General features: G+C 46.5%; 5 protein-coding genes and 1 pseudogene across 5 annotated transcripts; 3 read left to right on the top strand and 3 right to left on the bottom strand.

The window, feature by feature from the left end:
• The first annotated feature begins 22,658 nt into the window (after window positions 1–22,658).
• SLC51B (SLC51 subunit beta) lies at window positions 22,659–30,582 on the top strand. The gene is made up of 5 exons (XM_061182022.1): window positions 22,659–22,867; window positions 26,070–26,150; window positions 26,364–26,570; window positions 27,624–27,714; window positions 30,262–30,582. The coding sequence occupies exons 3-5, from the start codon at window positions 26,474–26,476 to the stop codon at window positions 30,464–30,466; spliced, it is 393 nt and encodes a 130-aa protein (XP_061038005.1). The 5' UTR covers window positions 22,659–22,867; window positions 26,070–26,150; window positions 26,364–26,473; the 3' UTR covers window positions 30,467–30,582.
• Window positions 30,565–44,306, bottom strand: RASL12 (RAS like family 12). Its single transcript, XM_061182021.1, has 5 exons — window positions 44,045–44,306; window positions 42,029–42,085; window positions 36,082–36,155; window positions 35,167–35,357; window positions 30,565–32,498 (listed from the first exon to the last, which is right to left on the bottom strand). The coding sequence occupies exons 1-5, from the start codon at window positions 44,145–44,147 to the stop codon at window positions 32,123–32,125; spliced, it is 801 nt and encodes a 266-aa protein (XP_061038004.1). The 5' UTR covers window positions 44,148–44,306; the 3' UTR covers window positions 30,565–32,122.
• Window positions 44,307–51,112: 6,806 nt separating this feature from the next.
• On the top strand, window positions 51,113–52,489 carry KBTBD13 (kelch repeat and BTB domain containing 13). The gene has a single exon (XM_061182020.1). It carries the CDS (start codon window positions 51,113–51,115, stop codon window positions 52,487–52,489), a length of 1,377 nt encoding a protein of 458 aa, XP_061038003.1.
• A 16,962-nt stretch (window positions 52,490–69,451) lies between these two features.
• On the bottom strand, window positions 69,452–89,316 carry UBAP1L (ubiquitin associated protein 1 like). Its single transcript, XM_061182019.1, has 5 exons — window positions 89,197–89,316; window positions 77,144–77,758; window positions 74,745–74,951; window positions 70,830–70,931; window positions 69,452–69,806 (listed from the first exon to the last, which is right to left on the bottom strand). Exons 1-5 carry the CDS (start codon window positions 89,314–89,316, stop codon window positions 69,672–69,674), a joined length of 1,179 nt encoding a protein of 392 aa, XP_061038002.1. The 3' UTR covers window positions 69,452–69,671.
• Window positions 89,317–92,508: 3,192 nt separating this feature from the next.
• Window positions 92,509–92,610, top strand: LOC133086164 (U2 spliceosomal RNA; annotated as a pseudogene).
• A 6,343-nt stretch (window positions 92,611–98,953) lies between these two features.
• PDCD7 (programmed cell death 7) lies at window positions 98,954–110,071 on the bottom strand. Its single transcript, XM_061182018.1, has 5 exons — window positions 109,144–110,071; window positions 107,018–107,156; window positions 102,101–102,337; window positions 101,742–101,829; window positions 98,954–100,037 (listed from the first exon to the last, which is right to left on the bottom strand). The coding sequence occupies exons 1-5, from the start codon at window positions 110,014–110,016 to the stop codon at window positions 99,914–99,916; spliced, it is 1,461 nt and encodes a 486-aa protein (XP_061038001.1). The 5' UTR covers window positions 110,017–110,071; the 3' UTR covers window positions 98,954–99,913.
• Between the last annotated feature and the right edge of the window lie 428 nt (window positions 110,072–110,499).

The following is a 110,499-nucleotide window of genomic DNA, read 5'->3' as shown; positions in this document are numbered from 1 at the left end:
GAAAATGGTCAGAAGGACTTCCCCCATGGTCCAGTGGTTAAGACTTGCGCTTCCACTGCGGGGGGGCAAGGGTTCAATCCCTGGTCGGGGAAATGCCGCGCGGTGAGGCCCAAAAAGGGGGGGGGGGAGGAAATTCTGGTTGGTATGTGGCTGATGCTTGAGTCCACAGAATTCCTGCATGTGCCCTGGGAGGCAATGCCACATGTGACCAGGGGGAGAGTTGCCATACACAGGCATCGCGCCAATGTCAGCGGCAGGAACTGAACGGAGGGACGCAGGCCAGTGATGCCTTCTGGGATGCGGCCCCTTAGTGCGACGTTCAATATACGGCCATCTACTGCCTGTGGTTGCATCAGAAGCCCACAAGGGGGCGCTGCGCACTAATTTCCCATCACTGAGCGTGGTGGACAATTACACGCTTCAGAGCTTCTGACTGCCATCTGGCTGGCTGGCTGGCTGTGTTGTTAGGGCCCTTTGTGGTCTCAGTAGGTATCACTTCCTAATTTGTCCAGCTGCTCTGTAAAGCAGCAAGGCCACCCGCTAGGGAAGGACCGGGACATGCTGGCCACCCCCAACTCTTAACACCCGCCTCAGCTCTTACAGATAATACACAAATGTTAAAGAGGCAGTTCTTTGCAACGGGCTCTCTCCCACCAGGGGCCTGGGATGCCTTTCCGTCCCAGGGAAGAGCTTAAGAGGCAGTGTGGGCCCACAGGACTGGGTGTCCTTGAGGAGAGAGACTGGAGAGGTTACATGACAGCTGAAGGATGCCAGAGTCCCAGGATGGGAAGCCAGATGTGGTACTATAGGAAAGAGAAGCAGTCTAGGGATAAGAGAAAGGGCTAAGAAAGTTTCTTTTTGCTGCCCATAGTCAACCTAGTAAACCAAGGGAAATATCAAAATAGGCTTAAAGAGATCAAATCATAAAATCTTTGGTTGTTTCTCAGCCCCTTCCCCCCAAGCAAAAGAGCTGTGCTATATTAACAAAGGGAGAGTACAATTTCTTTTTATAAACTACCTTTGCCTATCCACAAGGAAATTGACAAGATAGTAAAGCCTCTCACATTTAATGGAGCTCATAATTTGACTGGTCTAGAGACTGGTAATCACTTCCATAAACTTAGAACAAGGGTTTCAAGAACTCTTGGGAAAATAAAAGGAGGAAGAAAGAAACAAGTGTTCAAAAAATAACAGTACATTTTAGTTAATAGAAGGTGTCTGGGACTTCTCTAGTGGCACAGTGGTTAAGAATCTGCCTGCCAGTGCGAGGGACATGGGTTCGAGCCCTGGTCCGGGAAGATCCCACATGCCGCAGAGCAACTAAGCCTGTGCGCCACAACTACTGAGACCACGCACCACAACTACTGAAGCCCACGCACCTAGAGCCCATGCTCCGCAACAAGAGAAGCCACTGCAGTGAGAAGCCCGCGCACCACAACAAAGAGTAGCTCCCACTCGCAGCAACTAGAGAAAGGCCGCGCGCAGCAACAAAGACCCAACCAGCCAAAAATGAATAAATAAATAAATTTTTTTAAAAAAAGGTGTCTGGTTACTAAGACAACGTAGGGAATGAAAGATATCCAAATAGATATTAGACTAGCCCTAAGAAATCTTTCTATATAAGACTTAAAAAAAAATAAATTTGTTTATTTTTTATTTATTTATTTTTGGCTGCATTGGGTCTTCGTTGCTGTGCAGGCTTTCTCTAGTTGCCGTGCACGGGCTTCTCATTGCAGTGGCTTCTCTTGTTGTGGAGTATGGGCCCAGGCGCGAGGGCTTAAGTAGTTGTGGCACACGGGCTTAGTAGTTGTGGCTCGAGGGCTCTAGAGCTCAGGCTCAGTAGTTGTGGCGCACAGGCTTAGTTGCTCCGTGGCATGTGGGATCTTCCCGGACCCAGGATCAAACCCATGTCCCCTGCACTGGCAAGTGGATACTTAACCACTGCGCCACCAGGGAAGACCATCTGTATAAGACTTTTTAACCAAGATATTAACAGTTGTATCAAGGGACTTCCCTGGTGGTCCAGGGGTTAAGACTCTGCGCTCCCAACGCAGGGGGCCTGAGTTCGATCCCTGCTCAGGGAACTAGATCCCACATGCATGCTGCAACCAAGAGTTTGCATGCCGCAACTAAGAGTCCACATGCCGCCACAAAGATCCCACGTGCCGCAACTAAGACCCGGTGCAGACAAATAAATAAATAAATATTATAAAAATAAAAGTTGTATCAATACTTGATAAACAAATAGAAGAGAATTATATACAATTACAATTTCTAATACTCTTGATCATGGTAAATACCTGGACAAGTTAAATATGTTTGTGTTAAATATGGTTTAAGAGAAAGCTATTGTGTATCTCTGAAAAAGGGCTTGTATCCAGAGTATATAAAGAATTCCCATAGATCAATTTAAAAAGGCAGATAACCCAATAGAAAAAAGAGTTGGACACTCTATGAAAGAGGATATTCAAAGAACCAATAAGCATATTAGTCATCAAGGAAATGCAAATTAAAACCACAGTGAGATATAAACACGTGACTGTCAGAATGGCTGAAACCAAGAGACAGGCAATACCAAATGTTGGCATTGATACAGAACAACTGGAATTCTCATACACTGTTGGTGGGGGAGTCATTCTGGAAAATCATTTGACAGTATCTACTAAGGCTCAACATAAGCCTACCCTGTGACCTGGCAATTCTACTCCTAGTATACACATGTTCACCAAAAGACAAGCTCACAAATGTTCATAGAACTACTCTTCATAATAGCCCCAAACTGGAAACAACCCCAAAGCTGTCAGCAATAGAATGGATAAATAATGTAAGACTAGTCACAAATGGAAGACCACATAGCAACTATACCTGCATGCAACAACATAGATAAATATCACTAACATCGTGTCAAGTGAAAGAAGCCAGACACAAAAGTGCTTCCACTTACATAAAGTTGAAAACACACAAAACAAATTAATGGTGTTAGAATCAAGATAGTTGTTGCCCTTAGAGGGGGTTTGGTGGTGGTGACTGCAAGGAGCACAAGAGGGGCTTCTACGTATCTGGTCAGGCTCCATTTCTTGATCTGGGGGCTGATTACGCGGGTGTGATCAGTTTGTGAAAATTCATCAAGCTCTACATTTATGATTTTTGGATTCTGTGTGTGTGGTATACTTCAATTTTTTAAAAGGCTCTTATTTGATCACAATGTGGGTAAAATGCCAACATACCATTTTAACTCGTAAGGCTTGGATTTATATTCTGATAAACCTAATTAGTTGGAATTTTCTAAATTCCTCATGCTTGTCTTGTAGATTACATAGGTAATCATTCTTTACACCAAGAATATAAAACTATGTAGACATAAACGTGGGGTCTCAACTAAATGTAACTATAAAAACTAGTGAGATATGTAAAATTCAGGCAACTTTGCAAACCATGTGGAACCACAGAATTGCTTTGCTTGCAATACCTGAGTAAAAGTTAGGGTGTGTATTTAATATTAACAGTGATTAATTATTTAATGTCAGTTTAAATAGTAATCCCAAGGTCACTAATTAATTTTAAGAGCTTAGACATATTAATTAAAAGTAATTAATAAATGATTTTTGGTTATCTGAAAAAAAATTAAGAAATTAAAAGGAACAGAGACAGAAAGCATACAAGTTCTTGAAGACTACGGGATCCTTTTTACAACCAGTCACAAAAGATCACAAAAGACCAAATAAGTATATGATTCCATTTATATGAATGTCCAGAACAGACAGATCTCTAGAGACAGAAAGTAGGGCAGGGGTGGGTGTTGGAACAGTTGAGGGGTGCCTCCAAGGGGCACAGGGTTTCTTTTGGGGATGATAAAAACACTGAAATTGGTTGCATTGATGGTTACACAGTTCTATGAACTTACTAAAAGCCATTGAATTGCACACATTCTAAATGAGTGAATTGTATGGTGTGTCAATTATATTTCAATAAAACTGTTAAAACATATATTTTTTTACATACTGTTGTCTGTATGGAATGTACTTTTTTCATCAGATTCAAATTACAAGAATAAAATCAATGCAGTAAAAAGTATCCTAAAATATGTTTATAAGGCTAATTTTATTTTTAAAGCAAAAATTTTAAGCTTTAAATAACACTGTACCTATCATTATTTAGGCTGCACATTCAAAATATATATGTATTGAGCTATATTAAAATTAATAATATAACTGGTAAGCTTATGTACAATAAAGTACTAAAAATCCAACTTGACACATCGATCATATGCCTGGTCGTGAGTATACAGTTGTCCTCAGTGTGAGGTAGTGAAATAAGTTTGTATTTTTAATGTATACTACTAAAAGGGTCTATTAACTTTCATGAAGCTTTTGGAAATATAAAACCTGCAAATGACTGTAAGCAAACAGAACTATAAAGGATTCCTTGCTTCTAGCGCAGCTGGAATTCTTGTTTGTTGTGTTGCCTTCTGCTCTGGTATTACAAAGCATTGCAAAACTCTGGTTAATAAAATAGCTAAAGCCATGGCCATCTCTTGTTTTGGACACCTGGGTTCTTATCTGAAAGCCCTTTCTGATGCTGCTTTTCTCTGAAATTGGGACCCACGTCTGAAGTAAAAGAATAGCTAGCCTGACTTTTACACCCAAACCATCTTTGCTATTTCCTAGACAGCTACAGACAGCACTAAAGCCTCACTCCCTCACCTCATGTAGCACTCACAAAGAAGAGGGATGCTAGAAACAGTTGCATGTGATTGATGCACTCCATAGTTTTCAGTTACCTCAATAGCAAGCTTCTCTATTTATTGGGTTTAGAGTACGGGGCAAGTTGTCGAATTAAAAAAGAGAAGAGCAAGCTACTCTATTAGTTTCTATAGGTAAAGTGTCACTGTGGATATATTATTATATAGCTTGTGTTGGATAGTAGCATATTTCTGTTCATGTATAAAGGTTGTCAATAAATTTACTTCTAAGAAGATTTCTCCTAGAATTATAATAACTTTGTCAGTTGGAGGTGATTGTGGTACCCACTTTACACTTTACAAGACAGAGTGTCATGCCCTGGAGATTTGTCAAAACCTTCACTGTCTGTAATATTACATCCTTCCCTCTGGGAGTGATGATCAATTAAGTCTTTAAGAGTTATGGAAAGGCCCATTGCTTCTATCCTGCTCTCCAGTAGGGAATTCCACTCTCTTCCATTCTGATGTATTCAGTTGACACTGTAATAAATTAAAGCAGAGCTACCTAGTCTTGTCATCAACAGGTGGTTTTTGCTCTCTCTTCACACTTGCTTAAATGCCCTTGTATATAAGTCAGAGATCATGGCTTCTGGAAGAAATATCAAAGGAAAATCATACAATCTTGGTGGTAAGAACTGTATCAGATACTCATTATTTTTAACAGTTTTATTGAGATATAATTCACATATTATTCAATTCACCCATTTAAAATGTACAAGTTAGTGGCTTTCAGTATATTCACAGAGCTGTGCACCAACTACTTCCGTCAATTTTAGAACATTTTCATTACTTCCCAAATAAATCCTATTCCATTACCCCTCTCCAACCCTCCCCCATTGCCCCTAGGCAGCCACTAATCTATTTTCTGTCTCTATAGATTTGCCTATTCTGGACATTTCATGTAAATAGAATCATATCAGATGTGGTCTTTTGTGACTGGCTTCTTTCACTATATAGTTTTAAAGGTTCATCTGTGTTGTATATATCAGTTCTTCATTGCTTTTTTTAAAAATAAATTTATTTATTTATTTATTTATTTATTGCTGTGTTGGGTCTTCATTGCTGCGTGCGGGCTTTCTCTAGTTGCGGTGAGCAGGGGCCACTCTTCGTCGCGGTGTGCGGGCTTCTCATTGCGGTGGCTTCTCTTGTTGCAGAGCATGGGCTCTAGGTGCGTGGGCTTCAGTAGTTGTGGCATGCAGGCTCAGAAGTTGTGGCTCGCGGGCTCTAGAGCGCAGCCTCAGTAGTTGTGGTGCACAGGCTTAGTTGCTCCACGGCATGTGGGATCTTCCCTGACCAGGGCTCGAACCCGTGTCCCCTGCACTGCAGATTCTTAACCACTGCGCCACCAGGGAAGGCCTTCACTGCTTTTTATAGCTGATTAATATTCCATTGCTTATTCATTCATCAGTCGAGGGACATTGGGTTGTTTCTACTTGTTGATTATTATGAATAATACTGCTATGAACATTCATGTGCAAGGTTTTGTGTGGATATATGTTTTTAATTTTCTTGGGTATAGACCTAGGAGTGGAATAGCTGGGTCAAATGGTAACTTCACATTCTTCTTTTAGAAGAACTGTCAAGGTGTTTTCCAAAGTGGCTGCACCATTTTATATTCCCACCAGCAGTGTATGACAGCGTGCCAGCAATCTTAACTGTTGATACTTCAGGGAATTAACTCATGAGCTCTGGCCTTTTGGTGTGAGTTGACTTTGCCTGGCAGGCTGTACCAGATCACTTAAATCCCAGAATTTCTGGAACTCCTTTATCTAGAAGCAGATAAATTTTTAAACATGGACAGCTGACCCAATATTTGCCTACAGAGAATTCATCATGTAGGGCTGAATGAAACCAGTGACAGAATGTAGATGGCGTTGTCTTGGAATGTTTTTGGTACTTTTCTACTGTTCTATATTCTGCTAGGCATATGATTGATTAAGGGCCTTTTTATTGCATCTCTAACCTTCAGTTTAGCAGGCTTTAACTGTTCAAACTGAAAGAAACTCTCTCTCTCTTAACACGCGTAGTTAAAGGAACTATTACCCTAAATATCCTTGATTATTAGCTTTGTGAATCCTTCCCCTTAGCTGGTATTTTATTTCAGATGATCCCTCGAGAGTCATGAAAGAAATAATATTGTGTACTTCAGATCATCCAGTTTTTGGAAGCCAGGGACTAAATGCCTCAGAATACCTGCCCACATTGTCATACCCTATTAGAGTCCAGGAGGTATAAAATGTCCTTCTCTGTAGCACTATCCAGAATGGAGGTCAGGAAGGTCCCTGCTTTCCAGGGAGGTTATTGGCATAAGTTCAATAAGAATTGGTTCTCCTTCCACCAAAGTATGATTGGAAAATCCAAATGTGTAACCAAGTCCAGCCAGAAGGGTCATATTTAGAGATGAATTTCTTTTTATGAGTTTTAAACCTTCCCATGGATAGGAAACAAGGACTGCATTTTATATATGGAAATGATGCTGTAAAACCCTTCAAGGAAATGGCTTATGGAGTCACAACCTTACAGGTAGTATAGGCTGACACTTCTAGGCAGGCCAGAAACATTGACAAACTTCAGGGAGCTGGAGAAGAGATGTGGAAACTGATGACCAAACCTGGTGAGGTGAATTAGATTGTGCTTGGTTTCTGTCCTCAGAGCAAACACACTGATAAGTCCAGTAGAAAGCACTTCTGGTGGGAGAAATGGAAACTCAACCCTACGGCTTTGTAACATTTACAGGCAAAAGTTAACTTTCTGCTTCTAACCTTCTAGGTCTAATTTTGTTCACCATTCAACAAAGAGGCTTTGTGCATTTATAGGTGCCACTCGTTGCACCCCTGAATTAAAACATAACACACAGAATAACACTTACATAATTCAGGCTCATAAACTGCATGAGGTAGTTACCACCAGACTGAAACACCATACAATATTTGTTCAGAAATTCCTCCCAGCCCTCCTACACTGTTGGTGGGAATGTAAGTTGGTGCAGCCACTATGGAAAACAGTATGGAGGATCCTCAAAAAACTAAAAATAGAGTTGCCATATGATCCAGCAATCCCACTCCCGGGCATATATTTGGATAAAACTATAATTCAAAAAGATACATGCAGGGCTTCCCTGGTGGCGCAGTGGTTAAGAATACGCCTGCCAATGCAGGGGACACGGGTTCAAGCCCTGGTCTGGGAAGATCCCACATGCTGCAGAGCAACTAAGCCCGTGAGCCACAACTACTGAGCCTGCGCTCTAGAGCCCACGAGCCACAACTACTGAGCCCACACGCCACATCTACTGAAGCCCGTGCACTCTAGAGCCTGTGCTCTGCAACAAGAGAAGCCACCGCAATGAGAAGCCCACGCACCACAACGAAGAGTAGACCCCGCTCGCTGCAACTAGAGAAAGCCCGCACACAGCAACAAAGACCAAACACAGCCAAAAATAATAAATAAGTAAAAATAAATAAATTTATTTAAAAATAAAAAGATACATGCACCCCTATATTCATAGCAGCGCTATTCACAATAGCCAAGACGTGGAAGCAACCTGTGTCCATCAACAGATGAATGGATAAGGAAGATGTGGGGACTTCCCTGGTGGCGCAGTCATTAAGAATCCGCCTGCCAATGCAGGGGACACAGGTTCAATCTCTGGTCCGGGAAGATCCCACATGCTGCAGAGCAACTAAGCTTGTGCACCACAACCACTGAGCCTGTGCTCTAGAGCCCGCAAACCACAACTACTGAAGTCCGAGCACCTAGAGCCCATGCTCCGCAACAAGAGAAGCCACCGCAATGAGAAGTCCGCGCACCGCAATGAAGAGTAGCCCCCGCTCACCACAACTAGAGAAAGCCCGCATGCAGCAACGAAGACCCAGTGCAGCCAAAATAATAAATAAACAAAATAAATTTTTTAAAAAAAAGGGAAGATGTGGTATAAATATACAATGGAATACTACTCAGCCATGAAAAAGAACCAAATAACGCCATTTACAGCAATATGGATGGACCTACAGATTATCATACTAAGTGAAGTAAGTCAGAAAGACAAATACCATATGATATCACTCATATGTGGAATCTAAAATATGACACAAATGAACTTGTCTATGAAACAGAAACAGACTCACAGATATAGAGAACAGATTTGTGGTTGCCAAAGGGGAGGGGTTGGGGGAGGGATGGAGTGGGAGTTTGGGGTTAGCAGATGCAAACTATAATATTGTATATAGAATGGGGGGAGATTGGTTCAAGATGGCGGAGTAGAAGGACGTGCTCTCTCACTCCCGCTCGCAAGAGCACCGGAATCACAACTAACTGCTGAACAATCATCAACAGGAAGACACTAGAACTCACCAAAAAAGATACCCCACATCCAAAGACAAAGAAGAAGCCACAATGAGAGGGTAGGAGGGGCGCAATCACAATAAAATCAAATCCCATAACTGCTGAGTGGGTGACTCTCCAACTGGAGAACACTTATACCACAGAAGTCCACCCACTGGAGTGAAGGTTCTGAGCCCCACGTCAGGCTTCCCAACCTGGAGGTCCAGCAATGGGAGGAGGAATTCCTAGAGAATCAGACTTTGAAGGTTAGCGGGATTTGATTGCAGGACTTTGAGAGGACTGGGGGAAACAGAGACTCCACTCTTGGAGGGAACACACAAAGTAGTGTACGCATCGGGACCCAGGGGAAGGAGCAGTGACCCCATAGGAGACTGAACCAGACCTACCTGCTAGTGTTGGAGGGTCTCCTGCAGAGGTGGGGGGTGGCTGTGTCTCACTGTGAGGACAAGGACACTAGCAGCAGAAGTTCTGGGAAGTACTCCTTGGCGTGAGCCCTCCCAGAGTCCACCATTAGCCCCACCAAAGAGCCTGGGTAGGCTCCAGTGTTGGGTCGCCTCAGGCCAAACAACTAACAGGGAGGGAACCCAGCCCCACCCATTAGAAGACAAGTGGATTAAAGTTTTACTGAGCTCTGCCCACCAGAGCAACAGTCACCTCTACCCACCACCAGTCCCTCCCATCAGGAAACTTGCTCAAGCCTCTTAGATAGCCTCATCCACCAGAGGGCAGACAGCAGAAGCAAGAAGAACTACAATCCTGCAGCCTGTGGAACAAAAACCACATTCACAGAAAGATAGACAAGATGAAAAGGCAGAGGGCTATGTACCAGATGAAGGAACAAGATAAAACCCCAGAAAAACAACTAAATGAAGTGGAGATAGGCAACCTTCCAGAAAAAGAATTCAGAATAATGATAGTGAAGATGATCCAGGACCTCGGAAAAAGAATGGAGGCAAAGATCGAGAAGATGCAAGAAATGTTTAACAAAGACCTAGAAGAATTAAAGAACAAACAAACAGAGATGAACAATACAATAACTGAAATGAAAACTACACTAGAAGGAATCAATAGCAGAATAACTGAGGCAGAAGAACGGATAAGTGACCTAGAAGACAGAATGGTGGAATTCACTGCTGTGGAACAGAATAAAGAAAAAAGAATGAAAAGAAATGAAGACAGCCTAAGAGACCTCTGGGACAACATTAAACGCAACAACATTCACATTATAGGGGTCCCAGAAGGAGAAGAGAGAGAAAAGGAACCCGAGAAAATATATGAAGAGATTATAGTCGAAAACTTCCCTAACAAGGGAAAGGAAATAGCCACCCAAGTCCAGGAAGCACAGAGAGTCCCACACAGGATAAACCCAAGGAGAAACACGCCGAGACACATAGTAATCAAATTGGCAAAAATTAAAGACAAAGAAAAATTATTGAAAGCATCAAGGGAAAAATGACAACATACAAGGGAACTCCCATAAGGTTAACAGCTGATTTCTCAGCAGAAACTCTACAAGCCAGCAGGGAATGGCATGACATACTTAAAGTGATGAAAGGGAAGAACCTACAAGCAAGATTACTCTACCCGGCAAGGATCTCATTCAGATTCGATGGAGAAATCAAAAGCTTTACAGTTAAGCAAAAGCTAAGAGAATTCAGCACCACCAAACCAGCTCTACAACAAATGCTAAAGGAACTTATCTAAGTGGGAAACACAAGAGAAGAAAAGGACCTACAAAAACAAACCCAAAACAATTAAGAAAATGGTCATAGGAACATACATATCGATAATTACCTTAAACGTGAATGGATTAAATGCTCCAGCCAAAAGACACAGGCTTGCTGAATGGATACAAAAACAAGACCCATATATATGTTGTCTACAAGAGACCCACTTCAGAACTAGGGACACATACAGACGGAAAGTGAGGGGATGGAAAAAGATATTCCATGCAAATGGAAATCAAAAGAAAGCTGGAGTAGCTATACTCATATCAGATAAAATAGACTTTAAAATAAAGAATGTTACAAGAGACAAGGAAGGACACTACATAATGATCAAGGGATCAATCCAAGAAGAAGATATAACAATTATAAATATATATGCACCCAACATAGGAGCACCTTAATACATAAGGCAACTGCTAACAGCTATAAAAGAGGAAATTGACAGTAACACAATAATAGTGGGGGAATTTAACACCTCACTTACACCAATGGACAGATCTTCCAAACAGAAAATTAATAAGGAAACACAAGCTTTAAATGACACAATAGACCAGATAGATTTAATTAATATTTATAGGACATTCCATCCAAAAACAGCAGATTACACTTTCTTCTCAAGTGCGCACAGAACATTCTCCAGGATAGATCATATCTTGCGTCACAAATCAAGCCTCAGTAAATTTAAGAAAATTGAAATCATATCAAGCATCTTTTCTGACCACAACGCTATGAGATTAGAAATGAATTACAGGGGAAAAAACGTAAAAAACACAAACACATGGAGGCTAAACAATATGTTACTAAATAACCAAGAGATCACTGAAGAAATCAAAGAGGAAATCAAAAAATACCTAGAGACAAATGACAATGAACACACGACAATCCAAAACCTATAGGATGCAGCAAAAGCAGTTCTAAGAGGGAAGTTTATAGCTATACAAGCCTACCTCAAGAAACAAGAAAAATCTCAAATAAACAATCTAACCTTACACCTAAAGGAACTAGAGAAAGAAGAACAAACAGAACCCAAAGTTAGCAGAAGGAAAGAAATCATAAAGATCAGAGCAGAAATAAATGAAATAGAAACAAAGAAAACAATAGCAAAGATCAATAAAACTAAAAGCTGCTTCTTTGAGAAGATAAACAAAATTGATAAACCATTAGCCAGACTCATCAAGAAAAAGAGGGAGAGGACTCAAATCAATAAAATTAGAAATGAAAAAGGAGAAGTTACAACAGACACCGCAGAAATACAAAGCATCCTAAGAGACTACTACAAGCAACTCTACGCCAATAAAATGGACAACCTGGAAGAAATGGACAAATTCTTAGAAAGGTATAACCTTCCAAGACTGAACCAGGAAGAGATAGAAAATATGAACAGACCAATCACAAGTAATGAAATTGAAACTGTGATTAAAAATCTTCCAACAAACAAAAGTCCAGGACCAGATGGCTTCACAGGTGAATTCTATCAAACATTTACAGAAGAGTTAACACCCATCCTTCTCAAACTCTTCCAAAAAATTGCAGAGGAAGGAACACTCCCAAACTCATTCTATGAGGCCACCATCACCCTGATACCAAAACCATACAAAGACACTACAAAAAAAGAAAATTACAGACCAATATCACTGATGAATATAGATGCAAAAATCCTCAACAAAATACTAGCAAACAGAATCCAGCAACACATTAAAAGGATCATACACCATAATCAAGTGGGATTTATCCCAGGGATGCAAGGATTCTTCAATATATGCAAATCAATCAATGTGATACACCATACTAACAAAGTGAAGAAGAAAAACCATATGATCATCTCAATAGATGCAGAAAAAGCTTTTGCCAAAATTCAACACCCATTTATGATAAAAACTCTCCAGAAAGTGGGCATAGAGGGAACCTACCTCAACATAATAAAGGCCATATACGACCAACCCACAGCAAACATCACTGTCAATGGTGAAAAACTGAAAGCATTTCCTCTAAGATCAGGAATGAGACAAGGATGTCCACTCTCACCACTATTATTCAACATAGTATTGGAAGTCCTAGCCACGGCAATCAGAGAAGAAAAAGAAATAAAAGGAATACAAATCGGAAAAGAAGAAGTAAAGCTGTCACTGTCTGCAGATGACATGATACTATATAGAGAGAATCCTAAAGATGCCATCAGAAAACTACTTGAGCTAATCAATGAATTTGGTAAGGTTGCAGGATACAAAATTAATGCACAGAAATCTCTGGCATTCTTATACACTAATGATGAAAAATCTGAAAGAGAAATTAAGGAAACACTCCCATTTACCACTGCAACAAACAGAATAAAATTCTTAGGGATAAACTTGCCTAGGGAGACAAAAGACCTGTATGCAGAAAACTATAAGACACTGATGAAAGAAATTAAAGTTGATACAAACAGAGAGATATACCATGTTCTTGGATTGGAAGAATCAATATTGTGAAAATGACTATACTACCCAAAGCAATCTACAGATTCAATGCAATCCCTATCAAATTACCAATGGCATTTTTTACAGAACTAGAACAAAAAATCTTAAAATTTGTTATGGAGACACAAAAGACCCTGAATAGCCAAAGCAGTCTTGAGGGAAAAAAACGGAGCTGGAGGAATCAGACTCCCTGACTTTAGACTATATTACAAAGCTACAGTCATCAAGACAATATGGTAGTGGCACAAAAACAGAAATACAGATCAATGGAACAGGATAGAAAGCCCAGAGATAGACCCACGCACCTATGGTCAACTAATCTATGACAAAGGAGGCAAGGATATACAATGGAGAAAAGACAGTCTCTTCAATAAGTGGTGCTGGGAAAACTGGACAGCTACATGTAAAAGAATGAAATTAGAACACTCCCTAACACCATACACAAAAATAAACTCAAAATGGATTCGAGACCTAAATGTAAGACCGGACACTATAAAACTCTTAGAGGAAAACATAGGAAGAACACTCTTTGCCATAAATCGCAGCAAGATCTTTTTTGATCCACCTCCTAGAGTAATGGAAATAAAAACAAAAATAAACAAATGGGACCTAATGAAACTTAAAAGCTTTTGCACAGCAAAGGAAACTATAAACAAGATGAAAAGACAACCCTCAGAATGGGAGAAAAAATTTGCAAACGAATCAACAGACAAAAGATTAATCTCTAAAATATATAAACAGCTTATGCAGCTCAGTATTAAAAAAACAAACAACCCAATCCAAAAATGGGCAGAAGACCTAAATAGACATTTCTCCAAAGAAGACATACAGATGGCCAAGAAGCACATGAAAAGATGCTCAACATCACTAATTATTAGAGAAAAGCAAATCAAAACCACAATGAGGTACCACCCCACACCAGTCAGAATGGCCATCGTCAAAAAATCTACAAACAACAAATGCTGGAGAGGGTGTGGAGAAAAGGGAACCTTCTTGCACTGTTGGTGGGAATGTAAATTGATACAGCCACTATGGAGAACAGTATGGAGGTTCCTTAAAAAACTAAAAATAGAACTACCATACAACCCAGCAATCCCACTACTGGGTATATACCCAGAGAAAACCATAATTCAAAAAGTCACATGCACCCCAATGTTCACTGCAGCACTATTTACAATAGCCAGGACATGGAAGCAACCTAAATGCCCATCAACAGACGAATGGATAAAGAAGATGTGGTACATATATACAATGGAATATTACTCAGCCATAAAAAGGAACGAAATTGGGTCATTTGTAGAGACGTGGATGGACCTAGAGATTGTCATACAACGTGAACTAAGTCAGAAAGAGAAAAACAAATATCGTGTATTAACGCATATATGTGGAACCTAGAAAAATGGTACAGATGAACTGGTTTGCAGGGCAGAAATTGAGACACAGATGTAGAGAACAAACATATGGACACCAAGGGGGGGGAGTGGCAGGGGAGGTGGTGGTGTGATGAATTGAAAGATTGGGATTGACATATATACACTAATATGTATAAAATGGATAATAAGAACCTGCTATATAAAAAAATAAATAAAATTAAATTAAAAATTAAAAAAAGATGTAGTGTATATGTGTGTGTATGAAAAATATTATATATACAATGAATAAACAAGATCCTACTGTATAGCACAGGAAACTATATTCAATATCCTGTGATTAAACCATAATGGAAAAGAATATGAAAAAGAATATATATGTATTTGTATAACTGAATCACTTTGCCATACAGCAGAAACTAACACAACATTATAAATCAACTGTACATTGAGGGGACTTCCCTCGTGGTCCAGTGGTTAAGAATCCACCTTCCAATGCAAGGGACACAGGTTCGATCCCTGGTCAGGGAACTAAGATCTCACATGCCACGGAGCAACTAAGCCTGCGTGCCCAACTACTGAGCCCACGCGCCCTGGAGCCCACGCACCACAACTAGAGAGAAGTGTGCACACCGCAACAAAAGATCCCACGTGCCGCAACTAAGACCCAATGCAGCCAAAAAAAAAAAAAAAAACTATACTCCAATAAAAATTTTTTTAAAAATCAATTATATGTTGAGGAAAAAAGATTTTTTTAAAGAAATTCTTTCCAAATATAGGAAGCCGGTTTAAAGGAATAATATTAATGTGGATATAAATACTTTTGTCAATGATGATTATATATTTTCTTGTATGGTTACTTGCCTCCATTTTTTAAAAAAAGTAAAAAGTGATCAACTAGGCAAGAAATTTAATGAAAATAGAGTCCCTTTTTTGATGAAGACAGATCTTTAAAAATTATCTGAGCCCAAAGGAGGAGTTGTTCAAAAGAAAAATTGTCCCAAATCTGGTCCAGGACAGAATTTTTTTTCTTTTTGAATGATTTAATTCATAACTTCCTTCTGGAAAGAAATTATGATTCCTGATTAAAATGCTCAGAAATTTTTCTGATACATTTAAGAGGATTAAGACTTATTCTGAAAACCTTAGTCACCCACCCACCCAACTGACATCAGTCAAGAGTCTTAGTGACTTTTTAATTGGACATGGTTTTTGTTTTTGTTTTAAATCTAGTCTCACAATGATTAATCACCCACCAAAAGTAAATTTCTAAACTGGGACTACCAGAAGCCCTTCCCCTTACAGCAAGATTGTGATAAAACTTTAACTGTAGTCCTAACTAAATTGTCTGAAGTGTTCTCGTTAACAGTGGGGTCAATTGTATGCCACTTAGTTCCTCTGAAAGAATGCTTACTTGCTTGTAAAGGTGAGAACAACAAAATTCAGACAAAGTAACACACAATGCTTATTGACCAAGTTGTTAGACATTCCTTAAACACATTATTGAGCAACTCTCTTCAAGACAAAGCTATTCAAAGAGTGATGTGTAGGGGAATGATTAAACTTCAAGTACCTCATATAATTAAAATGAAAGGCTGATAGACTTTGATTTTATTCTACTCTTGGACTTTGATTTAGTCAGGGACTGAAGAAGATATTTGGTTATCCTATAACCAGGAGCAAGGGGTCAAAGACATAGAATTAAGGATTGTAAATAAGGGTCAATGACATAGAACGTTTCTAATGTTATAACTAAGATAAAAGTGATGGCTACAGAATGTCCTTTCTTGGAGAAAGTACATACTTTGTACCATTGTTTCACACCAGTTTCTGCCCAAACTTCCAATACTTTGCAAATGTTCCTGAAATGCTTCCAGCAAAATCTATGTCTGTTGAAAATGCATCTGATCACTGAGATGATTTTATTTCAGTATAACGATGTCTTCCCTTTGGATACCCATTTTTTTCTCAACCACCCTATCACAGATGGAGGCATCAAGTCAGTGCTTAAGCACCAATAATTTTGGACTAAATTGCCACACCTTTTCAGAAAATCTCCTCACTAATTCTACTATATGTTTCCCTCCTCTGGGTTTAATATAAAAATTGGCCCCTAGAAGAAATATTGGTTCCAAATGTACTATAATTTAACCCCTCCCCTGTTCTTGGATATTTAGATTTTTTTTAACCTCCTTAAACAATGTTCCAGTGAACATCCTTGTACATATATCTCTGCTGGGTTATCCTGTGTGTTATCATTTTCTTACATCACCACTTTTGGATTTCATTTCATTTTCTGTGAAGTTTACTGAGAAGAGAATGTGCTGCTTTTGGGAACTTGGCAGAATTATTGTTCAAACTGAATGATTAAATTGGCTTCTGAGTGTAAGTGATGTTTGTGAAAATGAAGGAAAGAACAAACAGTAAGCCAAGGGCTTATCCACCCACTTGGCATCAGCTGACAGTGAATGACCCACCCCAAGGAACAGAACAGCCTGACCTGGAAATATAGAGCAGTCTCCAGCACCTTTAAGTCTTTGCTGGCTGTCAGCTTTAGCGAGCATCACATCTTCGATGTGGGGAGGTAGGAGGTTGAGAAGCAGGAAGATGCTTACCCTTAGGTCCCTGGAGCTCAGGGTAGGATCCTACCTGGCACTTTAACCCTGGGCTCAGATTAAAGTGCCCTGAACTGAGAGGTCAAGACCCTGGACAGCTCAATGGGTGTTTCCCTACCTTTTCTTAGGAAAAGGGTTCCTCCCTTCATATTGGGTTTTACCTATTATTTATTTAGCAGAAAAGCTAACTGGTTAACCCCAGGTGAAAAACCTCCTGAGTTTAAAGGGCCTGGATTTTGTCATTACACAATTGACCCCTCCTGGTAATAATTTCTTAGATACGTTTCCTTTTTACTCCTCTTTGAAGCTTATATGGTTTGATAAGAAAAAGAGGTTCAAGGTCCAAGGCCCTATGGCTGGTCATAGCAAAGGTGAACTAGACTAGAACTTAGTTCTTCTGATACCATGGCATTCACTAATTCAGCAGTCACTGAGCATAAATAATGTATGTATTAGTTACAGTACAGACTAAGTTTCTGTAACAAAGAGATCTCAAACACAGTGCCTCAAATCATACCAAAGTTTACCTCTCTCACACATAACACTCCAGAGGTGGACAGCTCCAGGGCAGGTAGGCTGCTGTGCTCCATGAGGTCATCCAGGGAACCAGGCCCTTCTAACTTGTTGTCTGGGTCCACAAAATTTTCCTGTAAAGGGCCACATAGTAAGTATTTTAGGCTTTGCAGACAATACAATCATTGCTACAACTGCCCAATTCTTCTAATGTAATGCAAAAGCAGCCATAGACATTACATAAGCAAATGAGCAATGCCATGTTCCAATAAAACTGTATTTACAAAAACAGGCTGCAGGTTAGATTTGGCCCATACGTTGTAATTTAATGAATCTTGCCTTTAGATGTTCTTTCTACCATCATACTCATGTTCCAGACAAAGGAAAGAAGGGATGGGTTGAAATTTCTCTTATAAAAATAGGATCCATAGATAAAAATAGTGTGGCATAATCACACAATGGAATATTCTGAAAACAAGAATGAATGAGCCACAACTACACACAACATGGGTGAATACCACAATATAATGTTGAGCAAAAGAAGCCAGACACAAAAGATTACATATCGATTGATTCCATTTACATAAAATATAAAAACAGGCAAACTAACCTATGGTATTAAAAGTCAGGATAGTGGTTGTCTTTGTGGTGGGTAGTAAGCAGAAGTGGACACAAGAAGACTTCTGCGTTCTGGCAATGTTCTATTTCTTGATCTAGAGGGTGTATGTTCCCACACATGGGTGTGTTCACATGTAAAAATCCACTAAGCCAGATCTTGATATTTGTTTACTTTTCTGCATGTAGGTTACACTTCAATTTAAAAGTTTACATAGGGCTTCCCTGGTGGCGCAGTGGTTGAGAGTCTGCCTGCCAATGCAGGGGACGTGGGTTCGAGTCCTGGTCCGGGAAGATCCCACATGCCGCGGAGCAACTAAGCCCGTGCGCCACAACTACTGAGCCTGCGCGTCTGGAGCCTGTGCTCCGCAACGAGAGGCCGCAACAGTGAGAGGCCCGCGCACCGCGATGAAGAGTGGCCCCCGCTCGCCACAACTGGAGAAAGCCCTCGCGCAGAAACGAAGAACCAACACAGCCAAAAATAAATAAATAAATAAATAAAATTAAAAAAAAAAAAAAGTTCACATAATTGCAAAAAAAAAAAAAGAGAGAGAGTAATTCAGAAGTAGTATACTACTCTCATCTCTTGTCCAAAACTTAGTCAAAGGACCACCCCAAACTGCAAGCGATCTGGGAAATGCAGTCTCTAGCTGGGTGGCCATATGACGCTGAAATTCAGAGGGTTCTTTTATAAAAAGGAGGAAGGGAAGAATGTATTCTAGGGGACAATTAGCAGGTTCTGTTACAGTCTGCGTAACCATCACTGGTCCATGACGGTTATCAAATCCTGCTGGGCATGACCTGGGACGATCCCCTGGCAATAAAGTTTCCTGGTTAGCCCACTGGCTGCCCCGCTACTGTTCTGTGGGAATGCCGTCTTTCTCTGTAGTTCTCCGTGTTGTCTGGATTTACTCTCTGGCAGGTTATTTGTCCATAATACTTGATAGCCACATCTTTTTGTCCTTCTTCCCTTTTTCCTTTTTATCTGCTTGGAACTTGGACATCATGGCAGGGGCTGCATTAGCCTTCTTGGGACCATGAGGGAATTCTCAGAAATCAGCACTGATTTCCTTGAGCTTTTGACATCAGTAACTGTCTACCTCTGAAATTCTTTAAAAAAAAAAATTTATTTAGCCTGCACCAGGTCTTAGTTGTGGCATGAGGGATCTTCGTTGCAGCATGTGGGATCTTTTTTTTTTTTTTAGTTGCAGCATGCAGGCTTCTCAGTTGTGGCATGTGAACTCTTAGTTGCGCCATGCATGTGGGATCTAGTTCCCCGACCAAGGATCGTACCCGGGCCCCCTGCATTGGGAGTGTGGAGTCTTACCCACTGGACCAGCAGGGAAGTCCCTACCTCTGAAATTCTTATATGAAAAAATAAACCCTATGTATTTAAACCACTGAAATTGGGTCTTTGTTACCCAGAACCAATCACAAGTCTTAACTGATATGGAAGGTTTCCCTGACAGGATGATATTTAAACTGAGATTAGAAGGATTATGAGGTGGTAGATTTAGAATAGCAGGGGAAAGTCCAAAGCTCTTTCTACTCCACTCCACTACTAATTGCCCAGGGAGGGAGACAAGGAACTGGAGAGGTCAAGAAAGGAGAGTCCAAGGTAGGACTGATTTGTCCAGAAGTGATATTTGAAGCTATGAGGAAGGGAGGGCTTGGTAATGTTCTCTCGTCTTTGTGTGTGCGTCATGGCCCTTATCACACAGCAATCAATTACGTGATCCCTGGTGTGACCACCTGTGTGACTCCCATGAGACTGCAGTCTCCATGAAGTCAGGAACAATGACTGTGATTGTTCATCAGTAGCATAATCCTGGCACAGACCAGATACAGAATAATAGTTATTGGATAAGCTGTAGCAGAGAGAACTAAAGTAAGAGGAGGAAGAAAAGAGAAACAGGCAGAAGAGTGGAAAACCTTGGATGGGGCAGGCGCCTCTTGAAGGGGACACAATCCCCTTTAAGAGCCCAGTGACACTCCCCCAGGGCAGACTGGGAGGATTGTAGTCAAGGGGTCACTTTAGGGACCCACACTGGCATGGCTATCCAGCTCACAGCCTTTCTCTCTTGGCTACTCAATGGGTATGAGATTTGAGCTAGCATCCATAGTACTTCACCCTTGGCCAAAACAACTGATCCAAAACGTGGGTATGTGACCCAGGCCAGGACAATTAGGGTCCTGTCCCAGGAACTGCCAAACTGGAGTTGAGAAGAGGGACTCCTTCCTCCTCTAGCTGTAAGGGTGTGAGCCTGGATTTCCTGCAGCCTGGTCCAGCTACCAGGAGATGGCCAGCCTGTGGGAATGAGCCTGATACCCAGAGAGAAGCAGAAAGAGACCTAGAGGGCTTCCCTGGTGGTGCAGTGGTTGAGAGTCTGCCTGCCGATGCAGGGGACACAGGTTCGAGCCCTGGTCCGGGAAGATCCCACATGCCGCGGAGCAACTAAGCCCATGCGCCACAACTACTGAGCCTGCGCGTCTGGAGCTGTGCTCCGCAACGAGAGGCCGCGACAGTGAGAGGCCCGCGCACCGCGATGAAGAGTGGCCCCCGCTCGCCACAACTGGAGAAAGCCCTCGCACAGAAACGAAGAACCAACACAGCCAAAAATAAATAAATAAATGAATTAAAAAAAAAGTGCAATTACAAAAAAAAAAAAAGAAAGAGACCTAGAGAGAAAGAGCGAAGGATCTTCAGACTCCTGGTTCCAGCTATCCTTAAGGACAGCTCCACTCTGCTCTTCCCAGTTATATGAGCCAATGAATTCCTTTCGAATTCCTTTTGTGCTTAAGAGAGTCAGAGTTGAGTTCCTTTCTTTCGACATCTATCAGCTGCCTTTCTCTCCAAAATGTACCCTGAATCTGACCACTTCTCCCCATCTTTGCTGTCATTATCCTGGTCCAAACCACCACTGTCTCTTGCCTGGATGAATGCAAGAGCCTCCTAATGTCTCCCATCTCCTCTCTCGCTCCCTTACAAACCATTCCCCACCCAGCAGGCCAAGTGATCTTGGATAAATGTCAGTCAGATCATGTCACCTCCAGTGGCTTCTCTCTACATCCATACTCCTTATTCTGTTTTACTGCATGTTCTGTTTCTGTCCACCCTCCAACTTTATTCCATGCCACCTCCCCATATCACTGTGCTTCAGCTACGTTGCCCTTTTTTTTGTTTCTCAAACTAATTAAGTTCTTTATTTCTTCAGTGCCTTTGCAATTGCTGCCCCAGGTCTTTGCATAGTTAATTCTTTGTCATTCAGTTTCTAGTAAAGTAATATAGTAATCATAGCCCCCCATCTATTTCTGTATCATTTCGTTGTTCAAATTATTCACAGAAATTGTCACTAGCTGAAATTATCTTATTTATGTTTTACTTACTTTTTTGTTGCCTGTCTGTCCCCTAGAGTATGAGCTTCAGGAGACCAGGGTCCTTGCCTGTCTTGTTTACCTTGTGTCCACACAGTTGGTGTTCAAGTAATATTTATTGAATGAATGAGTTACGAAACGATGAGGAGCTGGAGTCCGTTCTGGCCCTAGGTTCCCTGTTGCATCTCCTTTTCTCTATCGTTCACACCGCTGACCAATATTAACTCATAGAGGAGCTTGCACCTGTCATGTGACTTCATTCAACCTGTTTCCTCACTTGGGAAATGGGAACCCTACTCCTTACTGAGCCAACTCCAAGGGTTGCTGAAGATGCAAGGAGCCTGGGGGGGGGAGGTGGGTAGAAAAGCCCACTGATGATCAGAATTGAATACATGTGGCCTGGTGGAGGGAGCACCTCACTCCTGCTTCCCCACCAAACCCTTCCCACTCAACGCTGTTCAACCTGGCCTGCTTCCTCCTCTCTGGGTCACTCACACAACCTCACGTACCTTGCCTTCCCCACCCCTGCCCCTCCAAAGGTCTTATTTTATAGCTTCTTGTGAGGAGTTCACAGGAGGCCATGACCCTCACTGGGAGAAAGCAGAGGCTGTAAAAGGCCAGGCTTGGCTCCCTGCTCCGTGGTTAAATATTGATAATACCAGGAAATAGAGGCCTGGAGTGGGCACACCACACAGCCCCCTGCAATGACGGGACCTTCAGATGGAGGGTCCTCCCCAGCCCATTCCCCTGGGCTGGCAAGAGGGTCTGGATGTCCTCTTTTTACTTGAGGCCAACAGATAAGAAGGAGAGCACTGGGCTCCTGGTTTTTGCTGATTGTGAAAGTCAGGTGGAGCCTGTTTGCCATCTGAGGCCTCTCATTCAAGAGGTCAGTCACCGCCAAGTGACAGAGAAGGCTCCAGGCGTGTGCTAAATGCAGAGCTACCAGATGGGCCTGGCTGCCCCAGGCTCTGCAGCGCTGTCCCCTAGGTGACAGCTGTGCGAAAGCTCAGGTGCAAAGACCATCAGTATTGCCCAGAAAGGAGGAAGAGGAACAGAGAAATCGGTGCTTCTCCCAACAGCAGATCAGACAAGTCCTCGGAACCCAGGACCCAGGGTGAGTGTCTTCAACCTCCCATGGGGATGGGTGGCCCAGGTTCTTTGGCAGGAATCACTGTCCAATGACAGATGGTGAAGCCCTGTTTAAAATGCAGAAATCTCCTGGAGGGGCCTAAGGAGACATGACAACTAAATGCAATATGATATCCTGGATGGGAACCTGGAGCAGCAAAAAGACATTAATGGAAAAATGAAATGCAAATAAATCATGAAGTTTAGTTAATAAGTTTTAAAAAGCAGAGATATTAATACCATGCTCACTCTAGAAGAAAACTGGATAAGTGCTCTGAGGGAACTGTGTCCTTTGTTTCTGTGGCATCTAACACAGTCAAGGAGGGCTGACTTGTATCCATCTTATCATTTTGTTTCATTTGTTGGTATATTTTTATTATAACAATATTATACATGTTTAAAACACACATTCCACTGTGGACATCAGCCCACATGCAAATGTGTACACTTATCTGATTGGTTCCAGTATCACACTATCTTGATTACTGTAGTTTTAAAGTGAGTCTTGAAGTTGGGAAGCATCAGTCCTCCGACTTTGTTCTTCTCCTTCAATATTGTGTTGACTATTCTGGGTCTTTTGCCTCTCCACATAAACTTTAAATCCAGTTTGTCAATATCCATAAAATAACTTGCTGGGATTTTGACTGGGGTTGCACTGTATCTATAGATCAAATTGGGAAGAACTGACATCTTGATTAGTTCCACTAATTAAACATCCAAAATTGGAATCGTCTCAAAAGGTGTAAATACAATATATACATACTTTTTTTATTGAGGTATAGTTTATTTACAATATTATATGTTTCAGGTGTATAACATAGTGATTCATAATTTTTAAATGTTATACTCCATTTATAGTTATTATAAACTATTGCCTATATTCCCTGTGCTGTGCAGTATATCCTTGTAGCTTATTTATTTTATACATAGTAGTTTGTACCTCTTAATCCCCTACCCCAATATATTGCCCCTCCCCCTTCCCTCTTCCCACTGGTAACCACTAGTTTGTTCTCTATATCTTTGAGTCTGTTTCTTTTTTGTTATATTCACTATTTCTTTTTTGTTTTATATTTTAGATTCCACATATAAGTGATATCATACAGTATTTGTCTTTCTTTGACTTATTTCACTTAGCATAATACCCTTCAAGTCCATCCATGTTGCTGCAAATAGCAAAATTTCATTTTTTTTATGGCTGAAGTAGTATTCCATTGTATATATATATATACCACGTCTTCTTTATTCATTCATCTGTTGATGGACACTTAGGTTGCTTCCATATCTTGGCTATTGTAAATAATGCTGCTGTGAATATTGGGTTGCATCTATCCTTTCTTTTTTTTTTAAATAAATAAATTTATTTATTTATTTATTTACTTATGGCTGCGTTGGGTCTTCGTTGCTGCGTGCGGGCTTTCTCTAGTTGCAGAGAGTGGGGGCTACTCTTCGTTGCAGTGCGCGGGCTTCTCATTGCGGTGGCTTCTCTTGTTGCAGAGCACGGGCTTTAGGCACGCGGGCTTCAGTAGCTGTGGCACGTGGGCTCAGTAGTTGTGGCTTGTGGGCTCTAGAGCACAGTAGTTGTGGCGTATGGGCTTAGTTGCTCCGTGGCATGTGGGATCTTCCCCGACCAGGGCTCAAACCCGTGTCCTCTGCATTGGCAGGCGGATTGTTAACCACTACGCCACCAGGGAAGTCCCTGCATCTATCTTTTTGAATTTGTGTTTTCGTTTTCTTTGGATAGTATATACATACGTTTAAAATACATACAAATACACAAAATATATATTTAGAATATACATACAAAATACATACATTTAAAAAATGTAATTACATGTATTGTTTTCACGAAGGTAGTATGTGCTCACAAGAAATGTATACAATACAGAAGTGTTCAAAGTGGATGTCCCATGGATCTAGGCCCCATCCCACTTCCCCAAAGGGAGTTGGTGTTTGGTGTCTTGACCTCCATGCTCTTTTCTCTGTGGGTATTCAGGGGGGCTCTGCATATGCAACAGGGGCCTGTGGCCAATGTTACTAATTAATCCAGGTACTCCTGCCTCTGAGACTGGACAGAAACTCACAGCCCTTCTTAGCAAGTGCTCTGGACAGTTGGAGCTGGAACACAAGATCACATTGATTCGCCACTCCTGTAACTCTGTCTTTCCATTATTCAGTATATATATTATATCCTTCAAATGAGTAAGCAGGTAGTAGGCACCTGAGTCCCTGAAAGTCTAAAAAAAAGTCTTTCTTTCTCCCTGACTTCCATCTCTATCTTGACCCATGAATGATCATTCACATAGGAAAAACCCAGCTCCATATTATATTTGTGTTAAAATATTTTCCCTCAAAATCTGTAGATGTTTCTTCAGTTTTCTCAGAGCTGGAGAGTTGGAGAAAACTCTGATGGCAATCTTTTTATTAGTACCTTGTTTTTCTGTTTGGCTGTTTGCCATCCACTTGTTTTCGGATGTTCCTGGCTGAGCCTCCAAAGGCTATTTTGGATTGGAAGGCAGTGTCAGAGCGGTGGGACTTGAGATGGCCTCTGGCCTCTCTTGTTCTCTCTTTGCCTCATTGTCCTCTTAGCACTATGACATGATTTCATGATTGGTCTGTTCAAAACCCTTCTCCTGTTTTATTTCTTTACTTGGATCTCCATTTCTGTTACCTTTTTCTTCTCCCCACCCCCAGTGATAATTATCCAAATGTGTTGAATGTCTTTTTAAAAATGTGTTTTTGTAAAATGTGTGTTGTTGTTTTGTGTGCATATGTGAATTTTCATAAATGGTGTGGCATGCCCCCTTATGATCCTCAGGGATACTTTCTTTGAGATATAAATACACTCAGGAGTAGAACTGCTGGGTCATATGTACACTTACTTTGACTAATTTGCTCCCTAGATGGCTGCCCCAGTCTACACGCCCTGGCAGTGCATAAGGCTATAGCCCCAGAGCCCCGCCAACACACGGCATTATCCACCTTCCAAACTATGCCAATCTAATAGATGTCAAGTGGTGTTTCATTTTGTTTTAATATTCATTCTTGTTTTTTCCAAAGAGTTTATTTTCATATTCTTGCTAGCCTTTTGGGTTTCCTATTTTGTAAACTGCCTGTTTATATCCTTTACACATTTATTAGGATTCTAGTCTTTTTCTTCTTAATTTGCGAGAATTCTTTGTATATTCTAGATATCGGTTTCTTCTTGGAGAACGGGAGTCCCCTGCAAGAGTCCCACAGCCCATCAGTGGCTCAGTCCTCCTCACTCCCAGGTCAGTGCTCTTCCCCACACATGATGAGTTTTCATAAAGATTTGAGTGACTCCCACTTCTACAGTCTCTGCTTCTCCAGGCCCCACCTGTTCCGGGAGTTCCAGCTGTTTTGGTCCTGTAACTTTGGGCCTGAGGAGAGCTGGGTTTGGGCAGGGAGGGGAGAGTAAACTGGGGTGAGATATCCAGTCATGCTCTCTGCTTTGTCTCCAGCAGGCTTTGGGGCTTTGCAAAGAGCCAGAACCTAGGAGGCCAGGAGAGCACCTGGGGGCGAAGGGGCCTAAGGACTTTGTTGTCAGGAACATATCCCAACCAGGAGCAGTGGCATGGGCTACAATGAGGAGCTTACTGGAGCCCCACCTGGCACCGAGGTGCCTCAGGAGCTGCTGGAAGAAATGCTTTGGTTTTTTCGCGTAGAAGATGGTAAGTGGTGGACACAACACAAAGAGAGGAAACTGGCTGAAGCCCCCTCCATGGTCCCCTCCTCTGCAGCAGGCTGCACGTTTCCTCCAAGCCAGGGACTGAGGCTGAGGGGTCTCACTACCCAGAGGGGTCTGGCTAAACTGCACCCTCCTTTTCTCAGGGCTGGCCATGCATTTACTCATCCATCCTGTCATTCACAAATATTTATTAAGTTCCTTCTGTGCACCAGGCACTGTTCTCAGCACTGGGGTTACAGAAGGGAAAAAACAAAAATCTCCGCCCTCATGGAGGATACCTTCTAGCGAAAGAGACAGAAAATCAACAAATGACTAAAATGCATAGTGTGCTGGTGATGCATAATACAGAGAAAAATTAAGCAGAGAAAGGGAATAGGAAGTGTGCTGCAGGGAACATAATGTGGTCAAGGAAGGCCTCCCTAAGAAGGTGGTGTTTGAATAAAGCTTGCAGGAGGTGAAGGAATTAGCCATGCAGATTATGTGGGGGAAGAACATTCCTGGTACAGGGAACAGCAAACGCAAAAGCTCTGAAGCTAGATCCTGCCTCACTTGGGTACAGTGTGGACCAATCTTGATTATCCAAATTCAGATTAGCCACTTTACGTATTGTCTGTGGGCAGTGTGTTGAATCCAATTTAACTGCCACCCCTTCTTTCTTTCCTCTCTCCCTCCTTCCCTCCCTCCCTCCCTTCCTTTTTCCCTTGTACTGCACTTGGCTAGCCCCTAGCAAAACTCTGAAGACTGTGAAATTTATCTTCACCCACACTCCTCCTTTGCCCACTATTATTACCCAGCTGCAGTGCTGTCTCCCCCAGGTAGATGAGAGCTTCTTCAGAGCAGAGGTGTTATCTCCCTCTCCCCCCCACACTGGACTGGGAGTTCCCGCAGGGCAGGGGGCTCATTTTCAGCTTAGTTAGAGTCTCTCTACAATACCTGGCCCACAGCACAGGAAGGTTGATGCTGTGAGCTGGTCTGTTAGGGGCCTGAAGGGCACCCAGCCTCTCCTCAAGGCTCTGTCCTGTGTGTCCCTCCCCAGCAACTCCTTGGACTAGTTCCATGTTTGCCCTGGTGGCCGTGGTGGTCGTGATAAGCATCGTCTTCTTGGGAAGGAACATCCAGGCAAACAGGTGAGGAGCGGGTCTGGGGGTGGTCTCTGGAGGGGGGGGGCGCGCCCTGCCCTCCCAAAGGAAACCTAGAGAGGGGTCATCTAGGGGCCTTGGCTGTCCACCCTTTGGGACAGCAAAATGCATCCTTTAGGGTCCTTTGAGAACCCAAAGCTGCTGAAAAACTGGCAACTGTCCCCGATGACCACTCCTTGGCCCTGGCCAGCAAACAGGGCACGGGCTGGTGTATCTCAGAAGTCAGGATCTCTGGCTCTGGAGTCACACAAGCTGGGTTCAAATTCCAGTTCTGCCACTCAGTAGCTGGGCAAGACATTCAATATCTCCAAGCCAGCTTCTTCTTCTATAAATGGCAGTAATAACGGATTCCCTCCTCCTAGGATTGTGGCGAGTGCACAGTGGGGGCTTTTGCAGAGTTAGGGCTGTTCTTAAAGAGGAAAGCCTTGTGCTGCTCCAAGGCCAAATGCAGGGCACCGAAAGAGACCTGAGATCAGTTGGGGCTCCTGGGGTAATTTTGACATCTTTATAACAACAATACTCCTTAACCCTGGATACACAACCAAATCACCTGAGGAGGAATATTAAAAACACAGAAATCTGTACCTCGCCTTGGAGATTCTGACACAAAGGGTGTAGGGTGGGACCTGGGCATTGGCATTTTGTTAAACTCTCTGGATGATTCCAGGGCTAACTTCTGAGAGCTCCTTGAAGGCAGGGACCACATTTGACTCAATTTTGTTTCCCCAAGCAACTGGCACAAAGTCTGGTTCTAGAAGTTATTCAGTAAATGCTTGGTTCACTCATTCCCATTCATTCAATAATTACTATAGCCCTAGTAACTAGCAGTAACTTTTAAACAATAATAATGAGAATCTCTCCCTCAGATCTGTATCATGTTTTACAATTTTAAAGGCACCTTCACATTCTCTCACTTGATCAAGACAGCCCTGTAAGGTGGGGCTGGCACAAATTACCTATTCCCACTGTACAGAATAAGGTCCCTGAGGATCCATGGAAGGGTTGGCCTAACTCCATGCTCTTCCTTCTGTGCTGTATTTTATGTCATCTATGAATCCTCCTCCCAGTTCTGCTGTAAAGCCAGAAAGAAATAACCCAGTGCCCTTGGCTCACATTGGTAACTAGTCGTTATGAACTGCTACGGCCCAGTCATCATTCATTCCACAGAATAAGCTGAGCACCTGCTCTGCGCTAAGCTCCGCACTGAGAGCGGGGGCCACAGGGCTGGGCAAGATAGATTCAGCCCTGGCCTTATGGAGTTTACAGTTTGGTGGGGAGATTACTGTAGTTTAGAGTGACAGGTGGCGACTGTGGGACATATATAGAGTATTGTGGGAGCACAGAGATGGGATCTGGGGCAAAAAAAGAGAGAGGGTGGGCTATGGAAGCCTTCCAGACCAAGGGACAGCACACACCAAGCTCGAGGCGGGAGGAGGAGGGCCCGTGGGGCTGCAGCGTGGAGTGTGAGGAGGGCAGGGGGAGGAGGACAACAAGAGGCAGCAGAGCCCGGAGTGAACAGGCCCTGGGGACCATCCGAAGGAGTTCAGGTTCCAGCTCATGGGCACTGGGGAGCCAAAGAAGAGCTTTGCACAGGGACATGAAAGGTTTATGTTTTAGCAAGATCAGTCTGGATGCAGGATATAAAAAGACCCAAAGGGTATAGCCTCTAAGAAGGTGACCTTTCCTCTCTCACCCTGTCAGGAAGCATCCCCCTCAAGAAGGTCACTTTAGAGACAAGGCAGGTGTCCTCAGAAGCAGCAGAGACTGAGATACTCCCCTATGGCCCAAGCAGATTGGGTGGTCAGCTCTAACCACAGCCGGGTGCCTCTACTATGGCCAGGAAATCTAGAGGTGGGTACTTTGAGTAGAACCACCTCAGAGGGAAGACATTTGGGAAAGTTATTGGAAGGAAGACTGGATCTTGAATGCCAGGTTAAGGAAGTGGGAGTGGGGAGCCACTGAAGGTGCTTGAGCTGGGGAGTGATGTGTACGCACAGGGACTTTACAATCATGATTTGGTGTGTGTAGGCCAGTTTGGAGAAGTAAGCACCTAGAGACAGGAAGATAAGTTAGGAATTTTCTGAGGTAGTTTGTCTAGAGATGGGGTGGAGTGAGGGTGGGGATGGGGTGTGGGGTGACAAGGACCTGCACTAAGTAGGATGACAGCCCTGCGATGAGAAAATGTGGTTTGGTGAAAAGAACACGGGACTCAGAGTCAGGAAACTTAAACGCACGTCCCAGGCATGTGCTCCTTTGGCCCCTCTGAGCCACATTACATCACCTGTAAGGGGAGCAATAGTAGTTGAGCTCACAGGTGGCACTGAGGATTTGGTAAGGTGACACACAGACAAGTATAAGATGTTTCTCTGCCAAAAACCATGGCACCATCTCGGCTTCTCCCGAAACTGTTCCCAGAACTGTGTACTGGATTCTACCTCAAACTCACTAACCCACCTGGGAGACCCAGTCCTACCCCAAACACTCGGTACGCCAACTCAGGGAACTCACATTCCATAGTGTTTTCTCTCCTCCCAGAAATCAAAAGAGGCTGCCACCGGAAAAACAAACTTCAGAAGTCCTGTACTTGGCCGAGGCCAGAAACAAAGATGACAACAACCTGACCATCCTAAGAGAGACTTTGCTCTCAGAAAAGCCAAAGTTGGCCCAGGTGGAAATGGAGGCAAAAGACAGTGATGTGCCGCCAGTCATTCTTCCAGACCCACGAGAATCTGAGAGCTAGTCAGGGTGCAGGGCAGTGCCCCCGTGGTGTTAGCAGACAGAGTGAGTGAACTGCAATCAAACTAAAACCCTGTTAGGAAAAAACGAACAAAATCTTTTTATTAAAAAGCTTCTGGATGTGGGCAGTTGGAATTGCATAGTTTGTTCAAATGGCAGTGGTCCACACACAAGCGGCTTGAAGCAAAAGTGCAAAATCCAGAGCCAGCCTGTGGGTCAGGAAGCCTGGCCAGGACTCCTCATGTGGCCTTGAGGAGTTCACAGCCTCCCTCTGACCTCGGCTTCTCCGTCTGCAGAAGGTGGCTGAAGCCTGGGCAAGAGCTATTGTTTTCAATCCAAGCTCCTGGAAGGGCTGAGTGAGGAAGGGGCAGGATTCTGGACTCAGAATCCCCTCCCCCTCCCTTCCCCCACCACAGGCCTCTCCTCTACCTGCTGATCTGCTGAGGGTCCGTGAAAGACTTCCTTTGGGCCAGGGGCCCTGTGGTAAACAGAGCTAGAAAACTAAGAAACTCCCTGCCTCTGAGACCCTTCTCTTGCTAACCGTGGGATCCCAAAGGAGTGTCGCGATCCCATGTCTGAGCCACCGTGTTGCAGTATAAGCTGTGGTGGCAACCCCATATAATTTATGCAAAAATTTGCTTTATGAACCAAAAATGCTTTAGGTGGTATCTTACAAAAGTGGACTTTGAACATGCAGACCCATTGCCAAGGGTACTAGGTCCTGCCGCACCAGACTACAAACAGAAAACTGTGTTTCTCCCTACTGGATGTCTGATACAGCCAGCTGTGGGCTCCCTGGAGTCCTGGGTGATTGTCACTGGAGAGAATGACTTTGTTCTGCAGTTTTGATCAGTAACTTTGAGAAGGCTGGTCCTGAGGGCCTGCGGACAGAGTCCTTGATTTAAGGTTGGAAAATACGGGGGCCCTGCCTCCTGGTGGAAACACACACAGGAGGCTCCCTACACTGGCCTACCCACGGCCCTCTCCCTCTACCCTCATTGAGAGGCAAAGGACTGGAAATAGGCCTTCCTGGGACACCTTTGCTTCTCACAGGCTGTCCCGTAGGATTATTGCAACTAGATTTTACTTGGATAAACTGTGAGGTTTGTTGCCTGGAGGTTCTGTGAGGTCAGAAGGCAAGAGGAGGGCCAGGCTCTGGCCCCCCAAAACCTGCAGCTGCCCTGCCCTTCCCGTCCACCAGGAGGTGCTGGGACCTCAGGGCAGGATGCTCTCAGGCCCACACTTATGCAGTGCCTCCTGAAGCTGTCCACCCAGAGCTGTCCACCAGGGCCACATCAGGCCTGGCTGTAGATGGAGCAGGAAGGGGTGATGGCGCCATGACGGACGCTGCAATTTTCTTCCACTTCAGGCTGACCCCAGGTCTCTGCGTTGTCACAGTGGCTGTTTCCTTCAGGGTGAGGGATGCGGTGGTTACCATGGAAACCAAGGTCTGGAGGGAATAGGAGCAGAATTTCTGCCTGTCCCTATTGCTCCTACAGTGAACTGGGTGTCAGGGACACTGCCTGGTGCTAGAGGAGGGGTCAGCTGTCCACCAGAGGGTGAGGGCTGCTGTTCCATCAGAAGGAAAGCCGGTGGTGAGAAGCCAGCTCCTGCCCTGCAGACTGCCCAGCGCTGAGCCTGGAATCCTGAGCAGGGGCCCTCAGAAGATCTTGAAGCCCTTCAACAGTGTCAGGGTGGGTGCCTTGCGCTTGCTCTGAGCCCGGGATGACTTTACAGTGACCAGCTTGGCCTGGGCCACGGCAGGCATCTCCTTCAGGCTAGCAGTAGAAAGTGTGTTGAAGGTGCAGCTGGCCAGCCCGTGCCGGGCCGTGAGTGGGGCCTGGTGATGCAGGCCCCTCTCCTCGGAGATGAAGAGGGGCCTGGCCAGGGAGTTCTTCTCCAGCTCCCGCCGTGCCTCCCGTACTGCCTCGTGGAAGACGTGCTGCACGTGCTCGAAGTCCAGGCAGGCAGAGACCTCGAAAAACAGGCACCCGAACCTGCCCGCCAAGGCCATGCCCTCTGCCTGAGTGACCTGCCTGGCGGGGAAGCAGGGTGAGGCGGGGTCAGGAGCATGCATCCAAGTCAGGCAGGCCCAGGCCTACACCTGGATCCTCACTTACTAGCTCGGTGACCATCTTCATCTCTCTGAGGCTCAGTTTTCTCATCAGTAAAATGGGATAATGAGAGCTGCCTCTCAGGGTTGTTAAGATTAAGAAAGACGATTTGTGTCAAGTGCCTAGCACAGTCCCTGCTTAATAAATGGCGGCTGATGTCACCGAAGCCAGAATTTCAGAACGAGGCTGAGGGGAAGGGAGAAGCTGGCCCAAAGTCCCTGGCTAGACCCTGCCTGTGGCCAGAGGAAGATGGGCATTCCCAGCCCCACATCTCCTTGACTCCCTTGGTCAGGAAATGAGCCACCCTCAGCCCTGTTATATGGGATCAGCTCTGGGGAAAGGCGGTGGTCTGGTTGGAAGGATGTGAGACCACAGTGTCCACAGAGGCCTGGTGGGCCAAGGTCCTGACTCAGGACGCCTGTGGTCGGCAAAGGTCTCAGGGCTCGTGGCAGGGAGTTTTGTCTGCTTGCCCAGGAGAGAGGCAGGAGAGAGCAAGGGTGACAGCACGAGAGAGGGAGCAGCCCTATTCCCAGCTTCATCCTGTGTACCACCTCCCATGATGATGGGATCGAGTATTTGTAACTAGGAAGGTCCTGAAAGCCATGGGAATCAGGGTGAGAGAAAAATACTGGCCCTTGGATAGGTCAGATGTCCAGAAGAGGCAGGGGGCAGGTGGGGGGAGGGGTCCCTGAGGGCTGGAGGCCAAGGTTTCAATGGCTAAATCTCACTGCTGAGCTGCCTCACCTGCCATTCCTGAGGACAGTGGCACAGCCTGGGAGCTGAGAGGGGACACCAGGGTGGGTATGGTGGGAAAAGGTTTCTGAGCCAAGATTAATTTGGCAGGAGCAAAGGCTGGAAGTGGGCTAGCTCAACAGACAGAGGGAAAGACTGGGACAAAAAGGGTCAGGGACAGAGCGCCTAATCCATTCCCCACCCAGGGTTGATGTCCTGACTGTCAGCTCACAGATTCCTGAGGAACTCCTTTTAAAAGAATACTTGGTATTATGTGCCTTTGTGATGAACTTGAATCTGAAACTTTGTCATTGTGGGGCTTGAATAATGAGCTTTCAGAAACAAGAACCCCATACGTGCATGTGTGTGCATGAATGGATGAGCCGGGCATATAACATTATTACCCTTTTTCTTATTTTGGCGTAGCCTAGCGAAAATGTTATCAGTGGCTATCACTGCTCTAACCCACATTTTACCCTTTAGCTGCAAGACAATCATGGGAGACACTGACCAATGCTCAGCTAAAAATTACATTGTCTGTGCCCATCAAATACTGACCTACCAACCTCGGGACTTGACCAAAGAAGGAAGTGGGGATAAATCTCATGACTCCTTCTTATGGAAACGATGCTGCTTTGCACTTTGCCCCCAAACCACTTTCAGACAATCCCACTGGCAAATATTGGGACCAAAACAGTGGCCTAGTTTTTTTCCTCATATTTAAAACTGGTTTATTCACAATCCAGTCTTCTGATCCCTATTCTAGGCTCTGCGGGATCTGTGATTCCTCAAAGACTACCTTTTGGCTTTAAGATCACACAACTTTCCTCATTCCCTGAGATGGAATTTGTCTGGGTCTGAGGGTCTGCCCACCTCTGAAGGCTCCTACCGTGAGCCCCCTTTAAGACCACACCCCCTTTCCCCACTGCCCATCAGCTCTGATCTATATTAAGTGTCCCCTCCTTCCTAACATCAGTCAGTGGGCCTTTGGGGCCTGGGGAAGCAGGAGTGACCAGCCCTGAGAAGGAAGGGACGGGAGGAAGGCTGGTGGGAAGTGCCCTACCTCGCAGGTGGGCTGGCCACACAGGACGGATGTGCTGGAGAGGGCCAGTGGGGTCACTCATCAGATGGAGGCATCACAGTCTCAAACGCCTCAGGGGCCAGGCGGGCAACTTGAATGTGTGGGGAGGGTGGAGGTAAGCCATGGGGAGTGTGAGGCCTGTGTTCAGCTGGAGGGGGCATGCCCCGCCTCAAAGCATTCCAATTCCGGGTCTTTTAAAACGCTGTGCCAGCCAAGCAAAATACGGCTGCAGCACTCGGTGGTCATCTGCCCTCTGGCCCAGTCTGTGGTCTCTGATTCAACCCCAACTCTTTCTAAGAGAACCTGCCCTCAGCACAGCCAACTGTGGGAATGAGCCTGGGGACCACGCTTGGGTGAGGCGAGAGCTGGTTGGACCAGAGCAGACACCTGACCCAGGTGGCCAATCAGAGCCTCTCTCCCCAGAATTGGAATTGGGCACTGGATGACCAGCCAGCTGTGGGGAGTGGAAACAGAAGGTCATATAGTCTCAGGAAAGAAAGGGTGAGGCTGAGAGAGACCTCAGAGCCCCAGGAGGATGGGAGGAGTGGCCTCTCTTCTGACTTTCAGGGTCCAGCCCCTGTGCAGCCCAGATGCTCTTCCCTTCCTGCCCTTGGCTGCCTGGAAGCCCTGCCCACTGTACCCTTACAACACACCCCCTTCTATCTACATCCAAGGGGATTACTCTTCTTAGCAGCCAAATAATCCCTGAAGATGACACCGCTTTTACGAGAAAGGAGAAAGCGAGCTCTAGGATGTGGGACAAAGCGCCGCACTCACCTGTACTGGGCCATGTCCAGCTTGTTGCCCAGCAGCAGAGCAGGGTAGCTGCGCTGCGTCTCCTTCGCATGCAGAGCAAGCAGCTCCAGGTAGCTGCTGCTGCCCTCGAAGCTCTGGCGGCTGTCGACGCTGTACACCACCAGGAAGGCGTGGGCCCAGTTCAGGTAGCGCTCACAGTTCCTGGGCGTGTCCTGGAGCAAAGGAGGGCAGCCTCTGTCAGGGGCAGAGGAGGCCGGGGTAAAGGCCTTCACCTGAGCTGCCTCATCCCACTTCCCGGCTCCCTGCATCTCTGTATATTGTTCCCCAGCAGGGCCCTTTTCAAAGGGGCACTTGAGTGTGGATTTGGCTTGTTGTGAAAGGAGACATTGTTTCTGAGCCTCACTCCCACCACCCAGCCACAGACTTGGAGACCTTGGCCTCTGGGGCGCAGAGCCAAGACTTTGGCATGGCCCCTACAGAGACCTGGCTGTGCCTGGGCACTGCTGGTTTGGGGTCAGGTTCATGGTGCCCCTTTGGCTTCTGAGAAGAACTGACATCCAGCCTTGGCAGGGGGTGGTGAGGACACAGGGAGATGTATGTACTGGGCGGCGGGGCGGGGTTGGGCCAGGGGAGCCTCTGTGTAAACACGTGTGTGCACCTGTCTCCATGTGTACACAGGCATCAAGCCCCAGAGCACAGACTCTCAGAGCTGACATAAACAATCATCAGGTCTCCCCAGGCCCCTTCCTATCCCTTCTCATTTGGCAAATCAATAGATTCAGGCCCAGAGAGGTCAGCACCTCAATCAGGGACGCATAGCAAATTGGAGCTTAAAAGGTTTACAGATTCCCATCTGAGGCCCACACTCTGGAAGCAGGACCTCCCAAGAGGCTGCACTGACTCTCAGCTCTTCATGGGTCATGGGGGTAATGTTACCGGGTCTGCAGTGTCCATGACCCTCAGGTGGACAGGCTGGTGGTCCACGGTCTCCTCGGAGCTGTAGGTATCCTCTGCAACACAGACGGTCAGCCCAGTCAGAGGCAGGGCAGGCCACTCGATGGTAGGCTGGGTCTGAGGCCCAGCTTCCCTTTGCTGGACCCCTGTGCACCCCTGGGGGACTTATTCTGGGGCTGGCTCAGCCAGGACCACTGGAAAGACCTTGGCTCTCACCCACATGGAGGACACGGGCAGACCCTCCCACCAAGGAGATGCTGCTCCAACTGTCATTGCTCAGAGCACCAGGGGGCACTCATAGAACATGCCACAGGGTACGGGATTGTGTTCTGGGTTCACCCACCACACCTGCAGGATGGAGTGTGTGGCTCACGGGCCCAGTGAGCAGCAGAGGGCTCAGGAGGTGCACTGCCAGCCCCTCCCACCTGAACCCCAAGCTTCTCCACCCCCTTCTCCTCCAACCACAGTACCTGGCCCACAGGAAGACCCCAAGGACAATCAGGACAACCCTCTGGCCCCCGGTAGGGAAGGGACAAGAAAGGAGAAACACACAACATGACTAAGGCAGGGGGGAGGTGGGTCAGACCCTGTTGAGAAGACCCGAGAAGGAGGGGCAGGGGGTGGGGGAGGAAAGGATTGGGAGTTTAGGATTAGCAGAGGTGAACTATTATATACAGGATGGATAAACAATAAGGTCCTACTGTGTAGCACAGGGAACTATATTCAATATCCTGTAATAAACCATAATGGAAAAGAATATTTTAAAAAATGTCTCTATGTGTATAACTGAGTCACTTTGCTGTAGAGCAGAGACTGGCACAACGTTGTAAATCAACTATATTTCAATAAAGAAAAAGAAGTCCCAAGAAGGTTTTACAAATAATCCTGGTCAAAATAATAGCAGAGGAATCTAGGATGGTTGAAAGTTTTAGGTTGGAGATGGGAATCAAACCCAACTTCAGCTACTTTTTAGCTGTGTGCCTTGGCCAAGTCATTTCAGCATTCTGAGACTCTGTTTCCTCATTTTAAAATAGGGATGATGTGATAACACTGGCTAACAGTTTTCAGGTTTTTACTCCGTGCCAGGCGCTGTGCTAAATGCTTGTCCCTGCACCATTCACAGGGCTGCATGAGGACTGGATGGGCCCCTAGGCATGGGGCCTGGCCCTCCACAAATGCCTGGTAAAGGACAGCGGGGACATAGTGCTCCAAAGTTTCCAGGGCAGGTTCACATTCCTAGGTGATTTTTTTTTTTTACTTTTTATTTTGAAATAATTTTAGACTCATGTAGAAGTTGCAAAATAGTACAGAGAGTTCCTGTGTACTCTTCCCCCGCCTCCCCCCAATGTTAGCACCTTACATAACCATAGTACAATTATCAAAACCAGGAAATTGACATTGGTACCATACTATGAACTACACCACTGACCTTATTTGGATTTCATAAGTTTTTTTTTTTTTTTTTTTTAAACTTAGTTTTCTTTTTTTTTTTTTAATCTTTTTTTAATTTATTTATGGCTGTGTTGGGTCTTCGTTTCTGTGCGAGGGCTTTCTCTAGTTGTGGCAAGCGGGGGCCACTCTTCATCGCGGTGCGCGGGCCTCTCACTGTCGCGGCCTCTCTTGTTGCGGAGCACAGGCTCCAGACGCGCAGGCTCAGTAATTGTGGCTCACGGGCCCAGTTGCTCCGCGGCATGTGGGATCTTCCCAGACCAGGGCTCGAACCCGTGCCCCCTGCATTGGCGGGCAGATTCTCAACCACTGCGCCACCAGGGAGGCCCCTGGATTTCATAAGTTTTTACAAATTTTTTTTTCTAAGTTCTCATGACCTCAAACCTGAGAAAGTATCAAGTGGCCAGGCCTACAAGGAGGACCTCGCTGTCACAATCATTCTCCCTACCCCCAACTTTCCCCTGTGCCACTGGCCCACATGTGTGAGTGCACTTGGCCCTCACCTTTCCCTGGGGGGGGTGCCCCTGTGCCCCAAGTGACCCCAAAGAAGAACCCTCTGGGCAGAACTGGAGCCCTCTCTGCCTGTTGGTAGCAGCCACTGTGAGAAGAGTACCCCCAAGCCGTGGTGGAATTCACAAACACTTCTCTCTGAGGGTCATTGGCAGCCAAGCCAGGCCTGGACACACGCCAGTTCCACTAGCAGCCAGCAGGAATCATAGACAGCTCCCATCCCCAGCCTGCTGTGGGGACTTGGATAAATAGCCGTTCTTGTTCAAAGACCAAAAAAAAAAAAAAAAAAAAATCTAATGGAAAATATGCCCCAAATGTTTAACTATATTTGGTGCAAGAAGAGCTGCCCCTGGATACCTACATCTCCTTCAGATTTTTCTTTATTTTCCTGCCAGAGTTGTCTGATGCGTGCCTTTGCACAGGCACCATGCTGTGCCCAGCCCAAGGAAATATATTAGCCCAACCTTGGTCTCCTACAGTCCCTTAAATGCAACAGCCTTTTGAGGTTGCTGTTAGCTCTTCCATAGAGAGATGACAGGAAGGTGAGGCCCAGAAAAGGAGAGAACTCTCCCACAGCCACACAGCACCCTATCAGAAGGAACTTGAACTTGGGGCTCTACAGTGGGACCCCCTCACTCCCTCTGCTCAGTGGACAAGCCAATTCTCCAGCTCTATCTGTGCAGAGTACAGGGAAAGAGCAGAAGCTCCCCGTCCAGCTGAGGCCGTGGAACATGCATGGGCACAGTGGAGAAGGCTCAGAGGTCATGAAATCATCTTATCCAGCTCCCTCCCCCTTTGCAAGTGAGGTGACTCCAGGGGCTGGGGGTGCAGTGGGGGCTCCTTTCCAAGTCACAGTAATGTCCTGCCTCCCCATCACAAAGTCCCTGCCCTCAGGTCATTCTAGAGTCCTTTAGTAAATACGGGTTTCCTAACTCCTAGTTTTAAATAACATTCTTAGGACTTCAGTGCTGAGAGAAGACCGCTTTCCCAAAGTATTTTTCTCTCATGTACAGTAATAATTTTTAAAATGTCACCAAAGGAGCTCTCGTCAGAGTGTGTATGGGATGATGCTTCAGAAATGGTGCCTGTATCCTTGCTGGAGCAGGATGAGGAGAAGAGTAGTGGGAAGCTTGTCATTCTGCCCTGGGCAAACCAGGTGAGATGCCCCCAATCCCTCTGTGAGAGGAGGGTGCTCTCCTGGATACCCCTGCTCGCTTCCTGGAGCGCTCAGCGCAGGTGAAGCCCTTTCCCAGGCACTGACTCTCTTGGCTCCTACCAACTCTAACAGTCACAACCTATAACAAGGCACAGCTCACACACAGAGCACAGTCTATTAGTCCTATCTTCCAGATGGGGAAACCAAGGCTCAGAGAGCCCAGTGCCACACAGACTTCTGACTTCAGGTCCTCGATAGCATAAGGCCACCCTTAGTGGAGGGCAACTGGAGTGGTGTCTCATCTTCCTTTGTACCTGAGGTTCTCCATGATCTTAGGCAAACCACTGAGCCCTCTCTGCCTCAGTTTCTTTACCTGTAAAATGGGGATAATAATAGGAGCTCTTCTTTAAAGGGTAATCCTAAAACCAAAATTCAAATCCCATGTTTAAGAGCATCTGTGTTGTGCTTAGCACTGCACTCCAAGCTGGAAATAGGAATGAACAACACAGGTGTCCACCCTCAAGAGGCCCCTTTGAGCTCAAGCTCTTGGAAGGTGTTTGAAAAGGGGAAACGGTGGTTTTACATCTCCACATGGCTAACTCTTCCTTGGATGCTCAGACCTTTCTCCACAGAAGGAAAGGCTCTGGTCCGAGAGTCCCCCCCCCCCCCCCCCCCCCCGCCGCTGGAACCAGCCATGGGATAGTGGCGGGAATGTTTAGACAGTGGACAGGACCCCCAAGGAGCAGCACTGGCCTCCCAGAATGGCCGACAGGAGAGCGTCTGGCCATCTCTCCAGCTCAGAAGCTCTCAGGGTGTGGTAGGAGACCAAAGGCTGAGGTGACTAGCCACTGTGGGGCTGCCACACCCCCGCCCCAGACCGTCTGACCACGCATTCCCCTACCAGTTCAGAACTCCAAAACTGCTCAACCAGGAAGCTCAAACCACCACTGTAATAGGCTCCTCTGGTGGGACCCTGCCTGAAGGGTATGGATGCGGGACAGGAAGAAGAGAGACTGGAGATAGGTTGCCAAATAAAATACAAGATAACCAGTTAAATTTGAATTTCAGATAAACAGCTAATACTTTTTAGTATAAGTATGCTCCATGCAATATTTGAGGTAGGCAGAATCTGTCTTTTGAGGCACTGTCCTTGAGAATCTCCGCTTTCCCTTCCCAGACATCCCTGCTGTGTGCCTTCCCTTCCCACCCACTCCCCCACCCCGCCCATCTGACTTCATGCTCCTGTGTCTCACTCCCCTGGGCACTGACCTCTGCTAATCAATGGGCTCCCCTCAGACCTGCTGGTGACCTTGGCCCACAAAGCTCCTTGGGCCTACTTCCTCCGCTGTAGCCGAGGGGCTGTGTCAAAGCACAGGCGGTCATACCAAACTTTGAGGAACAAACCCCTTAAGGACTGTCCGCGAGTTGCCTGCCCTGCATTCCTGACTTAGCCAGGGGACCCCCTCTGCTTCCTCTGCTTGACCTCTGGGGTTCTGTGTAAGATCTCCGTGGAAGAAGGGATTCTGCTACGTAAGGAATAAATTCTAAAAACCATTGGACCAAGCAGCCTTGACATCCCTTCCTGCTCTGACACTGGGATTCAACAACCCAGCCTGGACTGAGGGGCTGAGGGGCACCAGTGGGCTGAGGAGCTCTTTTCTTCAGGCGTGAAGGGTGCATTCCATCAGAGGCCTGCTGCCGGTGGTGCTGCACTGTGGAGGTTTCATTTGTGGGACCCCAGGGTCCTCCCGGAGCCCTGGGATTCCTCAGAGGGCCTTCAGGGGTTCCACAAACGTCTTATTCAATTCTTATGAAGGGGGAAGATAATCTAAGACTGCAACCCCCATTTCCAAAGAGCAAAGGGCATCCAGACACCCCATTTTTCTCAGTGGAAAGTTTACCATAAAGAAATGCTATAAATGTGAGCTTTAAGTTACATTTATATTAATAAAATTCTGCTTTTACGTATTTAGATATTGGGATTCCATGTAAGAGGTTATTTGAGGAAAAGGTCCTGCTGCTAAAATTAATTTTCAGAAACAGTGATCTAATTAACTTGGGCGAATCTCAGCCACCACAGATGGGAAGCCATTTGAGGAGAAAGAAGGAAGAAGTGAATACGCATTCAATGTCTCTGTGGGTCAAGTAGTACGCTACATCTTTTACATGTGTTATTTCTTTAATCCTCACAGTAATTCTCTGAGATAGGTATTTTTATGCCCATTTCACAGATGAGGAAACAGAAGCTCAGAGAGCTTAGGTGACTGCTTCAAAGGTGCACAGCCAGTAAGTGACAGAGCCAGGATTCAAACTCAGCTCTGACACCAGGGCATCCCTTTTTCCAATACACCATCATGATACACCTACCAAACAAGACTAGTTTTCTTGTGTGGTTAAAAAACTGGTTTAGAAGCCAGTATTACTAGGGAATTTCCCAAATGTCTTGTCCAGCTTTTCTGGAAAAGTACACTGAATAACCATCTGGAAGAAAAACACTTAATGGATGTGGATATTCTGCAATGCTTGATTTTTTTTTTTTTTAAGTTTCATCATACCTCATATTTTAGGGCAAATCAACTTCTCTCAGTTCTCTTAATTGGGCTAACCCCCAAGTTGTCTGGGGTGAGCTGTGGAAGGGTACATTTTTGGAACTTAAAACATTTTGTCGCATGGGCTGAGTCATCCTGGTGGCTCCTCCCCTCGGCCCCCAGATGTGTGGTCCTGGTCAGGCCTGGGCCCACAACGGCATATATGTGTTTGCAGGGGAGATCCAAGTGGGCACAGCAAGAGGTACAGGGAGGAGTGGGTCCTTACCCAAGTTGGGGTCATATTCGCTGATAAACCTCCTGGTCAGAAACTTCACCGTCAGGGCTGCAAGAAGAAGAAGTTGGTTCAGTCTCCCCATCGTGTCTGGCTGCTGGGCCCTGGAGCCTGCCCCTCTCATTTTAGGGAGGACTTATCTAGCCTCTGTGACCCCTCTGCTCTCTGGAGAGCTGGGGAACTGGTTTGAGAGGCTCAGAGGAAACCAGAAATATGGGGAACCATGTCCTTCCCGGTTGCATTCTGGGATTTTTTTTGGAGGGGGATGGCGGCGAGAAAAGAAATGAGAGGCAAGCCTAAGGGGCATTTGTGAAGACCCTAACTAAGGGGTCTGGACCCAGGCAACCAGTTACCTTAGGGTCAGCTTGCTGAGACTCAAACTGAAGAGAGACCTCCCCCACCCTTGACAAGACACAAAGACTCTGAAGTGTGGAGGCATTTATCCCGGCTTTGGCTACAAGCCAAAGAGAGAGTAAGAGCTGAGTTGATCAGTGGGTGATCTCTGGGAGGGATATGAACCCCCGAATCCCAAGTAAACACACTCTAGTCCTCAGTCCTCGAGTCTTGGCTCTAAGGCCTCCACACTCATCATGGGAGTCTCACAGAACATAAAACCTGGGGAAGTTCTCCCCAGGTGGAATGCATTAACAAGATTGATTTTGTTCAGAATTTAACCACATAAAGCTGAGGGCCAGCCCACTACTATACTGAACTCTTAAAAAGTAATGCAGTATTTTAAAGAAAATCCTTAAAATTCTTTCCCAGGATTCCTAACAGTGTCAGTTTGCAAACTAATACCCAGGGAATACATATTTTAAAATTTAAATTCTTTCATTCATGTAGTCACTGGCTAAACTGTACCAGTGACAGAGCCACAGATAACAATTTGATTTTCAAAGGGAAGAGGGCAAATCTTTTCTCTAGGAAAGCATGATTCAGAGTCCCATCTCTGAGCCAGGGGGCTGGCTTCAAAAGTGGAGAGTAGGCTCCCAGTGAGTCTCAAAGAATACTCTGGAGAAGGAAACTCACAGCTGAGTCCATGATGGCCATTCACTAATGGCTGCAACTGGAAAACAGCCAGTGGAGGAGCCCCCTCTGCCTTCCCCCCTTCAGCTGCCTGGGACTGGGAATGGCAGGGAGAGCGGTGAACCCTTTTTCTGGATCTTTGCCTATGGTGACACCCCACCCCTCACCCCCTGGGCTCCAGCTGGGCTCCAGCTGCCAAAAGTGGTGAAGGCAGAGTTCAGTGTTGATAGAAATGGCCTGAGTGTAAATCCAAGCGCTTTGTTCATCAAGGACAAGTCCGAGGCACCTGAGACCATAGTCCAATGTGTTTCCATAAAGTCAAGAGAGGGGTCTGACTTGAAACAAATACATTTGATAAGAATTCACACTTCGTTCCAGAATCCCAGAGAATTGGGGTGGGGAGTGGGTAGCAGCCTCTCCCTGGGAAATCCCAAAAGCCAGCGACTTTTACCACCTCCCTTCAGGGGCCTGGGGCCCCTTCTCCCCCGGCCTAAATCAAGGAGCAGCAAAACTGCGACTAAGTTCCATAGGTGCCCTGGGCTGGGGATCAGTGCCTAACAGGTCCCTTTGGTACCAGTCACCAGGGCTGACTGCTGGCCCCGAAGAGGAGATGGACGGCGGTAAACGGCAAGGGGGAGACCAGCAGAGGACTGGGAGACACAGAGACAGAGGGGAGACAGCTGGGGTCACAGACAAGGAGGACACAGACCCAGTAGGGAGACACAGAGGGAAAGACAGGCAAGGAAGAGAAGACAGCTGAGAGATGGAGAAGTTGAAAACAAGCTGAGGGAGAGCCAAGCAACAGAGAAGCTGAGGCAAAGACGGATACCATCACGGTGTCTCATCCAACCCACCTGGGCGCAGGAAGCCCCGAAAGCCAGTGGAAGAGCCTGCCCGCAAGCCCACAGCGCCCGGTTCCCTCCACCGCTCCCCGTCTCTCGCGTCCCCGCCTGACCCCTTCCCTTCCGCCCGCACCCCACTCACCAGACTTGCCCACCCCGCGGCGCCCCAGGATGGCCAAGTTGACCTCGAGGGGAGCGCTCTGCTGCCCGCTTCCCGCGCGGGGTTTCCCGAACACCGAGGACATGGCGACGCTGCAGAGAGGAACACGGGTCCTGGCCTAAGGGCCCCGAGCAGCGTGCCCGCCCGTCGGGGCCCTCGGGAGCGAGTGGCGGCCTCTCTGGCACTCGCGGCCCCGGCAGCGTCGGCCTCCCGGGCCCCGCGCCTAGCAGGCAGCCTTCCCGCGGCCAGGCCCGACCGTGCGGGGAGGAGGGGCCGGGGGATCCCGGCGGGCGGGGCCGCCCGAGCGCCGCCAAACTCCTTGTAAGGGCTGCGGAGACCCCTGCGAGCGGAAAGGATCTCCGGCCGGCCGCGCCCCCCAGGGCCTTGCTGGACCTCGAGGGCCGGGCGGCGCCGTCACCCTTCGGAGCGCCCCCAAGACCCGGCGGGAAAGGACAAGTACCGGAGAGAGGGAGGCCAGGGATAGGGGGACTGAGGGGAAGGATGTTTCCAGCCTTGTCTGAATCTCCACTCAGTCACTTCCCATCAGCAAGAAGATCCATCCCTCCCTTTTTGGCCCCGCCTCCTCCTCCGGGAAGCCTGCCGGGTCCAACTCCGAGCCTGGTCCTTTCTCTGGATCACAAGCCAGCTCAGCCTTGGCACACAACTTCCCCGACCACATTACCCTGCCCTTCGGTGTGGGGACGCTCAGGCATCACTGCAGAACCCGTAAAGAATCCTAGCTTCTGGGAACGGGGGGTGGGGGTGGGGGGCTGGGAGGAGACGACCTTACTAAGATTTCATGGCCAATCTGGGTCCAGCTTCAAAAAACCAAACCCATTCTGGATTACTGTTTTCTCCCTGATGGGAGTTAATGAGTCGCATGTGTTTGTGGCCTAGTGTGTAAATGGGGCATTTTATTCTAAAACCTGGCACTCCCTCTTGCCTATGATTCTGTGATTGGTGGATGAGCCTGGCAGGGGTCACCTGTCATTCCCCTTGAAACCCGGGGTAAATCTGGTCATGCTGGAAACAGGGCAAAGGGCTGACATGAGGAATCTGGACATTTAGGATCTAGTGCCAGCTCTTTCACTGGGTGACCTTAGGCAAGTCATCTCACTTCTTTGGGCTTTGGTGTCCCCATCTATAATACTAAAGGAAGGGGAAAATAAATCCAATTCACGCCTAATGGAGAGTGACAAAATCAACCCTGGGTTCCATGTCTGAGTACTTTCTAGAACCCTGTGGGACCTCTCTTTTGGAATACACTCCAGGCTTGAGTGGAGAAAGATATGGGAGTCTCAGAGACTTCTCACTGCAGCCCTTCCCCCTCCAACCCCAAACCCCTATCCTCCCATAGCTAATCTACCCACCCACGCGCAAAAGAAACCAGGAAAACCCAGGTCAGCAGGCGGAGGGTCTGGAGTCAGAGCCTGATGGTAGTAACTTCTCCTCAACCAAGAGAGAAAATTATTTTCCGGGACAGGACATGAATACTGACTCAGCCTAATAGTGTTTCTGGGAGATCATGGTAAACCAGCTGTGTTATTAAGACTCTAAGGTGTTGGGAGGAATTTGTTTAGATTACACCCACAGGCCAGAATCGCTCACAGAGCTAATGGCCAAGGGTTTTCCTTTGAGTTGTAAAAGGAGAAAAAGTGGGAGCCAAGTTCTAGCCACAACCCTGGGCTGGCCCTAGTCCTGGGAGGACGGACTGGTTCTGGGTGGGGCTCTGGGGAGACTCAGTCTCACTGGAGGACTGCTGGAGAGAGGGCAAGCTGTGGACCCCCAGAGGCCCAACTGGGAGTAAACCTGGGCTCTGCTACTTCCCTACTTATGTGATTTTGGAGGAGTTACGTTCCTTTAAGACTCAGACCAACCAGTAGATGGGAGCTGCAAGGAGGCAGGTGCTAGCTGAGTGTGAGTGTGAACTCCAACCACCTGAGCTGCCCATAGTTAGAAGGGACTACTGTCTTTGGAAGAAGTGAGGCCCCCTGACACTGAAGGCAATCAAGGGGGTGACACTTCAACGAGGTGTTGTAAGGAGACACCACAGTGGTTTGCAAGATGGGACGAGGTGATCTTAACTCCCTTCTATTTAAGAGATTATTTGAATTCCTTGCCAGCTGGTTACTCAGGCCCTCAGCTGTGACCGCTAAGTGCCGAAAGTCTGCCCCTCCTATGAGGCTTGGGAGGAAAACAGTGCCCATCTCACAGCTGCAACCACTCCCATTCCCCATCCTCAGACTCCTCATCTGTGGGCTGCTTGTCCAGCACCCAGAAGTGCCCATTGTGAACCAGAAAGGCTCTTGGAATCAGTCACTTACTGCCAGACTGTGGAATAAGCTACTTTTTCCACCTGGGCCTCAGTTCCTCATCTTATTACTCCCTGTACATTTTTTTCTCACACATCACTGTATTCTCAACCACCACCACCACTTCCAAAATCTATCCAAAAACACAGTGAAAGGACTTCCCTGGTGGTCCAGTGGTTGAGATCCTGTGCTTCCACTGTGGGGGCACGGGTTCAATCCCTGTTCTGGGAACTAGGGTCCCACATGCCGCGTGGCGAGTCCAAAACAAACAAAACAAACAAACAAATACAGTCAAATAATTATGGAAATTTGATATAGGAAATTTGAAGTGCTGAATCAGAACTAAAAGATTAAAATATAAAAATTTCAACATTTCCACCTATGTCATTCCCTGGGGGTTACAATTTATTGAAAAGAATAGTCATTGTTTTTATACACAAATACCATCATCAAATTATTGACCTGTCTTGGGGATTTTTAAAAAATCTATGAATAATGTTGAGCTGAAAGGACTCTGATTTAAAGGATTTGAAATACACGTGTTTGGAATTCCTACCAATGAGAAATCATCATTGACCAAGAAGGTGCCCTTCTTGGTCTATTTTTCAAAGACCCCAAATTCATTCAGAATTCCCAGAGCTGCAATATAATTAAATATCTATTACACTAAGCCAATATGATGATAACCTCCTTGAATTATTCACAATGCTTAATGCACGTCTCTGTTTTTTATCCATCTGTTCCTTATTATCATCCTAAGAGGTAGTTATCACACCCATTTCATAGTGGAAGAGTTACAGAGACACCTTGTCTTTAAAATAGGGATGATATTAAGTATTAGATGAGATAACATGAAAATATTCCACCTAGAGGTTGGCCCATAGCCCCAAACAGCAAATGATAGTTCCCTGCACTCCCCTGGACACGAATAGCTCACACTTCTCACCCAACTGCCAAGGAGCCACAACTGTTTAGTGACCAGGAATTTGGGCACTTTGGGTCAAGAGAGAGGTTATTCTGCTAGGGCCAGTATCCCAACCCTCCTTATCACCACCTCCCCACATTTGAGGCTCTTATAAGGGGCCCTGGGGCCCTCGAAATGCAGAGGATGTGGCCCCTCACCCAGCAGTGGGCTTGCAACAGGTGTTCAATAGGTGGCTCTGGAGTGAGTGGGGGGGCACATACAGGTCTAGACAGGTAGGACTAGATCCTGCCCTTGCCACCCACCCCTACTCCCACCCCCAGAAGCCATTCCACATAAAGCTAACCTTTTGGGACCCCTTTGTCATGTCACTGCATTCCCTGGAGGCACAATATGACAACCACTTCTGTGATTTTTCAATTATAAATTCAGACGTCAAAACTGAACAGAACCTTAGAAGTCAGATCCAAGCTCCACTTTACAGATGAAAAACTGAGGCCTGGGGACTTCCCTGGTGGTCCAGTGGTTAAGACTCCACACTCTCAATGCAGGGGGCACAGGTTTGATCCCTGGTTGGGGAACTAAGATCCTGCATGCTGCATGGCACGGCCAAAAAAAAAAAAAGAACTGAGGCCTGGACAGGTTGGGTAGCTTTGCAAGCCAGTGGTAGTACCAGCATCAAAGCCCAGCAGGAATCCTGACTCCTAGTCCAGTGCTCTTCTTCAGGTCCAGGCAAGCTCATCACTACCCTGTGTGCAAAATACCACCATGGGTGGCAAAGGCCAGGGGTCACCCATCAGGCAGGAGGGCCAGGAGGTCACAGTTGGAGGGAACTTCAGTCTCATATGGTTCAACACCTTCATTTATAGTGGAGGGTCAGAAAGGGAATTGTGCAGGGTGGTGGAGCTGGGCCCAGTCCTCCACCAGATTGCAGGCTCTCCTGGGTCAGGGGTTGTGTCTCCTCCATCAGACTGGGGATTCCTACTTAGGTTAGGGCCCAGGAGTCCACCAGATCCCTCAGTGTGCCAATCACTGCAGATAGAGAGATGTACAAGGCGGGGCGTGTGCTCTAGAAAGGCTCAGGGTCTGAAACAGAGCCCCTTTCCTTGCCTCCACCCTCAACCTTGCTAAGTAGAGAGGGAGGTTGGTGTGGGGTCGGGCAGAGCCTGGGAACTCCGTGGGCTGCCCACAGCCATGACAGTTTCCTTGTCCTCTCCAAGTCCCAGAGGGACATTTGTTGTCCGGGTGGAGGAAACTCTCACCAGCTGCAGAAAACACCCCACTGGGGCCTTGGGCACAGTGCCAAAGGGCTGATCCTGGACTCAGCCTCAGAGCCATGACCCCCCCACCTTGGATGACCCCCTCCCCACTTCCTGGCTGCTGAGGGTGGGAGCCGGGTATGTGCACTAGCCCTCCAACCCACTGAAATCAGGGATGGACTTGTGAAAAACTGGGACTGGGAGCGAACTTCAGCCAGTAGGGGGTTCGTGCTCCTTCCCACTCCTGCTCTCAGGAGAGGTGCAGGCAGTGGTTCTGTTTGTCTACCAGTTACTAGGTGCCAGGAACAGGCCATCTGGGGAGGGAACTGTGGCCCCCTGGGGGGGGTCAGCCCCTTCCCCACCCACCCCTTCATTTGAGTCTGGCAGGAGGCAGCTGCTTCCCTTCCTGAAGAAAAGGCTAACACCGGTGAGGAGAGGCAGCTAGGCTGGGGCCTGGGGTCAAGTGGACGGGGTTCAATCCATCCCACATCTTCATTCATAACCAAGGCAAAGCCCATTCCATCTCTAGGCCTCCCTTTCCTCATCTGTGAAATGAGAAGGGTCAGACGCCCCCCCTATCCTTGAGGCCACTAGCAAGGACAGAGTCAGGCCTGGGCACTGCAGAGCCCACTTTCCTCCAAGGAGGGGCTGTCATGCTTTCAGCCAACGTCTAGCCTCAGGGAAGGAGAAAAGCTGGCAGAGGGCCTGGGATAGTATCCGTGGGGACTCCTGCCCACCCCCTCTATCTCTTCCTCCTCTTCCTGTCTGGTCTCTGGGGCAGAGACTTGCATATTTCTGGCTGCCGCCTCCAGGCTTCTGGCTTCCCAGGCTCACACAAGTGGTCCCCACATCCCAGCCCTGCTTTAATGGGGTGAACTGGGTGGGAGTCCCCGGCAAGAAAGGCACACTCGTGTTGGGTCTGCAGATTCATACTTGAGGATCTGAGCATGCGTGTGTCTTGGGGGGAGGGAAGTTCCCTGCTCCCTTCCCAAGTACAGCTTTATCACTGTCAGCCACTGAGCCACCCCATCCCTCCTGAAGAAGACCTGCTGCTGAACATCTCCTGAAAGGCAGATACATCCTACACAGGGCTGGGCCTCAGTTAACCCACATGTAGAACAAGGTAGCAGGAGAAGATAATCACCAAGCTCCCTTCCGGCTGACATTTTGGAACCCGGAGTCTTAGGTGGTCACCCAGGAAAGTTCTGGGCAAGGTGGGCAGCAGGAGGCCTGGGGCTGTCTGCTTCCAGACCCTGGGCAATTCCCTGTCTGATCCTCTACTGTAAGTGAAGGGGTTGAACCATAGGAGACTGAAATTCCTTCCAACTGTGACCTCCTGGCACAAAGTGACTGCCCAGCATTTGTAGCACAGGGAGGAAGCAGAGCACAACGGTTAGAGACGCAGGCTCTGGGGTCAGACTGGCTGCACTCCAGTCCTAGCTTTGCTGCTCTCTGGACATGTCATCTCGGGCATGTGAGTGAACCTCTTGGTGACTCAGTCTCCTCATCTGTGAATTTAATAATATCTGACTCATGCATGCTGTAAGCAATAAATGGATAATATCTATCAAATGAGGGAAAATAATAGTTATTTTCTCACCTGGTTGTTGCGAGGATTATAGACGTTCAAGTGCTCACAAAATGCCTGACAGTGCAATTTAAGTGTTAAATATTATTTCAAGAAGCCTGTCTCCTTCCCATCCACAGACATATAGTCCCCTCAGCAGCCCCACTTTCCTTTTCCCAAGATCTGAGTTATACAGCAATGGACGAGTGGACAGTAGCGAGAGGGGAAGAGACACCAGCTTCCCACACCCATCCTGAGTCAGGGAATACTTCCACATTCAGGGACTTACTGAACGTTCACCTGTTACCCACCCATTTTTACAGAGAAGGAAATTGAGGCTCAAAAAGAGATTGGTCTAGCCCAGAGTCAGGGGCAGAGGCCCAAGCCAAAAGAAAACCTACTCTGGACCCCAGCCCGGCCTACTCTACGTGCTCCCCCTCTGCCTCTCCCTCCGGCACCCAAGTACCCCTGCCCCACCAACCGAAGGCGTGAGCTAGGTATTCATCCCGTCCTTGCTCTTTCCCAGCTGAATGACCTTGAACAAGTCGTAAATTCTCTGAGCCTCATTCCGAACACTGTACAGATATTGTCGAAAATACCGTGAAATAGGTGTTATTATTGGCCCCATTTCGAAGAAACAGAGGGTCAGAGTTAGGGTACCTGCACGAGGGCTTACAGCTGCTTTAGTACAGGTTAAATGGGATATTTTGTAAACTGCCCGCACAGTGCCCTGAATGCAGTAGGTGCCCGGTATATGGTCACCATTATTACTATTTTTCTTACGGACGTGAGTGACCCGACAGGTCTCCAGATGCCCTCCGGGCCCTCGGCCATCCAGCCCGCTGGCCACCACATCACATGAGCTGTACTATCTTTAGCCAGGAAGATATTTATATACCCCGTGTACGTTTTGCCGGTACGGAGGAGCCCCGGAGTCGGTGACCGCTGCATCCAGGCCCCTGGAGGCGGCTTCCGCGCCTTGGGCCCGCCATGCCGCAGGGCCCTGGGGCCCTGGTGCAGGTGTGGGTGGGCAGCCAGCTCTTCCAGGCCGACCGGGCCCTGCTGGTGGAGCACTGCGGCTTCTTCCGCGGCCTCTTCCGCTCGGGCATGAGGGAGGCGCGCGCGGCCGAGGTGCGGCTGGGCGCTCTGAGCCCGGACGGCTTCCGCACCACGCTGCGGGTGCTGCATGGCGAACGGCCGGCGCTGGCGGCCCCCGACGAGCTGCTGCAAGCCGTGGAGTGCGCCGCCTTCCTGCAGACGCCGGCACTGGCGCGCTTTCTGGAGCACAGCCTCACGTCGGACAACTGCGCGCTGCTATGCGACACCGCCGCCGCCTTCGGCCTGCACGACGTCTTCCACAGCGCCGCGCGTTTCATCCGCGACGGCGCCCGCGAGCTAGCGGCCGAGCTGGCGCTGCCCGAGGCTCGCGCTTACGTGGCGGCGCTGCGACCCAGCAGCTACGTGGCCGTCAGCACGCACGCGCCGGCGCGCGGCTTCTTGGAGGACGCGTCGCGCACCGTGTGCTACCTGGACGAAGAGGAGAACGCGTGGCGCACGCTGGCTGCGCTGCCCCTGGAGGCCAGCACGCTGTTGGCCGGCGTGGCTACGCTGGGCAACAAGCTCTACATCGTGGGGGGCGTGCGGGGCCCCAACAAGGAGGTGGTGGAACTGGGCTTCTGCTACGACCCCGACGGCGGCACGTGGCGCGAGTTCCCTAGCCCCCACCAGCCGCGCTACGACATGGCGCTGGCCGGCTTTGACGGCCACCTCTATGCCATCGGGGGCGAGTACCAGAGGATGACCATGAGCTTCGTGGAGCGCTACGACCCGGTCGCGGGCTGCTGGAGCTTTGCGGCCAACCTGCCGCAGGCAGCTGCTGGCGTGCCCTGCGCCCAAACCTGCGGCCGCCTCTTCGTGTGTCTGTGGCGGCCAGCCGACACCACGACCGTGGTGGAGTACACGGTGCGGGCAGACGCGTGGCTGCCAGTGGCCGAGCTGCGGCGCCCGCAGAGCTATGGCCACTGCATGGTGGCCCACCGCGATAGTCTCTACGTGGTGCGCAACGGACCTAAGGATGACTTCCTGCACTGCGCCATCGACTGCCTCAACCTGGCCACGGGCCAGTGGACGGCGCTGCCCGGCCAGTTCGTCAACAGCAAGGGCGCGCTTTTCACGGCCGTGGTGCGCGGCGACACCGTCTATACGGTCAACCGCGTGTTTACGCTGCTCTATGCCATTGAGGGCGGCACCTGGCGGCTGCTCAGGGAGAAGGCCGGCTTCCCACGGTCCGGCTCCTTGCGGACCGTTCTCCTCAGTCTGCCTCCTGGTGCCGGGGGGCAGGTGGCCTCGACGACGCCGGCACTGTGACTCCTGGGCTGGGCTTTAGGAGGGGATGCCCAGAGTCTTCTCTGAGCCATGGCTGATTCTATGAGACTGGCCTTAGGAGCTGCTGGGAACTTCTCTCTCCCTGCCCCAGTTGAGATGTTGGGGGCCTTGTGCCTTCTGGTGGTGTGAACATGTCCAAGAATCTCAGGAAGCAACGACTCTGGGATCTCAACCCTCAAATTACTTGGGCTCTCTTGAGAGCTGGTGGGTCACAATGTCAGTGGAAGGGATGGGGGGTAGGATTTCAATAATCCAGGCTTGTGTGTGAATGGGCCAGTAATTGAGCACCAGCTGGGAGTGGGTTAAGTGATGTTAATCAAACTGCCAGTCAGGCAAGTATTAGGCACCTACTGTGTGCTCAGCAGGGTGCTGCACCTAATGTGACTGTAGTTGACAGACAGGGGTCCATAAAGCTTAGAGTCTAGCCAAGGACAACAAAAGGTTTACACACATTTGTCTTGATCCACATTGGGCTGAAGGCAATGGGCAAAAACAAACAAAAAAACCCAAGCCCTGCAATATAATAAAGTACTGAAGAAATCAGGGCAAAGGGAAAATAAGGAGAGGAAAAATACGTTACTCCAGGCAGAAAGGCAGTAAACAAACTGTATGAAGAAGACAGGCAGGATAATTAGCTGCTAAATGGGGAGATTCAGAAGAGGAGAGACGGGGAAAGCTGGAGCAGATGGGAAGGGTCTGCGAGCCCTGCCTTTAAGGCAGAGCAGCTGTAGATGGCGGCCTTTGGGGAGGCAGTGAGGCTGCACTGGCTTGTAGAGACAGAAACTGAGCTGAACCTGGAGTGAGACCTGTGAGGGAAAAAGGGTTCCCCATACCCTCTAATGGGATGTGGGCCCGCAGGGGAGAACCCAGTTGGAAGTCCCTTATCCACTGCCTTTTTTGTCATCACTCCAGGGCAATAGACTATTAATTTCCATGACTTCAGGTTACTCAAGGTATGAGCCCAATTTTGGGCAGGTCTAACTGCCTCATCTTCCTCACCTGTATCCCTTCCTCTACATTCTACACGTTAATTCTTTCCTCCTAGCCTCCACTCTTGCCATTCCCTGGACCTGGAATGCCGTTCCTCTTCCTCTCTCTCTGTTGGCTCTGTGCCTACCTCCTCTGTGCAGGGCTGGCTTTTCCCAACCATGGCTGCGTGCATTGCTCATTGGACCCCTGGCTGACGTCCTTCTCCATGTGTGTATGTGCACATGCGTGCAGCCATGCACATATGCAGATAGCAAGAGCAGAGATCCTTTTGTAATGTCAGCTGAGCTGGGACACTTTCCCACCTACAGAATAAAATGATGAGGTCCTACAAAAGAACATGTCTACGCAACAGAAACAGACTCACAGACATAAAGAACAGACTTGTGGTTGCCAAGGGAGAGGAGGGGTCAGGGAGGGAAGGATTGGGAGTTTGGGATTAGTAGATGCAAACTATTATATATAGGATGGATAAACAACAAGGTCCTACTGTATACCACAGGGAACTATATTCAATATCCTGTGATAAACCATAATGGAAAAGAATATATATATGTATATGTATGAGTCACTTTGCTGTACAGCAGAAATTAACACAACATTGTAAATCAACTATACTTCAATAAAATTTTTTTTTAAAAAAAGAAAAACATGAGGTCCTGGGACTTCCCTGGTGGTGTAGTGGTTACAAATCCACCTGCCAACGCAGGGGACGTGGGTTCAATCCCTGGTCCAGGAAGATCCCACATGCCGTGGAGCAACTAAGCCCGTGTGCCACAACTACTGAGCCCATGTGCCGCAACTACTGAAGCCTGCACACTCTAGGGCCCGTGCTCCGCAACAAGAGAAGCCCCCACTCGCCGCAAAAGCCCATGCACAGCAACGGAGACCCAACACAGCCAACAAATAAATAAATAAATAAATAAATAAAATAAATAGTTTTAGAAACAAACAAAAAACATGAGGTCCTGAAAGACATCAGGCTGTAGAGATCACTAGTTAGGGACCTGCTGCTGATCTCTGGTGCTGACCTCTGGTGTTAGATGAGGACTCTTATCTTGCCTCTAGAGTACCCTGACCCTGGTTTCTGGTCAGATGCCCAGCTCAGTCCTCCAGCCTCTCCAAGCCTCTGGGCAGACTTCTCCGAGTGGTCCTAAGTGGTCTCCATTCTCTAAGACCCAAGGGCCGTGGGAAATCCTGGCCTCATCACAAATGGAGAATGCAGCATCAGCCTGGCACCTCCTGGGCATGGAACCTAGTGTCTGGGCTGCCCCTCATTGCCTTTTCCTCTGACCTATGTTCCTGTTCCAAGCCCTGGAGAATGCTGCCCTCAGAAGCCTGGGACCTTTTAGGCCTGGATTAACCTAATCTGATGAGTCACAATAATAAATCCTGACTTTTGCATCCTGTGAATGATGTGCAAAGTACTTTCACATCCATCTTCCCACTCCAGCCCTACCTCAGTCATGGGAGTTGGGTACCTTCTCCCAACTGATGAGATGTGTGAGGTTCAGAGGTCAAGTGACTGATCCATGCCACAGAGCCCCTCACTTTTTTGCTCTATCAATATGTAATTTTATTCACATGTCAAAGATTTATCTAACTCATTAATAAGGGAACCAAAAGAATGGTAGGGCTGGTTCAAAGGCACATTTGGGAGACAAGAGATCTGTATATTTTGTTGGAAAAGATATACTGAAATAAGTTTGCGAAGGTAGAGGTAAAGCCGGTTGGTGTCTTACAGGGAATAAAACCATAACTTTTGTAGTTCTCTACTGGACTAAATTCCTTTTCATCTTCACATACATGCACATACATACTTGTACATGCAGCTACGTTAGCATGTAACTTTACAAAGTCAGGACCCTAATCAATAGTAAATTGTAGAACAAAGGCACAGTCTCCTAGAGAATTAAATAACTCTTAGTGCTTCAACTCTGCCCCAGAATGACCCTGAAAGGACATGCAGTCCTCCTTTTGCCTATTTTCAAGTTACAGATAATTTTTCTTAACAGCACAGACCGCTTTCCTCCTTGCTCACTCCTGATCAGTGCTAAACGCACTTGCAGTCTTGAGATCCATTAGCTCATCTACTCTCTCAACCCACAGAGCTTTGTCGGTTTTTAGAGCTGGCTGCGTGGACCAGCCCAGACAGGCCGGCTGGCTCCAGCGTTCGGTCGTCCTTAGGTCTAGACCAACCCTTTCTGAGATGCCTTTTATGTGTAATAAGAACACAGTGTTCACAGAGAGCTTTCCCACAGTGGACTTATTTAAGCTTTGTAAGAATTTTAAGTGGTAGGCAGCTCGGCAACATCCCCACTCCCTTCTTGAAGATAAAGGGAAAAAAACCCGACACCCAAAGGTCATGGGCGACTAGAAGAGGCTCAGGTAGGAAGTGGCGGAGCCCGGCTTTGAACCCAGGGCCATGTGCTGTTTTCTGTCGCTGCCTCCCTGCTTGACTGACATCCTGGGACGGACAGGGTGGTTCTGCCAGTCTCCTTTACACTCCCCTCCCTGTTACCCTTCTCTCTGCGCCTCTTCTTCTTGGGGTTCATCTGCCCCCCTGGACTCAGCCCTTTCCCTCCTCCTCCTGAGATAGGAAAATTAACTGTCCTGGGTTCTCTTGCCTTAGGATCTAGCTGGTAGAGGAATGGTCCCCTTCATGAGGGTGTTAATGACTGGTGAAGGCCCTAGCGGGTATCTGCACTTTGACAGATACTCCCTCCCTCTCACAGTGTGGGGAGGTTTTCACAATCCAGCCCACCTTACCCTCTGGCCTCACAGGTCAGGCTCCATTGTTTCTTCCTATAGCCTGCCACCCTCAGCAAGGATGGTTACCATGTCTGGTTTGCAGGTGAGGAAATCAGCAGAAAGCTGAAATGAGTCACCCAAAGTCACACAGGCAGTCAAGTGGAAGAGCAAGGACCTGGGACCAGGACTTGGGATTCTCAGCCTCTCATACCCTGGCATCCAGACTTGACCACTGCATGAAGGTGTTTGGGGATGCGAGCCAGCTGCAGGAGGGCAAATTACAGAGATACTTAGAGGTTACTAAGCCCAGAAGGCTGGGTTTGAAATCTCTCTGTGCCTGCCCATAGGGACACTCTAAGAAGTTTGTCCTTCCAGAGAGATCTACACACACACACACACACACACACATACACACACACACACACACGGCTTAATGCAGCAAGGAGCATCTTCCTGAACCTCCATGACAGCCCTGCAGCCCCACTCTCTGGAGCTCTCTCCAGTTTTCTACAAACTTTCTCCTTCACCCTGACTCTGGATGCCCTGCACCCCAAGCTTTCCTCTCTCTGGGAATTATCCTGGTTTGCTTACATAGCCTGCCTGACAGAGGCAGAAGGAGACAGCAGCCCTTCCCACACTCTACCCAGGGCCTGCTTCCCTGCTGGCCTCTCTTCGGCCTGCTCACGTGGGCAGAGTCAACCTGATGATGTGCCAGCCAGACCCTGTTGCTTTTCTGCTCAGACCCCTGGGTGCTCCTCATCTCCCTTGAGTGAAAGCCCAAGTCCTTTCAGGATCCCCTGCCCATTTCCTCCTTGACTTTATCTATCACCGCTCTCCCCCTGGCTTCATTGCTCTTCTTCATGTACCCCGAGCACGCTCCCACCTCAGGGCCTTTGCAGCGTGTCCCTCTGCCGGGCACACCTCCCTCCCTTAGCTGCCTGGCTCACTCCCCACCTCCTATGGGCCTTTGCCCAAATGTCACTTTCATTCTGAGGCCTTTCCTGACCACCCTACGTAAAATCTACCTCCCCCTTCTCTGCATTCCCTACTCCTTTTCCTGTTTTATTTCTCTCCATAGCATCTAGCATCATCTCCTATGCTCTATTTTTACTTGTTTAGTGTGTGTTTCCTTCTACTAAAGTTGAGCTCCATGAGGGCAGAGATTTGTGTCTGTTTGTTCACTGCTGTATCCCCAGGACAGTGAACAGAACATAGTAGGGGCTTAATAAATTTTGAATGAATGAATGGTGCTCAATGGATGTCAAAAGAATAAACGAATTAATCACATGGTCAATCAATCAAAGGAAAAACCCATAGAGAGAGGCTGTCAGATTTCAGAGGAGAGGGGTATCATTTCTGGCAGGGGGTGGGGTGGGCGGGTGACTAGGGGAGACCTTCATGAGAAGGTGTTGAGCTGTGGGGTGCACAGTACACCGTGGGAAGAGTGGGATCTCAGAACAGCGGCAGTGGAGGGGAGGAGACGGGAATTGGAAGTGCTAATCATCCTATGAAGAATTGCTCCTCTTGGCGATGGAATACACACAGGGCTGGTCTGTTTATTTTCCTTTGGCCCCAAGCAGCTGGGCCTCTTTTTCATCCTAATTGCTTTGCTTCAAGTTGCTGTCACTTCCCAGGAACAGTGGCAAGTTTAACTGTGCTGGTGGGAGACACAGCTGTCGGCAGACAGGCCACCTCTGAGCAGGCCCATTGTGGGTATGGAATACGGGACCCCCATGGAGGGGGTCTCCCGGTACTCATCCCAGCAGTGTCCTCTGCAACCCTCATGATTCTGCCCCAGCTGAAGTGGGGAGCCTCTCTCTCTGGCACCTCAGCAACTAACAAAAGGTAAAGGGGTCCTTTTGTAGGGCTGCAGGGTCTTGGAGCAGGATATAAGCATCTCATCTAACCCCTCTCTTTTTACAGGGAGGAAAGGGAAGTTGGCAGGGGGTGGGGCCAATAACTTGCCTGGAGACACACAGCAATGCAGTGGACCACTCTGAGCTAAAACCCACATCTGTAGAATCCTCTTCCCATCACACCATGCTGCATCTCTTGTGTTGCCTTCCAGGACACCCATGAGTAAGATTCCCCAAAATGACCCATCAGGCCTTCCCCGCTCCGATTCCAGACCTCCATCCTTACTTTTTACAGTAAATATCACCCCTCTTGCGTCACATTAATTCAGCGCTCTGCTTTCATTCAGCAGATAGAGACAAAGGACTTGGTCTCTAATGGTGGTATTTGGGCACCTGGGCCCTTCACATCCCACACACACACACACACACACACACACTCACACACACACTCACAATTTTGACAACTCTAAGGGTGGCCTTATGACATTGGCCCACTGTGCTTTTCTTTCCAGTAACATATTTTCATTCTCACTGGGGCCTTCATGGATGGGCCTAGCCCCACAGTCCTGATTAGCAGAGGGAATTTCAGGGGCGCAGAGAGGGGGCGAGCGTTGGGTTGGGGTGGAAACAAGGTGCTGAGGCTCTGCCTTCTGACCATGGGAAAGTCTCTTCACCTTTCTGATATTAAGGTGTCTTGACTCTAGACAGGGAGGGTAATTCCTGTCCCAGAGGATGGTTATGAGAGTCAAATATGACCTAGAGGCTAGCACAGGTTATGCTCACCATCCAGATTCCTTTCTCCTCCCTCCCCCTCCTCACTCCTTATTGAGACCCTTTCTGTGAGACAGGCATGGGTGAGATGAGCCAAACATGGCCCTGCAATCCACGCATTTATCACTCAGTGAGGAAGCAGGATGGCAGAACAGGTAAACGTCGGCTTTCGCATCAGGAGACCTGGGTTCATATTCCAGCTCCATCACTTACCAGCTGTGTCATCTTGGGCAAACTCGGTTTCTTTATAAAATGTTGAGGATGATAAGGCTTACCGTACAGAGTTGTTGTGCAGGTAGATCACGGGAAGCCCCTGTAGCTCTCCCAGGAGGGAGGGAGGTTGGAGCCTGAGTGTGAAGAGCCTTGAACGCCAGGCTGAGAACGTGGGCCTGTTCTGTAGGAAAAGGGAGCCATAGCAAGGGTTTGAGGTGGAGACTATGGAAAACAGATATCGTGCTTCTCGAATTCCAATACCAGGCCCCTCGCCCGCCCTGCCTGCCCCTCTAGATCCACTCTCCCCTCCTCCTGCCTCCCGCCCCAGGAGGCTGCCCTTTGGGTTATATCACCGGCTCTCTTGATTTTGGCTCCCCATGGGGGCACCTGCAGAAGACGAGGGGTAGGGAGGAGTGGGAGGTCCAGGGGCTTCGTTGGTGGCTCCCTCCTTGCCGGGCTGCCTCACACTGACTTTTTTTCCTCCAATGACCAGAGTCACAGCTCCTGTCAGGTCGCCCTTCCCGTGCAGCCCTCTCAGTCTCCAGGTTGTGGTGGCCACCTCTCCCCTCCCGCTGCAGGCCTGGGGGTGGTGAGAGCCCCACTGTTGCCAGCCCGGCACTATCCCTATAGTAGTAACCTCCGCCCTTGGTAAACAGCCTCTTTCCTCAAGTCTCCTCTAATGACGTGATCTGACTTGCCATCTCTTTCCTGCCATGATATGTGCCCTGTTCGCTCTGGCTCTCGTCTCTCTGGGCATCTGTCACCTAGTGGCTTGGTTTGCTACAGCAAAGGATACAGGCTTACCTCGTGTTACTGCGCTTCGCTTTATCATGCTTTGCAGATGTTGCTTTTTTTTACAAATTGAAAGTTAGTGGCAACCCTGCTTTGAGCAAGTGTCACGCCTTTTTTCCAACAGCACTTGCTTACTTTGTGTCTCTGTGTCCCATTTTAGTAATTCTCACAGTATTTCAAACATTTCCATTATTATTATATTTATTATGGTGATCAGTGATCAGATCAGTTACTGTTATAATTGTTCGGGGGTGCCATGAACTGTGCTCATATAAGACTGTGAACTTAATGGATAACATTAGTTTTTATGTTATTTTCCATAACATAACATTTTATGGAAAAACCCAAACGGACTTTTTGGCCAACCCAGTAGAATACAATATAGTGTAAACATAACTTTTACACGCACTGGGAAACCAAAAAATTTGTGTGACTCGCTTTATTGTGATATTTGCTTTATTGAAGTGGTCTGGAACCGAACCCGCAATATCTCTGAGATATGCCTGTACTGGAAAATGTCCATCTCAGTATCTTGGCCTGATTACACAGTGATGGGAACCAGAGAAACGTCTTACCAGAAGGGGTGGTGCCTCAGTGACCGGAAGCTAGGGCCTTGCCTCCCAAGCCACTTGAATTTGAGGGGAAAAGAGTGACCTTTAGAAGCTCTTGGAGGAGTGTCTGGGAATGAAACAACCAAATGCATGACTCCAGGGAGCACGGCTTCTGCTGCCCCCTCCCAAGTGAGGGACCAGGCGGGTCCGCAGCCCTGGCTGCTAGGCAGGGCCTGGTTCTCCACTGCCCTGGTCAGACCTGACCTTTACTAGGTTTAACCAAGGGGTCCTGAGGGGGACAGCAGGGAGCCCTAGAGACATTTATTCCAGGCCCAGCCCTGCCACCCATTTGCTGGGTGATGTCGCACCCGATGCACTACCTCTCTGAGCCCCACTTTGCGTCTGTCACTGAAGATGATGGCCTTTGGTGCACACATTCGCTGTGTGGTCAAGTGAGGGGATGTGTGCACATGTTCGCTGGTGGTCAAGTGAGGGGACGTGTCTGCAGGCCCGTGGTAAGGGGAACCCAGTGCTCCAGCTTCTAGCTCAGACTTTCTGGATTCTAACTCAGTTCTAGCACTTTCTGACCAGGTGACCTTGGGCAGTTCTTAACCTCTCTGAGCCTCAGGTGGCATCTGTCAATGAAGACTGTTGGGAAGTGAGCGAGCTAGTACACAGAAGGAGCTTAGGATAGTACCAGGCCCACAGCAAGTGTCAGTAAACCCCAGAAAACTTAACACCCTCAGGCGAGGTCAGTGGGTTATCTTGCCAGTAGCAGTCGTTCTGGCTTCAGATGGAGAAGGCAAATAATGACTACATGGTGTGGTTGGGAACCTCAAAGAGGGCCTTTGGCCTTGAAAGCATCTTCCACCATTCTTCCTGGTTGGCCATTATCTCCAGAGTGTAACCCCGGGACCCTGCACTGTCTTAGGGTCATAGGCCTGGTGGGGTGGAAGGGCAGGCATGTGAGTCCTCTCGCCAGACACTGAGACGGTGTCATCCCTGTGATCCTTGGGCCCCAGCCCCTGTACCCGAAGGCACTGAACGCTTGGGGAGCTCAAAATACTTCTCTTAGCTTCAGCAGCAGTGACCTACCTTGAACCCCGAGAACAACTATCACTCAGCCATTTCCTTGGCCACCTGCCCCCACGTAGCCTGGCATCGGGGTGGGCAGAGCAAAGCTGCTCATCACAGAGACAGGGCTGGTCACCTTCTTGACCAGCAGTGCCCACCCCTCTCCTCAGAGCTCAGCCTGGCCCACCACAGAGAGCATGGTCACTGCTTCCAGCCTGCTCAGGGACAGTGACCCATGCTTGTTTCTGTCCAGCCCTGCTGCCATCAAAAAGGGGCCATGTGCTCCCCAAAGGAGCACATCACAGGTATCATGAGCCAACTTGGACCTCTGTCTCTTCCACGGAGCACTAGGGGCCTCATGCAGATTAGCACCGGCACCCTCCCAGCAGCCACAAGGATGCCTTACTCACTCTGGTCCCAGCCACGTGGTCCCTCCAGGCTCTGAGGGGCTGGGCACTAAGGAATGGGGACCGGCTGCCTTTGTCCCCTGAAACCACTGTGCTGATAGTGTCATCACAAGTACCCAGAGCTTCCCTTAATACTTTCTGTGAGTCTTTCACCTGGCAATTCAGTGAAACCTCTTTGGAAGCCAGTTACTTTTGGCATGGCCACTCCCCAGAGGGCTAACTTTCATGGTTTCCCTCCTTCCCTACCTTCCTCCCTCTTCCTTCTGCAAACACTCGGGGCACCTCCTCTACCACAAGCTGCACCAGGCACGGGGGCAGAGAGACAAAGCAGGTTCGGTCCCCACCCCCAGGGCTTCACATGGAATGACGGAGGTGCCTCTTCAGCAGTTACAGGACCACAAGGTGTCTCTGATGGATATAAGCCCCTTGGTGAGACCCAGGACCTCCAAGCCTCCTGGCTGCCCATGCCTCGGCCCCTATTTACCTCATCCTGCTTTACAGTCTTAGACTTTTCTCTAGATTCGAGGGGTGACAGGACACCCTCTGCCCCATTTGGCGCTGCCTTTACTCGTATTCTCTCATTGCATCCAGCAGAGTGCTTTGGTTGTCAGCAAGAGAAACCAACTTTGGCTAAGTTAAGGAGAGCAGAATTCTAGTGGAAGGACGTTGGGTAGCTCCAGGCTCCCAGGGAAGGTCAGAGCACTGGCTGAGAAAGGACAGAATGAGTGTGCTCAAGGTTCCAAGGTGACACGCCAGAGTTGGCCTGGCCCTGTGCAGGTGACATGTGCCCACCCCCTGGTCAGGAGAGGACAGGGCACTTTGACAACAAGATGACCCACAGCTGGAGGAGGTAATTCCTCCAGGTTCACTGGTTATCATTTAAAAATAAGGGAGGGGCTAACCAAAGTTTATCCAAGTTTGCTTTCTAAATCAATAAACTCTGCCAAATACTCAAAAAAAAAAAAAAAAAAAAAAGGGGAGAATGGCCCCTAGCTGGGTGGCCAGAAGACAGCAGTGCTCACTATGGTCTCCCTTCCATCCCCCATGTTGGCACCACTGTGTCAACTCTGTAGTTCGCTGGCTGCAGCATCAAGTCCAAACTCCTCAAGGCCCAGCCACAACCCTCCAGGCACACTGAGGAGCTCACCACTTCCCTTCCACCCCAGGTGGTCTCATGCCTGGGTGACAGCGGCCTGGAATGCCCTTCCTCTCCGTCTCCATGTGAAGAACTCCTGCCCATCCTGCAAGACCCAGCTCAGTTGTGCCCCCTCCTGGACAACACCTCGTGCCAGCCTGAGGTTCATCTCCCAGCCTGGCTCAAGCTCCTGCAGGTGGGGGCTCACCTCTGCCCGGAGGCTGCCCTCCCTGCACCAGCATCGGCGGCTTAGGAGCTGTCTGTCCCCGTGGCAGAGCTCCTGATGCTCTCCCCGCCACCCCCCATCTCCTCCTTGTGCCCAGCACAGGGTCGGTGGAGGTTCATGACATTGCTTGGCTGCTGAGGGTTTCAGAATCTGTGATTAAGCCATGCCCTGGGCTGGCCTGTCCTGGGTCCCTGGTTCCCCAGCCCCCTGGCTTCCATCCTTCCACCCTCACCCGGCACCCGGTGAATGTCTCTGTTCAGCCTGGAAACATTTTCTTAACAGCAAAAAATAAATAAATAAATAAAATCATAGGTTAAAATTCTCGAGCAATAAAACAGCAGATGACGTTGTATGGGCAGCTTCCCAGAGGACACAGAACACACGTCTCCTGCGCGGGTGGCCTTATAAGGACAGGTTCAGGAGGAGAATGGGCAGGAGGCAGAGCCACCCGCCAGCAGAGGGGGAGGTTGGCGTGGGGGTGGGTGCCCCACCGCTGGGCTGGGAGTGGAGCCAGCAGGCTCGGACCCAGCTCCACCAGAGGAGGTGGAAAAGTACCACCTCCAGAGGTCCTCGCTGGGCCAAAGCCCGCCTGTCCTTCCGCCTTCCCTGCATCAGCAGCACAGGCTCTGACCTGCTGCCAGCCAGCTGCCACGCTGCCCTACACTGCCCAGCCGAGCACCGGGAAGCTGCCCACCCTAGGACAGGCCACTTCTCATTCTTCTTCCCACTTCCCTGCACTCGTGGCCCAGCAGGGCTTGGCACCCAGCTGGCACCCAGTAAATCTGTGTTGGCTGGAAGATTAGTACGGGAGTGGTTGTTTGGTGGTAGTTTTAGCTCATCAGCTGGGCTGTAGCACCTGGAATACAGGGGCAGCGCCTTCTCAGGGAGACCAGTGCACAGCTGAGCAGGTGCTTAACAAAGGATTTGGTGCTTGACTGGGGCCTGCCTTTGAGTAGAGCTGAGCAATCAGTTCTTACCTCACTCAGGATCACTTTGTCCCCGGCACGAAGGCACACACCTCCACAACTGCTCCAGAGAATGCCTGTGACAGGGGCTTCACTCCTCCTGAGGACAGTGTGTGTGGGGGTATAAGAGAGAGAGGGAGTTTCTAGGAGATTCCTGGTTGCTTAAGGGTTCCTCTGAGCCCAGCATGTCTGGGAACAAAGCCCTCACCCTTGGGATCACAGGGTGAGGGGAGGTGTGCACCAGGAGGCCCTGTCCTGAGGGAGGGGCTCTGGAAGCCTCCCCCAATCTCATTAGGAAAGACTCTTTCCAGAGCTCCCGAAAGCCCCAAATCCTCCTTGAAGCCAGTCTAAAAAGAGACAGAATGGATGGCGAAATAAGGTGAAAACTGGGAGTGCCACCCCGTCCCTTGGCAGGCTTTTTACTCAGCCTAAACCTTATCATTTATGAGCCACTGTTCATGAGGTAAGCATTGCTGTCTCCCTGAATCCTCTTTTAAAAGGCAAAGTGTGTTTCTCTGCAGGGGCCGACAATCACCTCTCTAATCACCAGATAAGACAGGAGGACAGGGCAGCGAGAGGTCAGGATGGGGAGGGGGCAGGGAGGGAGTGTGGAAGGAAGGGGGCTGAGAGGGGAGGAGGGTCCGGGAAGAGGAAGCTCCTGACACCTCCACGTGATCCTTGGAGGCCAACTGTGACCTGAGGGCGCATCCTCGTCCACTATCTCCAGAATGGAAGGGTCAGGGCCAAGGGGAGGCTCTGGCAGCCCCTCAGCTGGCACTGCTCCCGGTGCCAGGAGAATGTTGTCAGCTGCAGAAGGTTGACTCAAGTTGAAGCAAGAGCCCCAGAGGCTCCTGTTAGAGGTGAGAGAGGAGAAGAGCAAGCTGTGTCAGCTTGAGCCTGGTGAGGGCCCAGGCTCAGACCCTGACCCCTGGGTAAGGCCTGCTCCACTGTCATTCTGTTCCAAAATAGAAATGTCCTTTGTATAAAGAGTAATGCAAAACACAACAAAACTCCCTTACGTGACTGCCTGAAATTCCACTATTAGTCATGTATTATTTTGGGTTAAGCATTGCCCACTGTGCTGGACTGAATAATGGTCCCCCAAAGACATCCATGTCCTAATCCTTGGAGTTATCTACCTTACATGGTAAAAGGGACTTTGCAGATGTGATTAAGGATTTTGAGATGGGCGATTATCCAGATGGGCCCAATATAATCATAAAGGTCCTTATAAGAAGGAGGCAGAAGGGTCAGCTAGTTAGAGGGCACACATTTCCCTGGGAAGGGAACACACAAAGAACTTGAGGTTTCAGCCTGAAATAGTTTTTGAGGGCCTCCCACACACACACCACACCCTCCCCATCAGAGTCAGGAGGGCTTCTTCAACCTGCTGACACTGGGTCTCTGAGGGAACATGGTTGGGACACAGAAGAGGAGACAGAGTATATGGGGACAGAAGTAAAAGCAAAGCCTCAAGGAGAACTTGCTTCATTCTGCATCCTTGGGCCAGGCCTTGGTCACCACCTGGTCCCCTGACTCCACCATCCGCCTGGCTTCCTCTCCAAGGGTCACATTGTTTAGACTCTGGCTTCTGGTAGCTGAATGTGTCATCTGCTGCTGTTTCAAGGGGCCACCAATGACCCTTACTGTTAGCTGTAGAGATTATCTTTCTCCCAGAATCCTCTGCTCAAAACACCTTCTTAAACCCTGCTGACCAAAGAGGTCGAGTCACTGGGGGAGAGGTTCTCCCAGGTTTTCTGAGTTTGATTATAAATGCTGGAGATTTGTTAACCATAATGATAATGAGAAGGATGACAGAGTAAAGGTAGTAGTGATTATAGAACAAAGCAGGTTATAAATATGTATAAATAAGTAAATAGCTACTAGATGCCATGTCACAAGCTTCCTGTACACTCTCCTGTTCAATCATCCTAACTGGGAAATTTTAGTATCCATATTTTATGAATAAGAAACTGAGGCACAGAGAGGTTATGTGACTTTCAAAAGGTCACATAGGTAGTTTGTAATAGGGCTGTAGTTTCAGCCCAAATCTGACTTCAGAGTCCATGCCTTTAACTACCACACTATTCTACCTCCTAAAAAATAATTTAAACTAACTGTGCCCATTGATGTCTCATTTTTAATCAAGCAATAGTTTTCTAGGGATGGGAAAGTTTGGGGCAGGTGGGAGAAGGATGGGGGAGTGACATGGAGGAAGGCCCTGTGACGTGGGGAAGAGGCCAGCCAACTGGTCGCCTCTAAACAAGGGGACCTAATAAGGTGGTAGACTAAGGCCAGATTACCTTAATCAAAACATAAATAGCTTTGGATTTAACATTACATCTTAGAAATTGAATTTGAATTTTACTGTCTTTTCCAAGAGCAGTTTTATTTTTGACTAACTTAATGCCATCTCGCCGATTTCTCAAATAGTTTTATGTTGCCTGCAAGTTATTTAAAGCAAGTTTCAAGGCCAAAGAATATTTTTAATGTAATTTCAAGTTGGCAGGCATTGAGGCTTAGTGGAAGGCACCCAGGGGCTGGATGGGCCTCAGGAAACCTGGGTTCTAGTCCCAAACTTGTTGTTTAAGCCTGTGTAGGCCTCCAGAAGTCCTCACTGCATGTTCAAACAACATTTTATTTGCGTTTTTTACAGGCCTCAACTCCAGGTCCAGCCCTGTTTGTTGCATGGAGGGGGCTGAGAGGTTTTGGTTCTGTGCTAATTGCTGCAGGTCATTGCTCAGGGCAGCTGAGAAGGGCAGAGGCATCAGCATCTTGTCTTCTGACCTCTGCTTGCCTGAGTCATGGGCAGCTCCAGCAATTTGTCCCCTCAATCCCTGGGGACCTCCAGAAGCTAGGCCTGGGGTGACTAGAGACAACTTTGGTCCCAAACTGCCCAATCCCCAAATGAGGAAAGACTGACATAGGACCACAGATTGTGAGAGCAGAAGCCAGATCTCTGGCTCTGATATCAGACACACTGGCCATGGGCCCATTACATTGAATAAAAATCCCCAGAGATACTGGCCTAAAAGCAGACACGTAGATGAATGGAACAGAATAGAGAAACCAGAAATAAACCCACACATATGTGTGGTCAATTAATTTACAACCAAGGAGCCCAGAATATACAATGGGGAAAAGACAGCCAGTCTCTTCAATAAATGGTGTTGGGAAAACTGGACAGTCACATGCAAAAGAATAAAACTCGACCACTATCTCACACCACACACAAAAATTAACTCAAGGGAATTAAAGACTTGAATGTCAGACGTGAAACCATGAAACTCCTAGAAGAAAACATAGGCAGTAAGCTCCTTGATATAGGTTCTGGTGAAGATTTTTTGAATCTGACACCCAAAGCAAATGCAACAAAAGCAAAAATAAACAAGGGGGACTACATCAAACTAAAAAGCTTCTGCACAGTAAAGGAAACTATCAACAAAGTGAAAAGGCAACCTACATAATGAGAGAAAATATTTGCAAATCATATATCTGATAAGGGGCTAATATCCAAAATATGTAAAGAACTCATACAACTCAACAGCAAAAAAAACACACAATATGATTAAAAAATGGGCAGATATGAAAGGACATTTTTCGCAAATAAGACATACAGGTGGCCAACATGTACATGAAAAGATGCTCAGTATCACTAATCATCAGGGAAATGCAAATCAAAACCACAATGAGATACCATCTCACACCTGTCAGAATGACTATTATCAAAATGACAAGAAATAGCAAGTGTTGGTGAGGATGTGGAGAAAAGGGAACCCTTGAGAACTGTTAGTGGGAATGTATATTGGTGCAGTCACTATGGAAAACAGTGTGGCGGTTCCTCAAAAAATTAAAAATAGAACTACCATATGATCTGGCAGTTCCACTTCTGGATATTATCTAAAGAAAACAAAAACACTAACTTGCAAAGGTATCTGCATCCCCATGTTCATTGCTGTACTATCTACAAGAGCCAAGATATGGAAATAACCTAAGTGTCCACTGATGAATGCATGGATAAAGAAACTGTGGTGTAAATATACAATGGAATATTATTCATTGTAAAAAAAGAATGAGATCTTGCCATTTATGACAACATGGATGGGCCTTGAGGGTATTATGCTAAGTGAAATAAATAAGACAGAGAAAGCAAATACTGTATGATCTCTCATATGTGGGATATTAAAAAACAAAGAAACAAAAACAAGCTCATAGATACAAAGAACTGATCAGTGGTTGCCAGAGGTGGGGGATGGAAGGGGGGGAAATGGGTGAAGGAGGTCAACAATAACAACCAAAAAATCAATTAAAAAAAGAAAAAGAAAGAATCTCCAGAGAGCTTCTTATAAAAACAAAACAGATTCCCGCGGGCTGCCAAGCTGGACTTTCTGAATCAGATTATCCAGGAGTGGGGACTTGGACATTTTAACAAACTCCCCAGGGCATTCTTATGGATAGCAGTCAGGGCTAATCACTCCACTTATCCTAGGGAAACTTAGGCCCAAAGAGGCCTTGAGCCAGTCATCAGCAGAACCAAAATCAGAATTAGGTCTTCTGACCCAGAGTTAGATATTCTTTGCACCCCAAGACCAGAAACCTACAGGACCCAAAGAACAGCACATCATTTATTTGTTTTAATTTTCTTAAACTCAAAGTTACTAATGCCCATAGTTTAAAGAATCAAATATAGGTCATTTTACACAGCTTATATGAAAACACATAGTTCCTCGCCTATGCAACTCCATGTGCCCCTCCCCACAAGGAACCACTTTCAACTCTTTTAGCTGATTCTTTTGGTATTGAAGGAAACCAGACTGTCACCTCAAAATATGCCTCTTCGACATAATTATTTTGAGCTGAAGGCAATTAAGAAGCAGCAAATGCAGGAAAAGCTCTCTCTACCCTTCCCCTCTTTTCTGCTTAAAGGCAGGATATAAATTCTCCTTTTCTGGAGACAGATTCTTGTCAGCCCAGAAATGTACCAGGGGAACCTACAAACAAACCTTACTCCATTAGTTCCCTCCCATATATTTACCTTCCCACAGTTTGCCATCTTTGGAAGCCTAAAACTGTTTTTTCCTTTGTCCTGTCATTTCTCTACAAATGTATTGTTCTTTGTTGAAGATGCTATATAAGCCAGAGTTCTAAACTGCTATTTTGAGCTACTTTTCATTGAAGTTTCTCAGGCATGATGTGTGCCGCATGCATTAATAAACTTTTATTTTTCTCTTGTTAATCTATCTTTTTGTTAAAGAGCCCCAGTTGAAGTCCTAAGATGGGTAAAGTTTTGCCACCTTTACAGTATTTATTCCCACCCTTGGCATCATTTGCATTTTTACAATGAGTATGCCTCAATTTGTTATTCTTATGTGGTTTTCATAATAGAGTCAGGATGGACTGCCAGGGATGCATGGGCACTGCGAGGTGCGTCCAGGGTCACTGGGCGCAGGCTACCAGCTCCTCCAGGGCTTGCTCACGGCGGTTGCCGTGGACCAGCAGCACCTCCTTGATCCGGTCCTGCTGGAAGCCCATGTCGCTGAACTGCTCCGAGAGGCGCAGGAACTCCCCTGCCTGAGGAACAGGAGGCAGAGAGGGCGTGGGGGACTCTGTGAGGCTGGGCCTCTGCCCTGGGGAGCCCCCTCCCAGGTGCCCACTGTACATACCCCCAGAAAGCTGTGACCCCCACAGGCCAGGTGAGCCTGATCCTGGGCAGCACCTGTGGTTTTCCTGTACCTCAGTGACATGGGCTCAAACCTCCCTTCCTGTGCCAAGGAAGGAGAGCCCAGCCAGGCTGCCAGCTCTCTCTGTCCGGCTTTCCTTCCCCACTCTGGCTCACTCCTGACTCCCTGTGCTCGGGTGCTGCGCTGGGGCAGGAAGAGGAAGGCTGCATACTGGTGCCCAGAGGATGCACAGCGCAGGGTCTCTGTCCAGGCCCCAAACTCTGCCAAGGTCTCACACAGCACAGCCTCTGCCTGCCTTCCTCCTCCGGCCCCAGTGCTTGAAACTTCCCTGCCCCTCCCCGCTCCTCCTCCTCGGCATCTCTCCCACCCCTGCATCCCTCCCTCAGCCTCTGTGAACACTGCTCTGCCTGGGCCAACTGCCAGTTGTGGACAGGTCACATTCACCAGGCACTTAGAATGTCCTCCTACTGGGACCACAGCCGCATGCATTCTGGGTTTCCAGGTAGGCGGCACACTCCCCGAGCACAGAGTTCAAGCACCTTTCTGCTACCTATCTGGCTCCTGTCTGGGTGTCTGACAAGGAGTGAAAGTCAATGTTTGTTGTGTTGATTCAGTTAAATAACACTAAAGACCCTCCCTCCTGCTTCCTCCCCACCCCTTCCCTTTCCCCCTCCCCTACCCCCTCCCTTCCCCTTCATCTTGGGTCCTCTCCCCTTCCCCTTCCCCTTGGGTCCTCTCACCTTCCCCGTGCCCCATCTCCCTGGGCTGCCTCCTTCTCCCCAGGGCTGAGCAAGCAGGCTGTCTCCTGTGGCCCGCAGGCCAGCTCTGGCACTGGTCCTCCCCAGCACACCAGGCTCGTGTGTGCACCCCACATCTCCCCTCCCCGGTGGCCCAGGCTGGAGGCCCTGCTGACCTGGCTCTCGGAGAACTGGAACATCTCCATGGCCTCATCCACCAGGCTCTCCTCGTAGCCATGTCGCAATAGCCGGTCACAGGCGCTAAGGTAGCTGAGAAACTGGGCCAGAAAGGGGCACAGAGGGAAGGAGGTTAAGAGGGGTGTCAGGGGCAGCAGATGGGGTGGAGGAGGCACACAAGGGCCTCGTTAAGGCTGAGCTCAGGGCCAGGCTGACTGGGCAACCTGCCACACACAACGTGGCCCCAGAGACCCATGAGCCAACAGAAGAGGGTCAGAGGCCTCCCCTGTGGCCAGGTGGACAGCAAAGCCTCACCACCTGTCCCAAGCTGGGGGCTGGAATCCAGGAAGAGGGCTGTCAGGGTGGGCTAAGGTGTTCCCAGAACCTAAGTGGGGAACGGGCCAGGGCTCAAACACGGGTATCTACCCACCACCCAGCCAGGCTGCTTACCCTCCCTGGTGAGCACCCACCTGTGAGAAGATAACCTCCTCTCCCACCCACAACTGTGCACCTCACCCACTGCCAGACACATAACATCTTTGCCATCCAGGACCCCGTGGGCCCCACTCTCTGCAACAGTCCTGCACCAGCGCTGGAAAGGGGAGGGGACAGTGGAGGACCCACAGGGCGGAACACCTCTTCCAGCCACTCCCTGCTTAGTCATCAGGGGCTACTTTTGCCCTCAGGATAAAGTGCTGCCTCCCAACCCAGGTTCAGTGGCCCCAGTTACCTCTGTCAGCAGCCCAGCTGCTCCCTCAGCACCCCCAGACTCCTGCACATCCGGCTCCAAGGCCAAGGCCAGCCTCACTCCTCTTCCCTGGGGAGCCTCTCCCCACCCCCCCATCTCCACCAGGTGCTCCCACAGCACCCCATGCTTCCCCTCACATACAGCTTTGTAATTGCTCTACTGTCTTTCTCATCCACTAACTTTTTGTTCCATGAGGGAAGAGTTGTGTCAGTCTTGTTCACCACTGTGTTCACCACTGTGTTCACCACTGTGAACCCAGCATGGCAGGCAGGCAGAAGGAGCTCAATAAATGTATGCTGTGTTTATAAAATGAATTAAGAACTACCTTCCGGGAGCTTACAGCTCAGTGGGGGAGATAAACCAGATACAGGAAGACATGAGTGCCAGGCAGATCAAAGCAGGATTTACAGGGAGTCTGCCAAATGAAGGCTCCAGATGATTAGAATTACGGGTATAAGTGGAGGAGAAACAGGTCAGGTTTCTGCAGACCTTCAGAACTGGGCAGAAAACACAGATCATAATAGACTAATGGTTTTCAAACTGTTTTAGCTTCTGAACTGTCCAAGCACCAGGGGGCTTCAACAGTAACAGGGTAAGGTTGAAGCTGCTCTGGGAGAGCTGTGGGCAGGTGGAGGGAGCCCAGAGTCCAGTGCTCCCACCTCAGGGACCTTGCTCTGGGCACATTTTGAAAACCACCCAACCAAGCTCTCCTTGCACAGTTGAGGAAACTGAAGTCTAGGCAGGGCGGGCAGCTTGCCCCAGGTCCCAGGACTAGGGCTCAGATCACCTGACCTCTTGGCCAGTGCCTTGTCCATCGGGGGGCCAGCTGCTAGAGGAGGGGCTTTGAGCTGGCTTGAAAGTAGACAGGGTTTCAGAAGGTGAAAACAGGGGCAGGGCAGATGGGGGATGCTCCCTTCACCTCTTGGTTCATCCACAGCAAAGGTTCTCAGCCTTGGTGCTGACTGTAGCTACCTGGGAGCCTTAAAACTACTGGTGCCTCAGTATCACTACCCATAAACTGCTGATGCTCACCTCCAGAGGCCCTGATATGACTGGTCAGGGGGACAGCCTGGGCACTGGGACTTTTACAGCTCTCCAGGTGATTCTTGTGTGCAGGCAAGGTTGAGAATCTCTGACTCAGTCCACACCAGTAGACCCAAGCCAGGCTGCATATCAGAACCATGCATATCAGAACCATCTGCAGATCTTTTAAAATGATAGGGCCCTGGGCCCACTCCAGATCCACTGATTGGGACTCTGCAGAGTAGGTCCTGAGAATCTGCATTTGTAAGGATTCTCCTGCTTGGTCAGTTACCAGGCCTATCTCAGGCCCCAGGGTAGGTGAGGATGTCACCATCAGACTCCAGGATGGGACCTCCAGCAGTTATTGATTATAAACACATATTCCCCTCCATTCTGTGAATGGGGAAAGTGAGGCTCAAAGAGGGGACCTGATGTGTCTAAAGTCCCATGGCAAGTCTGGGCCCGGCCTATGGATCCTCACACATGCCACCCACACCTGTCCTGCAGGCAGTCAGTGGACACATCAATCCTTGTGGAAGGAAGGAAGGAGTGATGGACAAAGCTTATCTTTTGTATCTCTTCCTCTCTCCTTGGTTCTTCCAAGTGCCCTGTCTCTATCACCCGATGCCCTCCCTCCTGGACCATCGTCGTTCATCTCTTTTCAAAAGGATTTACTGTAGTGTTTGTCTTTCAAAGGGAGAAGGGCTGTGAACCCAAAGGAGATGCTCAGTTAATGGTGGAGCTTCACAGAACAGAGAGGAATACTACCTTGGTGGGGGAGGATAGATGAAGTCATCCAATGGCCCTTCAGGCCCACCCCTTAGTGCCTGGCCCCTGACTGCTCACTGGGAGAAGACTCACCAGGCAGGTGGTCAGTCTATGTCTGGAAACACAACGTTCCTGATGCAGTGAGATTCTCCCAGCCCACCCACAGGGAGGCCAGTGCCCTGTGCTGCCTCCAGCTAATCTTCAGACCCCCACAGTGATGGCCCGAGACCTCAGCCTTGTCACAGGGTCTGGAGGGACTGAAGAGGCATGTCAGAGTCCCCACCATGGACTTGGCCCCTCACAGCCCTCCTAGACAGCTTCTTGGCCAAGATCCTGGCTTTTCAGCGGCAGCTGAAGGTGGAGGCAACTTCTTAAATCTCAGATCAGCCTAAGGTGCTGCCCTGGAAGGTTCTCACACAGAAATTATCTGTCCCTTCAGGAACTGCCTTAGCTGCAGAGAATCACTTCTCTCAAGTCACCTTCTTCCCACATCGGTGACTGACTGAAGCAGAAGTATGAAGGCCTGACCATCTCATTCCCAATTAGAACAACTCTGAAGGGCCATATATGCTTCTGAGCTGTGGGGCTGGCTGTCACTGGGTCTACAAAGCTCAGCCTCTCCCTCTACCCATCCTTGCTTCTGTCATTTCCCTTACCCAGAAGTTGTTCCCAAGGGTCTCCTTAATAAATATCCTGTATGCCAAACTCCATCGGAGTCTGCTTCCTGGGGAACCTAACCTACAGTACTGGTTTTCCCCATAGCTCCTAGCTGCATGTAAACACCCACGAAGTGCCCAGCAAATACTGATGACTAGATTGATGGATGGGTAGATGCAAAGAGAGAGAGATGGATATGGGTACGGATAAACTGTTGAGGGAAGTGGTTAGAGCTGTGCCATCCAATATGGTAGCCAGTAGCCACATGTGGCTATTTACCTTTAAATTTTAATTAATTACAATTAATTAAAATTCTCAGTCACACTAGCCACATTTCAAGTAACCACATATAGCTAGTGGCTACTGTATTGGACAACACAGGAATAAAACATCTCTCCTGCTGCAGAAAGTGTTATTGGGCAGCTCTGGAGAGATTCGTGGCTGCCCAAAGCTCCTGTCTCCTGTATCTGGGGCAGAGACTGGGACAGGAGTAGAATGTTGAGTCTCCCCAAGTAGGCATGGGGATTCCTGATAAACTCCTATGGAGGTGGTAGCATTAGGGTCTAGAAACTTGCTCATAACCCCCAATAATTGATTCCAAGCTGAAATTCTGCCTCTAGAGAAAAACATAAAATATCTTCAAGTTGAAGATAAAAAGAGTGTGGCCACTCACTGGGCTCCAGCTCCACAGCCCCCCAGTTCTGGGTCCTCCACTCACCTGGCTGAGGCTCTGCCGCCCAGTCTTCTGTAGAGCCATGATGGCCCTGTGCAAGGGATACCCCAGGGCGACCACTGGCCTGATGAGGTCTTGCTCCTCCTGGCTCAGGGCGGACAGCAAGTCAGCAGAATCAGGGTGCAATCTGTGGGTGGCGAGAGGCTGGGGCACCTGCCCAGGAGGTGGCAGGCAGGTATACAGGCTGAGGGACTGAAACACAGACAAGTGGATGTGTCAGTTACCATGGAGGTGACACCTGGCTAGGCAGGACATTTTTAAAGATGCCTTTATGTACCACCCTCTCTACAGAGTGTAGGGGCTAATATTGTGAGGAGCTTGGAGTCCTGCAGACCTGGATTCAAATCCCAGCTCTCTACTGTTTACTCAGTTTACTCATGTGTAAAGTGGATGCAATCATACCAGATACCTCACAGGGTTATTACAAGGCTTAAATAAGACAAGGTGAGAAAACTGATTAGCAAAGGGTCTGGCATACAGAAACTGCCAGTAGATGATAATACTTACTGCTTAAAACAACCCTGAAAGAGAAATATGATAGGCTCATTCTATTTTACAGATATTGAAGTCAAGGTTCAGACAAGTTAATGACCTGGTAAGCAACACACTTTTGGGACCTGAACCCTACTCAGAATCAAATCCAGGGTTCTTTACCCCACACCTTAGTAAGGGGGAAGCAGGGGTGATCTTCCCAGCCAGATCTTCCTTCTTGAGTTTGGCTGGCTGGGGCTTGGCTGGGCATGGAGTAGGGTAGGAACTGGGTACAGCTGTGGTGTTGGGGAAACCCACACAGACCCTGGACTAAGGAGGGTGGCTTGAAGGCATTTCAGTTGGTTTGGCTGGCATCACCCCTAACCCGTCCCCCATGAAGAAGCACCCATCTGCTAACCCCGAACATACCGCCCTGTCCCCTCCTCCCCAAGAAAAGCCTAGCTGCTGCCCTGACTTCAGGAGCAGAGTGCATGTGACATGTGAATTCCCAACCCGTCCTCATCTTCTCAGGGGTTTCCCTGCCATGACCTCATCCTAGGATCTGCTCTTTACCCCAGGTGAAAAACATGCAAATCTTAGGATTTGAGTCTACTCTTGTGACCTTGAAAAAGATTCTTACCTGCTCTCTGCCTCAGTTTCCTCCTCTTCAGAACATCTGCCCCATCCTCCCCCCAACCCCGCTGTAGGATTGTTGCTAGAGTTAAATTTAATTGGGACCAGGGAAGAGCCATCCTGGCATCAGCAGCTAGTCTGTGATGTGGGTGTGGCCTGTGCAGTTTACACAGCCTCTTCTTTGTTCGCTCTAAATAACTGTGTGAGGGGTTGCTGCCCACTTTACAGGTAGAGAAGAGATGGCTCAGAGCAGTTCAGTGACTTGCCTAAGCTCACACAGCAGTGAGTGGGAAATGCCAGACCTTGAATATGTCTTTTGGATTTAATTTCACCTTGGCCTTATTCTGTTGCATCTCCTGGCCTGACTGTGGAACTGCTGGGGGGAAGAAAGCTGTGCCTAACTGCCACCTCCTGCTACTAATCCTGACCTAACCCATCTGTTCCAGATCCAGGTTTTGTGGAGTTTGATACTTACACAATTTGGACCACTTAAAGAAAAAAGACACAGTTATGGATATAAAACTATGTACAAGGCCTTGGAAGGAGCTAGTGAGGGGCCTGAGGCTTAAGCTTCATTGGCTTCACCATATGTTCATATCTGCTCCCAGTTCTTCTTGGTACACATCCTCTGTCCTGAAGCCTTCCCATCCTGCAGCAACCCTCACCTCTCTCTCAATACCTGATTCCTCCCACTGTACAGTGCTGCCTTGTCTCACACTTCCTTGCCCAACTCTCCTTGTCCTGTGCTTTTGACCTGGTCTCTTCCAACCCAGTCTCTTGAAGGAAGTAACTGTACAGTGAATATTCCTTGATTGAGCCTTCCCCTCACCCATCCTACAGCAAGCCTTGCTGGGTGGGAAGCCCTAGATCTGAGCCACATTCACTGATTCAACAGACATTCACTGAGCACCCCCTATGGGCCAAGTGTGCTGCTGGGTGCTGTGGAAACAAACATTAATGCGATCCAGTCGCTGCCCTAGAAGAATCATATTCCATTGGAAGAGACAGACACATATTGGGTAATTACAATTATTGTGACATGCGCCCTAATAGAAGCAAAGAAGGCACAGTGAGAAACAGAGGGATTAGGGACCTCTGAGCAGGGAATATTCTAGGCAAAGGGCCGCAGGAAGGACTGCATGGTATAGGGCCAGGTGAGAGCAGGTAGGGAGGAGGAGCACGGAGAGGAGGGGACCGAGGCTTCGAACCAGGCTGGAGACCCAGACTGCGGGGGCCTCACTGCTGAGCTGTGGCCTCGGCCAAGGGGGCAGTTTCCTTACCGCAACCGCGAGCCTGTGGCTCCGCAGCGGGGGCACGGCGCCAGCCGTGGAGGGCCGAGGGGGCAGCGCGGGGATGCTGGGGAGCGATGGCTCGGGGCCTGGGGGCGGCGCGGGGGCGCTGGGGAGCGGGAGTGCCGGGCCCAGGGGTGACGCGGGGCCGGGGCAGAGGCTCAGAGCTCGATGGCGGATGCGGTGCAGGAGACTGCGGGGGCGGGCGGCCAGCCTGCACTCAGAGAGCCGCTGCCGCGCCCCGGCCAGCTCCGACCTCACGCCGCGCAGCACGTCCAGCGAGCACCGGTGTTGGCCCAGGCTGGGGCTCGCCGAGGAGCTGGGCTGGGGGCTGCAGGGATTTGGCTCTTCCTCCATGGCAGAGGAGGCTTCTTCCTCATCCTGGTCCTCCTCCTCCACCTCTTCCTCCTCAGGATGCTCCTGTGGTCTGGCCTCAGGACCTTCGGCTGCGGCAGGCATGGGCTCCAGCCCTTGCTCAGGGCTGACCAGCAAGAGCCAGGCGGGAGGGGCTGAAGCTGCCCCCGGGGCATCGCATTGGACCAGGCAGGGTCCCCGGACTACAGCCTCCACCCAGAAGAGTGCCCTCCTCTCCAGGCTGAAGTCGTGCTGCGGAAAGAAGGCCACATGAGGCTCCACCAGGCAGACCAGGGCCAGGGGCGCACCCCTACCTTCTGGCCTCTGGGGAACCTATTCAGGCATAGACTTGCCAGGCCTGGACAGCTTCTGATTCTAAGCCCCAGGCATTCATCGCAGCCTACCCTCACCCTTGGTTTTAGCTAGCAGTGGGGTGGATGGATATCAATAACAATTTAATGGCAAACTGCAGGAAGGACAAAGTGAGGAATAGGTTAATAGAATGAAACAGTGAAAACAAATATCTAAGTCCCTTTGCCATTCAGTATATAATTGAACAACAGGGGCTTAAAAAAATTCTCCAACAAAACTTGTTCTTAGCAAAGAAGCTTTCACTTCAGCCCAGCATCATTTGTCACTGAGCAGTTGGCCTTGGAGGCCGGCCCAGGCCTGCCAACCTCTCTGTGGAGTGGTACTTACCTCTATCCCATTCGCTGCCATCTGAGGTTACTTTGGGGCCCAGGAAATGTAAAAATCGCTAATTTTTGTTGAACTCTACTTAGTAGGTCCTAATGTTATTCCTATTTCCAGATTATCAAAATGAGGCTCAGAAAATTTAATTTGCTCGTGGTGAGATTAGTGGTGAGTGGTTGAGCTGGGATTCCTCTGTCCATCTGACTGTAGTGCTTTCTCCACTACAGACCAAGCCACCTAAAAAATAAATCTGGAGCCCACATAAATAATCTAAATTGAGAGTTTGTAAATGAGGCAAAAATAAAATATTCCCGGTACCTACCATTAAAATTTAGAACTGGAAATATAAAACTCCATTAAAAAATATAAATATTCTCAAAAGGCAATTTCAGTGCTCAATGATGGCCAGTTAAGGCTGGGGGAAGTGGTGTGTGTGGGGAAAATGGGAGGCAGAAAGGCAGACAGGCACTGCCCCCTCCCACCCCTGAATTACCCTATGTTGGAGAGAGGAACATAACTTAGCTGTTCTAAGTGTGGCTCCCTGAGTGTATCTTATTTCTTTCCGTATTCTCAGGGCCCAGGGCAGTTCTGGCCCCAAGGGGATATTTGTAAGTGCGTGCAGAATAAATGGACAGAGAAAGAGATTGGAGCAAAATAAGTGGGTTGTGAAGGACAGAGGAGGGAAAAAGACAACTCCAGAACTGATGAGGCAGTCATGAAGAGAAAGAGACTGAGAGATAATGAGACAGTCAACAGGACTTAAGGAATAAAAGGATCCAAAGACCCAGGCTGAACAACCAGTAAGACAGGAATACAGCCCCATCCATCAAAAAAAAAAAAAAAAAAAAGAAACGACAAAAAAATATGTTATGACGAAGGAGCAAGGTAAAAAACTACAAGACCAAATAAATGAAGATGAAATTGGCAACATACCTGAAAAATAATTCAGAGTAATGATAGTAAAAATGATCCAAAATCTCAGAAACAGAATGGAGAAAATACAAGGAATGTTTAACAAGGATCTAGAAGAACTAAAGAGCAAACAAACAGTGATGAACAACACAATAACTGAAATTAAAAATACTCTAGAAGGAATCAATAGCGGAATAACTGAGGCAGAAGAATGGATAAGTGAGCTGGAAGATAAAATGGTGGAAATAACTGCCAGGGAGCAGAATAAAGAAAAAAGAATGAAAAGAATTGAGGACAGTCTCAGAGACCTCTGGGACAACATTAAATGCACTAATATTCAAATTATAGGGGTCCCAGAAGAAGAGAAAAAGAAAGGGTCTGAGAAAATATTTGAAGACATTATAGTTGAAAACTTCCCTAACATGGGAAAGGAAATACTCGGTCAAGTCCAGGAAGCACAGAGAGCCCCATACAGGATAAATCCAAGGAGAAACACTTGGAGACACGTATTAATCAAACTATCAAAACTTAAGTACAAAGAAAAAATATTAAAAGCAACAAATAACGTACAAGGGATTCCCCATAAGGTTAACAGCTGATCTTTCAGCAGAAACTCTGCAAGCCAGAAGGCAGGGGCAAGACATATTTAAAATGATGAAAGGGGAAAACCTACAACCAAGATTACTCTACCCAGTAAGGATCTCATTCAGATTTTTTTTTTTAAAGAAAGGTGGCTAATGAGTCTTTTTTTTTTTTTAATTATTTTATTTATTTATTTTTGGCTGTGTTGGGTCCTCGTTGCTGCACACAGGCTTTCTCTAGTTGCAGCGAGAGGGGGCTACTCTTCGTTGTGGTGCACGGGCTTCTCACTGCAGTGGCTTCTCTTGTTGTGGAGCATGGGCTCTAGGCGTGTGGGCTTCAGTAGTTGTGGCTCGCGGGCTCTAGAGCGCAGGCTCAATAGTTGTGGCACATGGGCTTAGTTGCTCTGCGGCACGTGGGATCTTCCTGGACCAGGCATCGAACCCGCGTACCCTGCATTGGCAGGCAGGTTCTTATCCACTGCACCACCAGGGAAGCCCTCTCATTCAGATTTGACAGAGAAATCACGAGCAAAAGCTATGAGAATTCAGCACCACCAAACCAGCTTTACAACAAATGCTAAAGGAACTTCTCTAAGTGGGAAACAAAAGAGAAGAAAAAGACCCACAAAAACAAACCCAAATCAATTAAGAAAATGGTAATAGGAACATACATATCGATAATCACATTGAATGTAAATGGATTAAATGCTCCAACCAAAAGACACAGACTGGCTGAATGGATACAAAAACAAGACCCATATATATGCTGTCTACAAGAGACCCACTTCAGACCTAGGGACACATACAGACAGAAAGTGAGGGGATGGAAAAAGATATTCCAAGCAAATGGAAATCAAAAGAAAGCTGGAATACCAATTATCATATCAGATAAAATAGACTTTAAAATAAAGGCTGTTGGGGACTTCCCTGGTGGTGCAGTGGTTAAGATTCCGCCTGCCAATGCAGGAGACATGGGTTCAAGCCCTGCTCCGGGAAGATCCCACATGCCGCAGAGCAACTAAGCCTGCGCACCACAGCTACAGAGCCTGCGCTCTAGAGCCTGTGAGCTACAACTACTGAGCCTGCGTGCCACAACTACTGAAGCCTGAACGCCTAGAGCCCATACTCCACAACAAGAGAAGCCACCGCAATGAGAAGCCTGTGCACCCCAATGAACAGTAGCCCCCGCTCGCCGCAACTAGAGAAAGCCCACACGCAACGAAGATCCAACGCAGCCAAAAATAAATAAATAAATACATTTTTTTTAAAAAAGAAAAAAAAAGATATTCCATGCAAATGGAAATCACAAGAAAGCTGGAATAGCAATACTCATGTCAGATAAAATAGACTTTAAAATAAAGAATGTTGGGGGCTTCCCTGGTGGCGCAGTGGTTAAGAATCTGCCTGCCAAGGCAGGGGACACGGGGATGAGCCCTGGTCCGGGAAGATCCCACATGCTGTGGAGCAACTAAGCCCATGCACCACAACTATTGAGCCTGCACTCTAGAGCCTGTGAGCCACAACTACTGGGCCCTCATGCCACAACTACTGAAGCCTGCGTGCCTAAAGACCGTGCTCCGCAACAAGAGAAGCCACCACAATGAAGAGTAGCCCCCGCTCACTGTAGTTAGAGAAAGCCCGTGTGCAGCAATGAAGACCCAATGCAGCCAAAAACAAATAAATAAAATAAATTTTAAAAATTTATAAAAATAAAAATAAACAAAGGTTTTTAAAAAATAAAAAAATAAAGACTGTTACAAGAGATAAGGAAGACACTACATAATGATCAAGGAATCAATCCAAGAAGAAAACATAACAATTATAAATATTTATGCACCCAACATAGGAGCACTTTAATACATAAGGCAAATGCTAACAGCCATAAAAGGAGAAATCGACAGTAACACAATAATAGTGGGGGACTTTTAACACCCCACTTACACCAATAGACAGATCATCCGGACAGAAAATAAATAAGGAAACACAAGCTTTAAATGACACAGCAGACCAGATAGACTTAATTGATATTTTGAGGACATTCCACCCAAAAGCAGAAGAATACACTTTCTTCTCAAGTGCACATGGAACATTCTCCAGAATAGATGACATCTTGGGTCACAAATCAAGCCTTGGAAAATTTAAGAAAATTGAAATCGTATCAAGCATCTTTTCCGACAACAACACTATGAGATTAGAAATCAATTACAGGAAAAAAAAAACAGTAAAAAACACAAATACATGGAGGCTAAACAGTGCACTGCTAAATAACCAAGAGATCACTAAAGAAATCAAAGAAGGAATAAAAAAATACCTAGAAACAAATGACAATGAAAACATGATGATCCAAAACCTATGGGATGCAGCAAAAGCAGTTCTAAGAGGGAAGCTCCCAGCAATTCAAGCTCATCTCAAGAAACAAGAAAAATCTCAAATAAATATTCTAACCTTACACCTAAAGCAACTAGAAAAAGAAGAACAAAGAAAACCCAAAGTTAGTAGGAGGAAAGAAATCATAAAGATCAGAGCAGAGATAAATGAAATAGAAACGAAGAAAACAATAGCAAAGATCAATAAAACTAAAAGTTGGTTCTTTCAGAAGACAAACAAAATTGATAAACCTTTAGCCAGACTCATCAAGAAAAAGAGGGAGAGGACTCAAATCAATAAAATTAGAAATGAAAAAGGAGAGATTACAACTGATACCACAGAAATACAAAAGTTCCTAAGAGACTACTACAAGCAACTCTATGCCAATAAAATGGACAACCCGGAAGAAATGGACAAATCCTTGGAAAAGTACAACCTTCCAAGATTGAACCAGGAAGAACTAGAAAAGATAAACAGATCAATCACAGGTAATCAAATTGAAACTATAATTTAAAATCTTCCAACAAACAAAAGTCCAGGACCAGATGGCTCCACGGACGAATTCTATCAAACGTTTAGAGAAAAGTTAACACCTATCCTTCTCAAACTCTTCCAAAAAATTGTGGAGGGAGGAACACTCCCAAACTTGTTTTACGAGGCCACCATCACCCTGATACCAAAACCAGACAAAGATATCACAAAAGAAGAAAATTATAGACCAATATCACTGATGAACATAGATGTAAAAATCCTCAAGAAAATACTAGCAAACAGAATCCAACAACACATTAAAAGGATCATACACCATGATCAGGTGGGATTTATCCCAGGGATGCAAGGATTCTTCAATATACGCAAATCAATCAATGTGATACACGATATTAACAAACTGAAGAAGAAAAACCATATGATCAATAGATGCAGAAAAAGCTTTTGACAAAATTCAACACCCATTTATGATAAAAACTCTCCAGAAAGTGGGCATAGAGGGAACCTACCTCAACATAATAAAGGCCATGTACGACAAACCCACAGCAAACATCATTCTCAATGGTGAAAAACTGAAAGCATTTCCTCTAAGATCAGGAACAAGACAAGGATGTCCACTCTCGCCACTATTATTCAACATAATATTGGAAGTCCTAGCCACAGCAATCAGAGAAGAAAAAGAAATAAAATGAATACAAATTGAAAAGAAGAAGTAAAACTGTCAGTATTTGCTGATGACATGATACTATACATAGAAAATCCTAAAGATGCCACCAAAAAACTACTAGAACTAATCAATGAATTTGGTAAGGTTGCAGGATACAAAATTAATGCACAGAAATCTCTGGCATTCCTATACACTAACAATGAAAGAGAAATTAAGGAAACAGTCCCATTTACCATTGCAACAAAAAGAATAAAATACCTAGGAATAAACCTACCTAAGGAGGCAAAAGACGTGTACTCAGAAAACTATAAAACACTGATAAAAGAAATCAAAGATAACATAAACAAATGGAGAGACATACCATATTCCTGGATTGGAAGAAGCAGTATTGTGAAGATGACTATACTACCCAAAGCAATCTACAGGTTCAATGCAATCCCTGTCAAATTACCAATGGCATTTTTCACAGAACTAGAACAAGAAATTTTACAATTAGTATAGAAACACAAAAGACCTCGAATAGCCAAAGCAATCTTAAGAAAGAAAAACGGAGCTGGAAGAATCAGGCTCCCTGACTTCAGACTACACTACAAAGCTATAGTAATCAAGACAGTATGGTACTGGCACAAAAACAGAAATATAGATCAATGGAACAGGATAGAAAGTTCAGAGATAAACCCACGCACATATGGTCACCTTATCTTTGATAAAGGAGGCAAGAATATACAATGGAGAAAAGACAGCCTCTTCAATAAGTGGTGCTGGGAAAACTGGACAGCTACATGTAAAAGAATGAAATTAGAACACTCCTTAACACCATATACAAATATAAACTCAAAATGGATTAAAGACCTAAATGTAAGGCTGGACACTATAAAACTCTTAGAGGAAAACATAGGCAGAACACTCTATGACATAAATCACAGCAAGATCCTTTTTGACCCACCTCCTAGAGACATGGAAATAAAAACAAAAATAAACAAATGGGACCTAATGAAACTTAAAAGCTTTTGCACAGCAAAGGAAACCATAAACAAGATGAAAAGACAACCCTCAGGATGGGAGAAAATATTTGCAAATGAAGCAACTGACAAAGGATTAATCCCTAAAATATACAAGCAGCTCATGCAGCTCAATATCGAAAAAAAAAACAACCCAATCCAAAAATGGGTGGAAGACCTAAATAGGCATTTCTCCAAAGAAGACATACAGATGGCCAACAAATACATGAAAAGATGCTCAACATCACTAATCATTAGTGAAATGCAAATCAAAACCACAATGAGGTACCACCCCACACCAGTCAGAATGGCCATCGTCAAAAAATCTACAAACAATAAATGCTGGAGAGGGTGTGGAGAAAAGGGAACCCTCCTGCACTGTTGGTGGGAATGTAAACTGATACAGCCACTATGGAGAACAGTATGGCGGTTCCTTAAAAAAACTAAAAATAGAACTACCATATGACCCAGCAATCCCACTACTGGGCATATACCCTGAGAAAACCATAATTCAAAAAGAGTCATGTACCACGATGTTCATTGCAGCACTATTTACAATAGCCAGGACATGGAAGCAACCTAAATGTCCATCTACAGATGAATGGATAAAGAAGATGTGGCACATATATACAATGGAATATTACTCCACCATAAAAAGGAACAAAATTGAGTTATTTGTAGTGAGGTGGATGGACCTAGAATCTGTCATACAGAGTGAAGTAAGTCAGAGAGCGAAAAACAAATACCGTATACTAACGCATATATATGGAATTTTAAAAAGCGGTACTGATGAACCTAGTGGCAGGACAGGAATAAAGATGCAGATGTAGAGAACGGACTTGAGGGCACAGGGGAGAAGGGGAAGCTGGGATGAAGTGAGAGAGTAGCATTGACATATATACACTACCAAATGTAAAATGGATGACTAGTGGGAAGCTGCTCCATAGCACAAGGAGATCAACGTGATGCTTTGTGACGACCTAGAGGGATGGGATAGGGAGGGTGGGAGGGAGGCTCAAGAGGGAGGGGATATGGGGATATATGTATACATATAGCTGATTCACTTTGTTGTACAGCAGAAACTAACACAACATTGTAAAGCATTTATACTCCAATAAAGATGTGAAAAAAAAAATATCAGCACTTGTGATTTGTGGAACCTAAGCAAGATGATTCTAAATTTCATATGAAAAACAAACAAATAAGAATAGTCAGAAAAACTCTGGGGACAAAAAGAGAAATAAGGGGGACTGGCCCTACCAGCTGTTAATATATATTATAAAACCTCAATAATTAAAGCTAAGGCACTGGCACAGATAGACTAAAGGTACAGAACAGAAAGTCCAGAAATAGAAATTAATATCTATGGGACTTTAGTAAATAATAAAGTGGCATCTCAAGCAATGGGAAGAAGATGGTGTTAGTCAAAAATGGTGTTAGTCAGCTGAAAGGAAATAAAGTTGGATCCATCCTCACATCATACACGAGGATGAATTCCAAAAGGATCGAAGATTCAATTGTATGAAATGAAACCATAGAAGTACTAGGAGAAAACAGGAGAGAAATCCTTTATAACCTCAAGTGGGAAAACATTTCTCTGAATTGAAATTGAGAAGCCATGAAAGTACACACACGCACATGTGAAAATCTGCATGGCAAATATACCCCATAAGCAAGGTCAAAGGCAAATGACAAACTGGAAGGAAAACAGCCCAACAGGGAAATGGACAAAAGATATGGACAGTCCACAGAAAAGGAAATACAGATGGCTCTTAAACACATGAAAAGCTGCTCAACCTCACTAAGGATAAGAGAAAGGCAAAATAAAACTACACTGAGATACCATTTGCCTATCCCTGGGCAAAGATCCAACATCTTATGACTCTCTGTTGGGGAGTGGAGCTGAGGTATAGGCCCCTTGTAGAGCGCTGGTTGGATGTAAATCAATATAATCGTTATGGAGGGCAATATGGCAATACACTTCAATTCAAAAGGACATCTGCATAGTCTTTCCCTGCAGCATTGTTTGTAATGGCAAAAGACTGGGAAGAACCTAAGTGTCCATCAAGAGGGGATTCATTCAATAAAGTACGATGTATTCATTTAACCCAATACAGTGAAAAACAAAGTGAAGAAGCTTTCTATGTATTGATATGGAAGGTCTTAAAATATATTAAGTGAAAAAAATCAAGAAGAACAGTGTATACAAAATGCTACCCTTGGTGTAAAAAAGGAGGAAATAGGGCTTCCCTGGTGGTGCAGTGGTTGGGAGTCTGCCTGCTAATGCAGGGGACACGGGCTCGAGCCCTGGTCTGGGAAGATCCCACATGCCGTGGAGCAACTAGGCCCGTGGGCCACAACTTCTGAGCCTGCGCGTCTGGAGCCTGTGCTCTGCAACAAGAGAGGCCGCGATAGTGAGAGGCCCACGCACCGCGATGAAGAGTGGCCCCCGCTTGCCACAACTGGAGAAAGCCCTCGCACAAAAACGGAGACCCAACACAGCCAAAAATAAATAAATAAATAAATAAATTTAAAAAAAAAAAAAAAGGAGGAAATAGCTGTATTTACTTGTGTATACAAACATAAGAATCTTCAGAAGAATACATTTTAAAAAATGAGTGACAGAGGTCACCAGTAGAGGTGGGGACAGGACAGATGGGAAGGTGTCAGTAGAAGGCTTTTCACTCTTTCAGGGTAGGCAAACTGCCTGGGAGCCAAACTGACCTCCAACCTTGTTTTTATAAATAAAGTGTTTTTGGAACACAGCCATACCCATCCACTACTTTCTGTAATGTCTATGGCCCTTTCTCCCTACAACAGCAGAGTTAAGTAATTGCCAGTTTTTACTATCTGGTTCTTTACAGAAAATGTTTGTTGACCCTTGTGCTATACCTATATATACATATATATACATGTATATATATGTATTTCATTTCAAACTGCATGAATATATTTTCTTTCTAAAAATTTTAATTGACAAAAGGGAAATTAACTCTGATTAAAGGGATGATGAAACTATGATGAAACAACAAAACACAGACTTGTTGAGACTCCTTGGGAAGGCAGTAGGGTGCAGGGAGTGGACATGGGCTTTGGGGTCTGATCACATTGGAGTCCTGGCTGTGTCACTTACAAGCCACATGACCCTGTTGGTCACCTGGGTGGGAACTTTGGTTTCCTGTGCCATGGGGAAGGAACACCCACCTGCTAAACGGGTCATAAAAATGAGAGAGAAGAGTGAATGTATAAAGAGTACCTAGCATGGGCCTGGTGCATAGCAGGTGCTCAATAAATGGTAGCTATTTTTTCTCTTTAGGCCACTACAGGTTCATCTGGTAATGTAACTACTATTTATAACATTGTTGCTATGGGAAAATGTGTTTCAAGTTCCAAACACTGGGAATACAGCCCAGTACATTTGGAAGACTGACCAGGAGAGGCTGTAAATCATACTTGGAGTCTCTATTTGATTATTTGCCACAGCAGTAAAAGAAATGGAGGCTCAGGAAGGGAAACAGGCACAAGGGAGTACAGATGCCCACCCTGAGAATAGGAGGCAGAGCCAGGGCCAGCATATGGGCTAGGACACTAGACATAGACTTGGCAGAAGGGTGCATATTTCTGCTTCGAGAAGTAACCTTCAGAATAGCCTCTTCCCAGCTTGGCTTGAGCCCAGCAGAGAGGGAAAAGTTGTGATAGTCTACCTCCCCTGGAGCTTAGTAAAGCAAGTTCCTCTTCCCAACAATACAGGCCCTACTGCCAGAGGGCCCACAGCACAGGCTGCCTGGGGAGAGCAAGAGGTCCTGCCCCACAGAGCGTGGGCCCCTGGACACTGTGCTCTGGGCTTTACAAAGCTTATTTCTGTTCTGGGTCTTAAGGAGCTTAAGTGCAACTCCAGGGTCTGCAGATAAGTCTCTTGCTCCTGTCCCCACAGGCCACTCATGCCTCTCCACCTGACCCTCCCCAGGCCTCTCCTTCCTGGACTATGCTCTCTGCACCTCACTTTCCACAACCCTTTTTTTTGCCCTCGAACATTATCTGTCTGATGGCTCTCATGTTCCAATCCTTCTCTTAGCTATCAGGAAATGATCTAGAGTCAGGACCTGGGTTCTAGTCCTGCCACTGCCACTATCTTTGGACAAATCATTTCCCTTCTCTGAGCCTCATGTCCTCATATGCAAAGTGAGTGAGAGCTGAACTAGATCCTCAAACTTTCCTACAAAGTTAGCCCACAGACAGCGCTGACTGAGCACAGAAGAGCCCGAGGACTCAGTCCCAAGAGACCCAACACCAGCTCCACAGTTCTCTGCAATCCTTTTCTTTCATTTTCTCAAAATTCATGTGAATTCTGCCTTCTACCCCATGATACATCTGTGTTATAATATAAATGCAATAGGTTTCCTCCTAAATCTTCAAGTAAATTTGACTCACTTGGAAGTTAAATAATCATATTTATCCTGAGGGTATGTGATACCACCATACATACTGGGTGCATATCCCAGTGGGTGAGCCGTGGGGCAAGGGGTGCCTCAAGGGTGTCCCCAGGGTAGATGTGCTTTGGGTCTGTGGAATAGTAATCCCTTCTTAGTGTCCCATGTAACTGTCTGCATTTTAATGGAGGATTCTGGAGAGAGTATCTTAGCCCAACGAAGTGATTCTAATGGTGGAATTTTAGAATTGGCAGCAGGCTGATAGAGAACAGAGGAATTGGAGCATCCTTGCTATGACTCTCAGTCACTCCATACAGGCAACCTTCCAGTTATTCTAAACTTAAAATAAGACCCACTAAATAGCCCTCAACACCAGGACACTAGCCTTCTTCATGAAATATCTTTTCCTCTTGGGTTATTTCCAAACTTCCTAGAATATACCAGAACAGGACAGGCTACCAGTTAAAATCAAGGAACAAGGGACCTCATGAGGCTCAGCATCAGACCCACAGAGCCAGGGATGAGAAGACAGACAGAGAGATACACTTACCATAGAACCCAGCAGAAGCTCCCTGCAGTCTGGGACACTGAGCTCTGGCCCAGGGAGGGGCTCCGTGCCTATCACAAAGCCCTTGGGCACCTTGAAGGGGACACCATCCAGGGCATTCATTCTGTCAGAGGAATGTGGAGATGGCTGAGCAGGGCTGGGGCAGGCCTCCTGCTGGCAGGGAGAGAGTGAATTCCTGAGGACCAGGCTCAGGTCTCAAATGGCTCACTGCTCTCTTATGTGGTGACTTAGCCGAGCCCCGCAGAGCCGGGAAGCGAAAGGCCCGTGCTGCCTAAGGGAGGAAATGAATAAAACAAGAGCATTCAAACCGACAGCAACTGACTATTTCATGTTTAAGTTTTGCTCTCTAGACCACTGTTTCCCAAAACACGGTCTGCAACACTAGTTCTAAAGCATTCCATCAAGTTTTCACCCAAATGGTTAAGAAAGAAATATCAAATTACACAAATTCGTCCAGAAAAGAAGGAATACATTCTAACTTGTTTTGATTTCAGCATCACTTTAATACCAAACCTGGGGGCTTCCCTGGTGGCGCAGTGGTTAAGAATCCGCCTGCCAATGCAGGGGACACGGGTTCAAGCCCTGGTCCAGGAAGATCCCACATGCCGTGGAGCAACTAAGCCCACGCACCACAACTACTGAGCCCGTGAGCCACAACTACTGAGTCCGCCCGCCTAGAGCCCGTGCTCCGCAACAAGAGAAGCCACCGCAATGAGAAGCCCGCACGCCACAGGGAAGAGTAGCCCCCGCTCGCCGCAACTAGAGAAAGCCCGTGTGCAGCAATGAAGACCCGATGCAGCCAAAAAATAAATAAATAATTAATTAATTTTAAAAAATGTTTAAAAAAATACCAAACCTGACAAGAAGATTAGAGGCTGATATTTCATGAAAATAAATGCAAAAATCTTATCAAAAATAATTATGGATAGAAAAATACAACACTGCCAGGTTGAGTTTATTTCAGGAATGAGAGACTGGATTAATATTCCAAAATTAATCAATGGGAATAAAGATAAATATCAATAGAATAAAAATGAAAAAGTGTATAATTAGCTATCTCCATAGATGCAGAAAAAGCATTTGATAAAATCAATATCCACTCATGATTTTAAGAAACAATAAACAAACCATTTTTAGCAACTTAAGAATAGAAGAGAATTTCCTTAACCTAACAAAGAAAATCTCTAAAACATTTAAAGCAAACATCCCACTTAATGGTGAAATATTAAAAGATACCCCCAAGGGGCTTCCCTGGTGGCGCAGTGGTTGAGAATCTGCCTGACAATGCAGGGGACACGGGTTCGAGCCCCGGTCTGGGAAGATCCCACATGCCGCGGAGCAACTAGGCCCGTGAGCCACAACTACTGAGCCTGCGCGTCTGGAGCCTGTGCTCCGCAACAAGAGAGGCCGCGATAGTGAGAGGCCCGCGCACCGCGATGAAGAGTGGCCCCCGCTTGCCGCAACTAGAGAAAGCCCTCGCACGGAAACGAAGATCCAACACAGCCATAAATAATAAATAAATAAATAAATAAATAAAATTTAAAAAAAAAAAAAAAAAAAAGATACCCCCAAGATTGGAAATGAGACAAAGATGTCCCCATCATCTCTTCTGTTCAACACTGCACTGGAGGTACTAGCCTGTGCAAAAAGAGAGGGAAAAATAAAACAAAAGTATAAGGATTGGAAAGAAACAAACCCACCATTATTTCTAGATGACATATTTATATGTAGAAAATCCAAAAGAATAGTAAGGTAATTTATCAAGGTCTTTGGATACAAGGTCAATATACAAAAATCAATTGTATTTCTACATAAAAAAAACAAACCATGTAAAGGTTATCTTTTAAAAATTTCGTTAGAGTTTGGGATTGACATATACACACTGCTATATTTAAAATAGATAACCAACAAGGAACTACTGTTTAGCACAGGGAATGCTGCTCAATATTCTGTAATAGTCTAAATGGGGAAAGAATTTGAAAAAGAATAGATACATGTATATGTATAACTGAATCACTTTGCTGTCCACCTAAAACTAACACAACATTGTTAATCAACTATGCTCCAATATAAAATAAAAATTTTTTTAAAATTTTCATTAGAGATTGATACCATTTATATTAGCATTAATTACCTAGGGCTCAATCTAACACAAGATTATAAGACTTCTACACAGAAAACTATAAAACATTAGATTAAATAGAGGAACATACCACGTTCATGGCTTGTAAGACTCAATATTGTAAATACATCAATTCTCCCTGAATTGATTTATAGATCCCACGTATCAAAATTCCACCACATTTTTGGGTGTAAATTGGCAAACTAATTTTAAAATTTAAATAAAATGCAAAGGGCCAAGAAAAGCCAAGACAATCATGAAGAAGAAGCAACACAGTTGAAGATTTATACTATCAGATGTCAAGACTTAGTTTAAAGTGAAAGCAATTAATACAGTGTGGTATTGACATGAGAGCTTACAAAGAGACCAATAGAACAGAAAAAAAAAGTCCAGAAACAGATCCGCACATATATGGATCCTTGATTTATGACAAAACTGGCCCTGCAAAGCAGTAGGAAAATGAAGGTCTTTTTAATAAATGGTTCTGGACCAACTGGATATTCACCTAGAAAAAAAAAATCTTGACCTCTACCTCATATCATAAACAAAGGTCAATTTCAGATAGACTGTAGATCTAAATGTGAAAGGTAAAAAAAGCTTGAAGATAAAATAGGAGAATATATTTATGGCCTTAGAAAAGGCAAACATTTCGTAAAAGGTTACAAAAAAGACTAACCATAAAGGAAATACTGATAAATTGAGTTACATTAAAGTTAAGAACTTCCATTCATCGCCATACCATTAAGTGAAAAAGCAAATCACAGAGGGGGAAAAGATATTTGTAGCACACATATCTGACAAAGGACTCATATCCAATATATGCAAAACACTTCTACAAATCAATAAGAAAAAGATCCCAAAATAGGCAAGAGATTTTAACAGGCACTTCACAAAAGAGAATATCCAAATAGCCAATAAACATATAAGTTGTTTAACCTCATTAGTCATCAGGGAACTGCAAAATGAAACAATGAGGTAACACTACACACACACACACACACACACACACACACACACACACGAAGAGTTAAAAGTTTTAAAAGCCTAACAATATCAAGTGTTGATGAGGTTGTGGAATATCTGGAACTCTCATGCACTGTTGGTGAGAAAGTCAATTATTATTAGTCAACAATATCTACTAAAGCTGAAATCTAAGCATTAAGAATTCACACATAGCTTCTGAGCCTTTTGGCTAAGATCAAGTGTAGTATCTCTTAGTTTAATTATATTCACAACAGCCAGGGATTTGCTTTTTTATGTATTTTAGACCACATTAAATATTGTTGCCTTAAAAAACAAAGCAAAACTCATTCACATAATTCAATTTCATGACTGCCTATAATATACACTTAAATCTAGACTCCTGACCATAGTCTGGCATTTTGCAAATAACCAGGGCTTAGCAGGGAGCCCACACCAGGGAGTGGCTCCCTGGCTCAATACAATGTCATCCCTACCAGGATGGTGCAAAGCCCTGCTGTTCGGGGTCACTGGGGTCATCACCACACCCACAGAAGAGCATCATGTGAGGAGGTAGAGTCGATAATCTGAGTGCAGAGAGGTCAAATGAGGCCAGATGGGCAAATCCTTTAATTCCCTCATTTCTACTGTCTGCCCTCTTTTGTCAGTGTCTTACTGTATGTAAGACTCAAAAGGCTTCTCCACCCCATGTTGGGAGATAGTCTCCCATCATATTGGCATTGAGTCTTTATGCTACAGGATCAGACAGCTTTCAGTGTGATCAGTAAGTTATCTGCCCCATCAACCTGTTCCTACAGGGGACCTTAGAGTGTAGGGAGTTGTAGGGGTTACATGAAAGTTAGGAAGTTTTGGCATTCTCAGATTTATTGTTCACATTTTCAGCTATCATTAGAATTTTTAGCTATGGGGAAGGACCACAGTTGTGCTGAGTCCCAAGTGTGAACTGCCTGTCCAATGAGCAAGTATAGGGCCACCCTCCTGCTTCCTTCCCTCTGCCCCAGCATCTGCATCCTAACAGATATTCTCTACTCAGCATTATACTTGCTTCTAGAGTAATTTAAGAGTTTGAGGATTCTGGAAACACCTCTTAATAGCAGCAAGGGCTACAGTGCAAGACGTGATCTAGTTATAACATATTCTAAAATGACGGTCACATCTGCATCTGCTAAATACAAAATAAGAGGTACAGATCATTAAGTGATGATATTCTTCAGAGGGAGGAGAATATTCTAGTCCTTATGGGGGTTGGGGAAACTTCAGAAAGATGGGACTTGATCTGGACCCTGGAGGGTGGGAGAACAGCCTGTGAGCAGGGAAAAGGCTGGGTGGAGAGCATAACTCCAGGGAGAGAACAGCTTAAGCCAGGGAGCAGAGGCAGGGCAGAGTGAGGGGGAGACAAGCTGCTTGACTCAAGTATATCCTTTGTGCTGAGAAGCTGTCTGCAGTAAGATGGAAGGGGTAGAATGGGGTGGAGCTGGGGAGGGTGCTGAACTTCAGGCTGAGTGCTAACGCCATTCAGGAGGCAGAGAAAGCCCTGAAGGGGTCTGACGGGATGGGGTGAGGGTGGGAAAATGGGGATATTAGGAAAGCCAGTCTATGCATGCTTCAACAAACTGCATAATCCTGGACCTTTCCATCAGCAGTCCATGGGTCTGTGCCCATGTGGCCGCATCTGAGCCTGGGGCAAGGGGCTGGGTAGGTGGGGATTGTAGTAATTGGTCTACATGGAGTCCCCACAATGACACTAGTATTATTTTTTAAAGGTGTCCACTATCCTCTCAAAACGACTTCATCCTTGCCCATAGCGTCAATAATATAATATTCACACATTAAATTCTCCAGTTCTCTTCTAAGATCAAACTCACAACACAACTGCCCTTCAGGCGTGTCCTCCAAGATGTCTCAAGGGTGCCTCAAACTCAACATACCCAAAGTGAACTCTGATCTTCCCCTCCCCCAAACTGCTCCTCCTCCTCCAGTATTCCTTGTCTCAAGGAACGTCTAAGGGGCACACAAGCTTGGGACTCATCCCCGATACTTTCTTCTCCTTCACTGTCACCCATCTCAAATCCCTGCCAGGTTTTCTCTCCTAAATCTCTGGAATCTAGCCATTTCATGCTACCTCCACTGCTACCGTGGAAATCCAAGCCCCCATTATCTCTCACTCGGACAACTGATGCCCATGTATCCTCTCATGCCTTATGATTCTGTTCCACACACTGGGATGAAAATGATCATTTCAAAACAGCAAACTAAGCCATTTCCACCGTTTAAAAGCCTCCAGTGGTTCCCACCTACTCTCAGAGTAAAAGCAAACTCCTGACAAGGGATTCTAAAGCCTTACAGTGTCTGGCCCCTTCTCCTTCACTTGCTGTCATACTCTGGCCATGATGGCCTTCAACTTGCCTTGGTCTCTTGGCCCCCCAGAGGGCCTTTGTGTATGCTGCTCTGGATACTTGCTATGCTCCTCTTTGTCTCTTCCCACTAGTTAATTCTTCAGAGCTCTGCTGAAACAGCATTTCCTCAAAGCTTTCCCTGACCCCCGAACTTGAATCAATCCAACTAGTACAGTAGTTTTCAAGATTTTTTTCTACTGTGCCCCATAGAATGAAATATATTTGACTTTGTGACCTAGCATATACACACATAAACTGAATGATAATTCTTACCTTATATGATACATAGATTTTTTGTATTATTTCACCTAAAAGCATTACAGAACACTGTTTGAGGGAAAAAAAGGGTGGGGGGCCTAATCAATCTAATGGAACCGTAGGTCTTCTTCAAAGCACTTGGCACATTTTTTATGATTGTTGGATTAATATCTAACTCCCTCAAAACCTGCATTAGGGAGTATTTGGTATTTTGCTCACCATTAGAGCCCTTGTACTTATTAGCAAATTATCTGAGCCTCAACAGGCACTTAAAAAAATTTGAAGTGAAAAATATAAATTTGTGACTTTTTCTTTGTAGTGCTTATTACAATTATAACTGACTTTAATTATCTGTATAATCATTAAGCTTCTCTATTCTAGACTAACTGCAGGAGGGCAGGAATCCTGTCTGTTTGCCCCCTTTTTATGTCTCTAGCATTTAACATTGTACCTGGAAAATGGTAAATAGAAATCATTTCCCAAGAACACCGTTCAAATCCTGGTAACCACATTCCGGCAAGAATGAGTTAATGAAGTTGGAAAATGTCTACTGCTCTGCATAGTTATCCACTCTAACACCAATTGCCTCAAAGACTTCAATCTTTGCTTCAGAGACTATGAAAAACCCAGTTTATTCCAAAAGGCAAATGCAAACAAATTCTTCATGGATAGCCAGGTGTGGCAAGTCGGGATCTACTGATGGGTGCACTCAAAAGTAAAAAGTTAATTATGCAGGAACAGCTTATTTGTTATAAGCAATTTTTAAAAAAAATTTAGCTGGAAATGCTTGGAAATGTAATCTCTAGTCCCTAAATTCTACCACAGCTACTACTTCACAGCATTCACATTCCTTCTATATATATTATTCTTATATGAATGGAACAAGACATACTTTGTACCTACCTTGTAATTCCCAGGATAGCGTCTCTGCGGACAAAACTTGTAGAAGTGAATTGCTACAACAGATGGTATAATCTCAGCTAAGCTTCTTGATACATCCTTGCACGAAAGTCACATGGACATAGGAACATGAATGGTTTTAGAGTGATTAAGTTGGTTGGCTGTAGCAAATTCTTTGACGTCATAAACTCAGGCACTCCCGCTGAACACTCTTAGTATTTAACATACAACTAATCTCTTTCATTTTCCAATCTTCCCTGTATTTACCTAATTTCTTAAAAATAAACGCTTTTGTTAGAGTTTCTCACAAATCCAGGGTCTCCTGGAAATTTGTCAAGATAAACAAATTTCTTGCATATACGAGATGATGAATCAACACATTTCTAGTTAGTCTTTGAAAGAGTTTAATTCTCTATTTTCATTAATTTATGTTCAATACATAGAGAATATAGGTATAGGTCAGGGATAGGAAATGTGCAAGATAAACTTGGAACAGAATACTGGGATTGAGTGGGAACTCAGGAGTGGAGTTAAAAGAGGCTCCCACTGGCCAAAGGTGAGGCAATCAATAAAAAAAGATAATAACAATGGATTGAAAGACAAATACATTTAGATCTGAGTTCATAATGATACTTAAAAAAAAAATTCACTGGTAACTTTTGGAGGATGCTATGGAACTACCTCATTATTTTGAAAACTAGTAAATAAAATCATGTATTTATTTTTTTGCCTTTCCTATACAAATTGTACCCCAGGGTAACCAAATAGTTGATGAGGGGATGTTTCTCCTTTTAGTATATTCCAGCTAATAATTAAAGAAAGAAGGGCATAATTAAACTATCACTATTTTACAAATCCAAATGAGTGAGTCTAGGTCTTGAATGTCAATGGCTGCTAAGATCACAAAATAAGACAACCAATTAGTCCTCCTAAATGGAGTACACACCAGGTCTATGAAATACTCTTGCCAGAAAATCCCGATCTTAATGTCATCAAACCTTTAGATCAGCGTGGTCCAATAGAAACATGTGAACCACATGTGTAATTGTACATGTCAAGTCAAACTCAATTTCAAGTCCCCAATAACCATACATGGCTACCATATTAGACAGTACAGCTCTGTCTAATCATTATATTATAGGAATAGAGGCACATGTAATCACAAGGATGCAGTTAGCCAAATCCAGACTGGGAACTCTTTAGGAAAAAAATGATCTGATTTCTTCAAGTAATAAACTGCAAGGGAGTGAAAGTGCAACAGTACATAGGAGGAAGGAGAGAGAGACCTACGGGTTATCAGAAACTTAAGAGACACAACAACCAACAACAATGCATAGATTGCATCCAGATCTTGATTTGGAACAAAGTGTAAAACACACATTTATGAGATAATTTAAACATTGACTATTTGATGATACTAAGGAATTATTCATTTCTTTAGGTGCAATAATAGCAGTGGTTAAATTTTTTAAATGTCTTAGAGCTACATAAACACTTATGAAGTAACATGGCATCTGAGATTTGCCTCAAAATAATCCAGTGTGATTGGTAGGGGTACAGATAAAACAAGATTGGTCAAGAGTTGACCATTATTTGAAGCCAGATGATGAAAAAAATTATACCATTCTCTTTACTTTTTAATATTTGAAATGTTCCACAATTAAAAAGAAAAGACCGTGGGATAAGATTACAATGATACTGTCCATACTCTCAGAAGTACAATTCATTAAAGACACTACTATAAGTCTTTCTTGGGACGTCCCTGGTGGTCCAGTGGGTAAGACTCCAAGCTCACAATGCAGGGGGCCCAGGTTCGATCCCTGATCAGGGAACTAGATCCCGCATGCATGCCACGACTAAGAGTTTGCATGCCACAACTAAGAAGCCCGCATGCGGCAACTAAAAAGATCCCACACACCCCAATGAAGATCCTGCGTGTCTCAAATAAGACCCAGAGCAGCCAAAATAAATAAATATATATTTTTTAAAAGTTTCTTTCTGAACCTATAAAGCAGGGGTCCCCAACCCCCGCCCCGGCCCCCCCCCACCCCGGGCTGCACAGCAGGAGGTGAGCAGCCAGCGAGCGAGCGAGTGAGCAAAGCTTCATCTGCCGCTCCCCATCGCTCGCATTACAGCCTGAACCATCCCCACCCCCGCTCCCCTCCCCAACACTGGTCCCTAGAAAAACTGTCTTCCACGAAACCAGTCCCTGGTGCCAAAAAGGTTGGGGACCGCTGCCATAAAGTACCAGTGGCTGCTGCCACCACCACTACACAGGGCAATAAACTAGGAAAAACTTAACAAAAGACCAAACAAATAATAAAAATAATGCTCACTTTATTAAAACTTTGCAGAAGCTGAATGAGAGGAAAGAGGGAATGGTTTTTTCCACCTGAGGTTAAATGCTTTCTTTTCCTTGGGTTCTGCTGCCTGAGTTTTCCTGAGTCCCTGCTCCACACTCCCTAACCCCATCAATGCAGGTATCTTAGTGGCAAGGCTGTCTGGACACCAAACATACATTGTACAATTCATCTTTTATTTCTACTCTTCCTGCATCTCATCAGAAAATGGTAGAGATTTATAACAAAAGGGCACACAGGCCTACGGGGTTATGTGAGGCTAATCACATCAGATTCTGAGGTTTATGAGCTTAGAAACACTTTAGAGGAGTGCTGGCCCTCATACCCTGTTAACTCTGTAATGCATAATATATAAACTTAACAGTGCAAATGAAACAACAAAAAAGGGACAAATGTGTTAGCATCTTGTACCCAAGAGCTTCCAAGTACATGAAATCACTTCCAAAGTTGAGATGTCCTTTCCTGCTTATCCAGAGTTGGATACCGCATAAAAAGTTTGGTGCTTGAGATGCACCTTCCGGTAGCAAATGCCTAGTTAATAAATTTGAACTTTGCAGTAAATATCTTTCATCAATGTGAAAGAGTGTGTAGTGATTTGGGAGGCAACAAATTGGGGGCAAAGGCTCAAAATAAAAAATAAAAATGATATTTATTTAGCTTTTTGGAAATATAAATAACACAATAAATGACAAAAAGGAAAACAAAATAACACAAAAAACCTGACATGTTATATGACTGATCATCTCCAGGCACAACAGCATTTATTAATGAGTATAAAAAAATAAATTTTATTATTTTTATCTGCTTTTCCCCCAGCTTAAACTACATGTATATTTTTGGAAGCTTGAGTTCCTAACAAAATTCCACAATTTCCACTATACCGGCTCCCACAGTGTGACTGAGTGAGGTTAATCAAGGTCCCACTCCCATAAGGAAATTAATTTTTATCCTTGTGGATTCTGAACAACCAGACCTCTAGGAACTTAAAAAGCAGGTGCTTTCATTAGGATCCTTCTAACATGGGGAAAATGCAGCCATCATCCATTAAAACACAATCCAGTTTGGGTACAGGTACTCTTCAGGCTTTCCAAGTTCTCCACTTGACTACCAGACAAGGCCACCAGCTCTTCTGGCAGCCCAGCCTCTCCAGCTGCACCAAAAGTGGGATTCACAAAACTGAAGATAAAGCATTTCTGACCTTTTTTCCTGGAAGTTAGGAGGCTCTCTGGGTAAGAAAGGTAAGGAGGTTTTGCATCAAGCTTGCCTTAACAAGGAGTACTGGGGGAGGGACTGCTAAATCTACCCAGTGCACACCTGTGTCGAGGGTATGAGTGTACAGCGTATACTTATCCATCACCACACAAGAAAGATAAGAGTAAGCTTATAAATCACTCTGGACCAAGCCCCTCAAAACAGAGGCGAATTTCATGAACCAAGGCCACTGCCTGTCGTAAGAACCTCAGTTCACCTAGGTCCTTTCCTGAAGAACCATATTAATCTCCTGATTCAAGAGGCACCTTGGCCAGGACAGAGGACAGAAGGAAAATGTAACTTCTGGGTAGGTCAATGCCACATGGAGTTTAGAGGTTGTGGTTTAGAGTACAGTACAAGAAGATGGCAGCGTCACTAATACTTAGAGCTGGAAAGAGCCTTGGCTGGACGACACTCCTGGAGCATCTTTACTAATGCAGCTTAATGGCGGTTGCCCAGATGTCGTTGCTGGGGAGCGGGGGAAGAACCCATCCTTGGGGAACGGAGTTGCCTTTGGGATGATCAGATGGCACCAGGTACTGATCCCAATCATGCCTTAATGAGAACATTACAGAACAACTGTTTATTTTTGTTTCATTCCAAGCACTATGTTAGCAACTAAATATTCTATTTCAGGACTTCGCTTTCAAATGACCAATATGAGTCCGTTAAAGAACTTGATTTCTAGAAATTATGCAAAAGACTATTTCTTAAATGTACATATATGTAAGTGGGAAAAAACTCCAAAGAACTTATATTTTATGGATAACCAAATAATGAATATACAGTCGATCCTCATTACTTGCAGATTCTGTATTTGCAAATTTGGCTATTCACTAAAATTTATTTGTAACCTGCAAATCATTACTCATGGTGCTTCCATGGTTACTTGCCAACACGCACAGAGCAGTGAAAAATCTGAGTCACCAAAAGGCATGTTCCCAACTGTGGTAGAACAAGGTGACACTCTGCCTTCTTGTTTTCAGCTCCCCTACTGTAAACAAGTATCCTTTTTGTAGTCTGTTTAGTACCACATTCTTCAAATTTTTGTGCTTTCTATTGGCATTTTGCTGTTTAAAATGGCTCCCGAGTACAGTGCTGGAGTGCTATAGCTAGCATTAGAAGGCTGTGATATGCCTTATGGAGAACACATGTATGTTAGATAAGCTACCTTCAGGCATGAGTTATAGTGCCATTAGCTATGAGTTCAATGTTGATGAATCAACAGTATGTATTAAATAAGGTGTCTTTAAAAAGAAAGACAAGGTTAGGTATTGATCAGTTGATGAAAATGTCGTGGCCAAAGGCTCACAGGAGCCTAGCTCTGTATTTCCTTCAGGAGCAGCAGTTCAGTATTCTCTAATTCAGCATTTGCAGTTTTATAGAATATAGCTGCTGTAAATAATGAGAACCCACTGTAATATATTTAAAGGCTAAAACTTGTATATTAACCAGAAATACACTTTTCCCAGAACAGTGCTAAAGAGTACTGTTGGACCTTGGAAGGATCCTCAGAGAGCACTTAGTTCAGTGGTTTTTCAAATCAGGCTTTGAAGACACTTAGGCCCCAAGTAGATGCTCTGGGGAGTCTAGAAATAACAAAGTGCTTCCAGTCAATAACACATTTAAACTGCCTGTGGAACCCATGCATTCATTCTGTTACACAAACTGATTTTTCAAAAGATTACATTTGGGAGGGTACTACTGTTCACATTTGAAGGCCACAGTCTAGTCCATCATTTTCACCTTGTAGGTGAGGAAAGTGAGACTCAGAGCTGAAAACTTTACCCAGCTCATTAGTAACTGCAGATTAAGGTGAGACTCCTTGTTCCTAGCTCTCTTGGCTTTGACCTGTAAGAACTCACAAGTCAGTGTGGGTCTTTGTTAACAGTCTCCACAGGTGAGTATACAGGGAGGGTTTCTTTTCCTTGGTCTGTTTAGCAGCAGAAGAGAATTAGGAAGAGGAAGTCAATGCTTTAAGTCAACATAACAGCTATAGCGTGGGATAATACAGAGGGCAAGTCACAACCTGAGTTTCAGTGTCTTCACCTGTTAAAATAGGGACATCTACTTCTCAAGAATTGATGAGGACTAAACAAGACGTATGTGGCATGCTTCAAATGTGGAAACATTCTATAAACTCGTAAGGAACTAAAAAAAAAAAAAAAAGATATAGTAATAGCCCTCAACAACATAAGCACTTTGTCAACTGCTTCTTGCTACCTAAGGGAAGGAAAACATGGAGAATGCCCCTCTGACCTTATCTGGATGAGCGCTGGCAGGGAGTGCTCAGCTTGGAGGTAATACTGCCGGAAAGGCTGCAAGAGGTGAGCAAGTGGGAACTCATCTGAAAAAGAAAAGGCACAATACCATGTCATCATGCTTCATACGTACAGCATATTTCTCAAGGCAAAGTGACTTAGTCTATGATTATACAATATGATCAAATGCGTTTCATCTTTATCCTTGATTTCCAGGATATAGTTTAGAATTCAAATCCTAAAGGATCCTTCCAATTTGTCGCCTACCACCTCTTAGCTTAGGTGGAGATCATCCATGAGGAAAAGAGCTGTCAATCTAGTATTTTTCTTTTCTCCACTGGTTACAGAGGAACTTACCTGGATCCCCAAATAACTTGGACTCAATTTCACGCTTCTGTAGTAAAAATTTCTCTTTTTCTTTCCTCTGTTTCTTCTCTAATTCTCTTTTCCTCTCTTCCTCTTGTTCTCCTTCCAACATAACTCTGAGGGCTCTCTCTTCAGCTTCATATAATTCAGAGCGTTTTTTAATGAGTTTTCTCAGTCGCTGAAGGTGATGCTCAAAGGTCTCATCTGCTGAGGCTGGAGGACAGACCCCTGGGCAAAGAGATGCAAATGACATTTTAGATACAACTTTTCCTTATCCCCAAATCCATGTTCTAATGAGCAGACTCAAAGTCCTACTTACAGTATGAATTTGGTTAGAGTTTACAAATTCCAACCAGCCTTCAAGGCTCAATTCGATCTTTTTGAGTCTTCAATTAATTTCATCCTAACCTGACTTTCACTAACTCCTCTTTCTGTATCACACTACTTAACCTTTGATTTTGTTTATTTCTTAATGGTTTTGATCCTTCAGTTGGAGAATTCCTCTACTAAAGGGAGGAATTGTCTTTTACTTCTTTACTGTGAAATTCCTACAGCACAGACTCCTAGACCCAACTAATAAACAATTTTTCCTCTGACTGAGTCTGAACTTCTGAGAGCGCACACTTGGACACTGAGGAAGAAATACACTTAACCAACCACAATGACCTCACAGTCTGCTGCTGAGGGCAGGGTGACCAAATGTTTCATTTGTCCAGTTTTAGCACTGAAAACTCAGTGTCCTGGGACACATGTGATGGTTGGTCACCCTGATTTGGAGGTCTGACTCTTTTTTCCCTCAACCACGGCAGCTAAGCAGTTGCAGAATTCACTCTCCTATCTTCATCTCCAAGGCTAACATTCCTTCAGATCATTTTGTCATGATTTCTTGGCTTGAACAAGTTTTCATCTACTCATTCCCACCTATGGAAATTCTACAACTCAAATCCATCTTCTACTAAGTTGCCAATTATTTTCCAAATATACACAAAATTCTTATGCACTGAGAAATTTAAGCTGTCACTTTGTTGTTTCATAATAATTTCATGGTTTTATTTCATTTCTTTACCTAGACCAAGGACTGGCAAACCTTTTCCATAAGCGGCCAGACAGTGAATATTTTAGGCTTGTGGGTCATACAATCTCTGCTGCAAGTACTAAAATCTCTCAGTACAGCAAAAATACACAGACACACCATCAGCCCCAAAGTGCCTCCAGACCCCTGAGAAGGTGTGGCCTGCTCCCATCTCGGTGTGCTGGCCTGCACCACCCGCCCTCATCCCCCTCAGCCTTTCATGGATCCCTCCTGACCACCACGACACACTCCCTCTGAAACGGCCCCCCCACCAATCCTCCTCCAGACCCCCTGAGACGACATGATCTAGGTTCCCTCTACCTCTACCATTACTTCTCCAGTTCCTGCAGCTCCTAGATACCAATGCCTTCTCCATTATTCCCCTTTAGCCACCCATACCTTAGGGCCTCGTGCAGTCTTTGGACCTTGGCATGATCAGAAAAAAGTTTCCACCTCTGAAGTCTTAAACCCAATTATTCTCTTCTCTGACTTTCTACCCGAAACTCTGTCAGCTTCACTAAAACCTCCAGTCTAATATGTAAGATCTCACCAAAACGTGTGGTTGCCCATTAAGCAAAACCCTAATAGACCTGTGCTCTGTGCTCACCTGCCAAATGCAGACTCATTTGATTATGTGACCTAGTGCCAGTGTATAGTTACATCAGCTCAGCCCATAATGGCACCTCCCTACAGCCATACTCCCATGCGTCTCTTGTTGGCTCTCACTCATTCCTCACAACAATTATTTCAAACATTCACTTCCCTCCTAAAGCCTTACTTCTCTACTCTTAGCAAACCACCTAGCATTTTCCCTAGAGAAAAGAGGCCATCAGGCAGGAAATCCCTTAACTTTTTGCCGCTGACTTTACTCATCTGCATTACTACCCATCCTTGCCCTCTTCATTTTCATTTCAGTGGAAAATGGGTCCTTCTCCACTTAGTTAATTCCTCCATCTGGGATCTGAATCTCCCTACTTCCTGCAGGACCTCAAGCCATTAACTATCCCTCCTGCTTCTCTTCACAGGCAAACTTTTAATAAGCCGGACTCACTGTTTGCTTTTCTTATCTCCTATTCCCTCTTTGATCTAGTCTAGTCTGGCTTCTACCCATACCACTCCACTGAAATGCACCCAGCACCAGTCACTAATAATCTGTTGGGTACTAATTCCCATGGATGTTTATTAATCTTTATATTACTTGATAATAATAATAATAAACACTTATACAGCATTTACTACATGCCAGGACTGTTTTAAACACTTTATGCATGTCTACTAATTTAATCATTGCAACACCCCGTGGATCGGTACCATCACTATTCCTTTCTTACAGGTGAGGAAAAACCAAGGCACAGAGAAGTTTAAGTAACCTGCCCAATATTATGCAATCTCTCTGAGCATTTGCCACTTTCCAGAAAAATTAAGAGGTCTACACTTTCCTCCTATCTCTGACCTCTCTTGATCTCTTTTGTGGCCTCCTCCTTACCCATCTTGATTTTGACATTCCCTAGGATTTTGTCTTTTTGGGCCTCATCTCACACCACACAATCTTCTCAAGGTCATCCCTACTTACAGCTACATGCTGATAAACTCTTATCCAGGATGTACCACAGGCACCACAAACACAACAGGTCCCAAACTGAACTCATCAGCCCCAAGCCTGTTCCCCCTCTTGTTTTCCTGGTCAATTAGAATGGTATCATCGCTCATTCAATAGATCAAGCTAGAACCTGAAAGTCATTTTTTTCCTTCAGCTCCCACATGCTGAGTTCCCCCAAGTTATTTACTTACATGTATACACACACACACACACGCACACACTCTACTCACATCTCTTAAATCTGTTTACTTTTCTCCAACTCACCATCTGACCCTTAGTTCACACTCCCATATTATCCCTGCCCAGACTGCAATAGCCCTATCAGTCTCTCTTTTTTCCTCCCTCCTAGAAGCCCCAAACTTTTCTCTACTCTGCCAGCACTGATCTTTGTCATCTCTGCTTAAAATCTTTCAATGGTTCCACTCAGCTTTAAGCATAGGTGAGAAGTCTAGCCTAGCAAATAAGACACTTTGAGATGTGGCCCTGCTTACATAACCAGCTTCATTTTCTCAGCACAGTGAGAGAAGTTAGAAAGTTGTTCTTTTTCTTTTAAAGTATCCAACAAAACCAGTTACTAGATACTAAATCGTTTTACATTCAAGTCAGTTAACTCCACAGAGCCTGCTTATTTTAGATCTTAATTTCTCCTAAAATGTCTTCCTTCTTTCAGACCAAAGTGAGGAATTCTAATAGAAATTATGTTGTACAATAAATTCACTTGGCATAAGTTTACTGAACACTCAGCTCACGGAGGACATGAAGTAAGGGAATATGAAATAGTAGCCCTCAGGTTTTGCATTATTATAAGGAAGAGATAGAGGTAGACACAGTAGATGCAAACTCCCTCTGATTCATGAATGCTTTGTGGGGTCATCTGATTCTGAGACCTGAATCTGAATCAGCCAGTCTGGAGGCTGGCATGTAGAAGTTAATCATTTAGCTAGTGAATGAGCCTGACTGAATGCACATGTCCCAGTGACATTTTATTAAGGATCTGAGCGGCAGTTTTTAATTATATTTTAAACCACACAGGGCAAATCATTTGCTATTGTGGTACTTGCTAATTTGTGTACTCTCAAATATCCCTGGTGAATGTCAATGGCCTAAAGCCTACTAAATAAGGCAGCATGTTGCTCAAGCCAGGTGCACATGAGAAGGAGCAGTAGGTCACCTCAGCCCAGATCAGGGAAGGATGGAATTTACTGTATTTACTTTTGAAGGATAGTGAGAGCTAAAAATGGCAAAGATGGTACTGAAGGCCCTCCAGACAAACAGACTGGCAAGAGCAAAGATGCAGGCAGGCAAAATGGAAAGCACAACTGGGGAACTTCTAGAAAACCAGTGCTCCCTCTAGAGGCAAGAGGAGACCACTGAGGTTCTCTGAGTCCAAAAGTGACACGCAGGTAAGCCAGGGACACCCATGCAGTCTGCAGGGCACTCCCTGCCCCGTCCAACCATTCACACTTCTACAAATATCAATGTTTCAGGTTTGAAATGTATATGAAGGAGCATGCTAAGTTTTCAACACCTTCTGAAGCACCAAGTAAAGATAGAATAGCTTTCACCTTGGTATATGGGCAAAGTTGACCAGCCACGCCAACCTCACTCAGAAAACTGTGGCCAGGAGTGCCTGGGGTGGCAATGATGAGTCAAGAGGAAGACAGTGCAGGACTTCCCTGGTGGCACACTGGTTAAGAATCCGCCTGCCAATGCAGGGGCCATGGGTTCGATCCCTGGTCCAAGAAGATCCCACATGCCTCAGAGCAACTAAGCCCGTGTGCCACAACTACTGAGCCTGCGAGCCACAACTACTGAGCCTGTGAGCCACAACTACTGAGCGCACGTGCCACAATTACTGAAGCCTGTGAGCCTAGAGCCGGTGCTCTGCCACAATAGAAGCCACCGCAATGGGAAGTCCATGCACTGCAACAAAGAGTAGCCCCGCTCACCGCAACTAGAGAAAGCCTGTGAGCAGCAACACAGCCAAAAATAAATAAATTAATTTAAAAAAAGAAAGAGGAAGACAGTGCGGTGGGTTCCCACATCCTTTTCAATCTTGGCTACCAGGGATAAATATCTTCTGAGGCTTTCTACTTCAAACGTTCTGAGGTACTGCTGATAAGCTTAGTTACCCTACTGGGTGAAAATAATGAAGTATCAAGCATTTTTCCTTCAACAGTTTTGGGGAGGAGGGGGCTAGGGTAAAGAATGGAAAGAAATGCAAAGCCATGGTTACCTTTCCTTGCTGCAGCCTCTTTCCTGAGTTTCCTCAATTTCTCCAAGGCCCGAAGAACATCCACCATTCTTTTGGTGTCTGCTTGTTTTTTCCTCACTTCAGATAGGACACCATCAGCAGCAGCTTTAAGTTCCTGCTCCTGGAGGAGAAAGAGAGCCCATGAGACCCAATATGGAACCTTACGAGGAACAACCTTACAGCAGAGAAAATCTGCCTGGCCGTGAGATTTCAGAGGATCAGACAGTCCCAAGGTTAAGAAAGACTCTACTGGATCTACATCCCAATTTCCTGGGCCATGCACAACTCCCCTCTACAATTGGTCCAGCCAAGGGATTATCTTCTCTGCATCTTCCATGTGGGCTCTTGCCTTTGTTTCTTCCTCAGAATTTCTCAAAGTGTGGTTCAAGGAACATCTGCATCCAACTTACCTTGTTAAGTTGGGGCTCTCTTATTAAAAATGCAGACTCCTGGATCCAAAGATTCAGACTACCAGGGAAGATAAAGAATGGGGTTGGAAAGGCCTAGGACTCTACAATGTTCTCAGTAATAACCTAAGCACGGTTTGTGCCCCGATGCTCTAAAGTCTCAAGGATCTCTTTGATATGACAGCCTTTTAAACATCTGAAGACGCAATCTTACTCTTAAGTTGGTTCACATGTAAGCTAAATAACTCTGGTTCCTCAAGTCACTACTCACAGGACTCTGTCTCCAGTACCCTCACAGTGCGTGGTAGGGAGGATCCTTTTGCCTAAAAGCTCTTTTCCCATCTGTCAAATAAGCACTATAGTTTCACCATTACAGACACCCATGCTGTTTCACTCTTTTGTTTCTGGAACTGCATGTGTTGCTTTCACTTAGCTTTGACATTTCCTACAAGACTCAGCTGAGATGTCACCATATCATCTGGGAAGCCTTCCTTGATACCTTCCCCCAGTGGATTAGATATTCCTTCTCTGGGCTTTTATAGCACCTACAGTTGAAATCCTAACACACACCATGCTATACAGACATGATCCCCCGTGGTGCTCTAAGCCCCTCAAAGACAAGCACTATGTCCTATTCACCTCTATTTCCAGCACTCAGCAGTGGGCCTGCCATAATGGGCCCTCATTAAATGTCTGGTGAACTGACTCAAATTCCCTTAGATTAAGGCATTGCCTCCAAGTACTCTCCTTTAAAGTGCTGATATATTCCTGGAGGTGTGAAGACAAAGCTTGCCATCAATATACTTTAGAGGGGAGATGGATCAGACTCCAGGGCTGTAGCAGACACAAGGAGGACACAAGCTGTACCAGCTGGTTGTGGAGAGTGGAGGGAGAGGGGAAGTCCCTAGAGGCATTCAAAAGTAATGAGAATGCCTTAACTATTTGACCGATTTCCAGTTTCACCCTGGCCCTCTACTTAAGTTAAAACTTGAGATCAGTAGGCTTTGGAATCGAGCAATCTGGGCTCAAATCAGGAGTGAAACTGCCACAAACCGGTTGTGTGACTGTTGGCAAGTTAACCTCTCTATGTCTCAATTTCCTAATCTGTAAAATTGGGATAATACTGCCTACCTCTCAGATTGTTACAAGGTCTGGCTTAGGTAAGGACCTTAGCATAGTGCCTAGTATACAGTAAGTGCTCAAAAATACCATCGTTGAACTCGGGATATTGTTGAACTTGTAAATAAAGGAATCCTGGGAAAATCATCAGTAGTGCCCCATCAGCCAATTAGGGTATATGTTCCTTGAGAAAAGGCCCCAAGTTCTCTTTATTTTGTATTCTTAAAATCACCTAGAGCAGGACAAGACGCAAGGACCCAGATTCTTGTTCGTCTTGAATGTTACTAAGTGGACAGAATGCTGGAACAGAAAACAGATCTGTCATCCCTGCAAAACCACTATGCAATCCTATACTTTGTATTTATGGGACTTTGCAGCGCACCTAGAGCATTTGTGTTGTGTACTGTACACCATTAACACGCAACCAATACGGAAATATGAGGTCGGAAAGGCAAACTATCTTTTTATTTTACGGATGAGGAAAAAGAGGCTTAGCCCTGAGGAATGACAGTGCAAAGCCTCAAGCCCCATCGGGGGTCAAACACCACCACCCCTGCTCCCGTGTGCATCCGCTGCTCTTACCCGCTTCTTCTCCTCCACCTCCTGCACGCACTTGACCCTCCAGCGGTCAATCTCCTGCTCGCGCTCCGCTGCCCGCGTGGCCTCCGCCTCCCGCTCGGCCTCGCGTTCCCAGGCCCTCTCGCGAAGCCGCAGCCGGCGGCGCCGGACCCTCTCCAGCCTGCGCCGCGCCTCGCCCACATAGGCTGCCTGGGTCAGGAGCTGAAGTCGCTCGGCCAGCTCGGCGCGCAGCGGCTGTGCCTCCGCATGCAGCTGTGCCCAGGCCACGCCGTCAGCCTCGGCCTCGCCCAGCGCATGGCCCAGGTCGCGCAGCCGCCGCACCAGGCGCAGGGACCCGCGCAACCGGGCCCGCACCTCGCCCAGGCTGGGGCCGGCGGGCGCGCGCGGGGACACCGGGCAGCCGGCCCGCCGCGGGGTTCCGAACACCGCCTCTAGCCACTGCCGGTCGCGCAGGCGCTGCAGGGCCGCGTCGCCGAGCACGTCGGACGGCGGCGGTGCTTCAGGCCAGCGCGGGCTCCAGGGCGGCCCCGGGCCTGGAGGCGGCGGCCGCGGGCGCTCACCGGCGTCGTTCCCTAGGAAGGGCCGGCACTGAGGCGGCGGGGGAGGCAGCGGCGGTGGCGGCACCTGGTAGAAGGAGCCGCCGCCGCCGCCCCCGCCCCCGCGGGAGGCTTCCCCGGGGGCCCGGGGCTGCAGAGCCAGCGGGGGCTGGAGGAAGGGGGCGGAGGCCCCCGGAAAGGGGCCGGGCCGCTGGGGAAGAGGCGGTGGGAAAGCCGGAGAGGGTAGCGGCGGTGGCGGACAGCCGAAGGGAGCGGGAGCCGGCGGCTGCGGGGGCGGCGGGCCCGGGCGACCCGGGGTGAAGAAGGGTGGCAGAGCCATGGCCACCACGGAGGGATTCTGAGAACTGACAGGAATCTGAGCGTTCCCAGCGAAAGTGTCTTCCGGGAGGAAGTGACGTATACCGCGCGCGACATAAGTGTGACGCACCCGACCCAGGGAGCCTGGCGCATGGATGGGCGTTCATTCAACCCTTCAGTTCATAAATACTGTCCTTACTGAGCATTCTAGGTGCGGAGCTAGCCCCTTTGCAGTGCGACTAACACATACAGTTCCTCTCCTCGTAGAACTACCTATCTAGTAAAGAAAACACATTAATCAAGTAATCCTACAATCAAATGCAAAAGGGCAGCGGCGAATGTAAGTACTACCAAAGAGGAAAAAAGGGCAAGAAGAGCTTATAGGAAAATTAAATTTAAAGAGGTTGGGGAAGGTTGTCCTAAGGATTTGAGACTCCATCTGAGGTCTGAAGGGTAATTATGAGTTAAATAGTAGAAATAGAAGAGAAAGAAGAGAGGGACGCAC

The sequence above is a fragment of the Eubalaena glacialis genome, chromosome 2, assembly GCF_028564815.1.
Source record: "Eubalaena glacialis isolate mEubGla1 chromosome 2, mEubGla1.1.hap2.+ XY, whole genome shotgun sequence".
Taxonomy (NCBI): Eukaryota; Metazoa; Chordata; class Mammalia; order Artiodactyla; family Balaenidae; genus Eubalaena; species Eubalaena glacialis.
The sequence above is the reverse complement of the archived record's forward strand: the minus strand, read 5'-3'. Positions and strand labels throughout refer to the sequence as shown.

Coding starts and splice junctions, on each gene's coding strand:
- SLC51B (XM_061182022.1), top strand. CDS start 26,474: ATGGGCTACAATGAGGAGCTTACTGGAGCCCCACCTGGCACCGAGGTG. Junction 26,571..27,623: donor GTTTTTTCGCGTAGAAGATG/GTAAGTGGTGGA, acceptor GTCCCTCCCCAG/CAACTCCTTGGACTAGTTCC. Junction 27,715..30,261: donor AGGAACATCCAGGCAAACAG/GTGAGGAGCGGG, acceptor CTCTCCTCCCAG/AAATCAAAAGAGGCTGCCAC.
- RASL12 (XM_061182021.1), bottom strand. CDS start 44,147: ATGTCCTCGGTGTTCGGGAAACCCCGCGCGGGAAGCGGGCAGCAGAGC. Junction 42,086..44,044: donor CCGCGGGGTGGGCAAGTCTG/GTGAGTGGGGTG, acceptor TTCTTCTTGCAG/CCCTGACGGTGAAGTTTCTG. Junction 36,156..42,028: donor CGAATATGACCCCAACTTGG/GTAAGGACCCAC, acceptor TCTGTGTTGCAG/AGGATACCTACAGCTCCGAG.
- KBTBD13 (XM_061182020.1), top strand. CDS start 51,113: ATGCCGCAGGGCCCTGGGGCCCTGGTGCAGGTGTGGGTGGGCAGCCAG.
- UBAP1L (XM_061182019.1), bottom strand. CDS start 89,316: ATGAATGCCCTGGATGGTGTCCCCTTCAAGGTGCCCAAGGGCTTTGTG. Junction 70,932..74,744: donor GGCGGCAGAGCCTCAGCCAG/GTGAGTGGAGGA, acceptor TTTCTGGCCCAG/TTTCTCAGCTACCTTAGCGC. Junction 69,807..70,829: donor TCCAGTTCTCCGAGAGCCAG/GTCAGCAGGGCC, acceptor CCTGTTCCTCAG/GCAGGGGAGTTCCTGCGCCT.
- PDCD7 (XM_061182018.1), bottom strand. CDS start 110,016: ATGGCTCTGCCACCCTTCTTCACCCCGGGTCGCCCGGGCCCGCCGCCC. Junction 107,157..109,143: donor AGGTGGAGGAGAAGAAGCGG/GTAAGAGCAGCG, acceptor TTTCTCCTCCAG/GAGCAGGAACTTAAAGCTGC. Junction 101,830..102,100: donor CAAGTTATTTGGGGATCCAG/GTAAGTTCCTCT, acceptor TTTCTTTTTCAG/ATGAGTTCCCACTTGCTCAC.